The 123,199-nt window shown below is 51.1% G+C and overlaps 1 protein-coding gene and 1 long non-coding RNA gene across 2 annotated transcripts; one reads left to right on the top strand and one right to left on the bottom strand.

Annotated features, from left to right (window-relative positions):
- The first annotated feature begins 2,400 nt into the window (after positions 1 to 2,400).
- Positions 2,401 to 116,885, top strand: MYH10 (myosin heavy chain 10). Its single transcript, XM_028125035.2, has 40 exons — positions 2,401 to 2,772; positions 16,890 to 17,046; positions 24,864 to 24,891; positions 39,696 to 39,798; positions 46,659 to 46,751; positions 56,016 to 56,079; positions 57,760 to 57,858; positions 60,066 to 60,209; positions 60,485 to 60,580; positions 61,217 to 61,335; positions 61,896 to 62,048; positions 65,169 to 65,342; positions 68,014 to 68,187; positions 68,420 to 68,534; positions 80,542 to 80,735; positions 80,828 to 80,949; positions 82,316 to 82,385; positions 82,472 to 82,632; positions 85,658 to 85,766; positions 85,850 to 85,981; positions 86,786 to 86,992; positions 90,215 to 90,352; positions 90,773 to 90,896; positions 92,122 to 92,293; positions 93,270 to 93,482; positions 96,371 to 96,515; positions 97,794 to 98,000; positions 100,044 to 100,148; positions 101,255 to 101,407; positions 101,786 to 102,034; positions 102,270 to 102,482; positions 104,239 to 104,451; positions 105,790 to 105,951; positions 109,283 to 109,411; positions 111,998 to 112,086; positions 112,837 to 112,960; positions 113,043 to 113,251; positions 114,610 to 114,718; positions 115,730 to 115,902; positions 116,741 to 116,885. Exons 1-40 carry the CDS (start codon positions 2,428 to 2,430, stop codon positions 116,883 to 116,885), a joined length of 5,931 nt encoding a protein of 1,976 aa, XP_027980836.1. The 5' UTR covers positions 2,401 to 2,427.
- Positions 97,637 to 100,809, bottom strand: LOC114225384 (uncharacterized). Its single transcript, XR_003612545.2, has 3 exons — positions 100,753 to 100,809; positions 99,679 to 99,742; positions 97,637 to 99,250 (listed from the first exon to the last, which is right to left on the bottom strand). It is a non-coding gene; the product is annotated as an uncharacterized LOC114225384 (long non-coding RNA).
- Positions 116,886 to 123,199: the final 6,314 nt, after the last annotated feature.

The following is a 123,199-nucleotide window of genomic DNA, read 5'->3' on the forward strand; positions in this document are numbered from 1 at the left end:
AATGCATTACATTATAACAAATACTCCCTGAAGTATACATTTTTATACCATTTCAGTGGCTTCATGGAGCTGGAAATTTGTCTGTGGACTCAAGGCTAAGAGCCTTGTAACAACTTTGGACTAATTTATTTATTTTTTTAAAATGTTTTATTTATTTATTCATGAGAGTCAGAGAGAGAGAGGCAGAGGCAGAGAGAGAAGCAGGCTCCCTGCCTAGCAGGGAGCCCGATGTGGGTCTCGATCCCAGGACCCCGGGATCATGACCTGAGCCGAAGGCAGGTTGCTTAAGCATCTGAGCCACCCAGGCACCCCGAGGACTACTCTATTTTTTTAAAAGATTTTTTTTTTTTTTAAGTAATCTCTCTACTCCACGTGGGGCTCGAACTCATGATCCCGAGATCAAGAGTCGCATGCCCTTCTGACCAAGCCAGCCAGGCGCCCCTGGGCTATTCTGTGATTAGCCTTGCAGCCTTCTGTCTTTTGCCTATTAAGAATCCCCATCATTTTGGTGGGGGGGGGGCGGGGGTGGAGACAAAAGCTGGGAAGATGTGATAGAGCAAAACTAGTTACTCCTTGGCTTCTTGCATTGACTCGCATGAGGTCATGGAAACCATGCTTCTGAGATTTGTAATAACCTGGAATTTGGGGTGATAACAAAAGTGTTTAATGATGGTATCGGATTCCAAAAAGATATTGTCAGGCAGGAGTGATGAGTCACTTGGGAAAGTGAGTGAGGACTGTAATGCTGTCATTGGATCCGGAAAGTCAGTTGCATGGGTCTAGGATGAGACGGAGCTGAGAGTAGTGTGTGTGCGGCTGCAGCCGATGGCTGATGGCAAGCGAGTTCTCAGTAGACCAGCTAGGTCTTGAGATACATGAGTTGCGAACACCCCAGAAACAGTGCTTTTCTCCACGGGGCCTAGGTTAGTGGTTCTCTTTTCCTCTGCCCGGGTCAGACCGTCTCTGGAACACGGAGTTTGCATCTGGGCCCCATGGCCTGCAGGGGCACACGTGGGCACACCAGAGTCTGTCTCGCGGCGAGAGAGCAGGGTAGTGGAGTGATGAATGATGGGGTGCCGCTGGAGAGGAGCTGGGGAGCAGCCGGGAGGGGGCCGGGAGCAGCTGCAGGGTGGGGGTGAGGCTGCAGGGGCGGGTGAGACCTCCAGCAGCTCCGGTTGCATGCTTGAGTGGCTGTCCCGGGAAGCCAAGTCACGCTTGTCCGCTGTGGCATCGTTGGATCGCATTAGGACCACACGGGCCCCAGAGAAGCTCTGGGGGACCGAGTTGGGGGTGTTTGTACGGAAGAACTTTGAGTCCCTTGTCTGAAGGCGGAACGGGAGGCCCGTGGAGAACTGAGACTGTACTCCCCCGGCCCCGTGCAACAAGAGTCGCACGAATAGTAGGGTACAGACGGCACACGTGTGTCCAGGTGTGTGGGGTGGAGCCGGCGCCGAGGATTCAGCGAAGAGCAAGGGCATCGGGGTCCCCGGGCGCGGGGAAGTGGGAAAGGTGGACACTGAGGTTTTTCAGAGGAAACCGCTCAGAGCGGGATCGAGGCTGGGGTTGTCCTGCGCTTAGTGGTTGACATGTGTGTTCTCGTCATTGGCGCCGCCGCTGCCCTTGTGGAAGAAATTACTGAAAATACCAGGGGACAAGGGAGAACGGAAAAATGCAAGCCAGAGACAGGAAAACTCTAGAACGACAGTAGGTTTGAAGGGATTTCGACAAAATAGGTTTGAAGGGGTTTCAACAAAATAGGTTTGAAGGGATTTCGACAAAATCGGTTTGAAGGGATTTCGCAGCTACATCCTCGTGGCCCACACTGATTCCGTCACCCCCTCTTATGCATCTTTGTTTTCTTTGCCCTCGTTCCCCTTTGCCTCCTTAACTCCCTGTTTAATTTGTGGTGAGGGTGCAAGAAGGGAAGAAGGGGGGGGGAGTCTCACCTGGAACCCTGCCTTTCTCCCCTGCTTGTTTTTCAGCCCTCGGTAACTGAGGGCGCGTCTTGCGCGGTCTTTAGACAACCAGGGGCATGATTTGTGGTCACCCTTGAAATTTACCCTGGACGCTTGGTCAGTACCCCGGCTCCTCGACTAAAGGTTATGCTTTCTGTTTACCAGAGGTTTTATCTTAAGTTCCTGACAAGAGTAAAAATCCAGGGGCGCCTGGGTGGCTCAGATGGTTGAGCGTCTGCCTTCGGCTCAGGTCATGATCCCAGGGTCCTGGGATCGAGTCCCTCATCGGGCTCCCTGCTCAGCGGGAAGCCTGCTTCTCCCTCTGCCTCTGCTTCTCTCTCTCTCTCTTTCACGAATAAATAAAATACTAAAAAAAAAAATCTGTGCATCATTGTATATTTTTGAACATCTCACCTTGTTCTCCCCCTCTTCCTCCCCTAGAGACAATTGCTTGTGGATCCTCCTGTTTACAATGGCCCAGAGAACTGGACTCGAAGACCCAGAGAGGTACCTCTTTGTGGACAGGGCGGTCATCTACAACCCTGCCACCCAGGCCGATTGGACGGCTAAAAAGCTAGTGTGGATTCCATCCGAGCGCCATGGTTTTGAGGCAGCAAGTATCAAAGAAGAGAGGGGGGATGAAGTTATGGTGGAGTTGGCAGAGAACGGAAAGAAGGCGATGGTCAACAAAGACGATATTCAGAAGATGAACCCGCCGAAGTTTTCCAAGGTGGAGGATATGGCGGAATTGACGTGCTTGAACGAAGCTTCTGTTTTACACAACCTGAAGGACCGCTACTATTCAGGACTGATCTATGTGAGTACACCCTGCCGAATGCTCACGGGAATTAGTGTAAATTGTATGTACCGTCAGAGTCCAGTGAGATCGGGGAATAGCCACCCTCTCCGTTTAGCGTTACCGTTTGTCTTAAAGCTAGAAAGATTGTGTCTTGCTCACCGAGTCTTGCCCCACTTTACATCTTCACATGTAATTTTACATAATCTGATGTGCAATTAAACACACGAACGTGGGAGTTGAAGACTCCTGTAGCAGTTTGCTGGAGCATGATAATGATGGGGAGAGCGCGTGGCGGGAAGACCAGGGAGCTGGGTGTGGGTAAGAGTCGCACGAATAGTAGGGTACAGACGGCACACGTGTGTCCAGGTGTGTGGGGTGGAGCCGGCGCCGAGGATTCAGCGAAGAGCAAGGACATCGGGGTCCCCGGGCGCGGGGAAGTGGGAAAGATGGACACTGAGGTTTTTCAGAGGAAACCGCTCAGAGCGGGATCGAGGCTGGGGTTGTCCTGCACTTAGTGGTTGACATGTGTGTTCTCGTCATTGGCGCCGCCGCTGCCCTTGTGGGAGAAATTACTGAAAGTGCCGGGGGACAAGGGAGAACGGAAAGATGCAAGCCAGAGACAGGAAGGCTCTAGAACGACAAAGTAGGTTTGAAGGATTGTACATGCAGGTAGCAGCGATTTAAAAGAGGTGATAGAGAACTTTGATGGAGAATGAAAACAAGTAGAAGGAAGAGTCGACGTCCCGGTCTGAATTTGGAAAAGAGCGGTTGGATTTTATGAAGGGGTGTGCAGTTGGGGCTCGCGATCGTTCAGAACTTCTGCAAATCAGAACCAGTTTTCCCATAGAAATTAGCGTAGTTAGTGACTATTTACCGGACACCCACTAGGTTCTAGACGCTGGGAGAGTGTGGTGACCAGGATGATAGGCCAGGTCCCTGCCTTCCTGACACATTCTGTAAGGCAATGAAGCCGGACTGACTGTGGGATAGAGTAAGTAGGAGAACGGCTCTCCGCAGCGGGCCCGTGAAGGGCTCTTCGAGAAGGTAGTGTTAGAGCTGGAATCTTTAGCCAGGGGAAGATCTGAGAACTGAATAGGTCTTCTGTGACCTTTGCCAACGTAGGCACAGTCAAGCCTGATGGCCTCTCGTTTTTGTTTTTGCCCCCGTGAGGTCAGGTGCAAAGTGAGTAAGAGGCACCAGGGTTGGGAAGGTGGTTTGAAAAGGGAAAGGTTTGCAGAGGGGAAGCCACGAGTAAGGACATCACAGGGGAGCAGCCTGGAGAACCCGGCCGAGACCGCAGCATGGGGGGTGTGGGAGTGAGGGATCACGATGGGTCCGATCACCGGCTGACCTCTCAGATTTGAGCCTGGGGTGAGTTTTGGGTGCCACCTGGTGCTGGAAATGGATTCCGCCAGGGTTGTGGGGAACTGCAGTGTGGAAGGGAGCCAGGCGCCCTTTCTGCCAGCTTCTTTGCCTTGACTCCCCATTTTGGACCTTGCGGGTTCCTGCAAGGAGGAGAGAGGAGAGAAGTGCAAAGGGGAAGGAGACTGTGGGCAAAAGAGAGGGAATGAAGGAAAGACACTTTAGTTTGTTTGTAGCCATTCCTCAAGATGATTCTAAGACTGGGCGCCTGGGTGGCTCAGATGGTTAAGCATCTGCCTTCGGCTCAGGTCATGATCCCAGGGTCCTGGGATCGAGTCCCGCATCGGGCTTCCTGCTCCTTGGGAGCCTGCTTCTCTCTCTCTCTCTCCCTCTGTCTCTCATGAATAAATAAAGAAAATCTTTAAAAAAAAAAAAAAAAGATGATTCTAAGACTTTGTGTCTTTTATTGAGTTTGTTTGATTTTTTTTTTTTTCCCAGCTGAACTCGGGGATCCCGAATGTTGTCTCAGGTTCTCTTCAAAGCATGGCCCCCCCCCTTACTCTTTACAGAAGGACAGTCTCAGTTCTGGAAGCATTAAGGTCCCGGCAGAGCTGGGAATTTGGGGTAGAGGGGTGGAGGAAGGGTTCCCACCCCGGACTGGAGTTGGAGCACTCGACTGTAAAGAATCCTAGTAAGATGGTGGGGCCGCAGGTAGCCCCGATCGGGAGGGGTGTGTACTGGGTATTGGGATTCACCCGTCAGGTGAAGTGGAAAGCTGAGGTGCCATGATGTAGACACCATAGTAACTTGGGTCGGGGGGGCCCTTTGGACACATTTCTAGAGATGAGCTCTTAACGTATGTTCATTTAAATAAGTTACTTTGCTAACAGTACTTTCATCAGTTCCTTATATTTTCTTTGGATGGATTCTCCCCAGCTTCCCAACTTCTCAGGTCATTAATTTTCATCCTCTTTTCGTAATAAAAGCATTTGAAAACTGTAAATGTCTCTCCTCTAATACAATTTTGGCTCACCTCACACATTTGGATGCGTGGTGTTTTTATTACTCGGTCCTACATATTTTCTGTTTTCTGTTATTTCTTCTTTAACGTATGAACTGTTTAAAAGGATACTTTAAAAAATTTCTAAATGTGGGGTTTTTCTAAGTTACCTTTTTATTACTGATTTTTATTTTTTTGAAAGATTTTATTTCTGAGAGAGCAGAGGGAAGGGCAGAGGCAGAGGGACAAGCAGACTCCCCGCTGAGTGTGGAGCTGACACCGGGGTTGATCCCGGGACCCCGAGATCATGATCTGAGCCACAACCAAGAGTCAGACGTTCAACCGGCTGAGCCTCCCAGGTGCCCCTTATTCCTGATTTTTAAATGAATTGTGTTGCATTCAAAGAATACAGTTCACATAGTGTCATTACTTGTTTTTGTTGAGACTTGCTGTGTGCAGTGTGTCGTCCGTTTTGATGGGCGTTCTCTGTGTAAAGAGCATTAATTAATTCTGTTATTGTTGGTTATGGGGTTCTGTCTGTGGCCATCAGAGTAAGCTTTTTAATTCTGTTTAAATCTTCCTCACTCATTTTTGTCTGCTTGGTCTATTAATTACTGAGAAGTATCTTAAAATCCCCCGGTGTATTTTATCAACTAAGTGTATGCATCACTAACCAATGTAGTTTATTCTTTCCTGTTTATGAACTTTTATATGAATGGATGAACCTCACGTTGTATAACCTTCGTCACTCAGCGTTACATTTTTAAGGTTCATCTATATTGCTTTGTGTTGGTATAATTCAGAAGTTCTCAAAGTGTGGCCTGTGGACCCTCAGGGTTTCCCGAAGACTCTTCCAGGGGATCCGTGAGGTTTTAACTGTTCTCGTAATGATTTGAAGGCATGATTTGCCCTTTCCACTGTTGGTGTTGGTACTGATGGCACAATAGTACTGGTGGGGAAAACCGCATGCATCTTACCGTGAAGAGAGGCAGTGACCCCAGGCTGTACTAGTGATCATTTTAATCGTTTCACGTGAGAACGTCCTTGAGCAAGCAGGAGAAGTGATTGATTTTATGAAATGTCAACCCTAGATTACACATCTTTTTAATATACTGTGTGAAGGGCGCCTGGGTGGCTCAGTCGGTTATGCATCTGCCTTCAGCTCAGGTCATGATCTTAGGGTCCTGGGATTGAGCCCCGCATCAGGCTCCACGCTCGGCAGGGTGTCTCCTTCTCCCTCCATGCCGCGCCCCCCCCCCGCACATGCTCTCTCTTTCTCCCTCTCAAATAAATAAATAAATAAGTAAATAAAATCTTAAAAAAAAAGAAAATTAGGATTTAGGGAAATTTATATTTACCACTGTGAATGTGACAAGGTTGTCAACACTTGAAACCCTTGCTGATGAGATGGATGGTGACATTAATGACTTTTTTTTAATGTCATAGAGTAAAATGTCATCATTTGGAAGACTTGCATAATTCATTGAGCCAGTGTTTTCCAGACGATGTGTACATTGTTACAAAATCACGCATGGGCAAAAGATTCTTTCCACACACAAGATAAGCCGGTGGATTTTGATGTACAACAGTATGAAAGTTCATCGACAGGATTTCAGATGCCACATTGCATCAGATCTTTAAGAAATTCTCACTTGCCGTGTTTGGTGTAGCATCAAGGAGGTTAGATCCACGATTGCTTGGAAAGGCAGTTAAACCACTTTTCCAACTAAATATCTGCGTAAGGCTAATTTTCTTCATACGCTTCAACCAAGACAACATAGCACAACAGATTGAATGTGAAAACAGATATGAAAATTGAGCTAGTTTTGTTAAGCCTGATAATAAAAAAGATTTGCAAAAATATAAAACAGCACCACCCTTCTCGCTTTCGTTTCAGAAAACGAACGGTTATTTTTCATGAGAAATGTTACTTATGTTAACATGTGTTGTTATTTTAAAACGAATGTGCATTTGTAAAAACTTGTTTATATATATAGTTACATAAAGCAAAATGTCTTTGGAGTCTTTAATGGTTTCTAAGAGGGTCACAGGGCCCTGAAATTAAAAAGGTTGAGTTACTTCGTTCCTCGTTACAGCGTACTGGTCCCCTGGAAGCTTCTTGACACACTTTATCCACTCAACTACTTTTGGGCATTTGTGGACACAGGCACGCCTTTCTTTTTTTTTTTTTTTTAATTTTTTTATTGTTATGTTAATCACCATATATTACATCATTAGTTTTTGGTGCAGTGTTCCATGATTCATTGTTTGTTCATAACACCCAGTGCTCCATGCAGAACGTGCCCTCCTCAATACCCATCACCAGGCTAACCCATCCCCCTACCCCCCTCCCCTCTAGAACCCTCAGTTTGTTTTTCAGAGTCCATCATCTCTCATGGTTCGTCTCCCCCTCTGACATACTCCCCTTTTCTTCCTCTCCTTTTATCTTCTTCTTTTTCTTTTTTCTTAAAATATGTTGCGTTATTTGTTTCAGAAGTACAGAACTGTGATTCAACAGTCTTGCACAATTCACAGCAGGCACGCCTTTCTGTACGGTGGGCAACAGGTGGAAATCCTGGGTGGTCGCGTATGCATCTTTCTAACTCATGCATTCAGCTTTTCTGGGTAAAGTCTGATGTAGTCAGATTCCAGCAGGAAACAGAAGGCCCTCGAACTGGGTGTTTTGAGAGCTTAACAAGGGGGCAGTTTACCAGCACGTGGGCAGAGTTCAGCAAACAGTTGAGAGCTAGGGAAGTGTCCTGGCGTGGTGATGGCCTGGCCCTTGCTACCGCCCCCATCTTTAGAGGCAAGATGGGCCTGAGCTGCTGCCTCGGCTGGGGGAGGGTGGCTGTGTGGGGAGGCCTTCCCCATATTTGCTGGGGCCTCCTGACCACCAACAGAGAGGGGCCTTGGAGGGGTGGGCAAAGGTCCTGACTTCACTCTCCTCCCGCCCTTGGTCTGAGAGGAGAAAGTGGTGGTGTCTTTCTTGGGGTTAGCCTCGGTTCCTCTTGGAATCGGATACTGTGTAGGGGGTGACGTGGGGAGACAAGATTCATCTTTTTCCCCAGTGGCTGTCCAGGTGACCCAGTGCCCTTTCTCCACTGCTCTAAAGTGCCACCTTGTCACGGGTCAGGTGCTCCTAAGTTCACGGTCAACTCACTGTCCGTGCGCCTGTCTTCTGGCTGAGATCCCATTGTCTCAGTCATTACGGCTTTCTCCTACGCCCTGCTCTCCAGCCTGGTGAGTGCTCTCATTTTTGTTACTCTTTAGGGTCGCTATAGTTGTTCCAACATTTGTGTTTCGATGTAACTTTAGAACCCGCTTGTCCGTTTCATGCACCCTCGCAGCCTTGCTGGGATTTTGTTGATTTCTGCAGATCACTTTGGGAGAGAAATGAGATCTTTACAATATTTGATGTTCGAGTTTGTGGGTATACCCACTTACTTGGTTCTTAACTTTTCATGATGTGTTTTAATGGTTTTCTCTGTAGAGGTCAGTATATCTTTTGTTAGATTTATTTTGGGGTATTTGATTTTTTGGATGCTATTTAAATGGTGGTTTCAGCATTGTTTTCTTTTTTTTTTTTAAGACTTTATTTATTTGAGACAGAGCGAGAAAGTGAGAGAGAGCGAGCCTCTGGGGGGAGGAGGGGAAGAGGGAGAGGGAGATGCAGGCTCCCCGCTGAGTAGGGAGCCCAGCTAGGACTCGATCCCAGGACCCCGGGATCATGATCTGAGCCGAAGGCAGACGCTTAACCGACTGAGCCACCCAGGTGGTCCAGGGCTGTTTTGTGATTGATGCCTTTATGTAGAAGTACAATTGTCATGTTTTGTTTTGTTTAATTTTTTTTATTTTTTAAAGATTTTATTTATTTATTTGACAGAGAGAGACACAGCGAGAGAGGGAACACAAGCAGGGGGAGTGGGAGAGGGAGAAGCAGGCTTCCCGCGGAGCAGGGAGCCCCATGCGGGGCTCGACCCCAGGACCCTGGGATCATGACCTGAGCCAAAGGCAGACGCTCAACCAATTGAGCCACCCAGGCGCCCCTTATTTTTTAAGTAATCTCTCTGCCCAACACAGGGCTCAGACTCAACCCCGAGAACGAGTCACATGGTCCTCTGACTGAGCCAGCCGGGCGCACCCGGTTATCATGTTTTTTACAAATAAAATCTTACTAAGATTACTTATTGGTTATAACAGTTTAGCTGAAGATTCTTTCGGATTTTCTATGAACATGCTTATGTTGTCTACAAATAATGACAGTTTTATTTTTCCCTTTCCAGTTCTTAACACATTTCTTTTACCTTCTTTCTTGCACTGTCTAGGACCCTCCGAGAAGTGGTGGTCTCAGGCATCTTTGTGTCATTCCTGATCTCGGAGAGAAAGCTTCAGCATTTCCCCATTGAGAATGATGGTTGCTTCCGTTTTGTTTTGTTTTTAATCTTCTTTATCAGATTAAGGGAAGTTTCCTTCCGTTCCTAGTTTTTATCCCGAATGGATGAACTTTTTAAATCCTGATTGGGTGTTACTTTAGCAGATGTCTTTCCAGCATTGAGTGAGATGATACTGTGATTTTTCTGGCTATTTTGTTATTGTGGTGAATTATATATATTTTTGAATGTTAAACTGACCTGGCAAGGACCAAGTATTCTTTTTATGTACTACTAGATTCCTAGATTCTGCGTGCTAATATTTTGTTGAGGATTTTGCATCTATATTCATGAGTGAGATTGGCTTAAAATTGTCCTTTGTTGTCAGTGCTTGTTATCTTTTGCTATCCAGATTATGCTGGATTTAGGAAATGAATCCGGGAATATATCTCATCCTTGTGTGTTCTCAGGCACTGTTTAGATGGGATTTATGTTATTTCTTTTTTAAATAAGACTATAGTTCTCTTGGGAGGCAAGTTTTTCTTTAATAGATGTAGAACTTCTCAGATCTTAGCTTCTTGTGTCAGGTTTTTTTTTTTTTTTATGTGTCAGGTTTGATAATTGTGTTTCTCTTGGAATTTCTCTGTTTCACCTAAATTTTCACATTCATAGGCATAAAGCTGTTGGTCATTCCATCTAATCTTCTGTAGGATTCATAGTGATAATGCGCTTTCGTTCCTGATTTGCTGGAGTCTAACCAGAGGTGTAAGTCGTAAGCTTTTAGCTATATACTCTACGAGTGTTGTCGTTACGGTTCAGTCCAAAATAACGAGGGTGGCTTCATTGTACCTCATGGGTTGTTTAGAAGTAGATTGCTTAGTTTCCAAACATAAGGGGATTTTCGGGTTTATTTTATTTCTAATACAGTCCCCTCCCCCACCCCGGGTCAGAGACTGTAGCCTAAAAGAGTTCAACCCTTTGAAGTTTGTCTGCCTTCATATGGTCCGCCACGTGCTAGGGTTGGGTGAGCGGTCAGTGTGCACATCCTGCAGCCGTCGGACGCGGGGTCCCTCGTGCGCAGTGTCGCTCAGTCTTGTATATAATCATGGCTTTCCGTGGTTATCCGCTTGTCCTCTATCGGGGACCATCATTTTTGCTGTATACGTGTTGAAGCCATGTTATCACATGCAAATGTAGGATTTTTCTATCTTTCTGGTGAATCTTCATGAAACGCTCTTTCTTTAACATCTTTAACAGTGATGCTTCTCGGGGCGCCTGGGTGGCTCAGATGGTGAAGCGTCTGCCTTCGGCTCAGGTCATGATCCCAGGGTCCTGGGATCGAGCCCTGCGTCGGGCTCCCTGCTCCGCGGGGAGCCTGCTTCTCCCTCTCCCACTCCCCCTGCTTGTGATCCCTCTCGCTGTGTCTCTGTCAAATAAATAAATAAAATCTAAAAAAAAACAAAACAAAACAAAACTGAGCCACCCAGCCGCCCCCTCTGTTTTTTTAGAGAGAAGGGAGGGAGGGGCGGGGTTGGGGGGAGAGAGCCTCCAGCAGACTCCCCACTGAGCGCGGAGCCCGAGGGGGGCTCGATCCCGCAACCCCGAGATCACAAGTCGTGCGCTCCACCTGTGGGGCCGGCAGGTTCTCCTCCGATGTGCTTGGGTCGAGTTTTCTTCTCCAGATTCGGCTTGGAGCTTGGAGCATTTTTGTCTGTGGCTTGATGCCTTTGGTCAGTTTTGGAATGTTCTGAGCCGTTGTCTCTTGCCCCACGCCCTCTGACCTCGTCCCTGGACTCCAGTGCCTCGAGCCACCTTTTCACCGTGTCCCATGGAGCCCCCCATAGTTTAATCCCGTTCCCCGCCCTGTGCTTCAGCCCGGATATTTGCTTCTGATAAAACGTGGAGTAACTGATTTCCTTCTTGAGCTGTGTCTAATTGGCCATTAAACACATCTGGTGAATTTCTAATTTCACTTAGTTTGTGTTGCAGTTTTCATTTGGAGTTTTCTTCTTATGATTTTTTAAAGGCTTTTTTATGGCTTCTTTTTTATGGTTTTTCTTTTTAATGGTTCCCAATTCTCCGGCAGAATTCTCGATCACGTTTTTTATTCACTTGAACGTGTCCAAGATGATAACACAGGGCGACAGAAACAGACTCACGGGGGTGTGAGTATTACCTTGGATTATAGTGGCAAGTGTTGCCCCCTCTGCCAGTAATCGGAGGTGAGAAACTGGGAAGGTGGTTTGCAGCTCTTGGTGACACGAAGCCCGTTCTAGAGTTTTGCTGTGGGCGGGCAGTCGAGCCAAGGGGACGAGCACGCGTAGCTCACCAGGGGTTGGCATCCCTCCTGGCTGGGCTTTGGGCCGTGCGAGGCGCCGTGTTCCTGGCACACCCCCAACTCTCAGGGTGTAGCCGTCAGGGGCCCCCGGGGGGAAACCTGGGGGGTGTTCACCCTCCTCCTGGCCTTGGGCACTGCTCATCACCCTGCTCAGCCTCGTGCTTCTCGGCCATGGTGTTTGGGGTTTGTAACTATCACCTGCGGAAGAAGGAAAGAATGATTCTGTATCACCAAATACTCAGTCACTTTCACAAGGTCCGTCTTTCTCATCAACGTCTATCATAGTTGGTTTGGTCTGTTTGCATCAGGGTCCAGGCGTGGTCACCGTATGGTAATCAGTTGTCCTGTCTCTGGTAATCTATACATTCCCCCTCTTTTTTTTTTTTTTTTTTTTTGAAGAAACAGAGTCCGTTGTGCCGTAGAACCTCCCATATTCTGGATTTTGTTGATTGCGTTCACACATTCGCGTCCAGAGGCTCGATCAGATGCAGATGAAAGAGACACTTCATGCCAGGTTCTCTCACGTTGTGAGGTTGAGGTTGAGGGGTAGGTCCGTCTGAGTCTGGGGTTTTGTCGGCTGGATTCGTGTGTTAGGGGTGTCCTTGCGTGCCATTCACCCCTGGATCTGGCCGCCAGTGGGGAGCACTGTCCAGATGCATCATCTTCTTAGAGCCCGCACACACACATGCACACACGCGACAGTTTCAAGTGTGTTTTTTGTTTTTTTTTTTTAAGATTTTATTTATCCATTTGACAGAGAGAGAGCCAGCACAAGTGGGCAGAGCGGCAGGCAGAGGGAGAGGGAGAAGCAGACTCCCTGCAGAGCCGGGAGCTCGACACGGGACTTGATCCCAGGACCTGGGGTCATGACCTGAGCCGAAGGCGGACACCTAACGGATTGAGCCACCCACGCCCCCGTCAAGTGTGTTTTTGATGTTGGCTCTTTTTACAGAATTTTGGCCTTTCTTCCCCCAAAGAAGCAACAGTGATTACTATTTTAGTGATCTTTGCTTTGCTTTCTCTTTTCATCTGTCCTTGAAGTGTTTTTGTTGTTTTACCCTTGTGCCTTCTTTCCCTTATTATTGTAACTTCGGCCTACTTTTCATTAAGAAGGACGCTCTCAGGATAAATAATGTGCACACTCTGTTGCTGCATTTCCGGATATCCATTCTGCTTCCTATTTTCTCCGCTGTAGATTTTGGTTCTTTATTTCAGATGATTCCTTAAAGCTTTTCCTTGCTCACCTTCGTCACTTCTTTTCCCGTATGCATTTCTGTTCCAGTATGTGGAGTCCCTGCTCTAAATCTGTTTCCGGAAGTATTCTTTTAGCTTATTTTATCGGTGATTTCCATAGGTAAATTCTTTCTCTGAAACCTCTGGGTGATGATGTTTTCCTTCTTATATCAGGTTTTGTTTTTTTGTTTTTTTTTAAACACATACGTGAATTTATGTCAGTGCGGTGTTTACAAACGGTGTGGGTGACCTCTCCTTCTGGGTGGTGGCCTCACGGCCCCCCAAGAGTTCCGGGGGGCGGGGAGGCAGCGTGTGTGAGGCCCCCAGTTTGGTCCCATGTCCGCTCTGTGCCCTGGCCTTGACCTCCGCACTCCCTCGGTTCCTGGTTCCGCATCCTTCGAACCTTGAAATAATGTGGGCGCAGATTCCTGTCTTCCACGGAGGCCTGGCACACACAGGGTGGGCAGAGTCTCCCGATACTGGACAGGAGATGGGCATTCCAGGCAGAGTGATCCGCATACGTAGACGCCTGGAGGCGTAAAGCGGCGTAGCATTTTTAAAAAATGGCAGGTTTTTTGGTGCAAATGTGTTTGTCTGTCTCCCTTAGGTCAGCTATGCAGTGACACGAGCTGGTGTCTTAAAGGCTGAGCAGACACCCCTCAGGCCTTTGAGCTTCTTCAGAATGTTCTCATGGCTTTCAGCATCGGTGCGTCTGGCTCTCACTGGGCGTTCTCCTGGGTTCGCCTGCTGTGGCGAATCCCCTTTCAGCATCCCACCATCTCAGTATGCTCCAAGGGGGCTCATTATCATCCCCGTCCAGCAGTAACATTTCCAGCCTCTCAAGCTGGCAAACGTGAGGCTGTCGTTAGCTTGCGTCTTCGGTGGTTTTTATACTCAGAGCTTCTGAGTGCCTCTGCGTCTCCCTCCCCCCAGCGTTCTCGGGACCTACCGCTTCCCTCTCCATCTGAGCCCTGTCCCTGTGCTGGGACTGGTGCAGTAGCCTCCACTCCCCGCACCTCACATCTTGCCCTTCAGTGTCTTTTCCGTGGAGCTGCCAGATCTGTGCTTTTACAAACACGCTTCTTCCCTGCATCCCCCTCCGAACCTCTACTGGCTGATCACCTGTGCAGGACACACTCTGAGTTGTTGAGTCCGTCTTTCTAAGCTCCCGCCGCGCACATTCCATGGTACAAACTACTCTGAGTGAGGCTGAGCGTCTCGGTCTGCCTTGGCTATATCCTGCCACCCAGTTTTATGTTTTTTTAATTTGATTTTATTTTTATTATTTTTTAAAAGATTTTATTTATTTGACACAGAGAGAGAGAGAGAGAGAGACAGCGAGAGGGAACACAAGCAGGGGGAGTGGGAGAGGGAGAAGCAGGCTCCTGGCTGAACAGGAAGCCCGATGCGGGGCTCGATCCCAGGACCCCGGGATCATGGCCTGAGCCGAAGGCGGACGCTTAACCACTGAGCCACCCAGGTGCCCCCCAGTTTTATGTTTTAATAGGAATTTCTTCATCCCTCCTCTTGACCTTTAAATAATCTTTAAAAGAACATCAGAGACCATCGACATCTGAATTTCATACCTCATTTTCCGGTTTCTGATGAGATGGCCGTGACTTTCAGGGTGTGGGGTTGGTTGTACGTTCTGCTCTGGAGTTTCTCTCCTGTTTACAATCCTGTTCATCTTTCTCCCTTCCTTTTCCACTTTCTTTTTAGTGCCTTATTTTGTGTCTTGTTTGTTGAGTGTATTTGTTGTCTTTGTACCTAGAGTGTGTATTTCTTGAAGGTAGGTAACATCTTGTATGTGTTTTCAGACACTGAATGAAGCCTAATTGGAAGGTCAGGGCTCAGAGACCTATTTTAACAATGTATCACCCACCTGCCATGTGCCTTGGGGAAGATAAAGGTGACACAATATTGCTCCCATTATCAGTTTCTACAGGAACCTGGTATTGGAGCCAATTTCCAGATAGTTCAAAGGGAGCTCTTGAAGCACTGAAATTGAATAATATATTGCATGTAAACATTTTTTTACTCCCCCTCATTGGCAGGCACGGGGTACTGATGATGATTTAACCTTGTACTCATATTTGTGAGACTGAGCCATCTTTGTAATCCTAGATCTCAGAAAAGCACCCACCCCGTGGGAGACACGTACGTTGGAATGATTTCTGATTTAAATGTCGTTATGAGGGCGCCTGGGTGGCTCAGTTGGTTAAGCGACTGCCTTCGGCTCAGGTCATGATCCTGGAGTCCCGGGATCGAGTCCCGCATCGGGCTCCCTGCTCAGCGGGGAGTCTGCTTCTCCCTCTGACCCCTTCCCCCTCATGCTCTCTCTCATTCTCTCTCTCTCTCAAATAAATAAATAAAATCTTTAAAAAAAAAATGTCGTTATGACCTGTTACCATGCCATACATGCTGTGGGATGCTAAACTGAACTTGCACATTTTGACTTTCTTGGGGTTTTCTGTTTGTGCGTGTGTTTTGGTTTTCGTTTTTTTCTTTTCGGCCGGTCTGTAATTTACCTCTTAAGAAAGTGAAGTGTAGGGGCGCCTGGGTGGCTCAGTCGTTAAGCGTCTGCCCTCGGCTCAGGTCATGGTCCCAGGGTCCTGGGATCGAGCCCCACATCGGGATCCCTGCTCCGCAGGAGACCTGCTTCTCCCTCCCCCACTCCCCCTGCTTGTGTTCCCTCTCTCACTGTGTCTCTCTCTGTCAAATAAATAAAATAAAATCTTTAAAAAAAAAAAAAGAAAGTGAAGTGTAGAATGTGTAGCTTCGTGACAGACTTGATCTCATTTTTGAACAGAAAAATGAGGTATATATAAAAATTCATTGAGCTGTATCATTATGACTTGTCTACTTGACTGTTATACAAGTGAAACTCGATAAAATGTGAAATCGAGGTTGCCTGGCCTTCGTTTTCTCACCCTTACTAAGACCCCTGGCTGGCCTGGGAGCAGGTGCCATGGTGGTGGGGACCTGAGCTGCCTGTATGAACACAGCTGTTGCTGAGAAGCCCCTCGTGTTCCTGGGAGGCCGGTCCTGGCACTGGACACCATCAGTCCCCAGCCTCTTTACTGTCCTCCTGCCTGGAGACATGGTCACCCAGGTCCCCTTGAAGAGAAGGCCTGCATCCCGGTGCGATGGGCTGCCCTTTCCAGACGCCTCGGGCCCTCCTGCCACCATCCCCAGGGGCAGTTCGGCACGCTGTTCTCAGAAATCGTTCTTAGTGAACTGAGAAAACCCCCCAAATCAAAAGCGCTCTCCGTATCAATTTTGAATAGTGGTTATCATGCTGATCAGGAAAGGTTTGTGTGTTCAGCACTAATGACTCTTGAAAATTATCGGGGGCCCACGAGGCACCCGGCTGGCTCAGTGGGTGGAGCACATGACCCTTATCTCAGGGTTGTGAGTTTGAGCCCCATGTTGGGTGTCGAGATGAGTTAAAAACAGAACCTTTAAAAAAAAATTACGGAGGCTTCTCCCCAAAGAGCTTTTGTGTGGGTTATGTTTATCTGTATTTGAAATGATAGCAAAGTTAAAACATATTTATGAATTCACTTAAAAATAGTAAATCATTGATTTCTTTAAATAAATTCATTTAAAATAAATGTGTGACAAGGTAACGTAAGTAAATTATCTTTCATGAAAAAGATAAACTGTATTTTCCAAAGCAAAAAAATTAGAGAAGTTTTACATTTTTGCAAATCTCTCTAATAACCACCTTTTCAGATCATTGAAGGCCCCTGTTGCAGGCGCTGTGTGGTTTCTGGCTGTCTGATCTGTGCAGGGTTTTTTGTTTTAACTCTGTATTTTATTTTTCTTCTAGACTTACTCTGGACTCTTCTGCGTAGTCATAAATCCTTACAAGAATCTTCCAATTTACTCTGAGAATATTATTGAGATGTACAGAGGGAAGAAGCGCCACGAGGTGCCGCCGCACATCTATGCCATCTCTGAATCCGCTTACAGATGCATGCTTCAAGGTAACTGGAAGTGCTAGTCTCCTAAATACTCGGTTTCTGAAGTGTAGGTTAGGGTTTTTGTATGCGTCCTGATGTGTTCTCCAAAGGGCTTTAAGCTTAAAAAAAAAAAAAAAAAAAATTAAAAGTCCTAGATGTTTATTGTAGAAGAATTTTGAATTCTTATAATTCGAACGGGCAGTGTGGTCATTTTCTGGAGGAAGTTATGATTGCCTTCCTAACTACTTCATGTTCATTTTTTCATTAAAAAGCATCTAGTTTTTATATACATTTGCTCTCCATCTACTACGAGCCAGTGTGCTCGAAGCTCTCCTGCACTAGGTATTAGAACCCACAGCAAGAGCCACGGGAGGAATAATAGAAAAGGTAGATAGAAGCTCTGCTGGGGAAAGAAAGATCATAAAATATTTCTGTCTTAAAACAAAAGTTAGAAAGCACAGAGCAAGTTGGTTGATCTCGACTGTTCACCTTTGGATTGAGGATGAAATATAAATTGGAAGAGTCATTCGTTTGCATCATGACCTAAGACACGATGGTTTATGGAGGGACATTTTCCTGAAAACCAGAACGTAGCAGTTTTGAACGCATTTCACATTATGGCTTGAAAAGACTGCATTAAACGTGGGCCTTCTGGCGCCATGTGAGATCTGTAGTTACGCTCCTTCTCCTTTCATCTTTTAAAAAAGAAACTTGATAAAGTATGATAAGACTGATTGGTTCTTTTTTTTTAAGATTTTTTTTATTTATTAGAGAGAGAGAGGGAGCAGGACCAGGAGGGGAGGAACAGAGGCAGAGGGAGAAGCAGGCTCCCCGCTGAGCAGGGAGCCCGATGTGGGGCTCCATCCCAGGACCCTGGGATCATGACCTGAGCCGAAGGCAGACGCTTCACCAACTGAGCCACCCAGGCGCCCCAGGTCTATCGGTTCTTATAAAATAGGTGGGTGATCTTCAGGGAACGAGAGAAGCTGCCTCCACCTGTCACCGCCTTGCGGGTCTCGGAGGCTAGGTCTGAGTCTGAAGGGCGGAGTGAGGGCGTTCACCAAGTGCAGTGCCCACCCCCCACTTCTCTTGTTCACACGTGCGTTAGACCAGATCCCTTGGCAAACAGGAAGTACTTCAGACCTAGAGGAGCGTCATCGATGGGAAAGGACAGGTGAATATCCAGAGTCCGTTCAGGCTGAAAAAAGATGAAGTTTCACACCCTTTCTTAGTTTCAGAGCCGGAGAATCCTCAGAAATGCCTACAGCTGTGGTGAGTTGCTGATCGTGGAGAAAGGATGGTCAGCTGCTTTGCTTTTGGGTCTGTGTCTCTGTGAAGAAGAATAAGCCGTATATGCACAGAAAAGCATTTCTGTGAAGGAGCAAACTTTGCCTTATAGGGGAGAAGAAATTGGAGAAAGTGTACTCCTTCTCTGTTGAATCCATATTTGCTCATCGAAACGAGTCCATTCTCTCAGTCGAGATGGTCGACCCTGTCTGGTCCCTGAAGTGTTATCTAGACAGGAGTTTCCAGAAGGCGGGGGAGAGGGCAGGGTCACAGGTACAATTCTAACTTTTCAAAAGGCCAAGAAGCTTTAGGCTGCTGAGCTTCGCATACCTGCCAGGGAAGATTCTAGAATCTATTGTTAACAGCCTAAGTACAATATGAAAATATGCTGCACGTTCCTTTAGCTCAGTGGGAAGCGAAATTATAGCGGACAGCATTAACAGAGAATCGTGCCATCCCACGCTCTTCCGTGATGTCCTCATGGCTGTTTGCAGAAAAGGTGCACGGAGGTGCTGGGTGGTGATGGAGGCTGTCCAGCTTCGCCAGGGTGTCTACCAGCGGGTATCCCGTTGGGACATTGTTATCAGTATACCTAAAGATGAGGGAGACATGCCCATAAAATGCATAGATGATGTGAAACGTCAATGCAATAAATGCATTTGATGAAAAGAAACAGGATTTTTAAAATTATCTTGACAGGTTGAAGGGAAAAATTGAATCTAACAAAATAGTTAACAGTGATTAAATGATAACGTCCCATTACTGGGTTGCCAGAGCAGCTATATGCATACAGAGCAAGGAGGATGTGCCTTACCAAGCACATCATATTATCACCGATATCATCATTAATGCCAGAATGAACATTTATTGAAAATTACTGTGTGGCAGGCACTGGGCTAAATGTTTCATGTGCACGATGTAATCTGCAACAACAACCCTATAAAGTCAAAAGAATTGCTGTCCCTATTTTACTGAGGCACAAAAAAGTTAAAAACTTGACCCAAGAAAATGTAGATAGTAAGAGGTTACGAGCTAGGATTCAAAACCAAGGCAGTGTGACACATTCTTTTCCACAATAATAAAATTCCATATGAAAATTAAAAAGAGGGGCACCTGGGTGGCTCAGTCGGTGAAGCATCTGCCTTCAGCTCAGGTTGTAATCCCAGGGTCCTGGGATCAAGTCCTGTGTCGGGCTCCCTGCTCAGAGTCTGCTTCTCCCTCTCCCCCTGCTTGTGCTTGCTCGCTCTCTCTCTGTCAAATAAATAAATAAAATCTTTAAAAAAAATTAAAAAGAATTAGTTGATAGTTTTCATTACATAATTGAAAAGTGTGACACAAAATACAAACAAACTCCCCCCCCACACACACACAGTTCCATCACATTCCGCTCTGTAGGTCGGGGGCTACGTGCTGACGTCCTACACAACACAGTTGGGTTGGGACACACGTTAGTGTAGTCAAAAGTATGGCTTACACTACCTACCAGAGCTGCTCCATGTAGGCTTTCAGTTACCAACGTGAGCAAAGCAGCTAAATGCCACTGGGCCAGTGAAGAGGATCAAAAGCTAGAGAAGGGACCAGGGGAGGATTCGGAGCATAGCGTCCCACTGAACAGAGTTTGCTTCTTTAATGCACAAAAACAGAAGAGAGCTGACCTTTTCCCCTAAGTTTGGATTCTAGGGGATTCCATATTAATAAAACGCAGAGTGTGTCTGGCACGTAGTAGGTGCTCAAGAAATGAATGAATGAATGACAGTAGAGTTCTTGGACATAAACTTGATGGCAAAAGTCACAAACTCCGTTCTTGTTTAGATTTATACTGAAGTAAAATATACACCTTAATTAATAAGTAAGTGTTTCATGTTTTTTAGGGTTAAATGGAACTTTAAATTTAAAAAATTTTCAATCACGCACTGTTGATATATAGAACTATTTTAAAAATATACGGGCTGGTGGGCACCTGGGTGGCTCAGTCGTTAAGGGTCTGCCTTCGGCTCAGGTCGTGATCCCAGGGTCCTGGGATCGAGCCCCGCATCGGGCTCCCTGCTCCGCGGAGAGCCTGCTTCTCCCTCTCCCTCTGCCTGCCTCTCTGCCTACTTGTGCTCTCTCTCTCTATCTCTCCGTCAAATAAATAAATAAAATCTTTTAAAAATATATATATACGTATTGGCATTGTGTTATCTTACAACCTTGCAAAACTCACTTGTTCTGGAAGGTTTTTTGGTCAAATGTTTGGGATTTTCTGTGGAGACCATCATGTCCTCTGCAAACAGAGGCATCGCTAGGTCCTTCCCATTTTATGCTTTGGATTTTTTTCTGGCGTGGTGACAGCATTCGTCTTCGCCTCGTTCCTGGTCTCGGGGACAGCGTTCAGTTTTCTGGCATTAAGAGTGGTGTCGCTGTATGGGTTGTTTGTACCTCCTGTTTGCCAGATTCACGAAATTCTCTTGTATTCCTAGTTTGCTCAGGTGTTTTAAAATCCTGAATGGATGTTGAGTTTTGTCGAATGCTTTTTTTGACTAGGGGATGTTCTTTAGTCTGTCGACACGGTGAGTTAGATTGTCTGCCTTTGGACATTGAACTAACCTTGCCTTGCAGGACAAATGCCACCTGCTCATCATGTGTCCCCTCTGTATGTATTGCTGGAGTGGATCTGCTAGCACGGTGTTAAGAACTTTTGTGTCCTTGCTGATGACAGATACCTGTTATTTTTTTCATATTATAATGTCTCTGTAGTCACAGTGTCAGGATAAGGCTTGTCTCTGAGAATGGGTTGGGAGATTCTCCTTCCTTTTCAGTTTTGTGAAAAGTTTGGTCTGATTTTTTCCTTAAATGTGTCGAATTCACCGGTGAAGTGTGTTTTCTTTGTGGGAAGGTTTTTAATTATACATTATACATTGTGTACATTATAATTATACATTCGATTGTTTTTGTTAATTGAGGTATCGTTGACATTTTATGAGTTCCACAAATTCAGTTTCTTTAATAGATAATGGGGCCCAATCAGGCTATTTCTTCTGGAATGAGCTTTAGCGGTTTGAGTCTTTTTAAAAAGTTGTCCCTTTCTTTTTTTTTTAATTTTTTTATTGTTATGTTAATCACCATATATTACATCATTAGTTTTTGGTGCAGTGTTCCATGATTCATTCTTTGTTCATAACACCCAGTGCTCCATGCAGAACGTGCCCTCCTCAATACCCATCACCAGGCTAACCCATCCCCCCACCCCCCTCCCCTCTAGAACCCTCAGTTTGTTTTTCAGAGTCCATCATCTCTCATGGTTCGTCTCCCCCTCTGACATACTCCCCTTTCCTTCCTCTCCTGTTATCTTCTTTTTCTTTTTTCTTAAAATATGTTGCGTTATTTGTTTCAGAAGTACAGAACTGTGATTCAACAGTCTTGCACAATTCACAGCGCTCACCGTAGCACATACCCTCCCCAGTGTCTATCACCCAGCCACCCCATCCCTCCCACCCCCCAACCACTCCAGTAACACTCAGTTTCTTTCCTGAGATTAAGAATTCCTCATATCAGTGAGGTCATGTGATACATGTCTTTCTCTGATTGACTTATTTCACTCAGCATAACACCCTCCAGTTCCATCCACGTCGTTGCAAATGGCAAGATCTCATTCCTTTTGATGGCTGCATAATATTCCATTGTGTATATATACCACCTCTTCTTTATCCATTCATCTGTCGACGGACATCTTGGCTCTTTCCACGGTTTGGCTATGGTGGAAAAAGTTGTCCCTTTCATTGTAGTTGTCAGACTGGGATTCAGGGTAGTTATTCTCAGATATCCGTCATTTGTGTCTTTTTCCTGATCAGTTCGCCTGGAGGTTTATCAACGGTATGATTTTTCTCGAAGAACCAGAATTCGGTTCCTTTTCTTTTCTTTTTCCTGTTCCGCATTTCATTGACTTCTGTTCTTTCTCATTTCCTGGCTTCTATTTAATTTGAATTCCATTTGCTTTTTTCTAGTTTTTTAAGGTAGGAGCCGAGGTCGTTGATTTGAATCCATTTCCACTGTTGAAATATGATTTAACTCGGCGTGGATTTATCGAGGACCTGCTTATGGGATTCTTGGGAGGTGCTTTGGAAAATACTGAGCTAGGAAAGGAGTCTGTATATAGCCTTCAGAAGGCTAGTTACATTTTTGAAAGTGAAATTGTTTCCCTTAAATATCAGTATGAGGCTTTGGTTCCATTTACAGGTTTCTAGAGATCAAGGTCATCGTGCGTTGTTACAGTGCTTTAGTGGGCCCCTGAAGGATGACGGGGAGTCATGACGTGGAAGGGAGCAGTGGTGGGCTCACAATTGGAGAGAATCTTGGAGGTGATCAAGCCCATACCCTTATTGCACAGACAGGGAAACTGAGGCCCAAAGCCACACGAGACCAGACAAACACGGAGGATCGATAAGTGCGGCTAGCAGAGTTGTTCGGCTTTTGGTTGGGCGGGGGGTGAGAAGCATGGGGAGTGCAGTATGGAGCCGAATTGAAGGGTAGGTGGTGGTTGTGTTCGTCTCCAACTTCAGTGATAATGAGTATGTACAGAGACAGGAAGAAAGCCATTCTGAACGAATTAGGAGGCAATTGAATTTTGGTTAATTTGAATGCATTTTGATGTTTTTAATGTGTGAACCAGTTCGGAAAAGCCATAAAAAACTTGGCGTAGGGGCGCCTGGGTGGCTCAGTCGTTAAGCGTCTGCCTTCGGCTCAGGTCATGATCCCAGGGTCCTGGGATGAGCCCCGCATCGGGCTCCCTGCTCCGCGGGAAGCCTGCTTCTCCCTCTCCCACTCCCCCTGCTTGTGTTCCCTCTCTCGCTGTGTCTCTCTCTGTCAAATAAATAAATAAAATCTTAAAAAAAAAGAAAACTTGGCGTAGTGGAGTTCTATAGAAGTTGCTGAGACCGAGAGAATTAGGGGTCTGGAGGGTCCTATTTACAGTGAATCAACAAGGACCTGATAAAATCCTAGTATCAGCAAGGTATCGATACTGCATTCATAGATGTGAAGTGAGTTTGCAGCAGAGCGGGGCAGGAACGGACCAGCACACAGGAGCCCAGTGCCCATGGTCTCACCAGTGCCCAGCGCTCAGCCACCCTAATCCAGGCTGTCAGCATGAGAGGGAGGACAGAAGACAGCCTGATGTCAGGCAGCACGTTCTAGGGGGCAGGCAATCGGTGGCATCGTCTAACTCCAGAATAGGGTCAAAAGAAGGACACGTTGAGGAACCAAAGGGAGAAGGTCTGGGAAGCTTCCCCAGAGGGGCCCCAGCTGAGCTGAGCAGGGAAGGACACGTGGGGAGGTACAGTGGCCGTGGGTCTGGGTGGGGGAACATGTGGAAGAAGGGCGTGGTGTGGCCCCTGGGAAAGAGAACCAGTAACCCCAGTAAAGGAGGCAGGGGTCAGCCCGGTCCCGGGAATGGTGCCTGTGCAGCCGGAGGGAGGGACACAATGGTGGTTAGGAGCTAGTCAGAGGTAAAGGTGCTCTTTGTAGAACTCGGTGTATACACAGAATATACACGCGCATTTGTTTATTGTAATGATATTATGATAGACTGCATGAACTCTTGATTTCTCTCTGATAAAGGCTGTTTACGCCTGAACCACTGTGGGACCCTCATCGGGTCCCCGATGGTAACCACTCGAAGGGAAGCACGCTCAGCCCAGGGGTGACAGAAGACCTCGCTGGGCCAGGCCCTATGAGCACAGTCCCCGTCTAAGCAGCGGCCCCTTGGTTAGTGGTGTTGACAGACGACACAGGTGCAAGAGACAGGCCCCAGCCCTCGCCCCTCAGCAGCCATGGGACCCCCTCCAGGAACATTTGTCTCCTGTTAAATAGATATTCAGGCTCAGAAGTGATTGGAGGTCCTACATCCCACGCTGCAGGTTCATCCGTGGGCTGGCCGTGGGTTTGAATTTCACCTTTTCCTTTGAAAAACCAAGCTGAAGACTCAAATCATTTATCACTTTAAAATCGTGAGATTTTTTTTTTCCCCATAGCACGTTCTTTTGTTATTTTGGGGATGTATATGGCTTAAACTTCATGCAGATGTTTGTCTCTCTTCGACCTTCTCCACTTAGTTTGTGATTATTATTATTTTTTTCTCCTCTAAGGTCAAGTTAGTAACGATTCCTCTCCGGTTGTGGGTGTTCTGGAAGCCGTTCTGAAAGGCGGGGGTTTCCAAACCTGACCCTGCATCAGAATCACCTGGGGAACTTACTTAGCGAGGGCGTTTCAGTCCCTACACCCCTGAAAGTGATTCAGTGAGGGAGGAGCCCTAGGGACTCATCTTTCTAGGACTTCTCAGGTGATGCTGATGTATAGCAGGGCTTGAGCATCAAGGTTGATGAGGCGCATAAGGCCTTCGAAGCGTGGGCCATCGTTTACCCCGCTGAGGGGTGGGGAAGCATTACGAGAGAGGAGCGGAGTTCCCAATGTGATGTGGGCCATGACTGCAACTTGATTATATGAAGTCTTTAAAAAAAAAACAAAAAAACAGGCAAATGGTCACTTTGTTTTTTTGTTTGTTTTGTTTTGTTTTATAGATCGTGAGGACCAGTCAATTCTTTGCACGTAAGTAAATATTGAACGTTCAGACTTGTTTTTGATTCTGTTGGAAACTAAAGCAATTGTTTTTGTGTGTATGTGTATGGGGGGAGGGGGAAAGTAGAGCAGTTATTTTAAGAGTTTGATGTGAACCTTGCAGTTATCATTTTAAGACTTAGATGATACAGGTTGCCTAAATTGGGGGTCCCTGTTTGGCTGTCACATTGGGCGTCTCCCACATTTCGCAGTGTTCCTCTGTGAAACTTACATCTTTCGTTTTCGCACGCACCCGGTGGCCTCCTGGACATTTCAGCAGCGTGTCCACGTTACCCGGTACAGGTGACCGACGGTCATGTGCCTCGTGTGCTGAGTGCTAGAGTGTCGGGAGTGAATGAAGCCGTATCCACGGCAGGACGCCATTAGATTGGCCTGGAAAAGGATCGTTAGAAAGACCAGCCCAGCTGCGGTGTGGATGGAGACTGACCGAGTTTTGCTGTTAGTGGTGGAGTGTTTACCGTGAGCGAGTTTAAATGGGGGGGGGGGGTGGTGATGGAAACTTCTCGTCTCTGGCTTCTCTTTTCCATGATGTCGCAACCCCGGTATCTGATACAAGAGGAGGGAGGAGAAGTAGAAGTAGCGGGCTCCGGTCCGCCTGTTGTGTACGTGTTCTCCTAGCCTTGTTTAGCCTCGGGGTTGTACAAGTTAGCTTTTCCTGAGCAGTCAAGCACCCTGAAACTTCATGGCTTAAAATACTTCTCCCGGCAGTTGGGTCGGGTTCAGCTGGGCGGTTCCACGGACCTGGGCCCCCTTCTGCACCTGCAGCCAGCTTGTGGGGGGTGTTGCCGCTTGACTGCGGGCCGGGGGGCCTTGCCTTCACCTCTGCGTATCCTCGCGTTCTCCAGTGGGCTGTCCCGGGCTTTTTACACGGGGGCAAGTTTCCAGGAGCAGCAAGCGGGCGAGCTCCAGCGTGGGAGCCTTGTTCGAGTTCCTGCTTCTGTGCCGTTTGCTGTCTTCACAAATCCCAAGCGGGACACATGGCCAAGGCCGGGCTATGCGTGGGACGCACTGCCACAGGGAGCAGATGGAGCGAGGCGGGAGACGGCTGGGGTCACTGCTGTAGACAGCCCTCCGCCGGAGAGCGGTGGAGCGGAACCCGATCCGGTCCATCAAAAGGTGGAACCATTGCATCTCAATGGTTCCACTGATGGGAGACAGCAGAGCAAGAGAACGGAGAACACTGGCCTGAGAAGCTGTCACAGTGGGGTACGGGCAAAGGGGAGCGGATTGTTGGCAGGGAGTGGACGGGTCAGGACGGGGCCCTCGGGGTCTCGATGGAATGGAACAAATGATGTTGGGGATACCGGTGTCAGAGCAGGGAGAGTGGGCGGTGCGGCCGCGGGAGTGAGTGGTGGAGAGGCGGGGGGCTCACCGGAACTGAGGGCGCCGAGGGGCGGGGCCCGGGGCGTGTCCCTCACGTGCAGCGGGGGGCTCGGCCACGCGCACGTGTACACACTCGAGGGCCGAAGGGCCAGCCCTCCGTAAAGCCAAACGATTTCACCTAGAGGAGTGCCCTTCGTTCCAAGAAAATAGCCTTCCCACTCTCTTGGAATAAAAAGTGCTTTCTCTTTTGAAACAAGAGTGGAGGTTTTTGTTCTTAATGATCTTCCTGGGTGAGACCCACCCAGAGGTCAGGACCACTGGAGAGGAGGGGTTGGGCGGGGCATAATGGTGGGTGAGCAGGATGCCAGCGACTTTGCGCCTGACTCAGGTCTGGGAGCGGGGAAGGGGGAGGGGGGTGTCCTCACCTGGGAGGGGCGTCTGCGGAGCCCTCAGTGAGGAGGCGGAGGATGCGGGTGACTTTGCTCACTCTGGAATGGGGGTCCTGGAGTGTGCAGAGGAAACTGGGTGGGGGAGGGATGGCGGGGTTTGGAATCGGGAGAGAGGACAGCGTGGGAGCAAACTGTAAGAATGCAGAGTGACCCGAGGAGCCGCTGTCTTGGGCACTGAACAGGGACAAGGATGGCAGGGCCATAAGCCTGAAGGATTCCCGAGAGTCCAGGGGTGGGGTGGGGGGCTTGGGCCTCTGGAGGCAGCGGCCGTGGCTGGTACTTATGGCTCCCGGTGCGCTGCTAGCGTAGGTGGGCAGGCTCGCAAACCGGATGAGTTTCTAGACCCTGATTCTTCGCGTGCTCCCTGGCGGCTTCCTGAAGACTCCGTGTGCTGGGTGGACAAGGGAGGCCCCGTGAAGCCTGCAGGCGTGGAGGACAGCAGGTGAGGAGTGGCATCAGGCAATTTTCAAGGATTTCGGTGTAAGTGGAGCATACGGTGGGAAGTAGGCAACAAATGTGAGCTTGAGCTCGACATGCCGAGAAATTAACCTACATTCCCGCGCATCACACACACAAGGCGCATCACCCAGTTTCCTGATTTCTGCTGTCCGCTGCTGTGTTTCAGGACTCCAGGCCCAGCATCTCTCGGTGTCCTCGGACTCTTCCGTCTGCAGGCCCCCGTTTCTGGTCACACTGTCAGACGTTTCTGTCCGGTCCTAGCCGGTCCCATAGCTGCAGTCTGGCCCACTTTTGTGGGTCCCGGCTGGCTTCATGCCCTTAGCCTCTTCTTCCCTCTGGGAAGGAAATCTCCAGTCGAATCCCGCCTACACGACAGGTTCCAGCCCACACTGATTTTCTCTGGGCCCTTTTTATATCCCCTGCCATTCTTGGTTCCGTATTTGGGTCACCCAGACCGTGTTTTACAACTAGACAGAAAGGTGGGAACTGTGACTTACCTTGATTGCTCCTTAATAACCCCGGAGACCCTGGCACCCTGTTTTGAACGTAGAACGTACTTCAGAAACAGATAAAATGTCAAAGGAAAGAACAAAAATCTTAATGAAGGAGGAACCAGGACAACAGGCTAAAGTATAGATTACTGGTGATACTTTGTTTTCAAGGGAGAACCTTTCTGGTACCATTTTTAAAAGACATTTTAGTTTTAAACTTAAAACCTACACAGAAGTAGAATGGTAGTGCCCCCCATATGCCCATTACCCAGCTTCCGTGATTTTACATTTTTTATCACATTTTATTTTTTTTCCTTTTTGAGACTTTTGCTGATGCATCGTTCCCCTAAGTTTTTATTTTTAAAAAGTTCAAACCTACTTTAAGTTGACAGAATACTTTAAATGGCTATGTGCCCTTCACTTTGTCAGCTTTCTCTCTACGCACACCAGCACTTTTTTTTGTTTTAACCATTTGCAAGTTGATTGCTGACCTCCTGACACCCTGAGATTCTTCAGCAGGTGTCTCCCAAGGACGAGGGCGTTCCCACATAACCGCAGACTGTCATCACGCTTAGAAGGTCAACATCGGTTCCATAATATCTAACGTAGGATCCAATTTCCAGTAATAGTTCTCAACATATTTTTTTTATAACTTTTAAAATCCATGACCCTTGCCTTTAGGTCTCTTCATTTCAATTCTGTATTGTACAATAGTCCTCTGACTTTTTGCTTTCTTTTGGTTTTCCACTGGCTTGTGTTCTTCAGAAAAGTTATATTTAGAACCTGATCTCCAAGTGTCTTAAAGATTATCCATTGCAATGCAGTGTTGACATGGACCGCCCAGGGCCTACCCCTCCACACGGTGCTCGCACTGCAGACCGCAGCCATAAGCTTAGGGGGTCCCAGGCCACCTGCACCTCTAACCAACCACCTGCAGATTTGAGGGTTGCTACCCCCTTGAGTTTGATAGTTCACTAGGATGACAAATCAGTGCCAGCCAGACGAGAGACAGGGTGAGGCCTGGGAGGGTCCCAAATGTAAACCTTCCCTATCTTCGGGACACTTCCCCTCCCTAGCACATCGATGTTTATCAGCAACGAGGAAGCTCACCCAAGCTGCAGAGTCTAGAGTTTTTAAGGGGCTTTGTCAAGCAGGTATGATTGATTGAATCATTGGCCGTGTATTCGATTTCAGTCTCCAGGCCCTCTCCCTTCCCAGGATATCGGGGTGATTTCCATGGTTCAGTGCCCAAACCTCTGATCACTCGAGTGGTCTTCCAATATGGCCAGTGCCCATCCTGGAACTGTCTAGGGGCCTGCTGTGAGTCACCTCGTAAGCACAAGCTCTCAGGGCCCACCATGGATAACAGAGACTTACCAAGGACTTAGAGGCTCCCTCCCAGGAACCAGGGACAAAGACCAGCCACATTCTTCATTGTACACCATCAGTTAATAGTCACATAGGAATCTAGGCACTGGAACTCTCCATGAAATGAGTAGAGTAAAGGAGCTACATTCTGCTCATGAGCTAGGGCAGAGGAGAATGTGTGTGTTGCCTGTCTGCAGAGTCTGGTGACCGTAACCCCACATACAGTAGGAGTCGGACCTCTCCTCCTTGAGTGGGTGGTTGTGGTTTGGGAGCTTGGATGACTTTTTTTATTGTTGTTTTATTTAAGAGAGTGTGAGAGCGCATGTGCAAGCAGCGACTGGGGAAGGGGCAGATGGAGAGGGGAAGAGAATCTCCAGCAGACTCCGCACTGAGTGTGGAGCCCGAAGCGGGGCTGGAATTCACGACCCTGAGATCATGACCTGAGGTGAAATCAAGAGTCAGAAACTCAGCCACCTGAGCCAGCCAGGCACTCCTGGGTGACCGCTTTTGATGAGACTTTTTGTCTGGAAGCAGGAAACACTCAGAGAATGACTTCTGTTGATAGAAAGGAAGGTTAGTGAACACTAATTTACTTTTGTTACCAGAAGTGACCTCTACAGGCATCTGTAATTAGACAGGGTCATTTTTAGACTCCTTTGTCCTCAATTAATAGGTTTGGATTTCTGAGGTGAGTCTCCTAGCGTCTGGTTCTCTCTTCTTGAGCACAGAGTAGCAGCCGGCAAGAACCTTCTCTTTTCTTCCCTTTAACTTGTCCAAGCATCTTATTGTGAATATTTTCAAACCTGAAGCACAGTTGAAAGAATTTTGAGCCCAGACCCATATATCCCTCAACCTGGTTTCTTCCGTTAATATTTCACTGTATTTGCTGTATGTTATATTGATCGGTTCGTCTTCTAGCCATCCATCGATCCGTTTTATTGTTTGTGTCGGGAGGAATATTTTTCCTTTTCCACCTTCCGTCTTCCACCTGGGGCTCCACAAATTAACTGGCCGTAGATTAATAGGAGAAAAGACTATGTTTACCTACACATGCACATGGGAGTACTCAGTGCTGAGCATTTGCTGAATAACCAGAAATAAAAGGCTTATATGCTAAACTTGACCAAAAAAGAAGGATTAGGGCTTCAGGGAGAAAGTATGGAGGGTTCTGTCGGGCTTTAGCATGCTGACACACCATTGACTTTGTACTTCCTGGGTCTGTCTTTTCCCAGTCAGGACACTCCTTGGGATGAATGGCAGCTATATTTTCAGGAGGTTCTGCTTAAGGTTAGGTAATGTTTCCTTCTGTGGCCGCTGATAGACATTTTCAGTTTAACGTAATTTTTATACCACTTTGATGAGCTACCAGTCCCTTCATTTGATTTATGTCAAGTTCAGTTACATCAGTATACTTCCCCTTAAACGCCTCAGTGTACATAACGTTAGCTGAAGTCCAATATTTACATCTTTGGAAATAAAATTTGTGTATAATGAAATGTACAAGTCTTAAATGTCCATTTGCAGAACTATACCTGTGTAACCTGAACCTCTGTCGGGATAGAGAGCGTTACTGTTGCCCTGGAGGAAAGTTCCCCAGCACATCCGAACCCTCCCCTCTTTTAGCCTCGGCACACTTTCTTAATCCTTGGATGCCCCTGGTTATGATATTTAATAACATTTTTCTGGTTCATTTCTACTATAAGCTACATTGCAACTCGAGAAATATGAAAATGTGAAACAGTGTATCTTAGATTTGAGAGACTAGGATCCGTTCTGGGGTGCCTTTGAGTACCCACCAAATAAAGAAGTCCAAGAATATATAACGGGATCTTTTAAAACTTGGCACACAGCCAAGCTACTTAAGTTTCCTGTGTGAGATTAACTATTTAGTCAATTTTACATGGTAGTTATTTTCTATTAGTATCTTTGTGATACGATTACATAGTATCGCAAAGAAAAATACAGTGGGAAGCAACATTTTTTTAAAAAGATTTATTTATTTTAGGGGTGCCTGGGTGGCTCAGTCGTTAAGCGTCTGCCTTCGGCTCAGGTCATGATCCCAGGGTCCTGGGATCGAGCCCCCGCATCGGGCTCCCTGCTCGGCGGGAAGCCTGCTTCTCCTTCTCCCACTCCCCCTGCTTGTGTTCCCTCTCTCGCTGTGTCTCTCTCTGTCAAATAAACAAAGTATTTTAAAAAAATAAAGATTTATGTATTTTACAGAGAGTGCGAGCAGCGGGGGAGGGGCAGAGGGAGAGAATCCTAAAGCAGACTCCGTGCCGAGCGTAGAGCCCAATGTGGGGCTCGATCCCATGACCCTGAGATTATGACCTGAGCTGAAACCAAGAGTTGGACACTACACCAACCAGGTGCCCCGGAAGCAATCAGTTTTTTTTTTTTTTTAATATACTTAGGTAGTTTGATAGCTTCCCTCTAAGCTTTACTATTTTAATCATTTACTCTCTACTTTTCCCCCAAAAGGATGAGCATCTTCATTTCCCCTCTGGCCTCCTCTGCCTACTAATCCCCAGCCACCTTTCCCTCTGCAGACCCAGCCCAAGCAGCGTGGGCCCCCACTTATGGGTCCGGCCCCCTGCATGATCCTTGTTCTCATGTCTTGCCCAAGTCTCTGGTGAAGACACTCAGGGTTTCCTTTATCATGAGAAAGCCGTGTTCTCCACGCTTGATCCCATGTCATCGGCAGTGAAATCCTATTAAGAGCGTATCCTTATGTTGACTTTCCTCTCATTAGAATTAAAATTCACAGAGTAGTCACCTCGGTAAGGAAACGATTCTGTTCTCTAAGCTCTCTTCTTAAAAATAATCTATTTTCATTTATGACCGTCTAACTGCTGGTTAACTCAAGTTTTTCTCCTTTTAAGTATATTTAATCATGTAACACTTGTAAAACAGTGGTTGCTTCACATCAGCCTTCTATCGGGACGTGATGAGATTTTTTTCTTAAGGAATTTTATCCTGTGCAGATACATTAAGTGGTGCTGACCGAGCCAGCCTGGATTTAGAACCATTAGTTCTTGCTCTGAGAAACCTGCATTGAAAGCTTTAAAATAACCAAATCGGTAGAATTGATTAACTAGCTAAAACCCCAAAATAGGCCCCAGGAACACAGTCAACTGATTTTTTTTTTTTAATTTATTTATTTGACAGAGAGAGAGAGAGAGAGAGAGTGAGAGCGTGAGAGAGCACAAGAAGCAGGGGAAGTAGCAGACAGAGGGAGAGGGAGAAGCAGCCTCCCCGCTGAGCGGGGAGCCCGATGCGGGGCTCGATCCCAGGACCCTGGGATCATGACCTGAGCTGAAGTCAGACACTCAGCTGACTGAGCCACCCAGGTGTCCCGCAGTCAACTGATTTTTGACAGAGGATCAAAGGTAACATCTTGGAGCAAAGATAAGCCCTTTAACAAACGGTGCTGGGACAGAGGGACATCCATATGTTAAAGGGGGCGGGCATCTAGGTGCAGGCCTTACACCCTTCATAGAACTGAACTAAAAAATGGATCACAGACCTAAATGTAAAACCCATACTGTAAAGCAATAGCAAGATGGCCCCAGCTGCTTTGGGCTTACATCCCACCCTCCTAAGCAACTCGACGAAAAAGAGTTTTCCAGTTGTTTACATAAACATCTTGAGTGTGAGTCTCACTAGTCTGACTTAGGTCATGTGTCCTGGACCATCACTCTGGCCAGAGCTGTGGGATTCTCTGATGGACCAAGTCTGTCATGGGACTGACTCTGTGGTCCAGGAAGGGGCAGGGACAAGCAAGGATTGAGGGAAAGGGAGGGGACTTTCCCCAAAAAAAGAAAATCAGGAGGCAGTTACCAAAATAAGGGGAAATAGGGGCGCCTGGGTGGCTCAGTTGGTTAAGCGACTGCCTTCGGCTCAGGTCATGATCTCAGGGTCCTGGGATCGAGCCCCGCACCGGGCTCCCTGCTCGGGAAGCCTGCTTCTCCCTCTCCCAGTCCCCCTGCTTGCGTTCCCTCTCTCGCTGTCTCTCTCTCTCTGTCAAATAAATAAAATCTTAAAAAAAGGGAAATAATACTACATGGGCAATGTAGGAGGGCACCTGGGTGGTTCAGTCGGTTAAGCGTCCAGCTCTTGATTTCAGGGTCGTGAGCCCCCTGTTGGGCTCCACACAAGGCATGGAGCCTACTAAAAGATAACCGAGGAGGAAATGTGGATGATCTTGGGTGTGGTGATGCTTTTTTGGATACAACAGTAATCATGTGATCCATGAAAGAAATAGTAAGCTGGACCTCATTAATATTAAAAACTTCTCTGCAGAAGACACTGTCAAGATAATGAAAACATAAGCCACTGACTAGGAGAAAATATTTTCAAAAGACACATCTGATAAAGAGGACCGTTATCCAAAACATATCAAAAAAAAAAAAAAGCCCTCTTAAAACTTAATAAGAAAACAACCTCGTTAAAAAATGGGCCAGAGACCTTAGCAGACCCCTCACTGAAGAACATAACAGAGATGGCCAAAGAGCCTATGAAAAGATGTTCTGTGTCATGTACCCTCTTCTACACACCTACCGGGGCACCAGCATCTGCAACCTTGACAGCCCCAAATGCTGATGAGGATGTGGAGCAACAGGAACGCTTGCTTGTTCATTGCTGGTGGGAATGCAAAATGGTGCAGCCACTCTGGAAGACCATTTGCTGGTTTCTTAACTGAGCATACTTTTTTTTTTTTTTTTTTTTGAGAGAGAGAGTGTGTGGGGGTCAATGTGGAGGGAGAAAGACAATCTTAAGCAGGCTCCACTCCCAGCATGAAGCCCGACGTGGGGCTCGATCTCATGACCTGAGCGAAATCAAGAGTCAGACACTTTACCGACTGAGCCACCCAGGTGCCCTAAAACTGAGCATATTCTTGCCGTGACCCACCAATCACACTCCTTAGTATTTACCCATCGGGGTTAAGCTTTTACCAACACAAAACCCTGCTTTTTCCATAATTACGCAAACTAGGAGGCAACCCGCATGTTCAGGTGAATGAATGAACTGTAGTACATCCAGACAATGGAGTCTTATTCAGCTCTGAAAACAAATGAGCTCTCAAGTGATAAAAAGACCTGGAGGAACTCTAAAATGCCTACTAGTACGTGGAAGAAGCCAATCTGAGAAGGCTCCGTCCTGTCTGATTCCAACCATAGAGACCGTGAGTGCAGGGGCCGCAGGAGGGAGGGGAGATGAACAGGCAGAGCGTAGAGGATTTTTAGGGCAGTGAAAATATTCCATTTGATATTATAATCATAGATACGAGTTGTTACATATTTGTTTAAACCCATAGAATGTACGACACCCGGAGTGAACCCTAATGAAACTATGGACTTTGGATGATCATGATGCTGTAGGGTCATCCTTAGTAAAAAATGTCCCATTTTAGTGATGTTGATAATGGAGGAGATTGTGCATGTGCAGGCACATAGGGTAGATGGGAAGCCTATACGTTCCTCTCTTTAAAACTGTTTTTTTTTTTTTAAGATTTTATTTCTTTATTTGACAGAGACACAGTGCTCCAGTCTTAAAACTGAGGGCATTTTTTAGATTATCGTAGGTGCGTCTCAAAGATAGCTAATTGTGATGAGAAGTTTAAAATGTTCTCGGCAAACATGCCAGCAAAGGGACTCACATCTTCTTGCAAGTGTTCCCTCCATGAATCTTTGCAGTAGCCCCCCTAGCTCCAGTTACAGGGCCCGGTATCCAAGGATGACCCTGGTGTTAGTGGGATGGAGGACCAAACCCACACCTGTCTTGACCACAAAACCTCTGCTCTTGCTAGTAAGCTGCTTTCTAATAGAACAGAGTTTTGAAACTGTAGGAAATCATCAGCTAAAGTCGCGTGTAGGGTATGTGTGGTTGGTTTTCAGATGGAGGTCATCTGAAGCGAGACCATCAGGCAGAGGGTGTTTTTGAAACTAGACTGAAGTTGATGTAGCCAGAGAAGAAAAACAGAAGCATTTAAGATCTGGGTGAGGAGTTTCTTGCTGCGGAAATGTACCCGTGGTCCAGAAGAGACTCCGGGAGAGATCCCAGAATTGATCACCTATTAACTATCTGCTCCCCCCCCCTTAGCGCCGTTGGTTTTTACAATTCGTTTTGGATTGCGCACCTCTTTGAGAAGCCACTGAGGGCCATAGACCTCTCTAGAAAACCGGAATACCTCCAGGCTAGAAACCCCTGATCTTCTGTGTCCCGATGTCCTGCAGGAGACGCAGGCTCCCTCCTGTGCCTTCTCATTGATCTCCCGCTTCCATCGCGCGGACCAGCATGGACCCCAGCAGCTTCTCCAGTGTAGAGCGCCTTCGTCAGTGGATCTGGGTTTGTTGGTGGAGACGAGATCAGAGCCTTTTCTCGTCCTGGCTCTGAGGTCTTGTTCTGTTGCTCTCCTCCCTGAGGATTCTCCTGACTCATTTTCTCAGGGAGATCTCTGTTGAGCTTTCCGTTGGGCTCCCTCGTGTCCAAACTGCTTTTATTTCTCTGCCTCTGTCTGGGACAGATGTGCCACTTCCTTTTTTAAAAATTGTTTCCAAGAACTCTAATTCTATGCCTTTGATCCTGCCGCCTCTTTCATATACACATTGGGGATTATCTTGTTTTTGGTTTTTTTTTTTTTTGTTTTTTTACTTCTGTTAATACCTTCATTCTCATCATACCTACTTACTAGCCCTATGTCATTTACCGAGAGCCTTTTGGCTGAGGGCAGCACTAGGCATCTTATGTGTGTGCTCCTGGGCCTCTGAATTCCTTAGTCTCTTACTGAAGAGAGTATAAACTGAAGCCCGGAGATCTGAGTCACTTGCCCAAAGCCCCAGAGCTAGAAAGCGGTGGACAGGATTTCGACCTAGGCAGGTCATCTTGACACCATAACCCACATTCTTAACCATTGACACAGGCGCTATAGATGCGTAAAGTAATTCGGGGCTCAGTAACCCCAATTACCTACCCCCTGAGCGGTGGGGGAACAGTTGAGTGGACAGTAATGGGTGATGTTCACTGGATGCTGGTGGTACGCCTCAGATGGCCCGTGTTCTTTCTTCACCACAGTCTTCTGTGTTTGCAGCTACTGTCCACGTTTTAAGACGGGGAATATGCAGTTCCCCATCTCCCCTCTTGGGAGCCCGCTAGTGATACCTGTCTTTGAAGCAGTGCCTTCTGTGTCCAAGTCCCCTTAGGCCTGAAATATACAGAAATGTAGCCGAGATTATAAGCATTGTTGAAGCAGCGCCTGGTGAGTTTGACGGAGGCGGAAAGACGCATGAAGGACACACTGAAGTGTGTTAGCGGAGAAACCTCAGAGGCACAACTAAGCAGAAAGGGAACAATCAGAACTGTTTTCGAGACAAGTCATCATCAGTCTAAATGAGAGGCTCATTTCTCCACGTAACAGAAAAATTATTTGTTTGAAGCCAACCGCCAACATCATGATTAGTCTTGAAACACTAAGTATTTTGAGTAAAGTTAACAAAACCGAGAAAAACCACCATCCTAGCTCTTGAGAAATTACGCCGGAATAAAAATCCGGATTCTCTCCGGGGACTCGGGGAGCTTCCTGCTGCCACTAGGAGCCCCTGTAGCTCTCTCCCTCGTTGGTGGTTTGCCTCAAATTCCACATTTGCACCTGTGCCCTGGTCCCTGGCAAAGACCTTTGCGTTCGGCTCTCCATCCACCTGATCATGGTGCCCCCGATTTCACTGGCCCGCTCTCCCTTTTCCGGAGGCTCTCCCCAGACCATTGTGTCTCCAGGGTGGTGTCCTCCGCTCCTCTCTGCCTCCCCCGCCCCCCACCTCGTTGCCTTAAAGGCCTTCCTCACATCCTGCACTCTCTTGTTTGTTTTTTTGTGGCTTATCTTCTCTCTTTTCTCCTGAACTTGAGCAAGGTTCAGGAGAAAAGGTTCACCCTCTGTCTCTTGTACTCAGGAGAATGACCAACACTTCGTGGTTGATTTGTAAGTATTTGTTGAGTGAATGCAATTACTACCTTATCCCAGCAGCAGTGGGGGCCAGGTAGAAAATATGAGGACGTTTATAGCAGGAATGAAATAGCTGAAATAAAAAATATAAAAAAGAGCCTAGGAATAAACTTAATAAAACATGTGCAGGACCTGTATTCATTTATTCAGCCCCTACTGTACTGGGCACTAGGATTTCAAAGACAAACACGGTCCTCGCTTGTTAACATAGAAAACACAAAATTTATCCGAGAGATAGAGATGAAGACCTCATCTCTCCTAAAAAAAAAAAAAAAAAAAAAAAGTACTTCAAAATGCCACCTCTTGTTTTTTTATTTGTGGGGCAAGAGATGGGGGAGTCCTAGCAGAACAAAATTATTTGAAGTTTATCTGAAAAATAAACTTCAGAGACTGCTTGTTTTTTTGGTTTGTTTGTTTAAAGAACAATGCTGGGTGCTTTGGTTAGTTCTTTTTTTGTTGTTGTTTGTTTTAGATTTTATTTATTTATTTGAATAAATAAGAGAGACAGCGAGAGCAGGAACACAAGCAAGGGGAGTGGGAGAGGGAGAAGCAGGCTTCCTGTGGAGCAGGGAGCTCGATGTGGGGCTCGAACCCAGGACCCTGGGATCATGACCTGAGCCGAAGGCAGACAGTTAACGACTGAGCCACCCAGTCGCCCCTCTGGTTAGTTATAGTTCAAAACTATTGCAATGTGGTTCTGGCCTTAGAATAAGCTGTATGTATAAGATAATAGTTCATATCACAGGATAATGAGCTTCCTTGTCAACCACTGATACTAGGATGTGGGCTGAATCATTTGGGGACAAAATTAGATTATATTTTTACCCCAGACTATAATTTTTTGATGGATTAAAGATTTCATTGTAAAAAATGAAACCATTAAAGTTCTGGAAGAAAATACAGATGGATTTAATAATAATAGATGTTATAAAAATGAGAACATAGATGGATATAATCTTGGTGCAGGAAAGGCCTTTTTAAGCACAAACAGTAGGCAGAAAACCCTTAAAAGAAAATTTGGTCTATTTGAGTACCTACGATTCAAAACTTCTAGATGGTAAAACACACAAGGGGACTATTTTTCATATAACAATGGATGGTGGTTAAGGTGCTTATAAACCAGTAAGTGGGTTGTTCCTAGAATGATCAAGTCTTGTAGCTAGAAAGGCTCTAATAACAATTCCTACTTCGTACAGATGGTGGCATGAGGGCCCGTAGAAGATAGTTTCCTTTCTCAGAGCCATACGACTAGTTGGTCAGTTGGCTTCCTTTGCCCAAACCCTCTGCAGTTGACATTGTAGGTATCTGGGTGCAGAGAATTAAGATAATGGAAGCAGTAAACCTGAAAAATTTAGGCTGTGGGCAGTTCATAGTACAATTCTGAGTATACTTCCAAGGAAGGGTCAGAGCTTACTAGAAAAATTAGGCTTTCAAGCCTTGGATAAAACAAACATAGAGGATTATTAGCCAGCCATGTGTATGATAATAATTTTGGGTTTCTGGTGCTTTTCTTCTGTTTTCTGGGGTTTTTTGTTTTTGTGGTTTTTTTCCTGGGGCTTTTTTTTTTTAATGGAAAATCTAATTAGATATTAACGTTTTTCTTTTATTCCAAATTGAGGTTTTTCTTGATTGTGAGGACAGGTTCGCTTTTATCAGATCTTAGGGTGCCTTAAGTATTTGAACAGAAAGGCCATAACTTAGGTATCCCTGTGCCTAGCAGCTTACCTGAATTTCAAGATTAGTCCTTGAGTAGAAATAAAAAGCAGACTTTGAAATGTGCCGGCCTTGTTTTTAAACATAAAGCATATAAAGCAGTGGCATTTGTCCCAGTTCATAACAAAAGTCATAGTGTTCCTTTTCTCTACAAATTGCATACTGGCTCCGGGTGGACTGCACAAGGTTACATGGATTAAAAAGAAGCGGACACAAACAAACACAAATGCACAGTAAACTCAAACATAAATGCACAGTAAACACAAACATACAGATGCACAGTAAACTCAAACACAAATGCACTGTAAACTCAAACACAAATGCACAGTGAACACAAATGCACAATAAACTCAAACACAAATCACAGTAAACACTTGCACAGGGTCCTGCTCCCTGCCTCGGGGAGGCTGGGTTATGAAGCCCGCAGTCCGCTGGAGGAGGTTTGATGAGGTGTGTACAAGCTTCCGTGTCAGTAGCGTGGGGGAAGGAACAATTGTCAGCTGGTTTGGGGGGGATGCGCTGAGAAAACTTTGCCTGGACTTGAAGTTGAGCATCAGTGGGCATCCCAGAGTCCTTTCAGCGTCTTCAGATTCAATCATCTTCACTCTTTCAGGACTCCTGTTTCCAGTTTTGGCTGGGTTTCTGGAGCCGGGGAATTGTTTTCATGAACTTTTATAATAAACGTCACTTCTCTGGTGGAACCCCCAAACTCCAAGAAAAAAACAGCGTTAGTGTTGTGAACCCTATCCTGTGTCTTACTGGCATCTTCCGAAAAAAAAAAAAGTTTGGGTTAATTTAATACCATTTAAAAAAATAATAATTTTCTAACTTCTGCTGGTAAGTTTTTTCCCTACTTACACTTTTTTTTACTTTCTACCAAGTCTTGTTCCAACTCCATTTAATTTCGTCAGTTGTAATTTGGGAATGTGTGTGCTCTGCTTTCTTCAAGGCTTCCTGTGCTACTGTCTCTTTCAGGGGTGAATCGGGTGCTGGGAAGACAGAAAATACTAAGAAAGTCATTCAGTACCTTGCTCACGTTGCTTCTTCGCATAAAGGACGGAAGGACCATAATATTCCTGTAAGTTTTCCTTCTGTTGTTTGTTTACGTCTCAGGCTTACTCTTTTGTAATTTCAGAAACAAGCCTCAGGAAGCACAGCATACTGCTGGAACTCACAGCTCCCTTGTCTGCTCCCACCCCCACCCAGAAACTTCCTCCGCTCAGGAGGGAGCAAGTTGATCAGGAAATTGCTATTAACTAGGTATTCGCACAGGCCAACTGAAATTAACGGTTATAGCTTGAAGCCTGATTCCTCACAAAGCTTCGGGAAGAACTGTTAACAATTGATGAGCAGTGCTTATGAAGAATTCTTATTTCCACCGAAGGAAGGTCCTCAGGTATCTTTAGCGGTTCTTCCTGAAAGCAGACCACAGCCTCTTGCTACTGCCCACACAGCTTGAGGCAGGGATAGAAATTTGGGCACCGTTGATGATAAGAACAGTAGAGTCCATTATCCTTAATCTATAGATCTGCAGGAGTGGTAGGTGACCCAGCCACAACCTGCTTTCACAGTTCTGAGCTGCACGTTGACCTGGTGCTTTGGATGTGGCTCCCTGCTCAGGGAAAGACCCAAACTCGCTAACGTTTGCGTTTATCTGTTTGTAACAAACAGCAGGAATCGCCTAAACCAGTGAAACATCAGGCAAGTGCTTTTCTTTATGCTTCTTAGTCTTGAATGCTTGCACTAATTTCTGTCTCTAGATTGAGTGTCTGTTAGAAGCAAATACAGTTAGTCCTGAGTGACATCCCTTGTGAAAACTTAATTTTGGAAATTTGTCGCTTAAGAGACGTATTCTTTTGCAAGCAGCATGCCTCTTGCTTTAAATTTGTTTTCTAGATGAGTTTTAATATTTATTTACCCTTTTATCATGACATTGAATCACATGTTTATGAAGCCTGAACCCTCAGGGTTTCGAATGTCAAAAGAGCAGGTGGAATTATTTCGATTCCTCTTAAATACACAGAAGACCAGCTTTGTGCCGGACGTTAAATTTTGAGTCTGGGGCTGCAACTTGAAAAGTACCTTTTGGGTTAACACATTTCTAATCTGTTAACGTTTTATGGTCCGCATGTGTTTTAGCCTTAAAGGCCTTAATGATTTAATGTATAAAGTTAGCATTTTCTTTATCCAGGGCAGGTAGTGGAGTTTTCTTCCTGATTAGAGAATGCCCCCCCTGCTGGCTCCCCAGAGCACAGCAGCGGACCGCCCACCGGCCAGAGAGCGTTTCCTGCTACCCAGGAAGAGAGGAAGGGCAGCGCCAAGCCAGATGCCTCAGACAGAAAGGGACGTCTGTCCTGCACTTAACCCTTTCCCCGGCACTGGAAAGGTTTCAGTCTGTCTTCCACAAGCGCAGTGATTTCGAGCGAATACATTTATGTTTGTTTATATTTATTAATATAAAGAAATGATCATAAGTATCTACAGGAAGAGTCCTAGATACCAGGATTTTTCAGATAGCTTTCTTAAAATTCTTAAGTTGTTGGACAGCAAAGCTGTCCTCTGCCTATGAGGGCCTGTGATGTTCTTTTGCTCCTGCTCCTTTAGCTGTAGGGCAGATCACTCATCCAAATTGGAAAGGTTAATGAAATAATTGTTATCCGAGAGGATACTTAGAGGCTTTTTGGCCAGTTACAGAAGGAACCCCTAGACCAGAAATTAGCTCTTCTTTGTGCCCTAGAGGTACACGCTAAAATGACCTTTAAATGTGTACTTAGGTCACTCGTGAAACGGTGTGAAATAATTAACAGACAGATTTGGATTTTCCAAATCCACGATGTGGAATTACGTACATCGTTATCACTAACATTTTGTTTCGATGTCATTTTAAACTACAGCGTGGATCCCCATTGTGTGTGAGTCGCATGCCGACCCCGAGGTTTGCCTTTGGGTCTTCGGGTCGCAGGAGTCCCTGGGGAGCGGGTTTTGCCATGCTTCCCTGCGTCGTCGGTGTGCATGTCTCGCTGCATGAACTCACGGCCCGGAAGCTGCGGTGCTGCTTTTCCCCACGTTTCTTTTCACAGTCGTCTAGTCTAGTGCCGGCTATGCATGTTTCTAGAAACCTGAGAAGAGCACCTGTTCTCAACTTGGCTTCCCCAGCCCGCTTGAGGGATAGGCGGGTACCCCTGAGTGGTAGTGACCCCGGAGGGGGTCATGTCGAGAAATTCCGTCTCTGCCCACACTCCCTCCCCATTCCCAGGGACTCCCTCACCCCGTTCTGAGAAGGACCGCCATAAAGCAGTTGTTACGTCGCAAGTCTGTACTCGGCACAGTGCTTCCTTTGGTTTCACATCCCTAGGTTGTGAATTTACATTGAACTCTATGGGGAAAACTCGCTCAAGGTCCCAGGAACCGTTTGGATACGTTTCTGGCGTTTTGTCACCAGACGGTCGCATGAAGCATCAGGACAATGGGGGAGGCATTTCTAGGCTCCTTTGTTTCTTTGCTCATTCTTTTTTTTTTTTTAAACAGCTTTATTAAGGTTTAATTCACATGCCATCAAATTCACGCATTCCTACAGTCCAAGCATCGTTGTTTTTTAGTACATTGAGTTACGCAGTCATCCCTGCGGTAAACTTGAGGACCTTCTCATCACCCCAAAAAGAAACCCATTAGGCATCCCCTTCCACGTCCCTCCAGCCTCCGGAAACCATTCATCTATTTTCTGTCTCTACGAATTTGTCCATTGTGCGTATTTTCTATGAATGGAACCCTAGAGAATGTGGCTGTCTAGACCGTTCTTCCCCTCAGCATGATGTTTGCACAGTTTATCCGTGGCGTGGCGTGTATAATTATTCCATTCCTTTCCCTGGCCGAATGGTACTCCGTTCTACTAAATCTATTAAATCGGCCACGTTTCGTTTATCCATTCGTCAACTGATAGGCATTTGGATTGTTTCCATTTGGGGGCCACTTTGAGTAATGCCTCAGTGAACATTTGTGTGCAAGTGTTTGTGCGGACCTGTGTTTCCCACCCTCCGGGGTGTGTGCCTGCGAGTGGCATTGCTGGGGCGTGGTAGTGTTCTGTTTCACATTCTGAGGGCCCACCCCGCTGATTTTCAGAGCGACGGTGCCATTCTGCACGCCCTCCCCCCCGAAATTTACGAGGATGCCGATTTCCCCATCTCGTCGCCATGTTTGTCTTCCTTGCTCTATTTGAGCCATCCCCTCAGGACTTTGTGCTGGCCTTTAAAACTTAATCCTCATTATGGAAATACAAACAAGTATAAATCAGTTTTCAAGATGAAGGTCACAGTATTTAAGCAGTAAATGATAAGCATTGACCTGTAAACATATGGCGTACTCCTTCTAATGGAGCTAAGTCTTAACTTGGCTTTGTCCCCCAGGCTCCTGGAAGTGGTTTGGGTGACACGCTCCCTCACCGTAGATTGCTGTCACGGACCCTCAAAGTCTGGCAGAGTCCAGGGCCACTCGAGAGTCTGAACCCAGGCCAAATTCAGAGCAGATCTGCAAACAGCTGATTTCTAAAACGTGACCTTCCCCTAAGAATGACTCTCCTTCAGGCCAGCCCACCAGCCCAACCCACTTTCGACTCATCCACATCTGGATGGCAGCTTCAGGATGACTTCCTATCTACTGGTTTAAACCGCCTTGAACTAAGATAGGCTGGTGACAGATCGCATGTAGCAAGTACAGAAAAGAGGGCCTGCCAGTGGAGATTAAGTCTGGTTCTCGGTACGGTTGACGAGTGGCTGCCACCGATTTTCAGCCCTCTTGTGGGCAGTGGGAACACCTGCAGCTCTACCCAGCCAGGCCTGCAAAGCCCAGCACGATCCCAGCCCATGTCCCATTGCTGGCTGAACTGGAGGTTTACCAATTTCAAATTCCTCTTATATCTGTCATATAGCAAGTATATATTAATATGCTATACAATAAACACAAGGGTATGGTTTTCATTACGACTGGTAATCCTTAAAAGCGTCGTATAATTCTAAATATTTAGAATGTTAAAAATAATTTCAATACCTAATACTAATTTCCCCCCTACTTTCCCAAAAGACATTTCTTGTTGTCCTATAGGATAGAAACAGGGGACATCACCTGATTCTAGTGGAAAGGTTAGCGCTCAGTCACTGTCCCCTGAGGGTTTATAAATGACTTCATAATTTGGTTGAGTGATGTTAGCGCTGTTCAATCAAAATGTGAAATTGTACAACACCAAAACGGTCAAATTTCATGGTAATTCCTTCATTTAAGACCTTTTTTGTGTGTTTTCTTTTTTCTTTTTTTTTTTTTTAAGATTTGATTTATTTATTTGACAGAGACACAGCGAGAGAGGGAACACAAGCAGGGGGAGTGGGAGAGGGAGAAGCAGGCCTCCCGCGGAGCAGGGAGCCCGATGCGGGGCTCGATCCCAGGAACCTGGGATCATGACCGGAGCCAAAGGCAGATGCTTAACCAACTGAGCCACCCAGGCGCCCCTTTTTGTGTGTTTTCTGATGTTGGCTTTGTGTCGAGCTTTTTGTGATTCGTTTTTGAGTTACTGAGATCCTTACCTGGTCTCTGTGATGTCACCAGTCCGTTAGGAGGAAAGTAATACACGACCCTATTAACATAGTTGCCCCAACAGCAGAGGCCTGGGAGTGCCCCAGTCGGCAGGTCCCATGGTGACAGCGAGGACCCTTCGCCCAATACCTACTGCTGCCTTTGACTCACCACCAGCCCCGCCCCAAACACTACTAGCACATTTCGGGACCTCTGACTGTACATTGCTTCAGCAGACACTCACGGGGCATCCTTCTGACCTCACACTGACTGAGCGAGGTCCAGGGGATACAACCAGTTATTCCAGGCGGGCAGAAGAAAGAACAGAATCAGATCACACACATAAGCACACCCATGTACACTTAAAGAAGCAAAGAATCCTTGTAGCCATGTCTAGGAAATATTAAAATGGGGTACGCAATATACATTTTATCTCCCAAGTTAGGAAAACATTTGAGAGGTAAAGTATTCAAGTATTTTTATTGTGATTGGATAGGATGATGGTGTGTAATTTTAAGGACTCTACATTCCTTGATCTAACAGTTGATGTTTAGTGTAAAGGTAATGCCCCATTTATGAAAATTCAGTGTTTTTCTGACAGGTTCTGTATTGTGATCACACAGACTGAGTGAGGTAAGAATAATTCTAGAGCCTAATTTTTGCAGAGCTAGACACTAAGGGCTTTGTAAGGTGTTGGTCATGGCCACACTGATGGAGGCGAGTGCTGATCTCCAGGGGAAAGGCCCTCCATTAGTACAGAATGATAACTGACATTCTTTTTTTTTTTTTAAGATTTTATTTAATTTGAGGGAGGGAGAGAGAGAGGGAGTGTGGGGGGCAGGCGACAGAGGGAGAGGAGAGAAACTTAAGCAGGCTCCCCACTGAACAGGGAGCACAATGCAGGGCTTGATCCCAGGACCCCGGGATCATGACCTGAGCTAAAGTCAGATGCCCTGATAACTACCATTCTTTAATGATACCTCTCAGTTGTTAAAATTGGTTAGCAGGATATCATGTTTAAGAAATCTGGGCAGTGGGGCGCCTGGCTGCCTCAGCTGGTTGAGCGTCTGCCTTCGGCTCAGGTCATGATCCCGGCGTCCTGGGATCGAGCCCCGCATCGGGCTCCCTGCTCGGCGGGAAGCCTTCTTCTCCCTCTCCGACTCCCCCTGCTTGTGTTCCCTCTCTTGCTGTGCCTCTCTCTGTCAAATAAATAAAATCTTAAAAAAAAAAAAAAAATCTCAAAGGAAGGTCTTTTTATCCCTCTTTTGCTCAGGGTGGTTTATAATCCTTTCTTTGGGTCTAGAATACCGTGGTATCTTAAAACACAGGGGTAAGATCTGTGTTTGCAAAACGCGGATTTCTCTAAGCCTGACAGTATAATTCTAACATGATGTCCTGGGAACACAGCGTCACTTTCTCGTGCTTTTTTGTGGCCAGAACTAGCATCAGGCCTCTCCTACAGCTTCCTATCACATGTCATCATCAAAGGCACATATTAATATTCTTACATCTTTTGTTTGTAAAAATCTGTCGTGTAGCCTAATTTGCACATGATTAAAGACACAGAGTCAAGCATAGAGTCTATCACAGACTCTCTACTTAGCCTTTTAAATCTGAGCAGAAGTCCGCAGCAGCATGCTCCCATCTCTGTCCCTTCTGAAAGTGGAGGTGAGGATGTTGCTCTCTCTGCCTCGTTAAGATACTGGGTGAAGCCCTTGGAAAAATGGCACGTCTTCCAACAGTCTCAAGGTTATTGTTTTTTTTTTTAAGATTCTATTTATTTATTAGAGAGAGAGAGCAGGGTGGGGGGAGCGACAGGCAGAGGGAAAAGGAGGCTCCCCGCTGAGCAAGAAGCCCAATGTGGGACTCGATCCCAGGAGCTTGGGATCATGACCTGAGCCGAAGGCAGACGCTTAACCCACTGAGCCACCCAGGCGCCCCTAGTGGTTATTATTAGAATTGGCTGCCTGAACTCACTGGAACAGAGTAGAAATAAACAGAAGTGTAAGTATTAATATGTTCTTCATCGCAGCATCCTGCTAGATTTCATTTCATGAAAACCCATTTGTTTTATTTTCAAAGTTCTCCACCTATATTATGTGCCCTGCCCTCAGAGTTCTCTCCTGTGCCCAATGTGACCTTTCCTTCTGATCACTTTATAAATGCTAATTGTTTTCCTTTAGCAGAGCCTCATGGGACCAAGAATAAAGCCAAGAAGGTTACGGGGTGGCACACAAAATGAAAACACGGAGGAAGAGAGGACGAGTTTTGTTTTGTATTTTCCCCCCGAGGACTGGAGTAAAGACATGAGATTAACGTACATCTGCTTTGTGTGTGTGTGTGTGTGTGTGTGTGTGTGTGTGTAATGTCTTTTAGGGAGAACTTGAACGGCAGCTTTTGCAAGCAAATCCAATTCTGGAATCATTTGGAAATGCGAAGACTGTGAAAAATGATAATTCATCTCGCTTCGTAAGTTTGAAAGCACCAGAAACTTTTCATTTCTCCCATGTCTAGTAAATGTCTGCTGTGGTTATGCAGCCAGAATACTTCTCTTCCTGGATTTTAGGGAGAGGCTAATAGATGTAGGATAGAGCAGTAGAAACGTGATGAGTCTCATGTAATTTTAAATTTTAAGTTTTCTGGTAGTTGCATTTTAAAAAGGAAAAAAATGTGAAAGTGATTATAATGATGTAGTTACTGTATATAATTATACCGTACGGGTAGATGACTACGTCTTCGGGGCTGATCTGTAATACTTATTGCGGGCCCAGTGTGGTGATGAAGTGAGATGTGCATGGAGGACTTAGCACACAGCACCACTGGGAGTGTCCGTGCTCCACAAACAGAGTTGGTATTCAATGTAGTCACTTGTCCTGTTCATACTCCCTGTTTCTCTGGGATACGGACGTCAGAATAATGGGTCAGTACTGTGCCTTCTCTGTAAAAATTCTTCTCAGCTGTTGGGCTTTGTCAGTTCTGGAGAGCTTCCCTCTCTCCGTCCGTTGGACCATCTATCCCAGAGTGCCTGAGGCTGTCCTCCTAGGTGTTGGCCAGATGGGGCCTTCTTGCAGGAACCCTGCGCTCCCCGTCCAGCTACTCGTCGACACGTCGGTGGCAGATCTCCTCTAGAACCATATGCAGCAAAAGGGGGCCCACCCCGCCGTCCATCTTTCGCCCTGGATTATAGTCCTCCAGATGCGATAACTATTTCCACAGTGAGATTGAAGAGGGTCTTCGATTTCAGTTATTTCTGCTTAAATCGTTGAGAGTTAATTCTCTGTTTTTCCTTCCTCCTGATATTAGAAGTATTTGTAGAAGACGAGACACTTCTGTTCTGATGACTCCTTGATGGGTAGTTTTGGGGGAATCTAGTACCATTGGGCCGTACGGTTTTACTCTGAGAATGTAAAGTCATGGCGTTCACATTGACTTTCTGACCTCACAGAATGGGTGATTAGTGGAAGTTACCAGATACAGGCTCACAGAGGACCTGGTGAACCCAAAGGTAGCCAGATAACCCTCTGAGTCTGCCAGGGCCGCCGTAAAGAGCGCCCCAGACTGGGGGCCCTAAACAGTAGAGCTTGATTTTCTCACTCTTGGAGGCTGGAAGTGCAAGACCAGGGTCGCGGCAGGGTCGGTTTCTTCTGTGGCCTCTCTCCTTGGCTTGTAGACTGCCACATGGGCCTCCCTCTGCATGCGCCTGTGTCCTGTTCTCTTCTTGTAAGGACACCAGTCATGTGGGACTAGGGCCCTAGTGACCTCGTTTTAACTTAATTATCTTTCTGGAGACCGTGTCTCCAAATATAGTCATGTTCTGAGGCACTGGGGCTTAGAACTTTGACATAAGAATTTGGGGTGGGACGTGACTCGGCCCATGGCACCCTCAGAGGTAGTTTAAGTTACAAGAGGTCCTCCAAGTTATGCATGAGATAGGGATCTATTGGTTTGGAATATTGCTTATTCCTAGTAAGATAAATTTTGAAGATTCATTTAACCCAAGTTCATTAGGTAATTATGTTAGCTCTTTACGTACAGAGTGGGATAACAAATGTATCTGTGTCAGGATGAAGCGTGGCCGTGACTTTGGGGTTTATAAAAGAACTGTGGACGCTAAACTTTGTTGGTAGAGTTTTTACCATCCCCTGGATCATCAGCATTGAGCCTGAGCCACATTTTAAATCTTAAATTCTTGCCACTGAAAGCCCTGTGTTTAGTGGCAGTGTCATGGGATTGAAGACATGGTGAGCTACCACCTTTGGTATGTGAATCTCCGTGAAGATTTACAAGGATTCCTGAGTGGAAAGTGTTCTCTTTTACCACATAAATCAAGTTACCAGTCTATTCCAATTCCCCCTGCCCCGAACCACACTTGAAATTCAGGAGAAACCATTTTGTGATGGTCTCCTCTTTGCCCGGCAAAGTTAAATTGCTGCCAACGAGTCCTTTGTGTCCTTTGGTAAAGAAGGTAGTGAGTCGGTTCCTTAGTGGTCAGGATCCGTCTACCTGCCAGCGATTTTGTGTTTGGGACAGGTGGACGTATAATTCCGTATTGGTTCCCTGTTGCTATGTAACAAATTGCCCTACGCCTAGTGACTTGAAACCTCTATCACCTCAGTGTGTCTGTGTGATGGGTGGTTCTGACTCAGGGTCTCTCATGAAGGTGTCGCTAAAGTGGCGTTGGCTGGGGCTGCAGTCCTCAGAAGGCTTGATGAGGCTGGAGGATCTTCTTCTGAGCTGACTCGGGCAACTTTTGTTGGGAATCCTTGGTTCCTCACCTCAAAGGCCTCTTTGGAGAGATGCCCGCTCATGACATGGCAGCTGGTGTTTCCCCAGAGCAGGTGATCCAAGAGAGCAAGACAGAAGCCACACGGTGTTCTTTATGACCTTGGAAGTCACATACCAACCCTTTGATGTATTTTACTGATCACACAGACCATCCCTGATACACTGTTGGGGAGGGGACTGCACAAATGCACTGTGACAGCAACACCAGATGTTGGGGATTACTGGCGCCATCTTGGAAGTTGGCTACCACATATTGTTAGATTTCCATATTGACAGATGTAGGCTATGATCTGTAATTTGCATTACTGGAGCTCAGTGGCTCTCAGTTGGAAACCCAAAAAACCAAACCTTTTGGTAGTGTCTGGAGGCATTTTTGGTTATTTGGTTCGCGTGATGGGTAGTGGTGTGCCTCCAGCATCTAGTGGGTAGAGGCGAGGGATGCTGCTAACATCCAAGAATTATGCGGCCAAAAACGTCAGTTATGTCGAGGTTGAGGAACCCCGGTCCAGCTTGTTTCTTTAAATTGGAGTCTAAATCAAGGTAATCACTTTCTGAAATTTATTTGCAAAGTAATTACTTTACACGAGTCTCCTTCAAGCTTATTATTTACGCATCCTATTCCCAAGGTTGATATAAATAATTCTGGTAGGAACTCGTGTTACATCCCACTGGCAGGAAGAATTTCTTAGTTTTCTAGCAGAATCGATTCCAGCAAGGATCATCCATCTAATCTAAATCCTCGATAAACCCAGTTTCAGCTGGAAGCCACCTCCCAAAGCACTTGGATTATAATCTGGATTATAGTGCTCCTGGATTATAATCTGGATGTAAACTCAGTCTAACCTATTAAAAGCGAGTTTTTTTTAGGAAAAGACGATTTTTCACTAGAGGCAGTGTTCTCACACACAGCTAGTCGTTCATTGCGAAACAAAGGTGTGTTTACATTGTTGGCTTTGGGCTGTAATTCCTAGAAAGTCAACTTTGTATTATCGCCATACAGGATTTTTTCAAAGAAACAGCAGTAGCTAGCTACTAACCCATCTTAAGGCATTAAATGCACAAAGCCACAACAAGTAGTTGATTTTAGTGGTTCCGTGAAAAACGGTGAAATATTGGTTGCTCTGGGGGACAGGAGCTCAGTCAGCTGCGGGCATCCCTTTGGCAAGTCCCTGTGGGCGTGGTCAATGCTTTGTTTCTCGGGCGTTCGAGGGTAGCAGGTGTGGGCTCATCTTTCAGTCACATCTTCTAGAATTTGGATTTTGCTGTTGGGCCCTTCAATTAATTATTTGGCTCCTGTCCTTTGCCAGGCACTGTGGTATTCACATGTTCTTTCCGTTTGGATGTCTTAATAGAGCTCTCAGATTTCACATGTTCCAACTGGAACCTTTTCTATTCGAAATCTGTTCTTAGGTCTTCTGTCAGGACGTGGTCCCTGCAGATCACCCAGTTGCGTATGCATGAAACAAAATAAACCCACAAAAACCCAGAAAAATAAAATAAGACTCCTCCTGGCGTCAACCTCTCCTCTTGGCCTGTGTGCAGACCGGAGCGAATCCTGTCGGCCATGCTTCTGGAACGCATCTCAGATCTGTCCACAGTTCTCCTTCTGCCTCTTCTCAATACCCGATTGGTCTAAAGCCCTATCTGAGGTCATCCTCTGTCGCTCTCTGCACGGTGTCCTCTTGGCTTTGCTCACAGTCTGGGTGAGTGCCCCCCGTGTCCTGCTGGCACGTGACGTCTCTCCCCGTTGGGCCTGTCTCCCTGGTCTCCAGATCCTTAGTTCGTGGCACTGTGGCTCGAACGCGTAAGTATACAGTAGGCGCATATTCAGGCTACGGTGTGGTTGCCTACACAGCAAGAGTTCCCCAGCCTCTTGGAGCCTGCCTTCTTCTAGGTCTTACTTCGTTGTACAGCTGAGCTCAGAGGGCGTATTGCGCGGGCCAGGCCCTCTGGGAACAGAAGGTTTGGACGGGCCAGGCTTGGGGCCGGGAGTGGCGTCCCACGTCGTGCTGGAAGAGAAATGCAGTGCTGAGAAGCACGCCCCGTATACAGTGGAGCCACATGGAGTCGTTATGTGCAGCACGCAGGCTTGCAGTGAAAATACTCAAAACCATAAACTCCACAAGCTTTTAGAATCCATTTGTTTCCATTTCTTTGATCTGATATAGACGAATCATTTCCTGAAGAATATCTTTTCTTTCAAAGATGCTGGCATCTGGCTTGTGTTAAAGGGGATTCTTTGAGGAGAGCATTACCCTTATAAAAATAATCGTTCACAGTTCGCCCGTTCTGTTTATGGAGAAGCCAAACACATTCCAGCTGGAGGAGATTTATGTCAAATGAATCTCTTGTAATGGAACTTTTAAAACAGGGACTTCAATTTCTGACTTGTATCGGCAGATACATCTTCTCTCAGAAAGGTTTGGTACGAGTCACTCTCTGTATTTGTGCAGGTCTTTTTTATTTTCCCTCCAAACGGAATTGAGCCACTTTGGCAGTCCCCGACGCTAGGTGCCTTTTGGTAGGTGCTTAGCCTCAGTAGAGCGTGGTAAAGGCTCCGGTGCCCTCCCCAGCGCGGGGCTAGCAGCGTCCTGTGTCCTCACAGGCAGACACAAAAACAGCTTTGTAAGTAAATCGAACACAGTCCCTGCTCTGTCCCTTTGGTCCTCTCCCCGCTCCCACTGAAGACACCTGCGGGGGCACATGTGACCGTGTCCGAGTGTGGCCTGGTGCAGGACACCGGCGGCACCGATTCAGCCTGGAACCCGAGGCAGCCTTCCCGACGGCCCCCGTGGCCTCCGGGCCTTTCTGGAGTCTTAGCACCTTGTTCACACCAGACTGGGGGTGTCTGTGTCCTTCCAGTCCGTCCACGTTACCCCAGGAATCCTCGCATCCGTTATACTAAGTAACGAGACCACTTACTTACCCTGCTTTTACTAATGAGGGGAGCTTCTGGTACAGTTTGGAGGTGAGCACCGCCCTCTGGTCTCGGATTAAGTCCGGCTCGTTGCTCCCAGAGTGGGTTTTCCCTTTTAGGGCCAAAGCTGCCCCCAGAGTGGAGAGAACCACTGTAGTGGCGGGGACCCACACACGTACAGAGCATCCCCTTGATGCTGTGGGGTTTGAGGGTAGATTCCAGATACTCTGACGACTTTAATCGTCTGACCTGTGCGGAAATCCGACGTGGGGTGTGCAGCGTGATGCGAGTTTCTTCACGTAACGTTTGAAGACAGCCTGTTGGCAGAGGAGCACAGAGGGGCCTCCAGGGGCCCCTTCGGGTCGCCGTCAGCCAGAAGGTTCTATCGCTTGGAAATTATGGAGAGCTTTTTCTTGTGGTCAAAAGGTCAAAATCCAGTTGCAGTGTGTCACAGACTCCTGCCGTTCATTGTGGTCTTATTTTCCAAGAGCTTAGAGTAAACAGGTACAGAACCTCCCTTTAGTTACCATTTAGCTGGAAGCAGACGAACCTAAGCTGTAAGTTCACGCATCTCAAATGGCACTGCTTCTCGGAGTCTCCCTCCCTGTCCCTGTAGCACCTGTTGGTCCTTTGGAGGTTCCCTACCGCGATGTCCTCCAGGCCTCGAAAGGGCAGGGCCTCATGGGTCTGCTTCCATTTGGGGGGCATTAGGTCAGCCTTGCCCTCAAGGCCATGATCGTAGGATTTGTGTAAAGTGCTTACCAGCCACACGTCTCCCGGGCAGAGCGGGGTTTTCGGATCATGTTAGAGATTCCCCCCCCACCAAGAGCCCCATGCGCATTCTCGTTTCCCCTTGTTTTCCTAGCTCGGTGTGCAGTTTTCAAAATTGGAAAATTGGGTGAGTTCTTCACGAGTGCTCGTAGTACTGAACAGAAAATATAATGAAGTACTGATTTTTCGTGAATTATCCCCTTGTTTTCAATTTCAAAAGTCAGCGTTACTGCAGCATAATTTCCACATAATGTTCAAAATTTGTGGTGGCATCCCAATACTGACTACTCATTTTTTTGTACTCTAAGCAGATATTTATGCAATAAATGTAGGAATGGCATAAGAAGGAGCCTAGTGGGTAGGAAGCTGGGGGAGTGGACTGGACACCTTAGTAGAGGGTGTAGGCCAACGTGTAATCTGTTCATAGTAAATAGAAGGAACGGATGTTTAATTTTTTTTAATTGGCATTTATCTAAGGGGTCCTAAGATCTCTCCCTTGATTATTTATAAAAATTAGGCTGAATTATATCTTGCATCCAATAAAATTCACCCTTTTCAGTGTACAGTTAGACGGGGTTAGATGCATGCGTATCATACTGAGGCCAGCACCGTGGCCCGGAGAGTATTTCCTTTACTCCAGGAACCTCCCTTTCGCCTTCATGTTGTTGCCTCCTCCTTCCCCAGCCCTGGGAGCCACTGATCTGTTTTGTCTCGGTGGTCTGTTTTCTTGACCATGTCAGGTAAATGGAATCCTATTAACACATGGTGTTTTATGTCTAGTTTCTTTCATACCACATCGTGCTGTTTTGGGATCCATCCACGTTGTTGGGTGTATCACTGGCTTGTTCCTTTTTATTGCTCGGTAATATTCCACTGTGTGATTATACCACAGTTTCTTTCTTTCTTTTTTTTTTTTTTTTTTAAGTTTTATTTAGTTATCCGACAGAGAGAGTGAAAGAGGGAACACAAGCAGGGGGAGTTGGAGAGGGAGAAGCAGGCTTCCCGCCGAGCAGGGAGCCCGATGCGGGGCTCGATCCCAGGACCCCGGGATCATGACCTGAGCCGAAGGCAGACGCTCGGTGATTGAGCCACCCAGGCGTCCCTCTTACCACAGTTTCTTTATCTGTTCACCACTCAGTGGACATTTTCGGTTGTTTCCATCGGAGGGCCATTACAAATAAAGTGGCTTTGAACCTTCACTTCAGGTGTCGATGTGGACACGTGCTTTTGTTTCTCTTGGGTGACTACCTAGGAGTGAGATTGCTGGGGCATATGGTAACTTAGGTTTCACTTAATACGAAACCCCGCAGGCTTTTCCAAAGTGGCTGTGCTGTTTTGTATTCTTACCAGGGTTGTGGGAGAGTTCTAGCTGTTCTGTCTCATTGCTGGTCTTTTTTCAGAATGTTAGCCATTTTAGTGGGTATGTCCTGGTATCTCTTTATGCTCATTTTATTTTGCATTTCTCTAATAACTCATGACATTGAGCATCCTCTTATATACTACTGACTCTTTACATATCTTCTTTGATGAAATAATCTGTTTAGATATTTTACCCAATGTTTTTCTTGGGTTGTCTTGTTATTGAATTGTTCTTTATATATTCTGGGAATAAGTCTTTTCCCAGGTAGGTATTTGGTAGATATTCTCTGCTGGTCTGTGGTTTCTCTTTTCATTGTCTTCACAGTGTCTTTTGAAGAACAGAAGCTTTAGATCCTGATGAAATCCAGTTTATCAGGTTTTAGTTGATAAACTCTAAAGGTTCATGCTCTTTGCATTCTTTCTAAGAAGTCTTTTTCTACTTTAAGGTCATAAGGATTTTCTCCTGTTTTTTTTTTGTTTTGTTTTTGTTTTTTTAGAAGTTTATGGTTTTAGGGGCGCCTGGGTGGCTCCGTCGTTAAGCGTCTGCTTTCGGCTCAGGTCGTGACCCCAGGGTCCTGGGATCGAACCCCGCGTCGGGCTCCCTGCTCCGCGGGAGGCCTGCTTCTCCCTCTCCCACTCCCCCTGCTTGTGTTCCCTCTCTCGCTGTGTCTCTCTCTGTCAAATAAATAAAATCTTTAAAAAAAGAAAAAAAAAAGAAGTTTATGGTTTTAGCCCACGCTTCTAGGTTTAATCTCTTCGGAGTTAACTTTTTTATATGGTGTGAGGAAGGGTCTAGGTTCTTTTGGTTTTGTCTTACGTATTTTTCAGGCACCATTTTTTGGAAAGATTGGTCCTTTCTCTATTGAATTATCCGGGCACCTTTTGTTGAAAGATGAGTTGACTGTAGACGTGTGGTCTATTTCTGGACTCTCTTCTGATCCATTGATCTGTGTCTCTGTCCCCCCACCAACACCAGCCTGTCCTCATAAACTTAGAGCTTTTTGAAATCGAGTAGTGCAAGTCCTTGAGGCTCTGCTCCTCTTCCTCAACATCGCTGTGACCTTTTAGGTTCTTTCCATTTTCCTGTAAGTCTCGGAATCAGCTTGTCCGTTTCCCCAAGGAAAGCCCTCCAGTCCCTTGACCGTCTGCATGAGGAGCGAGCATTGAAGTCGTGGAATAAACCATCTGTTGCCATTCGTCAGTTTTCTTTGTTCTGCAAAGGGTTTAATTTGTGAGCTACTTGCTTTTATTTTTGCCTTCTCATTTTTACAATCACTTTACCAGTTTTGGTATTCAGTATTATGGTAACTTTATGAAATGAGTTATGAAATAATCACTATTTTCTGTGTCCTTAGAACAGTTATGTGTAAAAAAAAAAAAAGAAGTTATGTGCAGTCGGGCCATTAAATTTTCCTTAGGAATTTGCAAAACTGTTTCATCAGGCCAATCCATCATTTTTGAATAAGTAATTATATTTCATTTTTAATGATTATGATCTATTCAAGTTTTCTCTCTTTTTTCTTGAATGGATTTCTATTTTCCTAGGAAATTGTATTATTTCATTTCTCAAGCCTGTCATTATGGGGCTGGATACAGCGTTCCTTTAATGCTGTGAAATCTCTTATCTCAGATTATGGAGGAGAGTTTTTTCCAAGTTCTAATTGATCAGGGTCTCATTTTTATTATGTCACAGCCCGGGAAGGTAGCTGCGTCCTATTGCCACGTTGTGGGAATTTCCGGAGGCTTTTGCCTTCCCTTTCTATTCGAGGTAATATTTAAGACCCATTTTTGTGACCAACTCATGGACACTTGGTAGGGCGCGTTGGTATGAACAACTTTATTTGTTCATACCCTCTGTGTCCTTACTTACTTCTAATTTTCTTGTTGTGATTTATCTTCAGGGCAAGTTTATTCGGATCAACTTTGATGTAACTGGCTATATCGTTGGGGCCAACATTGAAACGTGTATCCTTTTCATAACGGCATAATCCAGACTAAAGAGTGACTTCCCCTGTGGCCAGCCTCAAGGTGGACCCTCTGTGATATGACTCCCGTCACCCAGATGATCAGACTGAAGCCCGGAGAGATCGTGACTCGGTCAGATACTTCCAGCTACCGAATGTTAACCCCTAAATGTTGTTTTGCTAGTGGTGGTTGTTTTAACAGTGGGCCCTGCCCTGTTCACATGGCTGGGGCAGTGGAGAGTCCCATCGAGGTAAGGATTGCCTGCACGTGACCCAGGAAATGTTGATATGGTGGAAGAACCTCCCGATGAATACCATCCTATTGAACCACTCTTCAGCTGGGTGTTAGGTTACCCCTTTTTACCATCTGCTCCTGGTATTCGTGGGATGGGCATGTGCCCCCCAAAACAAGCCTTATGAAAGTGCAGAGTTCAAGTCATTTCAGTTAGTGTTCAGCAGAATAAAACTAGAGGAAAAACAAATGCCAACTACATAGACTTGTCTGAGGAAATGTCACATGCATAGAGTGGCCTTTAGGAATGGTAACTCCATATAGACTTAGTTGGATTAAAGAGGTAATAGAAATGATTCTGAATGATGGGATGCCAGTTAGGAAGGATATAGGAGACAGTTCTCTGCTGCTGCTGACAAGTATCAGAGATCCCGTGATAGAAATACAACGTTTCTATCCCTCAGGTAAAGGAGAGATCAAAATATTCCCATTAATTCAGAATTGTGTCTTACGTCTCTGAATACGCTCAGAGCCAGAAGACACAAGAATCACTTGAGAAATGACGGGGGATGGATCTAGAGTTTCTTCGCATTGGTCTGCTATGGCATTCGTGTGAACGTATTTTCCACCAAATGTGGAGGATGTGTTTGGGGTGATCTAATTGAAAATCTAAGCTATATGGCATGTACAAAATTAATTCAGCTTGGTGGAAGTCCCAGATCTGCGCCCCAGACGCCCAGGCAGGTGTGCCATGGTCTGGGAGGCAGGAGTGGGTTGGGGGCGAGCAGGTGCCATGTGGGAAGCCCCGGTGGGGGGCTCACAGCTCTGGAGAGGTAGCGTGAGCAGGCCAGTGGCTGATCTGATCAGGGCTGTCTCCGGTGTTTGGAAAGTTCGAGCAAGACGGTGGATGTCGAGGGGCCGGCACCACCGGCGTGAGGCTTTCCACGAGGAGTTCTCGGGGAGCACGGGGGCCAGGCGCATGGCTTGTGGGGTCGAACCGAGCTTTGATTCCTGGCTCTGCAACTTACTAGTGGTGTTATTTTAATTCCCTTTTGTGCCATGGTTTCCTTATTTGTAAGATTGTGGTAAACTGCTATAAGGCTTTTCCTGCCTTCAGCAACTCAACTTCCTTTTTATAGCTTCTTAGAGTTCCTGGTTTGGTGCTGTGTTCTTTGAATATAAGCCGGAGTAGGGGCCAGTGGGGTGGAGTGGGGCGAGGGCAGCACCCTGATCTTTGAGCTCCCTCCCATCCACGATCCCCACAGATGAGCGAGGGACGTAGTGCGTAAGTTTCCTTTTTCACTTTCGAGTTTTAACCATTCAGAATGGTTCATCGCCGGAGGGCTAATGGGTATCTGAGAAAGAAACCGTTTTACAACTCATATTCGTATAGACACTGAGAGAGGGCCGGCCACCTCTTCGGTTCGATCCTTAACCATCTTCGCTCAGACCTTCTGGAAAAATCTCGTGCCGTTCGCCAAGCAAAAGACGAACGTACTTTTCATATCTTTTACCAGTTGTTATCCGGAGCAGGAGAACACCTAAAGTGTAAGTCACAAAGTTTCTTACTATTTTTTATTTATCGGAATATGGTTTTTTGTCTTAAGTTTTTCTGAAAGAGAACATTTTGAGGAAACCGTGCAGTCGACCCTGGAACAATACGGGGCTGGAGGCACCACGCCCCCACACGGTCACAAATCCGTGAATAACTTGTGACTCCCCCACAACCTGACTACCTGCAGCCAGCTGTTGACAAGAAGGCTTACCGACAGCCAGTCCATTAACGTGTGTTTTGTACGTTCTATGCGTTATATGCTGCATTCTTATAAGAAAAGCAAACTGGAGGAAGAAATGCTAAGAAAATTCTAAGGAAGAGAGCACACACTCACAGAACTGGACTCTGCGGGGAAAAACCCGTGTGTGGGCGGACCTGTGCGGTTCAGCCTGTCTTGTTCCAGGCTTCACTGTCATTTCGTACACACCCCAAAATGGAAATGAAATTAAACTTCCATGCCATGGGAGAAATACTTGATTTTAAGTGGCAGTTACGTGGGCAGTGTCACATTATCTTCTCTATGTTTATTTCTTTTCTTTAAAAGAAATTCCTAGGGGCGCCTGGGTGGCTCAGTCGGTTAGGCCATCCGCCTTCGGCTCAGGGTCCGGGGATCAAGTCCCGCATCGGGCTCCCTGCTCCGCGGGGAGTCCGCTTCTCCTTCTGCCTCTGCTCCTCCCCCAGCTTGTGCTCTCGCTCTCTCTCGAATAAAGATAAAAAAATTTAGAAGTTTTAAATTAGAAGACAAATGATGGATTTTTATACAAGTTCTGTCTCAACATTTGTAAGGATAAAAAGTAAGAAAAAATAATAAAGTTACGTTCAGTAAATATTTTTATTCCCGGGTTTACAATTGAAGTTAATATGTATGCTTCCACGAGTACTAGAAGGAGCTTATAATGGACTTCAATTTATTTTGTCTTGAATCCTAAGGACTGGAAGCTTAGGGACTGGTTGGGGGCAAAGTGCCGGGTCAGAAGTTTGCTGGATCAGAGGTATTTGAGGGTGAGGGGAAGATGCACAACTTCCTGATTTCTTCTGAGTCTTGAATTCAGTGCTCCTTCGATGTGACCATTACGTGTATTCTCCAGAGATCCCAACTGACATGGGCCTTGTACTCTTCTGTCACTCAGCGTCCAGGCTTTTGCTAACCACAGACACCTGTGTAAGCGTTGAGCCCAGAAATGAGAGACCTACAAGGGAAAAAAATGAGCCACAAATTAATAGAATCACTGTCATGAGAAACTAAGCGTTCAAGCTGATGACAGTGTGTGATGCTCAGGAGGAGGAAGGCCTCAGGCTTTCAGACTGGCAATAACTCTGCGCTAGTCATGAATCAAAAAATAATAAGAAGATCAAAGTGTTAACAAGAAGGAGGTAGAAAGAGAAAAGCAGTCAGTACCCAGTGCGGGTGAAATACGAGAGAGGGAAGGGTTGAGGGCTCGGCGCGCTCAGCAGAACGTCTGCAGGAGAGCACGTGATAAACTCTAGTGTGGGGATCGGTAGCCCTCTCTCTTCTGATCCCCCCGAGAGACATCCTGCTCCTCTCGAAGAACACACTTCTCGAAAGGCAACGTTGAGTTCTGACTCACGGCCCCTAAGACACAAGTGGTCAGTGGGGGCGGCCGTTAGAATAGCCCATCGTACAGAGAGGTGGTGCGTCACTCACAAAGGCAAACTCACTGCCCAACGGACTGGCTCGGAGAAAGGGTTTCAGGGCATTGGCTGGGATGGGGGTCTGTACCGTCCATGTCTGGTCTTTATGTTCATGGCGTCATATTGATGCCATAATGCCTGCTTTCAGCTGCTTTGCTAACATAGGCTTATTGGTTCTAGGGCTTAAAAACTTTGCCTCAAAAGACGCCTAACCTATTTAAGTCTAAAAACAGTAAGGCGGAGTTACCTGGAAAACGAACATCCATCATTTCCCGGTTACCGATTCCATAGAGCTGGTAAACCGCTGTCCCCAAAACTCCAGTTGCCATTTTTAGCTGACCGCCTCGTTTTCCCTCAGTGACACGGAGGATGGAAAACTGTGTGTGGTTTTGAAATGCATCTACGAAGAAAGAAAAAGTATGGCAGGAAGTGTGTGGGGGTGGGGAGGACGCGAGCCACCGCTCCCCTGCGATGAGCCCCGGGCGCCGGCGGGCGTGCTTTGTCCGTGGGAGGGCGTTACACCGCATCCCATTCTCTTTCCTCCCAGCGGATTTGCTCCTCGAAGGGTTTAATAACTACAGATTCCTCTCCAACGGCTACATCCCCATCCCGGGGCAGCAAGACAAAGACAACTTCCAGGAGACCATGGAGGCGATGCACATCATGGGCTTCTCTCACGAGGAGATTCTGTGTATGTGGGCTTTCCCTGCGAGTCGGCTGCTCCTTAGACGAGACTTGCACGGGGGGGGGGGGGGGGGGGGCGGGGGGGGGGAGCATGAGCCACAAGATGACCAGGCAAATCATGACGACCGCCCCTGATTGTACAAATTCCCGGAAGCCGGGAATTTACCGACAAAGTTCCGTGTAGCTGATTTCTTAGCACAGAATGAGTGAGGCTACGTCTGCTCCATTTTGAGGCAATAATTCTGTTTTTTCTTTTTTTTTCCTTTTTACACCCGTGTAAAGCAATGCTTAAAGTAGTGTCTTCAGTGCTACAGTTCGGAAATATTTCTTTCAAAAAGGAGCGAAATACGGATCAGGCGTCCATGCCGGAAAATACAGGTACGCGGACCAGTGCAGGTTTTGCTTGTGTCGTGTTGTGTGGTGGCCCTGTGTCGTGCGACTCGTTGCGTGTTCTCCGAGCGCGTGGTGCCGTGTGCGTGGAAGCGAGCTCATGAGGCTCCCCTCGGAGCCATGTGGAGTGGGGCGGCCGCCCGGCGAGCCCCTGAGTGAGGGACGAGCCGGGGTGGCGGTGGAGACCCTGCCCCAGCACCGGGGGCCACACGCCACGAAGACCACGCCACAGAGCCCACGAGGCTCCTCCCGAACGGGGGCTGTAGGTCAGGATTCTGGGCAATTGTTCCCTTGCCAGGAGCATAGGCCCCGTGTTGCCAAATACTGTCGGTATTTTTCAAGGAAATCCAGATTTTAACATGAAATCTCCCAGCTTTGAAATGTTTAACACGAAATCAAGCCTCCTGCTGGGCATCCCCTGGGGGTTGCCAGTAAACTGCCCAGAAAAAGGACCTGCTGCCCAGCTCGTGTTACCTAAGAACGAGCGGCATTCACTCGAGAGGACGGAAGACCCGAACCTTGTCCTTGAAGACTCAGTTCCTTTTTTGATAAGGCTTCTTCCTGAGTGTGTCGTGACTAGATCACAGGTGGGGGCTGGTGCTTAGGGGACTTTTCACGCTCTAGTTGCACAGAAGCTCTGCCATCTCCTGGGGATGAACGTGATGGAATTTACTCGGGCCATCCTCACCCCCCGGATCAAGGTCGGCCGAGACTACGTGCAGAAAGCCCAGACCAAAGAGCAGGTGAGTTCAGCGCTGTCAGCACCCATTTGTCTGAATGACAGGCCCTTGTCCTGAGACCTTCCCATCCGCGTGTAACAAACGTTAATAAGGGCTCCCTATAACAGGTGGTTCTTGGTACTGTATGTTGTTCCGTTTTCTCTTTTTCCGAAAAACTTTAAAGGTGACTGTTTAAAAAGTAAACGTGAAATGTCACCTTCGGGTTCCCCCAGGTAAATAGGTCGTCTGCCTCGGAAGCCCACCCACGGTGGAGCGTGCTGCTCACCGGCCCCTGTGTGGGTGGCCCAGCACCAAGATTGTAGGAGTCGGGGCCGATATGCTGAGCCCCAGGGGCGTCATGAGGGCTTTATTTTTCCTGGGCATCTTCGCCTTTCCCTGAAACCGGTTACCTCCAGTTCACGTTTAATTGTGCTAACACCCTCCGGTGCTATACGAAAGGGAGACAGGGTTCAGTAGCAAACGCTCTTTTGGGTTTTGGGAGCACGTTAAACTCCAGGTAACACCTGGTGACGCTCTGTTGCGATCGTCTGCAGAATAAAAGGTTGATTTTTGTCTAATTACAGGCAGATTTTGCAGTAGAGGCATTGGCAAAGGCTACGTACGAGCGGCTCTTTCGCTGGCTCGTTCACCGGATCAACAAAGCTCTGGACAGGACCAAGCGTCAGGGAGCATCTTTCATCGGAATCCTGGACATTGCTGGATTTGAAATATTTGAGGTACGTCTCTCCGTCTCTCCGTCTCTCTCTTTCCCTCTTCCGCCCCTCCCCCTGCCCTCCTATTTATTACTCTTGGAATCAGCATTAATGCCCGTTGCCTGTGTACCACGTGCAGTCCCCGCCTTCTAGCAGAGTCCAGCAGGGGTGCTGTGAGGAAGAACTGGGGTGGGGGGCAGCTTTAGAAGCAGGGTCCCAGGAGGGGTCTCTGCAGCGCTGACAGGTGAGCCTCCTTGGAGGAGGAGGAGGAGCAGCCCCCAGCATAATGAGAGCAAGCCCAGTGGTCTTGTACGGGAGAGAATTGTCAAGTGGTAGAAACTGCTAGAAAGCCAGCATGGCTAAGACACGGCTGCCGGAAGGGAGAGAGGAATAGCACAGACGGGGAACTGCGGACAGATCGTGCTGTGTCCCGGAGATCCGGCGACGATTTCCGTGTATCTTGCTGTCACTCTGACTGGATTTGTCCACACACTCTGCATCCATCCCTCACAGGTGTGTAGACACACGTCTGGTATGGTTTTGCAAGAAAGACGATATATTCTTGGTCTCCTAAAAAAACGCGTCTCTTTGATGGACCGACCGAATGATCAGGCACAAATACTAAGTTACACACTCTTGGGATCAGTGTTCCGCCCCCCTTGGCCACGACTGGCTGATGAACTGTCTTGCTATAAAATGAACTCCTTTAAGATGCTCGGTCTCCCAAGGAGACCTGAACTGTCAGCAGTCCAGGCAGCCTTACCCGGTGAGCTGCTGCTATGAGAGATTGCATTAATATGTACTGATTTGTAAAAAACTTGAGAAATCATGGAAGGTGGCTGGCGACACATCGCATTAAAAAAAAAAAGAAAATCTTGTCTACACAAACAGTCAGGAGATGCAATCGAAGAAAAGAGCCCCAGTTCCAACTACGACAAAAACATGAGATTTGGAAGAATCAATTTAAGAAGAACTAGGCACAGTTTAGTTGAAGGCAACCTCCCGGTGCTGCGTGAGAAACAAAAGAACACCACACGGGAGAACATCCCTTGTTCTCAGATGGGAAAATCCTGCATCATAAAGGCGTGAATCTTCCCCATGTTATCTCTAAATCTAACGTATGTGTTCAAAACTCGTTGATGGGAATTTTAAGCGGTGGGGGAGAACGAGAACCTTCTAAAACTAACTTGGAAACTGAACTACTGAAAAATAATAGTAAAATTCTGGAAAATGGAAAGGACGTTATAAAAAGACAAAACACGATAAAGCTATAGGACTTGAAGAACTGCAGTTTTGACCTCTGAATATACAGACCGGCGAAAGATACAAAAAGTGAAAAACGCAGGATTATTTCACAAGCATTGTTTGTCCTGGGGAAAGAATTTAGGAAAAAGCTTAAATGTCCACCATTAGGAAACTGGCTCACTGGATAACAGCATCTCCATACCGTGGAGTACCGTGCACCTGTCATAAAGAAGGAGGTGGCTTGATTTTCTCCTGTGGAAAGACGTCAAGACACATATGTTAAGTTTAAAGAAAAAGTCAAGGTTTAACACACACATCAGAGTGCACAGACCTCTCTGGAAGGGTCCACGAGAAGCAGGTGACCGTGGCTGACCACAGTCACGAGCAGGTGACGTGAGACCTCGCAACACAGTTCTTTGTCCATTTGTCATTGTGTGCTCTGCATTACCATCGTAAGAATGGATGGTGTAAAAATACAGGTGGTAGCTTCAATATGGAAAAGAAGTAGAAGTCTCATTTTTTACAAAATGCCATGACACAGAGCTGCCCAGGCTAAATAGAGCAGTAAGATCTCCTAATCCCAAGGCAGAACAAGATGCATTTACCTAAACGTGAATAAGCAGCACCGGGCAGGCCTCTGTCGGCAAATCTTGATGCCGTTCGCTGGAAATCCAGTGCTGAGCAAGGCAAACACGGCCCCTGCCCTCCGAGCGTGACCTCCTGCTGAAATAATAGAACACCCCCAACGGGGAGAGGATTGGAATGGCTTTTTCAGACTATAAATCTGTTCCTCGGAGATGGATTACGCATTCCCTAATTGAAGGAGGGCCCTTTTTCGAATGAAAGAGGTTATTTATGGGCGCATGCTACCTGTGAACAGCATGGAGGCAGGAACAAAGGTGGAGAACTTCTAATATGTGAGGTGATTGCTTGTAAAAGTTAGACTCCTCCACCCCTCCACCCTTCCATCCTTCAGCCCCTCCACCCCTCAACCCTTCCACCCCTCCACCATTCTACCCTTCCATCCTTCCACCCTTCCATCCCTCCACCCCTCCACATTTCCACCCCTCCAGCCTTCCACACCTCCACCCTTCCATCTCTCCAGCCCTCCACGCCTCCACCCCTCCACGTTTCCAGCCCTCCAGCCCAACAGCAGCCTAGTAGAGAAGTGGGCAGAGTTCACCGAGGAGGAAACAGCAGTGTCTAACGTGGGGAAGCTGCTCAGGCCGAGGGCGACACGCTAGCGCTGTTCCTGCTGACGTGTAACGAACACACAAGGCCAAATCGGGACACACATAACGCTGCTCCGTGCTCACCACCATGAGCCTGGTCCCCCTCTGTCACCACCCAGCCTGGACACTGCTAAGGGAAGGCAGCGCGTGGAGAGGCGGCCTGGAGCCTCGCACGCACGAGGGCTCGTGTGGGGCCTGACCGGAATCTCATCAACGACCCTGTGAGGCCAAGAGGACTTTTCTGGAGCTGCCCCAGAGTTGGCGGCTGAGGAGAAGGGGGGACAGGCGCACGTCCACGGTCTCCCCCGTCCGTTTTCCTTCCTTTTCCCTCTTCCTTCCTCGCTGCTGCTTCGCTTGTGGCCGTGAACCCTTCAGCAGTAGGAACTTTAGGAGTTGTCGTATGCGTAGATCACAGACGTCGCGCACCGAGTCGAGGATTCTCTCTTTTCCTCCTCGGGGCGTGTCGCTGAAGTCACGCGGCCTGGGCCACGGGGGACGGACGCGGGGACTGGCAGAGGCCTCCGGGCTCTGTCACCCTGGTCGCGTGGGGTCGGCGCCGTCCGGTCCCTAGCTGGGAGCGTGCCGGGAGTTGTGTCGATTGCCAGAAGGTGACTGACGGGTGCTGTTCTCCCTCCCTCCCCATGTTCGGAACCCCGGCCGCCCGCAGCTGAACTCGTTCGAGCAGCTGTGCATCAACTACACCAATGAGAAGCTGCAGCAGCTCTTCAACCACACCATGTTCATCCTGGAGCAGGAGGAGTACCAGCGCGAGGGCATCGAGTGGAGCTTCATCGACTTCGGCCTCGACCTGCAGCCCTGCATCGACCTCATCGAGAGACCCGTAAGGCCGCGGTCCTGCGCGCGCGGGGCTTCCGGGCCTTTCTGGTGCTTATCCCCCCAATGAGTCTTTCTTTAAAGTGGGCTCCACGCCCAGCGTGGGGCTCGAACTCACAACCGTGAGATTAAGAGTCGTTTCCTCCACCGACAGAGGCAGCCCCCCGCCCCGGCCTATTAGTCTTAAGACAGTTTTCTAACATAAATGTTGTAGGAAGGTGATACTTTGATAAAATACCTATCTTAAAAGAAATCTTTTTCTGACCACCGTCCGCATCCGCAGCGCCCTCTCTGACCCCTCCCTGCCCAGTCCCCCGTACCCCCCCCGCCAGGGCCACACGGGCCGGCGGCGCACTCGGCCGGGAGCGGGACATGGCATCCAGACTCATTTTGCACATAACTAAAGCTTATCCTTGTGAGCATAAGGCTGTTCTTATTTTGTCAGCGTTTTTTTTCTAATTTGAAGTTTCAGGGCTTTGGGGGGGGGGGGCACATGTTTTTTGTTGTTTTTGTTTTAGTCTGTTTATTTGAGAGGGTGAGAGAGAGCACGAGCAGGGGGAGGAGCAGAGGGAGAAGCCGTCGCCCCGCTGAGCAGGGAGCCCGACGCGGGGCTCGATCCCAGGACCCTGGGATCATGACCTGAGCGGAAGGCAGACGCTTCACCGACTGAGCCACCCAGGTGCCCTGGGCAGATGTAGTTTTTATAGCACTCTTATTAAGCATCAGGCATTCTTTCCCTTTTGGTTTAGTCTTAACGCAGAAATACACAGGACTGGGGCGCCTGGGTGGCTCAGTCTGTGAAGCGTCTGCCTTCGGCTCAGGCCGTGATCCCGGGGTCCTGGGATCAAGTCCCAAGTGGGGCTCCACACTCAGTGGGGAGTCTGCTTCTCCCTCTCCCTCTCTCTCTCTCTCAAATAAAAATCTTAAAAAAAAAAAAAATACACAGGACCACGTAGAACTCATTCACTTGTGATCTCAAACAAATACTAACAACTTGGCTGTACCCCCTGGCAGCCAGGAGGGGAAGCTCAGCAAGCCGCTTGCAGAAGCTGCCCCCTTACCATGCTGCCCCCAGCCTCAGATGGAAACCGTCTCCCAGACTTCCAGCTCTGTAGACATCCCCAGTGAAAGGAGAAGCGATAACACAGAGCTTGACACTGAGGGATGAAGTAGCAAAAATAAAAAGACCTAACCGGGGACATTCACAATCATGCTGTCACCGAGCCGTTTAGAAAAGATTAAATTACATTCGGGATGCTGTTTCAGAACTTAGGAATCTTCTCATTGAAAGGGATTAAAATGTAAGAATCGTGCTAGAAAGATGGATGTGCCCTCATTAATGTGAATACGGATCTTCAGAGTCCGGTGAATGGGGCATGTTGAGTTCCCTGCCTCTCTAACCTTGGCTTCTTTAAGACTGCCTGATCCTGCCCGCCTTTGATCATCGCTCTTGGAGCTGCTCTGAGCCCTGTGGGTTCTTGGAGGTGGAGGAGCCGTGGAGCAGTTAGCCACCCGGGGCTCATCGCAGGGCGCCCCCTAGCTTCTGCCTGCTGGCGATCTGTGCGGCCCCCGCCTTCCCCTGACCGATGGTCACACTGACTCCTGGGTGCTTTAAGCAGTGTCTGTAGAGAGCCGGCTCTTTCCCAGTGGACGTAAAGGCTGCATGAGTTAAAGAACCACAGATTTCATAGGTGCGCCCTGGAGTCACTGCCCTGAGTCTTGTCTCACCGCCTCGCCATACTTGCGGGGTGACCATGAGGGATGACCCAGGCACAGTGACCTAGGCCTTCACGATTTAACTGTTGGTGTCGCTTTCGGGCGTCCTGCACTCACCTGCACCAGGGAAGTCCGTGCGGGGGCTCAACGCTCTTTTTCTGTACCGAGCCATAACTCGCGTGCCCTACGGGCCACGCTCACGGGACCAGTTCAGTGGTATCAGCGTGCTCTCAGAGTCCAAATTCACTTTCTCTCGTGCTTTCTGGGTCTTTCTGCGGGGACCCAGCCGAGTGAAATAAAATAGCCTTGCTCGCAAGCATTGGCCGAAATAAATGCATACAATAATTGATAAATCGTTACCCCACTTTCTGTTTTCTGTCCCGGATTCTGGTTCCGCTGTTGTGCCAAGCGTGAAGGGACACATTTATTTCGTCGTCCCTTAAACAGAAACTGAAATCGCTTAGGATGTAAGGTGTTGGAAACCTTCCATCTAGTGGAGGAGTGCTTTTGTTCTGGTTTTCTTTTTTAAAAATTCCCCTTCCTCTCGTGCACCCGCCCCGCCCACCGCCCCCCCCCCCCGCCCGCCCGCCCGCCCCACCAGCAGCCTGAGTTTGTTCTGGTGGAGGCTTTAGGATCGTTTCCCCGGCCAGTCCCTGAATGGAAGCGTCCCACTCCATGTCCCACCTCCTGGCTCCTCGCTGGGGCCTCTCAGTGGCTGCTTTTGGGGGCCGTCCACGTGGAATGAGTTCACTTACGGTTTAGAGGTTTGTCCGTTTTCCAGAGCGAGTGACTCCTCCCTTGGTCAGCGGCTCGACAGCCCCGCCTGTGCCCTGGGTCGGGTCCGTTACCTGCTGCCCTGGCGCCTCGGTTTCCGCGGATCTTCCCAACACCCTTAGTCGTTGTAAGCCTTCCACCGCTCCCGGGGACGCGGCTTGTCCACTCTCGCTGCCTCTCGTTCCCAGGCGAACCCCCCCGGCGTGCTGGCCCTTTTGGACGAAGAGTGCTGGTTCCCGAAGGCCACAGACAAAACCTTTGTGGAGAAACTAGTTCAGGAGCAAGGCTCTCACTCCAAGTTCCAGAAGCCCCGGCAGCTGAAAGACAAAGCTGACTTCTGCATCATACATTACGCGGGCAAGGTAAGGGCCGAGCGGCCACTACCCGGAGTCGGAAATCCTGCTGCGTCCCGTGGCGCCGGGAGCAAATGTGCGGAAATGCACGCGGGCGTGAGCCCTCCGTGTCGTGCCCGTGACCGATGCGCGGCCTCCGAGGCCGCCCGCTCGTCCGGTGGTCCTGCGAACGTTCTGGGGGAAGGCTGAAAATGTCCCCTGTGTTTGTGTGTGTTTCCGCATCTCGCCCGCCATGGGCCAGGTGGATTACAAGGCCGACGAGTGGCTGATGAAGAACATGGACCCCCTGAACGACAACGTGGCCACCCTCCTGCACCAGTCCTCGGACAGATTCGTGGCGGAGCTTTGGAAGGACGGTAAGCACACGCTCACGTTTGCAGTGACACTTGGCCGGAAGCTTTTCCAATTGAGCCTTCTAGGTGGTTCGTCTACGTAGATCTGTGTCCAGGTGTTTTACTGTAAAACTCGCTCTCCCTAGAGCAGGGCTGCCGCTAGACCGAAGTTACCCACGCTGGTGCCCACCCCCGGGCACCAGGACATCTGCCTTCTTGGTCAGATGCTGCGGGAGGTGTGGATCATTCTAGGGCCCAGTTGGGCCGTAATCCCGGGCCACTGGACACAAGACCAGAGAAGCCCCGCCCTCACTCTCTGTGTCCCACAGCTCAGCTGAGCTGCGTCTGCTCCAGGGGCGGCCCTCCACTCACACACACAGTGGCCGCTGAATAAATTCGAGAACCTGCACAGAGATCAGTTTTTCTTTCCATCAGTCCCCATAGTTGGTTTGCTTACGTGAGCCTCAGGTACAGAGTTGGCTGTTTGGTCGCAGACTAGAAGGTTGTACTAGGACCAGCAGGACAACGTCCGTGAGTCCGTGCGCAGTGGGACGTGGCGTCTTCCAGAGCTCTGCGCTCGCTGCTGTGTCATCCTGGCCGTGTCCCCCTTCTTCACGCGGCCTCGGGCCACGCGGGCCCTCGGCCCCGGGCCAGGCCTCGTCAGGAACCCGGCTCACTTCTGCTTTTTCCGTAGCATCTAAGGATCTTGTGACCTAGCCAGCTTCTGAGAGGTAGAAAGAAACCCAGGAAGCGACAAAGAAGGGGTCAGGGCTATGGAGGCGGAAGGACAGAGCAGAGTGAACGCTGAGAACGTGCAGAGGGCGAAGGGCCACTCTCGTGAGGAGCGGTCATGTGCATCCGCTGGGCCCGCACGGCTGGGTGGCAGGCGCACGGGGGTCCTCGGAAGAGATGGTCCGCCTGAGACCCTAAAAGGAGGGACCTGGGGAAGGTTAGATAATCTTCGTGCTTTCGGACGTGAGTCTCCGGCCAGATGCTGCGCGTCCCCTGTCAGCACGGTGAGCCGGGCCGTCGAGGGGGCAGCCTGAGCTCTGAGGAGGGCAGCTGGTGGCCTCTGGACAGACGAGGGCCCCCCGACGCCGTGGCTAGGAAGCGGTGGCACGGGGATGTGAGACGCTGGAACCAGGGTGGACAAGAGCACTCGGAGCGCCGGCTGTCACGGGGCCCACGGTGCCAGAAAGGCCAGTGGTGCTGAGCACTGGCGGGGGAGGTGCAAGGGACATGTCCCCTCAGCTGCGACCCTGCCGGGCGCCGTGCCACTCGTGGAGCCCTGGGCCCTCCGCTCGTCCCGGCGCTCCCGCCAGACCTCTGAGCACAGGGGAGAGACGGAGAGGCACGTAAACTGGAGTGCCGACAGCAGCTGTGACGAATGCCCCACGGGTGGCAGGGAATGAGCGTTCAGCGACGTGCGTTAGAGGAGGGGTGCCGAGGCAGCTGGTCGGGGACAGGGAGGCGGTTGCCCTGGTCCTTGAAGGATCACGGTTCGCCGAGTCGCGAAGGCTGGCGTTGACTGAGCACGCCCCGGGGGCCCGAGCTGCTGCAAAGGCGGGGAGCGTTTCCCGAAGTGAGAGTGGCTTGGGAGGGGGTGCTGAGCCGGCAGCAGGAGTGAGCCCAGTGTGGAGGTGGGGAGCCCAGCGCGGGGTGGGGGGGGTGTCCCACCAGGCCAGGCCCCGGAGAAGCCCGCCTGCCGGTCACACTCCCGCGTGTGTGCAAGCCGGGCCGGTGCCCCCGGGGCGGAGTGGAAGACAGACAGGCAGCGGTCTGTGGGCTGGATCCGGGCGAAGGGCCCAGAAGTGGGGTGCTGAGTGCAAGGTGCCGAGGAGGAGGCAGCGGGCGTGGAAGGAATGCCCACGGAGTGAGGGAACAGAGGAAACCTCAAAAACAGACTCTCTTCCTCGTGAATGAGAGGAGAAGCGGGCAGCGGAGGAGAAAGAGACCATATTACCAAAGGCCTCAGGTCCTGCCTGGACTAACATCCTGGTTCTGCTATAGTGAACCACTTTTGACTCATTTTTTAATTTCTTAACCGAAAATGATACTGTGGGAAGCCCCTGACCCATTCTACAAGACTGTCTCACCGTGGGCTCGCCATGGTCGTGATGGGTGGGGTCCATCGGGGGACAGTGCGGGATGTTCCCCTGCACCCCCCGCCCTGAGCTGGCAGCCCAGCCGGAGACTCAGGACGCACGCAGACTCCGCAGCAGGACGGGCGAGCCTCCGTCTCGGCCCCCGATTCCTTCCTGGCCTTCCTCCTCCCGACCTCCTTTGCCTCCGCGCCTGGCCGGCCCCAGACGGGGAGGAGCCCGCAGAGCCGGTGGGTCAGCCGCGGTAGGAGGGTGAGATGTGGCGGGCACGGGCCGCAGGGGTCCATGGCCGCCGCGTAGCCCAGGTGAGGTGTCTGACCGGTGGGACCACGTCTGGAGCGTCCTTACCTGGCTTCCGTGCTTTTTGTATCGGCGGAGACGTTACGTTACTGACTTGCTTACCCAAAGGCTAGCGGCCTTGCGGGCTCCTCCGGTCCTGGCCTGAGCCCCATGCGTATGAGCTTAGTCCGTGGCTTGGACGCCCCCTGCCCCCCCACAGTAGCGATTTTTCTACAGGTAGCCGCTGGGGAGCCAGTGTGGCCCCCTTAGTCAGGATGGGCCGGGAGCAGTGTATCTGCCCCTAGCGTGATTTGGCCACGCTGTCGCCTCTGCTCTGGACCAGTCCCACGAGTTTGCTGCCCCGACATGGCTACCACGGGCGGAATCCTGTCGCCTGTCATCTGAGGTGGTCGGTGCCCGCATCTGAGTGACAGGATCGCGGAGAAGGGGGGCCGATCTTCGGGGCCCAGGGCAGTCTGTTCGGTTTTGAGGACTGCGTGTTTCATACACAGAGTCAGCGGCAGGCGCGGAGTGTGGCGAGGGCTCTAGGGTGGAAAATCCTCCACCGCTGCTCAGTCTTGGGGTATGGGGAGCTCCTCTGTAGGAAAAAAAAAAAATAGCCCTGGAAAAACATCTCCTTATTTTTCTCCTCTTGTAGCCACATCAGTGCAGAAGCAGAAAAGTGACAAGGTGACCAGGAAAGTAGGATGCGTGGATATAATTTGCCTGTGAAGGCACAGTCCCCAGGGAATGAACCATTTTGTGTTAAAATAGACTTTGAGGGTTTTAACAGAGTTCTCTCAAGGCCAAACCAGGAGCATTAAGATTTTTGGTGGCAGCCCTGCCCTAGAGATTCATAGCACCCTACTTTTTGCTAAAAGATGTTCTGGGATTTCCCTACCGGTTGCACAGTCTCCTTGCCACGTCTTGGGGCTTGTATACGGGGCGGCGGGGGTGGGGGTGGGGTGGGGGGGGTGGAAGCTAACAATTGCATTTTCATGTAAATGTGCCTCCTCAGGTATATTCTATGGATAACGGTATGATCAACAAGTGTCACCTTATGATTTAAAGTTGTTTTAACATTTTGCTGCAAAACTTGAATTTTATTTTCCTTAGGAATAGTTACCTATCTGTTACTAATTTCTATTTGAAGTCAATTACATTGCTAAAGTCTGTATTGGCCGCCAAAGTAGACAGCAGTGTGAATTTTGGACAGTAAAAGCCACTAACATACACAGCAGAGTGCCCAAACTTCCGCAGTCTCGTCCTGATATGCTAAATGCAAGATGATTTGATGAAGGACAACTCCAATAACGCCTTAGAGTACCCTTAAATTTCCTCCTGTGCTTTCAGGGGGGTAATCACTTAGTGTTGACACGATTCGATGCTCACACTTGCATCCAAGTGGGGAGGGACTCTTTTGATTCAGCCTATTTTATAAAGAACTGTGTCCAAATGTGCAGAATTCTCTGCGCAGTAATGTCGCACGGGCTCTGCGCCAGACTAGCTATGGTCGCAGCCCGATTTCAAAGTTGACTTGTGATGTCGAATGTCTCTCACACTAACTGAAGTGTTTGTGTATTTGCTCTTCTGTCCTCCTGTTTTTGCTGTCTCTCTGCTTTAGAGATTCAGAATATTCAGAGAGCTTCTTTCTATGACAGTGTTTCTGGTCTTCATGAGCCACCAGGTGAATGTATAAAGCCTGTAGGTCTTCCAAACAGAAGGGTGTTAAGCCCACAGGAAGAACTCACGGGGGTGGGGGTGGGGGGGTGCTGCAGGGTGGCGGGGAGGGCAGGGTAGGCTGGGGGCGGGGGGGTAGGGGGGGCTGGTTCCTGGGTTTCTGTTTTTGTTTTGCTCATAGACCTGCATGAACCTTTCATTTCATGCTCACTTTTATTATCCTTCAAGGCAACTGTTTTGAGTGCATAAACAATTCAATCGCTACCGCATACACATCGCTTCTTATTTTACGCATAGCACTTACAGCACTGCATATTAAAAGGTGTATCGCTACCTTTTTCCAATAGTGCCGTTTTGATACACAGGCCTCGAAGGGAATGCTGGGAACGGAGGTGCGAAAGAAGGTCTCCTTTGTCTCTGGGTCACCTTTACGTTTTCAGTGCCATGGAATTCCAGAGAGGGATGGTGTCTTTCTTTAAGTCATGCACATTGGGAGCACAGATAATTCCACGTTTCTCTCACGTGTGGGTCTCATCATTATACCTTTTGTTTGGAACTTAGATGCGCATCGAGCTACGTGGCTCGTTCTTTGGAACTTGAGATCTGAGACGATCCACAAGGCTCGATGGTGCAAGTGGAGACCAAGAGCACAGTGTCGGTCGATTTGTACCCTGAACCCGAAATTGAGCTCCACACGACTGAGCCTTGCGCTCTGAAGCCGTAGCCATGTTTTTAAATACGGCCTGAGCATGGCTAGAGGCCCCCCAAAAGCCGGACCTAAAAAAGAATATCAGTCAATTTCATAATCGTGTAGTGAAATTGTCAGGGCGTGACGTTCCGAGATAAAGTCAGATGCATCTTACAAAATTTCCTTTCTGATTTTTGGAACACAATAATGCTGAGACCTAAATCCATCCCGAGAGTTTCTTACGAATAAGTTAGAGGAGCGTGCCCATCTCCACGCGAGTCACTGCCCTTGGTTCTAGTCCCCGTCCTGGGGAGGAAGCACGTCAGGAGCGCTGGGCGCTGGGATGCGGGCGGGATTATGCCGGAGGGGGTCCCCTGAGCTGGAATGCACGCTGCCCAGAAGACGCCAGAGGAGGAACTTCTGACGCAGTCCCCCGTGGCCCAGGGGAGTCCTGGCGGGTCGAGGACACGGGGAGAGGGACAGAGAAGTCGGAGGGAGTTGTAAGCGAAGGGGCTGCCAGAGACGTGTGCTTTGTTAAAAGTTTAGCGCTGGCTCTTTTGGACTTTCTCCCAAAACAGAGTGCCCTCTTTAACCCCCTGTAGCTCTTGGATGTCTGATCTCTTAAGAGCGTTCCAGACGGAGCTCTTGGAGAGCAGGGACAGTGCCGGTGTGGGCTCACCGCCGTCTCCCCAGCACCTGGCACGAAGTTGGCGCACCGTAAAGAAGCTGTTGCGAGGGGGACCCGAGGGTGGGCGTCCCACAGCCAGTTCTCAGATGCGGCAGCCCTGTCCACCACCCCCACGGTGGCCCTCCCCTCTCCCGCAGCGCAGGTGCTCTTTCTTCACGGCGCGTGGAGCAGGCGCGTGTCTGCGCCGGGGGCACGGTCGAGCCACTCCTGGATGACGTCATCGGGCAGGCAGCCAGCTCATTGACCTCATGGACCTCACCTGGCTGGAGGTGTCCTGATTGAGTGACTCGCTGAACCAAGTGTCCGGGCTCCATCTCTCCTTCTCCTTAGAAGGTCTTCCATCCACCATGGCTAAATCTGGTCTTGGAAGTCAGGTGTAGTCTTCCTACAGCAAAACGTCTTCCTCCCCAGTGCGTGTTTGTGGATTCCAACCCCAGGGAGGGGTAGCCGGCATTAAATGAAGATGTGGGGCTTTAGTATTTTCAGTGAATTCTCGCAAGACAACCGATGAAGGGGTTTCTAGGTTTCCAGATTGTGATCCGTTGTCTTTGATGCGTTAATAATGTAGCACGCGTTCCCTCTGAACGCGAGGACACGGAGCTCATGTGACCCTGTGCTTCTAAGCCCCCCGGAGTGTTAGGGAAGGAGCAGGGAGAACATGCAGGCTCTGAGGAGAAAGGTGAGAGGCGGGAGGAAAGACGTTTCCAGAAGCATCGAAGGACAAGTGCGCAAGAGGAAGGAGCAGAATTCCCAGAGGCGGGATAGGGAGGTCATACGAGTTTCTGCTATAAACCAAAGGTCTGTATTCTTCCAAATCTGCTTTGAAAGTTCAGACCTGAGCTAAACCAGCCATGAGCCAGGGAAGAGGGGTGGTGACCTCAAAATTGTAGGCAGTGTGTTTGGACTACCGGGGCGTGGGCGACAGGGGCTGTGTCTGTGCCACAGGGCGCCTGTGTGTCCTTGGCCGCGACCCAGCTCTGCACTTGCCGCGTCCTCCTGAACCACCGTGAGTGCCAGGTGGCCGCTGACCGTTCTGGAAGGCTGGGCTCCACCAGGGAAGGCATGAGAAGTACGCGGAGCAAGTGTCAGCTATTGCTAGAGGACGCCCCACCCCGCTCCTTTCCAGTCTTCTGTAGAAGCGGCCCTTGAACGCGGGAGCCCAGTTCACTTGGACGGACCCACCGAGGAGAAGCGGGCCGGCACTGCGGGAGGGCTTCGAGTCTGTCACAGGCTCTTGGGGGTCTCCCTTCGTCTCTGATGTCCACTAAACTCTTCCTTTCCTTCTTGTCGTAATTCAGGGGGAAGCTTCCCCCTCAGCCATGCTTCCAACCGAGATGATGATGTTCTGGCTTCAGAAACGCTGAACCGGTCCTTTTTGGGTCCAGGAGGTCATTAAAGAGGTTCCACTTAGAATTGAGTAGCATGACTGATAAGATGGCAATCGTTTAATCTCCTTGTAAGTTCTGCCCATCCGTGATGATCTCTGTTGTTAGTTTCGAATCGGGGGGTCGGGTCTGACGAGGTTTGTGTGCGGAGTTAAACTGTGCGTGGAGGTTTTGCGGTGGAGGGAGGATTTTTTTGGTTGCTGTGCAGAATATTCTTGTCCTGGTTTGTTTTTGTCTTGATTTTTAATCTTGAGTCTTAACAAGAGCCAGGGGCGCCCGGAGAAGCAGCTCTCGGGTTTTGCAACGTGAGTCCGTGAGGTCTCGTGGGGACAGTGACACCTTGCTCCCAGGGTTATTGTGAGCGTCACAGGTGAGGGGCTGTGAGCCTGCCTCTGGCTGGAGCTGTGTGCCTACAAAAAACAGAAAATCAGTAACTATGTCCTTGGCAATGAGTTCACGCAAGTCCCCTGTATTCACCGAGCGCCAGGGCCAAGCTGAGGGGCAGGTGTGGTGTGCTGCCCGGCGGCAGCCGTAACTAAGGAGAAAAGTTCAAGTTCAGATCAACACCTGTGCCTGGGTGGAGGAGGACACTTAGAATCACATGCTCCCTGTCAACCTGTGGACTTGCTCGAAATTTTCTAAAAATTCCCAGATACTCCAGAACAATTAACAGACCGGCTCCACCACCCAGGAATGGAACCAGCACACACGTGTTATTGCTACGTAATGGGGATCTGTGGGGTCCATAGATCCCGTATCGTAGTACTTACGGATTTGTTTCTGAATCTGTGCTTACCTGTTAGTGACATTCTTCATCATCTATTAAAATAAGTTTCTCCCCGCTTTTTTGGTTCCTACCAAAAGGCATCTGAAGAACCGGCTGAAATACTGAAATTCAGTAGCACAGTGTTTTGGCCCATGCAGATGTGCGGAACGTGAAATACCTCGTAGACGTCTTGTGTCCTGAGCCCGTCCCCTAGAGGAGGGGCGGCCAAGCATTCTAGCCCTAGACAGCGGCATTCCTTATTAGAAATAAAACACCCTCCGTAGCCGTTTTATGAGACTGATGATTACAGATTTGCACTTTTCTTCTAAATTCTAAGTGTGCCCGTACAGATGGTAGGTCTGTGGGGCTCATCTGAGTTCTCCCTGTCCACGTAAGTTTTTATAGATGAATAAATTGTTAGGGTAAAATATTCAAATTCTTTTCCGGCTAGTGGATGACCAAATAATTGCACGATGCCCACCAGCAACCCTGGCCAGGCCGTCCTGACACAGCAGATGGGGGAGTCAGCAGCAGGGGGACAAGCCAAGCCCTCCATTCCCCTGGAGCCGCGGGCTCTGCGACACTGGGAGGCAGAAGTAGCCCTAGCAGGTCTCACTTCGAGGAGTTGCTAGAATCTCATCTTTGCATTTTCTGCCTTTCTCTGGTGACTGCTTTTGCCACTTTCAACAAGAAACTATTCTTTTTATTTCATTTTTTTAAAGTTTTTTCTTTTTTTTTTAAGTAATCTCTGCCCCCAACGTGGGGCTCGAACTCGGGACCCCAAGATGAAGAGTCGCATGCTCCACCGACTGAGCCAGCCAGGCGCCCCTCAACAAGAAAACATTCTTTTCATTTATTTATTTATTTGAGAGAGAGAATGAGTGGAGGGGAGAGGGAGAATCTCAAGCAGACTCCATGGTGAGGGCGGAGCCTGCGGTGGGGCTCGGTTCCCACGACCCTGAGATCATGACCTGAGCCCAAATCAAGAGTTGAAAGCTTAACTGAGCCACCCAGGCGCCCCAAGAGAATATTCTTTTTAAATAGAGGTTTTTCTGGGCCTTGATTTTTAGAGTGGGATCCTATAATAGTAGTGTGGCCCCGATCATTTAATGAAGCTCTCAAAGTATCTGTCTTTTACCCAGGAGATAATTTTGCTCGTTGTTAGAAACGAACCTTCGTTTAAATTTTTAAACTAAAGGGGCGCCTGGGTGGCTCAGTCTGTTAAGCGTCTGCCTTCGGCTCAGGTCATGATCCCAGGGTCCTGGGATCGAGCCCCACATCGGGCTCCCTGCTCAGCGGGAGGCCTGCTTCTCCCTCCCGCACTCCCCCTGCTTGTGTTCCCTCTCTCGCTGTCTCTCTGTCAAATAAATAAAATCTTTAAAACTAATAATAATGAAATAATTTTTAATTTATTATTTTATAAACATTTATAAACAAAAAAAGAGAGCTGAAAGTCCAAAGCATTAATGTTTTAAAAATCCAAATATTTAGCTTTGGGTTATCTTAATTTGAGAGTCAGGTTCATTGTGATTGGTTTTTCATTTTCAGTGTAAAAGGCAGTCCCCGCTCGGGACCGCGTGCTTAGACACCGGCTGACAGCTTGTCGAAGGACTGCCCTCACGGGCTACAGGCTTGCGGAACCAGCCCAGCCGAGTCCCGGCCACGTAAACGGGGCACCCCTCCTCCTTGGCTGTGGCGGTGACTTGTTCCTGTGCGGGGGAGGGGCACGAGGACCGGGGTGGACGGCGCAGCAGAGAACGTGCTCTGTAGGATTTTGACCTGCCCCTCCTGCTTCTGGCTGCTTCTCCCTGCTCCTGCTGTCTGGCTCTTCCTCTCTCCCCATCTTGGTCCCCCTGAGCTGGCCCATCCGGTCCCGTGACTACTCTCCGAGTCGACAGCTCCCCCATCCGCCTTCCTGCTGCAGGCCTTTCTTCTTGGCGGCAGGCCGGAATGTGCTGGTGCCTCACGTGCCCCAAACCTAGAGGATTTGGGGCACAAAAAGCACTTCCCCCCCATCTTGCAGTGACACCCGCAGCCAAAGTCCTAGGACTTACTCTTGACACGTCTGTCGTAGTTTTGACATCAGCCTAATCATCAGAGCAAGTCAGTCCTCCCACCAAAAGATGTCTCGCATCTCCCCCCCCCCCCCCCCCCCGCCAGTCCCCTGCGATCACGGGCTCGGAGCCTGGCCTGGCACAGCCACCCCCTCTCCGATGACCCCTCCCCAGCCGGTTCCGTGCGCTGCAGCCGGCGTGGGCGCCCCAGTCTCCGTGCGTGTCGTGCGTCCTCGGCACGGGCTACTGTCACTTCTCCTGCCCCTGGTCCTTCCGTGCTGTTCCCGCCGCCTGGAGCGGTCTGCTCTCCACGGGCTCGTGCTTACCCGTTGGGCAGTAAAGAGAAATTTCTCCAGCGGGATCTCCGACCCCGTCTCTTCCATAGCATCCTCTCTTTCAGTGCTTTTCTCGCTGTTGGTAATTGTAGACGTATCCGATTGTTTGCTGTGTTTGTTCAGTAACGTGCGCGTCCAGCCTGTGACGGACCGGACGCCGGACGTCACGCCGGGCACGTCACAAGGATTTGTGGAAGGTAGAGGTGCCTTTGTGACTTCTGGGCAGGCAGGAGAAACCGGTGTCTGGTGACTGGTGCTGGGTCGTCAGGTAGAGCCAGTTCAAGCCGCAAATGAGAGCCCCCAGGACGAGAATGTGCCTTGAGACCAGCAGGTCGAGTAGCGTGTGCCTCTCCTTGGGTTTTGGGGCTGAGCGGAGTTTGGACCCCCAGCGAAGGCCATGCTGCTCAGGAGAAGAAGTCACCAGGGAGACCGGAGCGGCCATAGAGCTGGGTGGGGGTCCAGAGGAGAAGCCGGGGCCGGAGGGAGTTCCTAGAACGCCGTCGGGATGGCCCACAGACGCACCAGGGTCAGGTGGACACCGGGCGGTGTCCGCTGCCAGCGACCGACCTGCCCTTGCCCGGCAGGGGGCGGAGGGCGGCCCTGGCTTCCAGGCAGCTGCCCAGGGAGTGGGGACTCGTGCAGGGCGTGAGGAGTGCCAAGTGTGCGAACGGTTCCCGAAAGAAGCTTGGCGCTGAGGAGACAGAGAAGTGGGTGGACGCGGGGTCAAGGGACGCTCAGGGTCCGGTGGCGCGTGCAGGCGCGGGGCTGGGCACGGTCTTCGGCCGGAACCCGTGAGGAGGGACAGGTTGGAGGCACGGGAAAGAATGGCAGAGGGCGGCCTCTGAGGTGGATGGCGGGCCGTCTTGGGACACAGGCAGGAGGAGCCTTGACCCCACCCTTTGAGTCTGGTGGCTCTGCCTCACAGACGCCGTAGGACACGGTGCATGCACGGGCCTGGACAGTGAAGCCCATCCTGTCGACCCTTCCCCAACTTCCATTTAAGGCCTACACTATGGCGACAGCGACCTCACCTCCGGGGTGGTGGTTCCCTGCTCCCTAAGAGCTTCGCTGGAAATGGAGACATGAGCGCCGTCTTGCTCATAAAGTACTGCCCCCCCCCGGCCCCCCACAGTGCCGGGTCCCCACGCGCTGCCGGTCCGGGGGACAAACCACAGACACGGGGGTGGCTGTTAGGACTGACGGCCGTGGGTGGGGGGCATCAACCGGGAGAGCTCAGCGGATACTTCGGGTGCTTTTGCAAATATTTCACGACCGTTCTAAGCGAGGGCACGTTCTGCGCAGGATGCTCCGCTGGGGGCTGTGTGCGGTCCCGCCCGGCAGGGTCAGGTCCGCGTGGGCCCCGGGCCGCGTCCGCTGCTGCCACCGGAGCGAGGCATCTACGCGGTCTCGCCACCGCCGCACGTAGCCGAGACCCCGACTCTCGGGAGGCCCCTTCCCGCGCTGCGCGCTCGTCCCACCGGGAACGTCGCCCCCGCTCGGAGGACGGAACTGGCGCTTTCGCCCGTCCCTACTCCCACCTTCCTGCCTTTGTTCCTGAAACGGAAATGACTGATGACAAAGAAGAGAGGACTCTGGTCCCGTCCGCCCCCCCCCCCGCCCCCCAGCATATTCCTTAAGGGGATTTGCCTGGTGCACGTGTGTATGTTCATAAGCCGCTTCCTACCCTGAGACTTGTCACCGTGTCCGGTCGTGTATCAGTAATGCTGGCGGCGGTCCCGCATTCTCCACGTGCTGGTACGTGACACAGGCCAAGTGCTACTAGGTGCAGTGCGTTCCCGAGCGTAGCGCGGCGGAAGGCATCTGCTGGTATGTGGTATGGAGCTGTCCGCACCCGGTAGCCTGCCATGGGGGTGTGTGGCTGTTGGTTCCACGGCTTGTGCGGTGTCCAAACACGCTGACTGCCTTACCTCTCTATGGCATCTCCTGTCATCCGTGCCACAAAGCTTGTCCTGCTGCACCATCACTGTGTCTTTCCTGCCACCGCGGGAGAGCTCGAGGGGGCTTATTTCCCTTTCCTTTCTTATTTCCACCAGTGGACCGTATCGTGGGTCTGGATCAGGTGACGGGCATGACGGAGACCGCCTTTGGCTCTGCGTATAAAACCAAGAAGGGCATGTTCCGGACCGTCGGGCAGCTCTACAAAGAGTCTCTCACCAAGCTGATGGCGACTCTCCGGAACACCAACCCTAACTTCGTTCGCTGCATCATTCCAAATCACGAGAAGCGGGTACGTGTCCCGCACAGCGTACGCCGCTGTTCAGAGCGGATCCGGGTCAGGTCGCGGAGACTAAAGTGTAAAACTGTCGTTTGCTTGATTAGGCTGGAAAACTGGACCCGCACCTGGTGCTAGACCAGCTTCGCTGTAACGGGGTCCTGGAAGGAATCCGGATCTGTCGCCAGGGCTTCCCCAACCGGATAGTTTTCCAGGAATTCAGACAGAGGTATTGCTAACTTTGACTTTTTTCCCGTGTGTTTCACAGCTTCTGTTGATGTGCATCAAAACAGGGAGCTGACGAGGAAACATTTTTCCTTGCCTCCTGGGTAGTTTCTGTTGCTTTTCCATATAGGAAAGGGATTATTACCGTTATTACCTTGGTACTGGCCAAGAATCTCGAGTGCCACCTTTATACAGAAGAAAATTTGAAAACTCAAGAGAAGTCAAAAGTAAATCATTCAGGAGTGACTCTTGAAGACATTTGGGGATATTTTTCTCCATCTTCCGGTGAAACGTACCCGTGTAGGTGGGCTTATGTGCAAATGCGTACATACGTTTTCCACTGTGTGCATGCGCACGTGGACATGGGGGGTCCTTTTACTGACGCAGGGGAGGGAATCGGTTAGATTAGGAAAGGTTGAAGAAAAAAAAAGGCAGAAGATCAACAGAAGTGGTTGCAATAGAAATGAACGAAAACATGAGAAATTGATTTTTTTAAACGTATCATGTAATTTATGTATCATTGGGTATTTGTGCCATTTGCTTTTTTTTTTTTTCTTCATTTTTCTCTTGGAAATCAGATTCTCAATTATGACAGCATTGGCTGTTCGAGCATATAAACAAGCCTGCAGGTCAAAGAAGGGTGCTTTCTGCCACCGTTCCAGGTGGAATCCAGCTGAGAAACTATTCCAGAGTGTAGGGGCTTGGGGGAGGCCTCACCAGGGCCCCACTGTCTGCTAAGCACGGTAGAATTTTGCTTTTTGTTAATAGGAGGAGAGGGACTTTAATTAGCGTCCAGAATACAAAGCTGAGTGATGTAGCCAGGATTCATCCTTCAGTGTGTTGTAACCACGGTCTTTTTGCTAAAATGTATTTTTCTTGCGGTAGGACCCACCTAAAGTGCCCAGATCTTAAATGTACGGCCCAACGGGCACAAGCAGACCCAGGCCTGTGCTTTGTTGAACATCACCCTGCTACCCTTCTCCTGGTGAAGTGGAGGCCTCCAGGCATTACTCTGTTACAGAATAAACGCCTACAAATCACACACACAGGGCCTGATTCTCCTTGCATTTTAGGCCTGTGAACGTTTGGGGGGAAATGAAAAACAAAAGATTTTTTTTTTTTCAAACACCATGCTTTCACTCTTCACCACAACTTCTTAAACCCAGTGTTTGTCCTTGGAGAGCTAAGCTCCTAAGAAAGAGAAGCTAGATCTGCAGAAAATCTCCGATCGGGACCCCGTCATGTCTTGACCTGTCCTGCGACATGATGACCCATCCCATTCTTGCCTCTTCAAGAAGCGGAACTCACAGTTAGTAGGAAGACGTGCCCACAGATTTTTACGGGAGATTTTTGGGCTGGTTTTCTTACAGATACGAGATCCTGACTCCGAATGCCATTCCTAAGGGTTTCATGGACGGCAAACAGGCTTGTGAACGAATGGTAAGCTGCCCAGGACTTCTCTGCTTCGCGGACTACTGATAGAGTCTGTCCTGTGGCCAGGAGTAAACGGACTCTTTCTCTTTCAGATCCGGGCTTTAGAATTGGACCCAAACTTGTACAGAATCGGACAGAGCAAGATATTTTTCAGAGCTGGCGTTTTGGCGCACTTAGAGGAAGAAAGAGATCTAAAGATTACCGACATCATTATCTTCTTCCAGGCTGTCTGCAGAGGTTACCTGGCCAGGAAGTAAGTGGGAAATCGCCAACGAGATGCTCGCCAAGCACGTGCTCGTGCCGAGCGTCGTGTTTTGTGCTGGAGACGCAAGAGCGTGGGGCGCCAGGGCCCCATCCCGTGAGGAAAGAGACAAGGGGCCGAGGCGGAAAATCCAGGGCTCGGAGGCTCGCTTGGGCGTGGGTTCTCAGCGCAGGTTTCTCTGAGGCTGTGAAACCCGCAGGACGGGAAGGGGCTGGTCCTGGGAAAGGGGGGCAGGGGGGCGGAGCAGCTCACCAGTGAGGGTAGCACAGCGCAGTTCTGGAAAGCGTCGGCCACCTCCTAGCAGGTGCAGCAGCCCCGCGGGGCAGGAGCGTGATGAGTGGGAGGACACGCAGGGGTAAGCCGGAATTTCCGGGTCACCCGGCTGGCAGATGGGACGAGAGTGGGGCCAGAGAGGAGTCGGGCAGGCCGCGTGGACAGCTCTGCAGTGATGCCTGGCCCGAGGAGGTGATGGGGACCGAGAGCGGTGGCCGGACTCGAGATCCGATCAGGAGGGCTTAGGACTAGTGCGGAACCAGCGGCAGGGATGGGGTTTCCTTCACGTCCTGCCACGGGAGGCCGGGGCCTGGGAAGGAGGGTACGGTCTGTTGTCCGGGGCCCTGTGGCCGGCGGCGGCGGGTTTTCAGCCAGATGAGGTGGAGGCGGTGTTTGTGAGTCTTTGCCCACAGCGTGGCAGGATCCGAGCTGAGGAGGAAGCACGGAAACTCGGAGAAGAATATGACGTCTTCGGTGACTCACACCAGGACACGGTGGGCAAGGAGGAGCAAAAGATGAGGGGTTCTATATGTTGTCGGTGCTCACAGCACGTTAGCTGTCCCCATAGCCCCCGGCCCACGGGGGCCTGCGGGGACGGGAGTGAGCCCAGCCAGCTGCCTTCCAAGTAACACTTTGACGGCGACCAGAAGCAGAACTGTCCAAAGCGTGGGAATGAACTCCGTGCGTTGCGGAAGTGTGTGCAGCCTCCTCACTGGAATCTAAACCCTGCAAAGGTCACGTCGAGATCGGTGATCAGAAACAAAGATCTCTTGAGGACATAGAACGGGCACGCCTGCGTGACTGCTACGGAAGGAGCGGCTCGGTCCCTTGCAGCCCGTCAGTCACTCTAGGTACCCGCCGGGCTGGACTTAGGGTTCGGGCCCACTGGTGCCCGAGAGTCCATGAACTTGACGTCGGGGCGCCCGGGACTTAGGATTCGGGCCCACTGGTGCCCGAGAGTCCATGAACTTGACGTCGGGGCGCCCGGGACTTAGGATTCGGGCCCACTGGTGCCCGAGAGTCCATGAACTTGACGTCGGGACGCCTGGGAGAAGCAGGAAGAAACGGGTGGCTTTGACACTTCGGCTTCAGACGCGGGTCTCCGAAACCCCCACGAAGAGAGTGGGACAGCGCCTGCACCCGGCAGCCGTTCGGGTTCAGTGGAGGGTTGAGGGGAAGGAAAACCAGCCGCCTCGTTCAGACGAGCAACTGGCATGTTCTTGACCCGTTCTGGCCATTTTCTCCCAGAGGCCCGTGGAAGCACCAGGGCAACGGTTCTCAGTACGGAGACTGGGGGACTGTGATGGCGTTTCTTGAAGGAAACTGCGAGAGTTGGAAGGCCGATGCTATTTTGTAGTCTGAAAAAGCACACTTAAAACTGTTGTTCTTGAAGAAACTACTACAATTAAGGCTTGGCCCACCCTGCATGGCAGGTAGGCATGCATGAGAAGGAAGAAGGCTTTGTAGGGAGCCGAGCAGCGGGCTGGAGAACATTCTAACCGGCAAGGTGGCCATCCGGAGGTTCTGGGACTCCTGCAGGGAAACGTTAACCTCAGGGCGGCGGAAGGGCGAAAAGTCGCCGCTTGTGCCCTAGATCCAGAACCTTCCGCTCTGAAGATTGTGCTACCTGACTCCAGTACATACCGGTCATTGCTCATGTGAAGAGATAATTGTAAATGTTTCTTACTGTCTTTTCCACCTCCTCCAAGTGCTTCTCTTCCCGGGAGAACCCTATCGCCTGTCTTGCAAAGAGTTCTGGAAAGGTCTCGAGAGGAACCGTCACAGGTCTAGAGGTGCCCGGATGTTCGTTCACTGGCCCGGCAGCCGTACTCTGAGGGGCCTGAGTACATCGCCCACAGGACTGGGATGCTGGGACCACAGAGTAACTGGGCCGTGCTCTCTGCTCCCGGGGAGCCGCGCCTGGCTGGGAAGGTGGCCGCAAGTCGCCCCAGCGCCCCGAAACCCAGCGGATCCGAATGTTTCCAGTAGCGGGTGGTCCCACAGGGGCAAAACAGACCTGGCTGAGGGGAAAGCTCAAGTCTAGAAGCCCGCCAACAGTGTCGGAAACCCAGGTTCCAGAGGTGATGGGGCAGAGCCAGACTGCTGGGCAGGGAGCGAGGGGCAGGACCCTCGGAGCCTGTGTCCCCTGGCAGTGCCATCGTGCATAGACAGACTAGTGGCCTCCCCGGAGGAGGGGGCAGCACGGCGAACTTGGCTGGGGGTTCGGGGGTTGTCCTGGCAAGAGAGGGGAGCTCTGTTCCCGAAGGCGAGCGAGAAATTGAAAATACTCGAGTCAGGACAGTCACAAGTGGGCCTCGGTCGTTTGGCCCGAGGCGGCAGCATGGAAAGGTGGGAAAGCCCAGACTTGGTGACGACGAGACCGGGGTTCGAGAAGCATCCGCGTGTCCTGACTTCTTGGGCCCTTGTCTGTAAACGCGAGCCAGTAACCCCACCGGGTGTGGGGCTGCGGAGTGGGGGGACGGGGAGGGAAATCACCTGGGAAAGAGGGGCCGATGGAAAGGAAAAGCAGTAGCTGATGAAGGAGACGGGGCGCCAGCAAGGGGAGGATGGGAGAGGTCGCTGTCCGCGTCCTCACCGCCTCGGGAAAGCAGGGGTTTATTGGCGCCCGGGAGCGCACAGGCGCGTGCGGACACGGGAACGCGGCGGCGGCGCGGAACGAGGCGGGGGGCCGAGCGGGGCCTCTTGCGCCCCGCTCCGCCCTGAGCTGTTCTGGCTTCCGCAGGGCCTTCGCCAAGAAGCAGCAGCAGCTGAGCGCGCTGAAGGTCCTGCAGCGGAACTGCGCCGCCTACCTGAAGCTCCGGCACTGGCAGTGGTGGCGCGTCTTCACGAAGGTGGGCCCCGCGCGCGCCCCCTCCCCGGGCGGCCCCGGCCCGGCGCGCCACCGCGCCGCCCTCACGCCCCGGTTCTGTCGCAGGTGAAGCCGCTCCTGCAGGTGACCCGCCAGGAGGAGGAGCTTCAGGCCAAAGACGAGGAGCTGCTGAAGGTGAAGGAGAGGCAGACAAAGGTGGAGGGCGAGCTGGAAGAGATGGAGAGGAAGCACCAGCAGGTGCGCGTGCGGCCGCGGACAGGGGCCCTCACGCCTACCCCCCCCCCCCCCGGGGGGGACCCGCCGCGGTGTCCGACCCTGCGCCGCGTCCTCACTGCTCCCCAAAGCACAGGCATTTGGGAGGAGAGGTGACAGGCACGCGGCCGCACGCGTTTGGGTTTGTAGAAACGAAAGTCCGCCGAGCCCCGGGCCGCGTTTGTAGACGAGGGTCACGGAATAGTAGTGTCAGGGCCAGGAAGGTGAAGGATGAAGGCAGGACTCTCCCTCCATACCAGCCCGCCTTGGCTGTCACCGTGAACGCATTTGAACCACGGTTTCCCTCTCCCTTTGTCCATGACCTTCACAGAAGAAAGCAGCATGATTTGAGTAAGTGTTAGGATAGTCTGAGACCCCAGAAGCAACCAAAACCGTTTTCATCTGGCTTGTTGTGCTGTAGCTACGGAAGATCCGAAAGTTTCGCCGGCGATGTTACATATTTTTTTTAAAGATTTTACTGATTTATCTGACAGAGGGAGACACAGCGAGAGAGGGAACACAAGCAGGGGGAGTGGGAGAGGGAGAAGCAGGCTTCCCGCAGTGCAGGGAGCCCGATGCGGGGCTCGATCCCAGGACCCTGGGATCATGACCTGAGCCGAAGGCAGACGCTTAACAGCTGAGCCACCCAGGTGCCCCGACGTTACATATTTTTAACCCTCGGTTTCTTTGCTGTCGAACATTGGCCACCGAAATCATGGTGACTGTGTCCGGTGTGGGGGCGGGGGGGGGGTGCAGCAAATGACCATGCTGGGCGCTTCGTGATCGCAGCTTCTGGAAGAGAAGAACATCCTCACGGAGCAGCTGCAAGCCGAGACGGAGCTCTTCGCCGAGGCGGAGGAGATGAGGGCCAGGCTTGCCGCCAAGAAGCAAGAACTGGAGGAGATTCTCCATGACTTGGAATCCAGGGTCGAAGAAGAAGAAGAAAGAAACCAAATTCTCCAGAATGAAAAGAAGAAAATGCAAGCGCATATTCAGGTGGGTATAATGGTCTTTATTTCCAGTTCAATTTTGGGCTCTCCAGGTGGTTCTGTTGCATAAACGAGTGGAAGCTGTGGCTTTGGATCGTGTCTGGGGACGAGCAACAGGAGTCAAAGTCCCAGGTCCAGCCCTTCCCAGAGGACCATCGCTGGACGAGCACAAGGAACAGATCGTCTTCGAGCACAGATCTGTTATTTTTACGTCCTGAGGTAGCGTCTCCCGGCACACACACGGATTCAGAATAGGAACACGCTCGGACCTCATTTGTCCTGTGTCATCATTAATCATGGCATTGCTCACTCCGTTCACTAATAGGCCTCTGTCAGGTGCTTTGGTTCATGAGACATGCTCGTCTCTGACACAGGAGGTGGCCAGGAATCAGAATGAAACCCTCAGCCCTTCCTGGGCTGTCTCTTGCTGTACCTGCGGTTGAACGCCCAGACACACAGTGTAGACCGTTCTGCCCCGGCCCGCACCCCAGGACGCCCCCTCACCCTCTCCTGGCCTCCCACATCCACCTCCCGGATACGGTCCCGAGTGTCCACGGGGAACGTAGCCAGTAGCCACCATCCCTTCATGGGTCCGGCACCGAACTTCCTGCCAGGTCTCTCCCTGAATGTTTTCTCACCCCGTGGCTTATGTTGGCAAAGCGCAGGGAATTCAGGCATTTCTCAGACGCAGAAAAGATAGCACGTTACTTCCTTGGCAAACACGCCATGCAGTGTCTCATCCGGAGACCTGCCATTGTTCAGCACGGACACTTTCCGGCACACCTCCTAATAGGTGAGCAGCATATCCCCAAACCTGTAAAAAGTGCACGTTCATCTGGCGATTCTAGTTCTGGAACTTTATTCCAAGCATAAATTGTTGGCAGCCATCTAATTATCTTAACAGTTGGGGATTGTTAAGCCATGGTAGGACCATCTGGTTACAAGTAAAAAGAGATTTATTTTCGCGGCGATCCATTAATGTGCTACTAGGGATGGTTGCAAAGGAGTGTACACAGAGTAAGACCCAACTAAAAATACATTTCTGTAACTTACACATTCATATGCATGATTTTATATCGGAGTATACAGAGGCCTAGAATAGTCACCATCCATCGTGAGCTCTCCTTAGTGGCGTTATCAACGGTTTCGATTTTCTTTCCTCTTGAAGAGCAGGTGCTCGTCTCAGAAATAACTAACTCACGTGGGACAAGGACACCGAAGTCCCCTCCAGTGTCCTCAGCCTTGATTTCAGTACCCTCACATGAAATGCTTGCATTTCTATTTATTTGTCAGAGAGAGAGAGAGAGAGAGCGCACGCACAAGCAGGGGGAGCAGCAAGTAGAGGGGGAAGCAGACTCCCTGCTGAGCAAGGAGCCCGATGCGGGACTCGATCCCGGGACCCTGGCATCATGGCCTGAGCTGAAGGCAGACATTTAACCCATTGAGCCACTCAGGCGTCCTCTTTTTTTTCTTTTTTTAAGATTTATTTACGAGAGAGAGAACTAGTGGGAGGAGGCTCAGAGGGGAGGGAGAAAACCTCCCCCAGAATCCATGCGGAGCGCGGAGCCCAACACAGAACTCGGTCTCATGACCCCAGGACCATGACCCGAGCCAAAATCGAGTCAGATGCTCAACCGACGGAGCCGCCCAGGTGCCCCAAAATGCCTCCATCTCTTTAGTCTCTTTAGGAAAACTATTATGTCCTCATAGAGCAGCAGACTTTGCATTGTGTTTTGCTTTTCCAGGACGTTCTATCTCGTTCTTTACTAGACTCCTTTTTAACTTCTCGTTTTTGGCACTGCTATCTGAATTTTTCATCTCCTTCTGTGATGTGTAAATTCATTCAGACACATTCTAAAAGTGGGTGATTTTTTTTTTTTTTCCTTTTTCCTCTATCTGAGGAAAGCAGATGTATCAGAAGTCAGGATCTCCCAGGCCCCACGGCCCCTGGGATAGCTCAGCCTCGTTGGTCCCCCTTCTGTCATTTTTCTGTCCTGTGAGGCTTTGAGGAGCTTCTGATCTGTACCCTTTACAACAAAACTACTGGAGCTGGTTTTGGTGTGATTTTGTTTTTAAGATGAATTTCCTGATGGACATTATCGATACATGATTATTGTGGAAAACCTAGTGACCCCGGCTGCTCCTAGTTTCCTCCCTCTCATCCACCCCCATCGCTGCTCTTACGTTGCTTGCGTAGATTTCTAAGCAGATTACATGGATTCACTTATTCATTGAAATCATAGGGGCGCCTGGGTGGCTCAGGTAAGCATCCGACTCTTGATTTTGGCTGAGGTCATGATCTCAGGGTCGTGAGATTGAGCGCCCCCGTCCAGCTCTGTGCTCAGCAGGGGTCTGCTTGGGATTCTCTCTCTCCCCCCGACCCTCCCCCAGCTCGTTCTCGCTCTCGGATAAGTCTTTAAAAAGGAAAGACCTTAATACTGAACACACTGTTATGTTCACTGCTTTTGTGAAGTTAGGAGTGTGCAGTGCAGGGGGGCACCTGACAGCGGACTGTGAGAAACTCTAGGACAAAGGACCCGTTTTGTTTTGTTTCAAAAACAAACAGCGAGGCAGGGAGGGACACACGAAGGCATCTCCGGAGTATTTTCAGTCACGGTGTGTGACCCTTATTTGGATTCCAGTGCAAACGAACAAATGTATTTTTAAGAGGTCTTTATGTTTGAGAGAGACAGCTGGAAGGTTTTACAGAGGAAAATCTGAGGTTTGGGATTTGCTTCAAGACGACCCGGGGTCGGGGGTCGGGGGTTGGGGGTTGGGAGCTGGGGGCACGTGGGGGGGGGGGGGCATGGGGAGAGCCCGTGGGCCACATCTATGCCGGGCTCCGCATGCTGCCGTGCGCTCTGGCACGTCTGTTGGAGGGTTTTCACAGTAACATGTTGATCATTTACACGGGTCTTGTTCCAGAACCAACAAGGATAAATTTCTGAAATTGGCCGTTCGTTGATCTGTACGTAGAACTCTGTTCGGTTGCGTCTGTTTACTACAGACAAGGCAGGGTGTGAAATCGAAGTGTGTGTTACCGCATCGGCTGTAAACCCTGGGATCCCACCCCGCGTGGTGGTGGGCTCACGCCGTGACGCCTCAGGATGTCCTTGCCCTTTTGAAAACCAAAAATCGGTATTTGATGTTAGCGTGCGTGCCTCCGACGGTTAGCGCAGCAGAACGTCGTGGGGCGGGTGGGCGCTGACTGTGTTTTCTGCCTCCCAAGGATTTGGAAGAGCAACTGGACGAGGAGGAAGGCGCTCGCCAGAAACTCCAGCTGGAAAAGGTGACGGCAGAGGCTAAAATCAAGAAGATGGAAGAGGAGATCCTGCTTCTCGAGGACCAGAATTCCAAATTTATCAAAGTAAGAGAGTATTTCCGTTACAAAGTTGATGAGCTCCCTGGAAGGGGCGTCCCGTGGGAAATTCTCAAGAATTCGGGTTCAGTCATGTACTTTTCTCTCCTAAGGCTCTACCTGTATGGATTTCTAAAGACAGAAACTCTTTAATTATTTACATCCACCAAACAGCCTTCTAATCCTGCAGACGTTTGATGCGCGCGCCCCGCACGCGCCGATCCCTGCTCGGTGACCGGGCCCCCTCCACGCAGGCCCCGTCATCCCCTGCACCGGCCGCGGGGCTCCCCCTCTGTGGAGCGGTGGGAGCTGCGGGGGGGGGGGGGGGGGGGGGGCGGGGCACGAGCAACCTGTTTTCTGAGCAAGACCAGGCCCCCGAAGGGGGATTTGGAAGGCCTTCTCTGAAGCAGTCGGTTCCTTTCTCCTCAGGAAAAGAAGCTCATGGAAGACCGCATCGCGGAGTGCTCCTCTCAGCTGGCTGAGGAGGAGGAAAAGGCCAAAAACTTGGCCAAAATCAGGAATAAGCAGGAAGTGATGATCTCGGATCTAGAAGGTCAGTGTTTGGGGTCGGGGAAACGGCGGCCGGGCAGCTGCGGGTGTTTCCGTGCCACTGACAGAGCAGGAACGGACGGAAGGCGCGCACGCGGGTGGATCCGATCGGATCCGGGTCTGAGAGTTGCGGGTGCGGCGTCCCGCCTCGCCTGCGGGCGCTCACGATGGCCTGGCGCTCCTTTGCTGGTAGTTAAGTTCGCTCCCCGGGCCGGAGGCGGCCGCGCTCTTACCTGGTGCGTGAGCGGTAGCGGCCGCTGGGCCTCGTGTGTGAGCAGTGTGAGGGTGCGTGGGTGTCGCGGCACAAGCGGACTGCTGGTGTCACGCCGTCTGGCGGCGACGGGAGCGACTGCTGAGGGCGGCCGCCTGGCGGGGTGACGGGAAATCCGAGGAGGTTCACAGAATGGAGCCTAGATTTGTGCCAAAGAAACGGAGAGAGGGGGAGCCTCTGCTGTGAAGGGCGGCCAGACCCGGCGTCTACGCTGCAGGCGGAGGGCCCCAGGCCCCGACCGCACCTTCTCAACACTCTGCTTTCTCAGTGGCTGGAAAGCGAGCGGTCGTTTAAACCCCTGCCCGGGGTTTTGTTGTCTTGTTGAGTACAGACGAGGGAGGATGCCCGGGTGAGGGGTCGTCATGAGCCAGTCTTGCCAGAGTGGGGTTCTTCTGCTAGGGGAGGACCCAGGGTGCACGCACCTGCTCTTCACACCCGTGTGATCAGCCTGTGACGGCCGGCCGTGCGGGGAACACCGAGGCACGCGGGGCGCCGTGGGGCGGGAAGGATCCCCCGGCATGGTTGAGGAGTCCCTGGGGAGCTGTGGCAGGGGGGGGGGGGGCGGCAACCACAGGACCCTCAGCCCGCACTCCGTCCCCTCCCCCCGTGCCTGGGAGCTGCGGTCCTGGTTCCAGCCGGGGATGCCCGGGGAAGGGGCGTGGGGTGACGGGCAGTCCGCAAACGTGGGCCCGGCAATGGGTGCGGCGTGAGAGGGTCCGGGTCGCTTCCCACAAAGGGACATCCTTAAGACATCCCCCCCTCCCCCGCGATATCTTCCCCGAAATTCCATCCTCCCGCTGACTTCTCTCGCCTTCGATTTGATGCTAACGGCTGTGCGATGACCTGCTTTTGAGTCAAACGGCTGGTTTTCGACTTCAGTCGGTCTGTAGTTTGAATTTGTTCGTCCGGCGCACCGTTCGTGGGCGTTGAAGAGTTTCTCTCGGCTCTGGCCTTACAGAACGCCTAAAGAAGGAAGAAAAGACGCGTCAGGAGCTGGAAAAGGCCAAGAGAAAACTGGACGGGGAGACCACCGACCTGCAGGACCAGATCGCTGAGCTCCAGGCGCAGATCGACGAGCTCAAGGCCCAGCTGGTCAAGAAGGAGGAGGAGCTACAGGGCGCACTGGCCAGGTCCGCGTCCGGCCCGCACTGTCCCGAGCCGCCCGCCATGGGCCGCGCCCCCCGCCGAGCCTCTCGCGTCCGGGCTGGGCAGAAACCCGGGGCCGGGGGCACATAGCCTCCTTGTGGTGGGTGTGACGGAGGCGCCTGGAGCGCCCGGGGGTCCCTGACTCGGGTCAGGTTAGCAGGAAGCTCACATAAACCAGCCGGGGCCTTGGCACATGTCAGAATCCTAAGTCGTGATACGAGGTCCCCGGAAATCCACCCCAGAAGACGTTATTTTACCATACCAAACGTTTTGGTTTCTGTACGGTAGAAATGAATTTCATGGTGCGTTTTAGAAGTCGAGAGGAAATCCCTTTTCGGAGATGACCCCCCACACTCAGAGGAGTGTGATTTGTTCTTCAGTTGTAAAGCATCCCCTTTTAGAATGGAAATCATGGACACTAAGTTTACGTATAACTCTTTGGCTACGCGGTCATGATTTATTACAACCGAGTACATCTCGTAACAGAATTTTCGTTCCAGTCCTTTCTCACAGTCGGTCTTGGTTTGGCCAGACTCTGCTTTTCCTCTCAGAGGTGAGAGCTAGGATCCAGGAACACAGCTGTCCACACGCGCTGTCCCGTCCCCCAGCGCCCCTTCCCTCGACTCCAGGCAGAGGGTCTGCCAGCACCCAGCCGAGGGGGGGACGGGCGTGGGTGAGGGTGGCGTGTCACGCCTCCCCCTGCGTCCCAGGAGCGTGTCTGGAGTCACTGCAGGCCGGACACTTTGGCCTGGTGCCACCTTGAGCAGTGTTCTCATTCTGATATTTTGCTCGAGAGGAAACTTTGTTCTGTTCTGATCGTGACACTGAGCCTGTCCTTCCTTTGAATGGAGAATTGTCACCCTTTGGAGAGGGGGCTGGGCTCGAGTCCGCTGCGGGGTCTGCCGCACCTGGCTCTCGGGGGGCATCGCCCGGACACGGTCCCTCTGCATGTCTTCACAGGGGGGACGACGAGACACTCCACAAGAACAACGCTCTCAAGGTGGTGCGGGAGCTGCAGGCCCAAATCGCCGAGCTCCAGGAAGACTTCGAATCTGAGAAGGCTTCACGGAACAAGGCAGAAAAGCAGAAGAGGGACCTGAGTGAGGAGCTGGAGGCTCTGAAGACCGAGCTGGAGGACACCCTGGACACCACCGCGGCTCAGCAGGAACTCCGGTGAGTGGCGTCAGGCGGAAAGGCTCCGGACGCGCTGGCCCTCCTTGGGAGGGTGGGGGATTTCCTTTCTGTTGTTAGTTTGGGTGTTTCTCTCCCTACGGCAGGTGGAGCGGGAACAAAACAGCCCTGGTCAGAAACCAGCCCGCATGGCGGGGCAGTGAACCAGCAGACAGACGTGTGCAGGGCGGGGTGGGATCCCGCGGGGCAGGCACGCGGACCGGGTGAGAGGCCTAGAGAGAGGGTCACAGGGACGGGTGGGCCAGACACAGAATCGGGGGGAGATCCAGGCGCGCTCAGGTTGCGGGCGGGCGGATGAGAAGGGAGGTACAGGCTCATGCTTGCAAAGAGAAAGAAGGGCGAGGGCAGGTCCCCGGACAGGAGTGCGCATCGGGCCCAGGCGTGTGCCGTGTGGCCGGTGAGGCGACCGCCAGCTACGGGCGCGCACGGCCAGAGAGATCACATGCCGAAGCCTCAGCTCACCAGCCCCCCGGAGGTCACAGGAGAGCTGGAGCGGCAGGCCGGGCAGAGGGGCTCCCGTGAGCCACTGATGGGACCTCCCACGTTGCTGCCTGGGCCTCTTCCTGACCGTCTGCTCCCTCCTCAAGGCTCGAGCTGCCAGGGGCATGAGGCCTCCCCCGGGTGCCCTGGCTGCGTGCGTGCATAGGCGTGCATGCACACGCACACCGGCTGGGGCTGCTGCGGGCTGTCCTCCCGCGAAGGCCTGGAATAAAACAGGAGGGGCCGAAGGGGGATCACTTATGAAGACAGGTGTGGGCAGAGAGGAGACAACCTGGAGCCCCCAGGAGGGGTGCCCTTCCCTGGAGGGCAAGGGTGGGCTCACCAGGGGGCGTGGCCGGAGAGTGACGTCACAGGCGTGCCTGGGAGGCGGGGGTCAGGGGGTGGGTGTCGGGGGAGTGGTGAAGAAGCAGAGGCCAGGAGCCTAACGATGTGCCAGGGACTTTGTCTGCGAATGCACACAGAGCTTGCGTCCCCCGAGACAGCGGGGGGCGCTCTGCCGGAGCCCGTCTGAGCCAGGCAGGCCTCCCCCCCCCCCCAGGCCCCCCCCACCGCAGAACAGCTGTGCTGGCGGCAGCGTTAAGTCCTGGCCTTCTCCGTAAAATGTCTGCTTTTCAAAACCTGGAAACCGCTGAACCAGACTTTGTTGAAATACCCGTTCTCAGCCGGACTTTTGGCCACAGCAGAAAAAAAGGCTCTGATCATTTCTTCCATTCACTCTTGCCAAAAAAAGAAAAAAACAAGCACACGTGCATGTTTATCAAAACCACGCCCTTGCGCACCTCTCGCTAAGGACCCCCTCCCCCCCCCCGCTGGTTCGTCCCCGGGCATTCTGCATCCCGGGGGTCGCGGGGCGGTCACTGTCCTCAGCACATCCAGTACCTGCAGCGGACTCGGCGCGTAGCTCTCGGAGGACTTGCCCGGAGAGCCGAGGGGCAGCTGGCTTGATCAGCCTGGAGGAGGGAAGGAGGGCTAGTCAGGAGTCAGGAGCGGGACTCTTCCCCGGAGGGACGGTGCTCTGAACGGCAGGAGCACTGCTGCTGCCGCCGCTTCCACGGAAGTACTGGTCACACACGCTGGGGTGAGCTGAAGTCACCAGACGGAGTGTGTCCGTCTGTCGGGGCTGGCGCTCGCTCCGGCGTCCACCCCGCTCTGCCGGTCCCTTCGTCTCGAGGAGACCGTGGGGACGGGGCCCGACCAGCGAGCTTGCGGCTGAGCCCGGCTAGACCAGAGAACCTTCGCTGATCCCTTCTGTCCGGCTGCCCTGTGACCCCAGAGCCAGCAGCCCCCGGGCCCCCCAATCCCCTGGGAGAGGGAGGAGAATGTGCCCGTGGGGTCCACCCCCAAGTCACCGTCCCGCTCACGTGTTTGGAACCATAAGAGTTATTCTTCAGGAGGGCTGGCAGGTCACAGCTCCTCCGTGTCCTGATGTCCTGCAGCTCTGAGCAGGCGTGGGTTTGCCTGGCTGGTTTCGGTCTTTACCAAGCCGTGTGCTCAGATGGACGGATTTGTGAAGTCTCCTCTTAGTTAGCGAAACCACCTTGGTCTTTCAGCCTACCCACCGTGCGTTAGAGGAAATCGTAAAAGTACTGGAAAGCCACATAAAGACACTTAATGCTCACACGATCTTTAGTCCCCAGGTTTAGGTTAGAGGAGACCTCCATTCATCTCAGGACATTCAGAGCTCAGGCTCTGGTCCCTCCAAACTCCGGAGACCTTCTAAACCCGGCGTTGGGGCCCCTGCGCCTGCCTCTAGTTCCCTGTCCCTCCTCCCAGCCTCAGCCACCTCCTGATGACGTCTCAGGAGAGGGTCCACCTCCCAGGATGGTTAGAGTCCCGCCTTTATCGGGACGCAGTGTCCCGATTCCCGGGGCCTTCACTGCCCCTTAGCTTTTAAAAACCTCTTCGGATTCACCCTTTCCGGTTTCGCTGAGATGTCAACTGGCGCTGTGGCATCTCGCGCCTGCCAGGCCACCAGGCTGCCCAGAGCAGTCCGAAGACCCGTGTCTGATCGTCACCACAGGCCAAATAATTCTCTCAAAGGAATTACCGTGATATATTTTCCGTGACCATAACAACATCCCAAATGTACCGAGGGCTGTTACAGGCCAGGCCCTGTGCCGGGCGCTTCCCGTGTGCGAGTCTCACAGCGGCCTCCCGAGACCCTCGGGTGCAGATGGAGAAACCGAGGTCCAGAGTTCGAGCTGTGCGAGGTCCTGGAGTTGGCAAACGTGAGAGCCGTAACTGAGCCCACGTCTGTCGACTCTGGGGAAAGCTGAGCGTATTTAAAACCAAAACACCTTAAAAATGTCCTTTTAATTCAGTCGGTCCACTGATTCTGAGCTGCTTTCTCTACAAATACGTTTGTCCAGCACCAAGCGCGAACAGGAGGTGGCTGAGCTGAAGAAGGCTCTGGAGGAAGAGACGAGGAACCACGAAGCTCAGATCCAGGACATGCGGCAGAGGCACGCCACGGCCCTGGAGGAGCTTTTGGAGCAGCTCGAGCAGGCCAAGCGGGTGAGTGAGGCGGGGGCCGCCCGTGTCCGCGTCCTGCGGGAAGTCGCCCTCAGACCCCCTCCCCCCGCGCCGTCCACTCCGTACGGATTCACTTGGAGGCTCCCAGGCGGCTGCCGACCTCCGAGAGCCACGTGCCCGTGGTGTGTGTGTGTGGGTGTGGGTGTGTGTGTGTGTGTAACTGGGTGGGGCCGGCTGCCGTCTCAAACCCCACGTTCCTCCCAGGGTGTCCCCCCACCAGTGTCGTCTCCCGACGATGAGCTCAGAAACCTCGAACGGTCTGACGTCTCTCTCGTGCTGCCAGCCCGTCCCCGAGTCCTGCTGGTTTTTCCCGTGCCCCTTAGCCCCCCCTCCCCGTCCCTCCTCGCCCATCCTTGCCCTTGGTCTGTCTCAGGCCCCTGTGCCTGTCGCCAGCCCAGTCTCACGTCGGCTTCCCGTCCTCCCGTTGGCTCCACGCTTCATGTCGTGCAGCCTCTGAGCCCCGGGCAGATGAGCCGCCTTCGTTATCCCCCATACTCCTACCCCGCCCGTCCACATGCCACCTTCTGACGTGTGCGCTCACAACAGCAACACCGACGGGGCGTCAGCTTCCCTATGCGTCCGTCGCCACGCTGAGTACTTGATGCGCGTTGCCTTTGACTTTTACTACAACCTGGTGGGGCAGACTCTGCCTGCGGGGTTCGGAGATTACCCAAGGGTCACACAGCCAGTAAGCGGCAAGGGAGAGGGCAGCCGGGGAGAGTGTGGCCCCGGAGCCCTGACGGAACCCCCCAGCCGCATGGCCTCGAAGGCTCGTCCCCAGTCCTGAGTCTTCCCGGGGCGGCCCCTGCAGGGAGCCAGCCTGTTGGGAGCCCCCTTGCACCAACATGTGTGCACTCGTGTGACACGCCGCATTGGTCTCAGCCCGGCCACAAGGCTCTCAGCTCCTTATTAAAAATAATTCTCAGAACTAACAGAACGTGTCTTACGCCAAGGGTAACGTGAATGAACGGTGACACTTCGGACAGATGTGCCCCGTGTGTCGCCCCCACACTGGGCTGCCAAGGATAAAGTCCATGGCGCAGTGAGCCCCTTAATATCTGCTCCCTCCCCCCCCCCCGCCCCAGGCAGCATGCGCCAGGGTGTCCCTGCTGTAGAAACTTCACCCTCCGGGAAGAACGGAGGTTTTCATTCAGACGCTGATGGCAGACCACGTAGCGGGCGCGATCCCACCGGTGGAAGAAGCAGCACCTTGTATGGAGTGTTCTAAAAATAGCACATTTCTCTTCCTTCGCCTCCTAGTTCAAAGCAAATCTTGAGAAGAACAAGCAGGGCCTGGAGACCGACAACAAGGAGCTGGCGTGTGAAGTGAAGGTGCTGCAGCAGGTCAAGGCCGAGTCCGAGCACAAGAGGAAGAAACTCGACGCGCAGGTGCAGGAGCTCCACGCCAAGGTGTCGGAAGGGGACAGACTCCGCGTGGAGCTGGCTGAGAAAGCAAACAAGCTCCAGGTAAGCCCGGGGCAGCCTGGTGCCGGGCTCTGGATGGGTCCGCCCGCGGCGAGCGTGCCCCTCCGGAGTCCCTGGCCAGTGTGAGGCGCTCTGAGTTCACTAATACTTGAAGAATGGACGGCGTGAGGGCGCCCAGCCGGCTCAGCCAGAAGAGCACGTGACTCCTGATCCTCAGGGTCGTGAGTTCAAGCCCCACGCTGGTTGTAGAGATGACTTAAAATCAATAAGTACCATTTTTAAAAACCAGAAAAATCAAACTCAGGGCCGCCTGGGTGGCTCAGTGGGATAAGCATCCAACCCTTGAGCTCAGCTCAGGTCAGGATGGACTTGCATGCAGCCAGGAAAAACGATGCAGCAGATGAGTATTCGTTAGGAGAGACGTACGTTCCCCGTGTTGCTGAGCTAAAAACCAATCACAGAACTGTGACTGTCAGACACCCAGGACCAGCCCGCGGGGCAGTGACTCACTGGGCCAACTCCCCGGACGCAACGCGTGGTCCTGCTCATGGCCGTAGTTCTTAACAGTGGAAGGATACAAAGCAAGCGAATGAAGGGGAAAGGTGGGGGGGCCCTGAGGACACCGGGTGCGAGCTCCCGGCAGTCCTTTGGCGGGCAGGCCCACCCAGCACCCCGTTCCTCCCGCGGCGAGCTGGGACATGTGCGGGGAAGCTCGCGGAGCCTGCCCAGCGGTGCAGTGGGGGGCCGGTCCCGTGGGCCCCTCTGCCTGACACGCACCAGTGTGTCAGATCCCAGAGGGGAAGCGGGTGCTCAGCGTAACGCACGGTGTTTACACCAGCCACCTCGGCACAGTGAGCCTTTCTATTTTAGGGAATGGTAGGCGCTTTCTGGAAGTCTGAGTTCCCAGACGCCAGCCACGGGCCCTTCTAAGGAGAGCGGTCCCAGCCTCCTCTGTTAACTCTTTCCTGGGTGTCCCGCCATAATGTGTGTGTTCTCGAAAGAGAACCTGTTCAACGGTGTTAGTGCTGCCACGTGTTACCGTCTGTGTGGCAGGGAGGCGAGCTGAGCCTGCATCCGGCTCCTGTGGGTGGTCTCCCGTTGGATCCTCACACCGCGGCCCCTGGGTGAGTCTGGGCGCCTCAAAGAAGCGGAGGAGGGCACCGCCCTCTGGCGACTCCCCTGGCGGTCCCCGGAGCCAGAGCTGAAGGCGGAGGTCTCTTGTCGAGTCCAGAGCCCTTCACCACCACGCTGTTGCCAGGGCTGCGGACACGTGGGCTCTCCAAAGGCTGTTGCTAAAATGAGTACAAACAGAAATGTCCTTGGCTTGGGTCACGTGTATAGAATGTCCTCTGTGCACCTCCCCTTTGCTAATATGACCGGGGGACAAACCGGAGTGGGGGGGGGGGGTTTCCCGCTGTCTGTGAGGAAAGATTACAAAAGGTCTTATATCATGGGGACTGGGCGGGGGGGGTGGTTACCACATTATTCATGAAATCTGACCATAAGAGATAGCTGAATGTCCATGATAAATCTATGCCACCAGATTTTTAAGCCTAGAAAGTACTTTAGACTTGAAGACTAGGAAGTTAAACTTCTTTGAATCTCTATAATAAAGTTTTCAAGTTCTATAAGGATATGATTTGTACTGCCCCCCACCCCCCCACCCCCGCCAACGCAGCATTAATGCATCTTAGTGTGAAAAAGGACCAAGATACACCACCTGCTGATCTCAGAGCCTCTTCACACAGCAAAGCAATCCCTGGGAGGATTTGTTCTTTCTGTCCCTTCGGGATAAGACAACAAGATGGTAAACCAGAGTTAGGAGAACCGCACTCCGTGTGTGGGCTCCGCCGCCCTAATCCTCCCCGACCGTCGGCCTGCGGCGGCTGGCGCCGTGCCTGCCTCTCGGGGCGCTGGCAGCGGGGAGCAGGCCCTCTGCGATGGAAGTCTTCCTTAACTGCGTTTGGCAGTTTGCAGGATCACCCCCCCTCCCCTGAATACTGCTGTTTGTGTGCCTTTAGGGGGTGGTGAGTTTGGACCCTTCCTGTCTGCTTACTGACGAACTGAATCTTGTGCTCCTTGCAGAATGAACTGGACAATGTCTCAAGTCTTCTGGAAGAAGCAGAGAAGAAGGGTATCAAATTTGCTAAGGATGCAGCTGGTCTGGAGTCTCAACTACAGGACACACAGGTAATCTGGGGGGTGAGGGCCCCTGATGGTAGGGTAGCTCTGCCGTGTCTCGCGTCTACAAGCTGGTCCCAGAATGGCTTTGTGATCATCTCTGGTTTTATGCTCAACTTTTATTTGGAACCGTCTTGCTACTAAGGAAATCTCCGAAGCTCGTAACTCGACGCAGAGCCCCCCAGTCCCTGTCTAGCGGGCGTGTGGGCGGCCTGGGCGGCGGCTCTGCTTCGCACCATCAGGCACCGCCTCCCAAGCAGCCATCCTCCCGCGCGCACAAGCATCACTGGCCATTTGCACTAAGATGGTTTTCTTGTGGCTGAAATTCCCTGACCGTGACCTCACGGAGAGTCCCTACCGTAAAAGGACAGGTTGAAGCTCGCTAAATCCTACGGTTAAATCCCGTTATCAAAACGTGCCTTGGGAATGTCTTCAAGTCCGAGAGAAGTCGGCATGTTGACTTCAATATAAAAATAACGTAGCAGTTTTTTTCTTGGAGTTTGACATCTTTGTATTAAATCTTCGAACTTTATAGGAACGGGGATTTGCTAGATGCTGGGGATACAGGGGTAAAAATCTCAAGACAAAGGAGATCTGCGTAGCGGGGGCTTACCCGGTGACGAGGCACATCCTGGTCAGCACAGAAAGCCCTCTGCGTGCCTTTGGAAACTTTCAAGTCTGAAAGTCAATGGGAAAGACACGTTCGCGTTGACATTTTAGAAAAACGAGTCTGGCAGGAAGTATTAAAGGACAGACACTGGAGGGGCGGCCTGGTCCTAGAGGTGATGGTAGTGAGAAACGCCCAGTTGCCTGAGCTAAGGGACCGGGGAGCGGAGAGGGGGATTTGCCGAAGCGCAAAGAGGCAGGAGGAGCAGGGAAGGCGGCCCGGGCGCCAGGTGGACAGGGCTGCCGGTCGTGGGCAGCATTTCTGGGAGGAGCGTTTATAAAATCATCACGTGTGTTTCTGAGTCCTTCCCGTCTCCTACTGTCACCGGGTATTGCGCGCCCACTGAGGCGCTCTGGTGTTCGTGACATGAACTTGTTTTTTTATAAGAGGTGTTTGTGTTGTGGTGCCTGGTGTGACTTCAGTCTTGACCTCTCACGAAAACAAACAGGAGCTTCTCCAGGAGGAGACACGCCAGAAACTGAACCTGAGCAGCCGCATCCGGCAGCTGGAGGAGGAGAAGAACAGTCTCCAGGAGCAGCAGGAGGAGGAGGAGGAGGCCAGGAAGAATCTGGAAAAACAAGTGTTGGCCCTGCAGTCCCAGGTGCGCGCACGCCCCCCCTAGAAGCGGCGCTGGCCTGTATGTCGCTGCCACGCTGCGTCGTCCCATCTGCCTTTGGGACAGTTAATTAGGTTGAACTAAATTACGCCCAAGAAGGGTTTTTCCCTTGACCCAGCCACATGCTGATACCACGCCGGTGGTTATGGTGCCGGAAGCATTTAAAATAAAGCCCTAGGACCATGTCCACTATTCAAACCAGTCGTCCCTTTGTGGATTATTAGCTAAGAAATTCAGTTACAGTCGAAGGTTCGTTTGTTCAAAGTCACACAGTGTTGATTTCGAACTCGCTTTCTCTCTGTTCCTGCCCTGTAAGCGTCAACGGGGTTGTTTGACGCGGATCTCTCTTCCTGTAAAACCCAGCTCACGGACACCAAGAAGAAAGTAGATGACGACTTAGGAACAATCGAGAGTTTGGAAGAAGCCAGAAAGAAGCTTCTGAAAGACGCAGAGGCGTTGGGCCAGCGCCTGGAGGAGAAGGCCCTGGCCTACGACAAGCTGGAGAAGACCAAGACCCGCCTGCAGCAGGAGCTCGACGACCTGACGGTGGACCTGGACCACCAGCGCCAGATCGCCTCCAACCTGGAGAAGAAGCAGAAGAAGTTCGACCAGGTGGGTCCCCGGCGCCGCATGCTGTCTCCTCCTGGCAGCGCCCTCCTTTGGGTGGCTTATGGTTTAAAGGCATCTGTAGAAAGTTGGAAGAGGAGACAAGCAAAAACAGGGGAACAGCCCTAATCGGGTGCTGTGCCTCGCTGTAAGTCCGACTCGCAGAGAAGGAAAAGCAGTTCTGTCGCTCTTTAAGCCGTTGTCCATATTAACCCGCCCCCGCCCCCCGCCCCCCCCCCAGCTGTTAGCGGAAGAGAAGAACATCTCTGCTCGCTATGCGGAAGAGCGAGACCGCGCGGAGGCGGAGGCCAGAGAGAAGGAGACCAAAGCCCTGTCCCTGGCCCGGGCCCTCGAGGAAGCTCTGGAGGCCAAGGAGGAGTTTGAGAGACAGAACAAGCAACTTCGGGCAGACATGGAAGACCTCATGAGCTCCAAGGATGACGTGGGGAAGAACGTGAGTAGCCCTGGGGAACAGTCCTCGGAGGGGGGGCAGGCGACTCCCCGCAAGCACCTGATGGGTCCGGGGGCGTCCAGGCCGGCGCGTGAGGAGGGGTGGGTGACGTCTTCGGGGAGAACCTGTCAGATTCTGTGCGCGGTCTGTTCTCGTGGCGGGGCTGACAGATGGGGAGGCCTTGTTTACTGATGGCACTTTCGTGGGTGCTCCCCACCCTCCCCTGCATCCTGGCGGGGGACGGTGAAGGCGGCATGTTCTTGGCCCCGAGTCCCAGGTAGTCACCAAACACAAGTACCTCGAGGGCCCCTCCCGCTGACCGAGGGCAGCGGGAACCCGGAGGGGGGCCGGAGGCACCTACAGCTCTCCCTGACCCCGGCCTTCCCGGTCGAACGCTCTGGACACTCATTCACGGTCTGGAAATGTCTGCGGTACTGTACTCTTACCGCACGCACGCTCCACGAGAACTGCGATGATTTTTATGTGCCCCACGCCCCTCCTTTAGGTGCATGAGGTATGGAGGATGGCGAGGCCAGGCCAGGCCTGGGGCCAGAAACAGGTTTGGGGCTCGGCTCTTCTCCCCAGCTTCCGTTCTCAGCAAGAGAAGCCACTTGATCTCTCGAGCCCAAGTTCTGTCATCTGCCCGATGGACAGGACACGTCCCCTGTTTCATGAAGCCACAGCGCGTGCTCTTTGAAAAGCATAACGTCTCATTTTCATGGGATGTGGGCGCCCCGGCCACGTCATAAAGGAGGGAAGACCATCCTACCTTCCCATTGGGTCTCCGACAGCCCGGTGTCTGGCGGATCAGCCCCTAGGCAGTAGGCCACCTAGAGCAGAAACGGCCATGATTACACAGTAAAATGTAGAGCAAGACTCCAGTTACTTTCATTGTTTTTTTTTTCTTTCTTTCTTCTTTTAATCAAGTGAGCTCTCCGCCCAACACGGGGCTCGAACTCACAACCCCAAGATCAAGAGTCAGACACTCCCCCAGCTGCGCCAGCCGGGCGCCCCGTTGTTTGCTCATTCATATTAGTCGTTCGCCAGGATCATCAACAGTCACACATTCACTCCACAGACATTGTGCCTAAGAAGCAGCAGGCGCTGCGGAGACACCAGGGCCTCACGCCCTAGCTCCTCCTGCCCCTGCGAGCCCCAGAGGGGAGGCGGAGCGCCTGCGCCTGAAGGGTGTCCCCGGGGGGTGGAGGCACCTGGCCCAGAGAACTAGGTGGATGTTTGCGATGGGGATCTTTGTCCAGAGAAAGGCCAGGCCACCTGTTTCCCCGCACCCTGCTTCCCAGACCCAACTCACCTTACTATTTAGAATTTCCATGTGCATTTTTGGCCCCAGCTACCTTCCCCACGGCAGGACGGGATGTCCTGAGTGCCTTGTACGCACAGACGGCCGGCAGATGGCCAGTCAGCATCCCAGTCCCTCTGACACCGCGCTCGTTCCTTTGTTCTTTGGCTCGTAAAGTCCGCTCCGCTTCGAGGTCATCAGAGAACAACTGAATGGTTATGGCGCGCATGTCGATCAGGAGCTCCGAACTGTCCTCTAAATGGCATCCTCCAAAATGAGGAGTGGCACAGGCCGTAGCAGGAGAGGGAAGGATGTGTGTGACGTCGGGGGAAGCTGGCCCGGGAGGGACCAGAGTGGCCTTCGAGCCGCGTGGGGGCCTCTGATGGAAGACACAGACGGCCGTCCCCATCTGTGCCTCTGCCAGGGGTCATCTCTCCCCTGCTGCTTCCTGTGCTTTAGGTGCACGAACTTGAAAAATCGAAGCGTGCCCTGGAGCAGCAGGTGGAGGAGATGAGGACCCAGCTCGAAGAGCTGGAGGATGAACTTCAGGCCACGGAGGACGCCAAGCTTCGCCTAGAGGTCAACATGCAGGCCATGAAGGCCCAGTTCGAGAGGGACTTGCAGACCAGAGACGAGCAGAATGAAGAAAAGAAGCGGCTCCTGGTGAAACAGGTAGGTCGGAGGCAGCGCGGCCTCGGGAACGGGAACCTGCGCGTTCTCAAAGTCCGGCTGTGGGTCAGTATCCTGACGCCGGAATTCACGTCAGAACACGTTAGCGGGAGGAAAACCAACGTAGTTGATCATTTGGTCTTTAAAATTTAGTGTACTTGTTTCTGATGTCCTGTTTCCTTATTTATCAAACACCACCACTGCTGCTTACGGGCCAGAAAACTTCTCAGTAATTACATAGCCCTCGGGGGGATCTCAAGAGACCACGCAGTTAGGTTCAGCTTCGGGGAGTCGTAAATGTGTGGGTGAAGGAGAGAAGCCACCACGGCTGACGAGGGGACTCCGCATTTCTGAGGTTCAGATCACATGCCCTCATGAAACCACTCCTCAGAGGGAAAAAAAGCCAGATGAGTCTCCTTTTTTTGTGTTTGTTTTTTAAGATTTTATTTATTTGAAAGAGAAAGAACGAGCATGAGAATGGGAGGGGGGGAGGAGCAGAGGGAGAAGCAGACTCCCCAGTGAGCAGGGAGCCCGATGTGGGGCTTGATCCCAGGACCCTGAGATCATGCCCTGAGCTGAAGGCAGACGCTCCACTGACTGAGCCACCTGGGCGCCCGCCCTCCTTCTTTTTTTTTTGGTTTTAAAAGGTTGCTGGGCACTTATGATTTGTATACTTGGCCGAATGTATGTGAGATTTCTAATTTCTAAGTTCACTTTCAAAACTAACTGTGGCTATCTTGACAAGTCCCTTGGAGTTGGTGGTATCAAGTCTTGGATCTGGGATAGATCTGTTTTATTTTGTTATTCTCAGGCACTAGTATTTAATATATTAGCCGTTTCTTGCTAGATAACTAGCGATCTCAGACTTAGTGACTCAGAACAGCACTTACATAGCTCCCAGTTTCTGTGGGTCTGGAATTCTGAATCCATGGGGCAGGTGCATCGTCTGAAAGCCGGACTTGGGCCAGAGGACCCGCGTCCAGGCTGGCTCCCCCCCACCCCCCACCCCCCACCCCCTCGAGCCTGGGGTCCTGGCCCGAGACCTCGGCTCCTTGCCGCGGGGCTGCTCCACAGGCCCTTGAGTGTCCCTGCAAGAGATGTCTGCCGGCTTTCCCTGTGTCGTCACCTTGGCTAGGAGCCCGAGGTCACGGACTCTGCCTTCCCGCGCGCCCCCACGGTAGCCCGCGGGAATAGTGCATACGAGACGTTACCGTTCACGACCTCCCTGAACACATTTCAGCTCCAGAGAGCTGCCACAGAGTCACCGTCTGGATGCCAGGCCGCCTGTCCCTGCGAGGGGACCCGGGGTATGGCCAGGCCTGACCCGATGCTGTCCACCAGGTGCGGGAGCTGGAGGCGGAGCTGGAGGACGAGCGGAAGCAGCGGGCGCTGGCGGTCGCTTCCAAGAAGAAACTGGAAATAGACCTGAAGGACCTTGAAGCCCAGATCGAGGCGGCGAACAAGGCGAGGGATGAAGTGATCAAGCAGCTCCGCAAGCTTCAGGTAGGTGACCTCCGGCCCTGCAGATCCATGGGCCGCCGGGAGGCAAGCTCTGCAGCGCCCCCCTGCCGACTGGCCCAGCGTGCACATGCCGCTGGTCCCGGGCACGCGGTGGGGTTGTGGCCCAGCGGCCGAGGCTGGGTCAGCCGGCAGGAGGAGGGCACGCGCGACTCTCCTGTCCGCAGGATGTGCGGCGTGGTCAGCAGGTAGAGCATCCGCCAGGGGGCTCAGGCTCTCAGGGCTCTGACAGCCTCTGGTGACGCTCAGCTTAGCCTGGAGCCACCCAAGAGGAAGGTGGCGTTGGCCGCGGCCGTCTGCAACCATGAGCCTTAGTCCTCTTCAGTCTGATTTAATCCGCACTTCTACTGAAATGATGTGCCAGTTGTCACTATCACCGTGTCAAGGGGATTTCTAGAGTAACTCCCAGTAACTCCCGGTTCTCGGCAAGACATCGTGGGCCCTCTCCCATCCTAGGCACAACTTCTCCGGGGCGCAATCGGTCGATGATGACAAAAGCTTTAGAAAACGTCCATTCCTTTGACCGTGGTGATTCCACGTTTCGAGAATGTGTTCTAACAAAATACAGAGAAGAGGCGAAATATTCATACACAGAGATCAGAGCTGGAATGTTGTTTGCCTGCCAGCCGGTTCGAGGCTAGAGATGAGGATGCAGTGATGGGGCCTGAGTCAGGAAGACAAGTGTGGGCGGCCTCGCTCTCAGCCACACACGTGTGCAGATGTTGGTGTATCAACAGGTAGACGCCATCCTTAGGCAAAGGTTAAAAGGAAAAGTCAACTCTGCAGGACAGGTTTAGGAGGAATTTATTTGCTTCCTTAAATTTTTTTATAAAGCTAAGTACAAAGCTTTTATTTTGAGGAGCTAATTACAAAGGTCATGAAGCACGTTGTAGAGAACATACATGACACGGATTTTACTTATGTACCAGCTTTATGGAGAAATAATGCACAGGCCATACAACTTACCTATTTAAAGTATTTTCAGTGTTTTTTACTATAGTCACAGGGTTGTACAGATATCACCACTAAGTTTGGGCATCTTGGTTCCCTCTAAAAGACGCACCTGTTACCTGTCACCTGTCACTCCATGCTATCCGCCGCATCCAGTGCCAACCCCCCACGAATCTTGCTGTGTCTGGAGATTTGCCTCTGCCGGACAGTCACGTAAACGGAATCATAACCCCTGTGGCTTTGCGACTGGCTTCCTCCCCTTACCGTGTTTTCAAGGTTCCTCCGTGCCGGAGCATGAAGGAGTACTTTTCAGCTACTGTGAATCATGCTGCTGTGAACGTTCACGACCATCTTCTGTGTGGACGTGTGCTTTCAGTTCTTAGGTATATGCATGCCTAGGGGTGCGAGTGCTAGGTTCTATGGTAGTTCTGTGTGACTTTGAGGAACTGCCGGACCTTTCCAGAGACTGTCCCATTTTGCATCCCCACCAGCTATGGTATGAGTCCAGTTCCTCTGCATCCTCACCAGTATTCGCTATTACCCATCTTTTATAGCAATCCCAGTGGGTGTGAGGTGGTATTTCACTGTAGTTTTGAACTGCATTTCCCTAATGACTAATGATGAACATCTTTTCATGTGTTTATTGACCGTTATCTGGGAAACCTCTCTTTCAATCCTCGGCTCATCTTAACTGAGTTCTCTCTAATAACGGAGTTGTGACATTTCTGTGTGTGTTCGGGATGCTTCTTGTGAGATAGAGGATTTCCAAATATTTTCCTCCATTCTCTAGTCTGGTCTGTTCACTCGCTCGATGGTATTGTGTACAGTACAAATTTTTTTAGTTTTGATGGAATCCAGCTTATTTCCTCTTTTGTTTCTTATGCTTTTGCTATCGGATCTATGTCAACTACTGCCTAATCCAAGATCATGAACATTTATTCCTATGTTTTCTCCTAAGAATTTTATACTTCTAGGATCTTTTTTTTAAGTCCATTGAGTTACATTTTGTGGTATGTGTACAAACCCAACCTCATTCTTTTAGATATGGATATCTAGTTGTCGCAGCGCCATCTGTTAAGAAGACTGTTCTTTCCCCCATTGAATTTTCTGGGCACTCCTGTCAAAAATTAACTGACCATAGATTTGTTTATTTCTGGACTCTGTCCTGTTGCATTGATCTATATGCCTTTCCTTATGCCAGTATCACATGGCACATTGATTGCTGTGGCTTTGTCAGTTTTGAAATTGGGAAAGGTGACATCTCTAGCTTTATTCTTTTTTGAGGTTGTTTAGGGTTCCTTACAATTCCATACGAATTTTAGGATCAGTTCGTCAGTTTCTGTAATGGGGTGGGGGAGGGGGGAAGCCAGCTTGGATTTTGATAATGTGCTTACGTAGGAAGACAGTATTGTCTTCCAGCGCATGAACATGTCGGTCTTTCCATTTATTTAGCAATTCTTTTTTCAGTGATGTTTTTATAGTTTTGATGTTCAAGTCATATACTACTTAAGCTAAATTTATACCTAAATATTTTACTGTTTTTGATGCTTATTTATAAGGGTTGCTTTCGTAATTTTTGGAATGTTTACAGTGTATGGAAATACAATTGATTTATGTATATTGCTCTTGTATCTTATAAACTTGCTGAACTCATTTATTCTTAAGGTGGATCCCTTAAGATGTTCGATAGATCATATCATCAGCAGAGCAAGCTGGTTATTTTTGCCTTTTTAACGCCTTTCTAATCTGGATATCTTTTTGTTGTTGTTGTCTTTGTCTTGGTGTAATTGCTTTGAGTAGAATCTCCATGACAGGATTAAACAGAGGTGGCAAAGCCAGACATTCCTGCTTTGTTGCTGCTCTTAGGGGAAAGCATTCAATCTTTTGGCCACTGAGTATGGTATCAGCTATTGGTTTTTCACGGCTGCCGTTTATCCGAGTGGAGGGAGTCTCCTTCTGTTCATTTTCTTAAATGTTTTTATAATGAAAGGGTTTTAGATTTTGTCCCGTGATCCTGCTGCTGTATTAATTCATTTTGGGGTTTCAAATTAGCCTCACATTCCTCAGATAAATCCCATCTGGGTGTTCGGATAGAATGGTGTATGAATATACACAGCGTATGATTCTTGTTACGTGCTGATGGATTCAGTTTGCCACTATGTTCGTAATCTGTCGTTGCATTTGTTGAGCATTTTTGCATCTATGTTCATAAGGGATATTGTTCTAAATGTTTTCATGTGATACCTTTGTCGTTTCCACATATTTTTATGTTTTCAATGGTTGGGTATTACTTTATGCTCTGGAAAAAATACATGCTTAAAAACTAATAATGAAATCCACTCTAAAACCTTCTTCCTAACCTTAGGCTCAGATGAAGGATTACCAACGTGAATTAGAAGAAGCTCGTGCATCCCGGGATGAAATTTTTGCTCAATCCAAAGAGAGTGAAAAGAAACTGAAGAGTTTAGAAGCAGAAATCCTTCAATTGCAGGAGGTCTGTTAATACTTACTCTACTCATCCGTTTGTTCAAAAAATGTTTGCCCCTGAAATCTCTCCAAGATCAAGGAAATATCTTACTGTCTTGGTGGCCTAGTATAGTTTCATGACCCGTTTTAATAAAGTACTGGACCATCTTACTGCCTCAGTGCAGCAGACAAGAGTGGTCACATTGTGGTACTGCTTATATATATATTCCTCTACGTGGCCAGAGGCCAAGTGGCAGATTAGTAATTTTCCAAGCGACTTTCCAGGCCTCAGTCCATGTGTAAGAAAAGGTAGTAGAGTTTAATGTTGGTAAGCATCACGATCATTTAATCTTACTATTGTAAGATTTCCTTGTTTTACACAGAAGCACCATTCAGGGGAGATGTAGGTTTCATTGAGTTCCTTGGTGAATCATCTTGTGATCAATTCTTTCATTTCTCTCTTTTGTAAGTTCTCAGGAAGAGGGACTGACGAAGGGTTACCTCGGGTCTGGGGTTCTATCAGTGGTAGGCACACCTGAATACATACGTTTATTTTAACAGCTTTATTGAGGTAAAACTGCCAAAGAACTGCACATATTCAGTGTGTACACATTTCTGCATAAATGATCAAAAGTTATGCCAACCTATAAGGAGCAACTTAAGCTGAAATGTTATCACCAGTTAATAGGAAAAGAAACTCCCAATACCACCACCTAGACCTGGCTGGCTTTGGTGTTAGCAAAGACAACTACAAATGTGGGGTAGAGCTTGCAAGAAAGGAAGGGAATGCCTTCGGTGTCAGGAATGGAGAAGTAACCAAAGACCAGCTGAGTAACACTGAGCAGACCCTGAGCTTCCTCCAAGGAGCAGCTTGTGGTGTGGGTCCTTCTTTGTTTTCTATTTCACTGACTTTTTTTGCTCCTGCTTCATTTCCTTTGGGTTTTTTTTTCTGACTTCTTGAGGTGCACACTCATTAATTTTCAGGCTTTTCTCTTGTCTGATTCTGCTCCTAGAACACTGTAAATTCCCCTCAAACTCCTGTGTTCACTGTATCCTGCAAAATTTGGGGCTCTCGTTGCCATTTAAAGATTTACTTATTTTAGAGAGCACGAGGGGAGAAGGGGCAGAGGGAGAGAATCTTAAGCAGACTCTCCGCTGAGCGCAGAGCCCCACACGGGGCTCGAACTCACAACCCCGAGATCACGACCTGAGGTGAAACCAAGAGTCAGCCACTCAACCGACAGGAGCCCCTAGTTCTTAATTTTTCTAATTTTGATGATGGTTTTTTCTTTACTTCATGAATAATTTAAAAGTGTGGTTTAAGTTCCCAAATGTGTGACACTTGGTTTTTTTGTCGTTGATTTGTTATACTGCATCGTGGCTAGGAATACTGAGAGCAGAGTTGCTTCAGGGCCTCGAATGGGGTCAGTCTTTAAAAATGCTCCATGTGCGCTTAAAAGAACATGTGCATGATCCTCAGTGAGGCAGCTGTTGAAGACCCGTGTGGTTCATCATGCAGCTGACAGGGCTACGCCCAAAGGTGATGGGGCTCTGGGAGCCAGGCCCCCTGGGGCACGACCCACATGCCCAAGTGCACTCCCTGCAGCCCTGCGCCCTCCCAGCCTTGTGAGAAAGTGGTTATTTCAGGCCTTCAGACAAGGGCCCAGTGCATTAGGGAAGAAGAGACCCCCCCCCCCAACCTCGAGACCCCCCCCTCCACCTCGAAAGGGAGCCCGGCCCTTCCCTCCATCTCTCTTTTTCCTCCCTTCAGACCCTTTGTTCTTTGGCTTAGAAGCCCCAGGCTCCTCCCCTTTCTCCCGTGGCTCCTCCAGCCTGTGTGCAGCACACCCAGCCAGTGGAAAGGAAGGGCCCCTGGCGGGCCCAGGACGATGGGGCACCAGAGGCCAGATGGTAGAGGAGCCGACGCTTAACATGTGCTCGTGAACCAGAGGCCTTTGGGTCTGGCCCAGAGCATCCCTCCCTTGCAGCTGGGCTCACTCTGTCCCGTGTGTGGGGGTTGTGTGTGCTGGAACCCCGGCCTTTTGCCTGTATCCTGTGCTCTAATAATGTAAGAGGTAAACACACGAGCCAGGCACACGGGCGAACTCCTTGGTATGCAGCCCTGTTCCACTGGCATCTCTTGAAGGGCCAGCTGGACCGGGAGGAGTCAGACCCCCGGTTTTCTGCTGCCGACCAGCCTTAGGACTTGGCAAGTCCCTTCCTCCTTACACTGAGGGCAGAAGTGCAGCGCTCACACTCAGACTGTCCTCTCCGTCTTTACCCACGCGGGGTAAGAAGTGCACCCCGGCTGCTTCCTGGGGCAAGTCCTCCTTCCAAAGGAACGCGTGGAAAAGCTGCCATGAGGCAGTTCTTCCTGCAGAGGACTGGCCGGCCCAGAGCTGCCCCTTGCCCTGCAGTCTCCAGTCCCCTTCGAGAAAGAGGCCCGAAGGCTCGCGCCCCCCTGCTGCCCCCCCCCCCCGCACACCTGCTGTGTTTCCTGGGGCCTGATGCTCCTGGTCACACTGTCTATGGGACATGCGAGGCGGCTGCAGCCGGCACGACAGTCCGATTTCACCTCTGAGGAAATGGTTAATCCCAGTCTAATCTCCCTTAGGAACTGGCCTCGTCTGAGCGATCGCGCCGCCATGCAGAGCAGGAGAGAGACGAGCTGGCGGACGAGATTGCTAACAGCGCCTCTGGCAAGTGAGTCTCCCGGCCGTGGCGGGGGGGGGGGGGGGGGGGCGCTAGAGACCAGCGGCAGCCCCACCTGTCCTCTGGGCACCCGTGGGCCGTCCCCCTTGGGGCTTCCCACCGCCCCAGGGAGGCCATGCCATCCGGCATCTGGAAGTCAGGAGCTGATCTGCTCATCTGGGAAGATGAGCCCAAGACAGACGCTGGGCCTCCGGCCAGCCTTGCCACCGGCAGTGGGGCACAGCTCCCCGCGTCACTCAGTCCCACACTAGGTGTGAAGGAAGGGCGTCTGGAACATGCCCCATTTCCGCAGACGGCCCACAGCCTGGCCATGCGGGTCTTGACTTTCAGATTCCTTCAGTCGGGCAGGCAGATCCCTAAAGACCTACCTTTCTCTGAGTGCCTTTTTCGTGAAGTCCCGCCTTTTTCCAGTGAGGGTGCCTTCTGCACCTTTGTGGCAGGTCCTGGCAGACTTGGCATGGTCGGGCGGTGCGCTGGGAAAGCCAGGCTGGGGTCATCTTGCCCTTTCGGAAGGGGACCCTGGCTGCTGCATGGGGGGCCCGCTGGAAGGTGACCACAGCGGCCCGGCGAGAAGGGGCAGGGGGCGTTGTGTAATCCTCTGCAGTGTAATCCATCAGCAGGCCTCGCTGATGGGGAGGGGGGGATGGGAGAGCCAGCCGTCAAGGACGCTGCTGGGGGGGAGGGGGGCGCAGACCCCGTGTGCAGACCCCGCGCCGAGCGGTTCCCCCCCGCCCCGCCCAGGTCTGCGCTGCTGGACGAGAAGCGGCGTCTGGAGGCGCGGATCGCGCAGCTGGAGGAGGAGCTGGAGGAGGAGCAGAGCAACATGGAACTGCTCAACGACCGCTTCCGCAAGACCACGCTGCAGGTGGCCCGCGCGGCGGCCGGGCGCTGGGAAGGGCCGCGCCGCCCCTCGGGCCCGAGCCGCTCACCCCGGCTGTCCTCCCCAGGTGGACACGCTGAACGCTGAGCTGGCGGCCGAGCGCAGCGCCGCCCAGAAGAGCGACAACGCGCGCCAGCAGCTGGAGCGGCAGAACAAGGAGCTGAAGGCTAAGCTGCAGGAACTGGAGGGCGCCGTCAAGTCCAAGTTCAAGGCCACCATCTCCGCCCTGGAAGCCAAGATCGGGCAGCTGGAGGAGCAGCTTGAGCAGGAAGCCAAGTAAGAGGGTTTTGCCGCCACAGACCCAAACTTCCTGCGCCTCTGCTGCAGGCCGGGGCCGGGGAGTCACGTGGGGGCTCCCATGGCACCGACGTGGGAGACAGACGTGGTGTGAGCCCCCCGGGGACGGCTGGGCTCGGCGGGGGGCGAACCCTCCTGTCCCCGTGATTTCCCAGGAGCCCCAGTCCGCCTCTCCCCGGCGCGAGCTCATGTCCCAAGTTGCTGGCATCACATGAAACGCTAGTTTGTTGCCAGAGAAGAAACGTGGTAGGACAAACAAGCTTTCCTGCTCCCAAAGCAAAGGACAGCTCAACATTTGCCCGTGGTCCTGATGCTGGAGACAGACTGCCCAGGCTAGCGCAGACCTTCACATTCGCCCTCCTGACGGGGAGCCTGGGGCCCAGACACGCAGGGCCCGCGCTCAGAGCCCAGCACCACCACCACCACCCCCCCCCCCCCCGCCCCAGCTTCCCCCCACTTCCCACTTCTCAGACTGCGCTGCTCTCAAAGAAGAGGGCTTGTTCCACTGTGGGCTGTAATTACCATGACTTGCCCTTTTCAGCGAATTCTGCCCGTTTTTGCATAACATTTGAGAAGGAACAAAAGGACATTTTCTGTTCTCAATGGAGCTCAGTTCCCTCTCCTGTGTGGGCCTATCTGGAAGCCCAGTGACTTGCTTGGCTTTCCCCGAAGGGGGAGTGTGGGTTTTTTTTTGTTTGTTTGTTTTTTGGTCTGTTCCACTGGTAACTGCGACAGCCCCCAGCATCTGGGTAGGGAGTCAGTAAATTTTACATTGAAAAGTCACTTAGTAAATTAGGTCTTGTTTTCCAGGCTAAATAGGTAATCAGAGTAACCACCTAAGGTTTTTGTTGTCAAAAGGTTTGAATTCAATATACAGGGCAAGTAGCTTAAAAAAAAAAAGTGTTTTCTCTTGTTAGAGAGAGAGAGAGTGCATGAGCCAGGTGTGGAGGGGCAGCGGGAGAAGCGGCTTCACGCAGAGCAGGGAGCCTGATGTGGGGCTTGATCCCAGGACCCCGAGATCATGAGCTGAGCAGCTGCTAAACTGAGCCACCCAGGTGCCCCTGGGGCAGGTCGCTTTAAGCTTCAGAAGTTCACTAAACTGATCACTATCTGTGTGAAGGAATAACGAACGCACTTTTTCTACCTATCAGCATTAGGATACATTACAGGTAATGCATATTTTAATCAGAAGGGGAAAGTTCCCGGGCCATATTAATTCTGTTACTCTGGTCAGAGAGGTCTTGGAAGGCACTCCAGCATGTGTCCTCTTCCAGAGCTTAGCCATTCAACTATCATTTCCAGAGTGGCACAAACTAATGCGTTGGTCATTTTACCAGGGAACGAGCAGCCGCCAACAAACTCGTCCGTCGCACCGAGAAGAAGCTGAAAGAGATCTTCATGCAGGTTGAAGATGAGCGTCGACACGCAGATCAGTATAAAGAACAGGTAAGGGGAGAAGACCGAGCAGGACGATCATGCATGCCACCCTCAAAATGCTTCACTTAGCAAAGACACTGGGGCAAAATGAGCCCAGGGTTACCATTTGACCAGCGAGATTAAAAAAAAAAAAAAAAAAAAAAAATGCTATTTGAAACGTTCGTCCTCGTGTTCCAACAACCATGGGCTGCTCCTCACCCACGTCAGATACTGGGGTGCTGGGGACACAGAGGTGATTCCAGACGCGGCCCCCGCCCCTCAGGGCTCTCCCAGGGCCACACTGCTTGCTGCCCCGGGGGCCGTGCCCTCGTTCCTTCTCCCCCGACCACTCTGCTGCGCTGAGCCTGGTCACTGCAGACGCTGGGAGGGAAGGTGGACGGGGCGGAGAATGCCCAGGCCTGGGGCCAGGACCCTTCCCTTTTCTCTCCCGGCCCCGGTCAGGCGCCTGGCTCCCCCTCCCCCCACCTCCCGGACCTCGCGCCACTGCGGGCAGTTCTGGGCGGCCGTGAGCTGGCCAGAGTCCACATCGCTGCATTCTCGTGTCCACTTTTCCAGAGCGGCCTTGTACTTGAATCAAAGCGTAACATCCGAAACGGCCATCCCGAATGGAAGTACAAAACCAACTGTACCATCTCCCGGGGCTGGAGACGGTCCACACGGTCGGCCCTTTTGTATTCTGCCGAACAGCCATTCCTCTTCGTAATCCCCTCGGTCACTCAGAGGAAGCTAGTGAATTGTGTCGTTTCTCCTACAGAAAACTCAAGCATGAAAATAGGATTTGACCGTTCAGTCTCCTTTAGCAAAGTTTGCTTTGTAGACACTGGTTTGCAGAGAAAGGCAGGCTGATCCGAAGGCCCTGGACCATCCCCCAGTCGTGTGCGTGCGCACACGCGTGGATATGCGGGTGCGCGCTCCCGTGGCTGCCGGGGCCCCCGAGGCTGTGCTCCACGCTCAGGACGCGGCCGTGTCGAAACCGAGTCGGCCGCTTTGTTGTGACTGGGCTCGTGTCACCTCCCCCAGATGGAGAAGGCCAACGCCAGGATGAAACAGCTCAAGCGGCAGCTGGAGGAGGCGGAGGAGGAGGCCACGCGTGCCAACGCATCTCGGCGTAAGCTCCAGCGGGAACTGGATGATGCCACGGAGGCCAACGAGGGCCTGAGCCGCGAGGTCAGCACGCTCAAGAACCGGCTGAGGTGAGCGACCCCGGGGGCTGCCGTTAAGCGGCGCAGGGTCTTGGAGTCCGGGCCCAGAGCATGGGAAAAGAGCGGCCCTTGTCGGCTTAGCGTTTGGTCCGGAGGATGCGTCGGAGTCCCGTAGTTACTCGCCCTTTTGCTCGGAGTCGCTTTGCAGTCGTGCACGCGGGCTTTCCGACCTGTAGTCCTTCAGCGGGACAGGGGAGGAACTGGGCCGTTCGCTAGCAGGCTACACGGATCCACGGCCGGGCAGTTGGCTGTCCCTGTCCAGACGTCCACGAAAAGCAGGGCAGGAGCTCCTCGGGGGCCCCGGTGCCTTCAGCCCTGCGCCCGCCCCTGTCCGCACACCGGGTCTGGCGCGCACCAGGGAGAGGAGGCTAAACTCTCTGCCGGGAGCAGGTTAGCAGGGGCCTTGGCAAAGGGCTGCCCGCTGGCCATACTGCGCATGCCCTTTCTGTACGGTGAGCTACAGACCGGTTTTACGTTTATAAAGGGTTGTAAATGCAGAGCCACCCCGGGAATGTGCGAGAGAGACCGTATGTGGCCCGCAGAGCCTCCCTAAGGACTAGCTGCCCCTCCATCCAGCTCCCTGCCCGTTCCTATGGCAACGGCCCTCTGAGAGCCTCGGGCTCGGGGTCCGCCGGGTGCCGGCCAGGCAGGGCTGGGGGACAGGTGGACAAAGCACAGAGCCTGTCCGGATCGTGCGCACCCCCACCCCCAGCCGTGCCCTGCAGAAAGGGGTGCGAGGGTGGAGGCCTCGGGCAGTGTGCAGCTGGAGCGCCACGCGTTCCCGGCTTCACCCCCGCGCGTCGGCTCTCCCTCCTCCCTTCTGCCCCAGGCGAGGCGGCCCCATCAGCTTCTCGTCCAGCCGGTCTGGCCGCCGCCAACTACACATCGAGGGGGCCTCCTTGGAGCTGTCCGACGACGACACGGAGAGCAAGACCAGCGACGTCAACGAGACGCAGCCACCCCCGGCCGAGTAGAGCCCCGGGAAGCCCGCAGAGGCGATACAGTGGGACACACAGGACACCCCCCCCACCCCACCCCACCCCCCCGGCGCCACGTCTGGGAAGTCGGTCCGCGCTGGGATTCCTTACTGAGAGATCAACCGTGTCTTACCGGCTTTCCGGCCGCCCATACTGTATCCCGCTTCACATTCAAGTACGACTGCTTCCCCCTTTTCTATATATACACACACGAGACCCACGCCTACTACACAGAGTCTCCTCATTGCATCTCTTTTGCATATATTCACCGAGAGACCATTTTCTGATTCACGGTAAGAAGAGAACCATTTCTCAGACCAGTGGCCAGTGGCCGGGTTACTGGGGCAGCCGCGCGGTGGCCGCTCCGTCGCTCTGCATGCTCTCTACAGACAGGTCACGCCGTTCTGCGTTCGTGTGGCCCCCGCCGCCTCAGCCACATCGAGTCTCTTCGAACATTGTGGAACCTCAACTGCACTTGTATCTCCCCGTATTTCCTCCGAGAACGATCGACACTATTTCAGTAAGCAAACTGTGAAAGGGGCTGTGGCAAGATTAGGAGGGGTGGGCGGCTCCCGAGGGAAGCCGTGTCCCCTTGGCGTCGCCCTGCCCCTCTCCCTTGAGCTGGTGGTGTCCTCGGCCAGGGCCGGTCTGTCCACCGAAGGGACGGCGGACCCTCGTGGGGGTCCACAGGGAGCCGTCCCTCTCCAGCCAGGCTCTCATGCTGACCTTGCAAATTCCGCCGCTGCTTTGAGCCCAAAATGGCGATCTCGGTTTTGTGTCCCAGACTTATTCCAAGGTGGTCCGGGAGGCTGACGGAGCTTCCGGAACCGACGTCATCTGCCTGAATGTTGACATGCCAGTGGACGTTGAGTCCTCGTTCCTTTCTCCTTCCTTCCCCTTGGACAGTGTTACAGTGAACATCTAGCATTCTGTTTTCGGTTGATAGTTAAGCAAACTGACTTTACAGAAAGTGCCTTAGACACTGCAGTACTAAGACAACGTTAAACCTATGATTTGCCTCTGTAACAATGTAATGTATAAGTTCTGACTGTGCTTATCATGTACCTCTCTAGTCAAAGTGGTATTATAAACATTCAGTGACAATGAATCAGTGTTAATTATAAATCCTTGATCCTCGGCAACGTGCTTGAAAACACAAACCTTTTGGGTTAAAAGCTTTAACATCTGTTAGGAAGAATCTGTCATGTGGGTTTGGAATCTTTGGGTTTTCCCCCCTTGAACTGTACTGGCTGTTGACCACCAGACACCTGACTGCAAATATCTTTTTTCTTGTATTCCCATATTTCTAGACAATGATTTTTGTAAGACAATAAATTTATTCATTATAGATATTTACGCCTGTTCTGGTTACTTGGAGGAAAAAGCACCCGTTGAGAATAAACAGACCTCAATAAACAAGAATAATCACGTGAACATGGCATCTGTCTTCTCACCTTCTGTTCTCGATGTTCCCACCCGTGGTCTGGTTGGAGGCTGGGAACCCCACAGACCGAAAATGCGGCCAGCCTGGCCCACGGTTTTGGAGGGCGCTGTGCTCCCAGAAACCAGCGGATGACGGGCTAGCTCTCTGGGTGGTCCTGGCTCCCGGTCCTGCTCTCGCGCTGGCCTCAGTGTGCAGATGGGGCACTGGGGCTGGAGACCCCACTGTTTGTCAGTGGACCCTTCGGGAGGGTTCTGGTCACCAGCCAGCGCCGCTCATTACTGGATTCGAGTGTTTCGTTTCAGACTATGCTTTCGGGCAGGATGCACACTGAACATGCTTTGGGGAGGATTCAGGGAGATCCAACAGCGGCCTCTCCTGTGTCGGCCAACTGGGATAGGCTGGAACGAAACACTAGGAAGATACACAATCCCAAAGAGAAGGTGGACTCATACATACGTGGGTATATGTATGTATAATACCTATTCCATGATGCTCTCAGGCCAGGCTGGTTCTGCTTGGCCGTGGTGGGGATGTGGAAAAAAAAGTGCAGGACAGGGTTTCACGTGTCCTCACCCTGGCACTCAGTAAGCTACCCAGGGATCTGGAATTCAGAAGCTTTTCTCAAGTAAGTAAGAATTCCTCCCCCGTTGGGCAGTTTCACTGGTGTGACCATCCACACGGTTTCCCGACAGCTCAAGTGTCCTCAGGCCAGCCTAACTGGGAGAAATCTAAGCTACGTGGGCTGGTCGCAGTTCCGGATTCCACAAAGACACTGACCAGAAGGAACTTTCCTTCACTCGACAAACCACTGCTTCGTCATCCAAGGATCGGCAGGTCATAAACCCTCTGCCGGGCATTGACAGCTGAGACCAAGGGGAGATGCGGCGACGCCGTGTTGGAGTTTTCCCTCCGTGGCCCACACCAAACACCCTCTCTGCCCCTGCCACATCACAGGCGCTTTCTTGTCGAATGCAGACGTCCCGGGGATGATTTTCATTTGCTTTAGTGGGAATAACGCACATTCCTAGCCGGGCTGGCTTGAGGGTCTCCTTCTGAACCCCTGCCATCAGAAAGACTAAAGCCCTGTCACCAATCTTCCCCACCCCTGGAAACCCCACCTCAGCTGCAACGTCTGTGCTCTCTGGCTCTGGGTCTCACCTGTGGCCCCTTCCTCCCGAAGCCGGTGTTGGCGGGACGCAGTTGTCCGTGTCGACACTGGGGAAGGAAAGTGCTCACGGTTGTCGCACTCCAGGAAACACCACGCCCTGTCCGGGTGGAACCTGACTACCGCCCCAAAACCAAAAGCCAAGCTGGAACAGGCCATAGGATGGAGCCTTTAGGAACGTGGAGAGGCGGACATCTCCACGGAACCGCACGTAGTGATGTCACGTGACGCAATTAGACGAGGACACACCAGGTCTGACGGAAACAGCCCACCACATACTACCTCCCTCTAAGCATCACACCGCACACCCCACAAGACATCCAGTCCCGTGTCCGCACAGGTGTAAAATCTCACGCATCCCACAATCGCCGTCAGAAGGGGCAACGGTGATATGGGTGTCCTTGCCGGACTCCTCCCGGTAAGGTCAAGAGAGCCCAACATGAGATCCTACAGAATGAGTATCAGCAGCTTAGAAGAAACTTCTGGAGCCAACAGTGGAAGACGCTTTTCGGAAATGCTGCGCCCCCAAGCGCCCACCACAGCACAGAAGACAGAGTTTGGGAAAACACAGACAACTCCAGGTCAAAACTGGTCAGGGTGTCGAATCACGGTGCGAAGTTGCAGGAATATCTCTTATGTTTCACTTTTTATTTACGGAGTGTGACAGGGAAATCTAACGTCTAAAAAAAGCTCTTTCAATAAATATAAAAAGTCTCAACGTTAAGCGTTTCCGTAGTTCGGACTGGCACGTTTTTCTTAATAGTTCACAAAATAAAGGTGTGTCTTGAAGTGCTGGGTCTGAGGGTCTCTGAAATTTGGCCTCCCTAGGCCGGTACAGGGGCAGAACCGGGGCAGGGGGGGGACCCAGCTTTTTAACTTCCTCAAGGGTAACCGCTGGTCATCCAGCAGGTCAGAGAGCCTCTGCTCTATGCTCCTGGCTCGAATCTCCGCACCTTCTCAGCCCAGGGTTTTGGGCCAACTTGGACAATGAAAGAAAATCAGTTCCATTACTTCCATTTTAAAAACTAATTTGGGGAAAAAAATGAATTTGGGCAACTTTATAGAAAAATGTAGAGAACCCACAAACTATCTGCATCTTTTTTTTTTTTAATAAAGCTGTTCACCTGTGTCCACTATTTCCCATTGGCCACTTCCATTCCCATATATTCACACGTCTGCACGCTTGCACCATGATGGCTCTGTGGAGAAGTCAGCCTGAGTGTTCCCCGGCCATGAGACGTTTATGTTACTGCTCTCCAGATTATTTCTTCCTACTGCCATGGGCTATTTTTACCAAAAGGAGAAAGAGAAGGGTTTTCATAGCTTATCACACTGTCACGCTGACCAAAGACTCCGAGAATAATCTAGTGTAAGATACCGATAACGTAAAAGTGTACCTATTCCCCTCAATTCTAGGTGGCAATGCAGTTTGCTTCCCCTCCCCCCCCCGCAGCTAAAGTAATCATTACTTTTAGAAATAAAAACCAGTGTTTCTTAAGTCCATCGTCTACTTACAGGGTGCAATGGGGCTCTGAGCTCATTCCAACCTCTCCCACCTGACCCTTAATCCAAGCACATCCCCGGGGGGCGGGGGGGGGGGGGGGCGGGAGGGGGCTGGGGCAGGGGGAGGCCTAATGCCCAGGCCTGCCTGCTGATCACCCTCCTCCCAGGCCTCCACCTGCAAATTGCGATCCAGGCAGGACAGGGGCAGCAGACTTGATTCTCTCTCAGAAAACACCCCACACACAGGCAAATCACGTTTCGGTTCAGTTTGCATCTTGTTTCCCTCGGGGAAGGACTTCAGAGCTGACAGAAAACCCTAACATAACATGGGCACACACGGACAGACAGACGGATGAAGCGTGGGCTCCTGAATCTTAAGCACACAGCACAAACCCCACGTGGTCCCCCCCCAACACCAGCACGAAAAGCTGTGTTGTTTCAACTTTGCCTCTTTGAAGGGCACTGTCTTACCAAGAAAATCACTACGTTAATATTCACTCAAGATGATTGTTCTTCCTTAAACTTAAAAAAAGGGCTACTGTATTCCCATAGATCGGATCTGTAATAGTCATGGGACCAGTTTTGCAGAGAAGATGCTCTAAGTCATAAGAAAATGACTTACAAAGATACCTTCTCGCCTGACCCCCATATTTAGGACAGACTCAAGGAACACACCTCCGTCTGTAAGGTGCAGCTAGCCTTCTCAATTCCACTTCAAACTCTGGGGCAGATACAGACAGGAGAGCCAGGTGAAGCCACGGTGAAGTAAAGCTGAAAGGAGGAAAAGGCTTATCTGAGCATCTTCTTGGACCCATCCCCGTTTCTGGCCCGGCAGGCAGGCCAGATGTGGCTCTGCCCCAGGACACCCCCCCCCCCCCCCCCCCGCTTCCCCGGAGGCGCCAGTTTCCACCTGGGCTCTCAGGAGAGGCTAAGGGCACCTGAGGGACAGCTGAGAGCAGCAGAGTCAAGGCTGGGAGACAAAGGCGGATGAAGCCTGTCCCTCCTGCGACAGACGTTGCGGCAGCCCCCCCCCAGCTCATCATTTCCAAGGGTCCGAAACCAGCTCATCTCCTGAGGCAGGAAACAGTCAGGTTTGGAAAAATGGAGCATAAAGCAGGAAAAAAACCCGAGCTTGTTTGTGATCCCGGCTTTTCTGTGAACTCACTGGGTGAGGCTCAGGCCAGGCGCTTAAACTCTGGGCCTGCCTTCCCTTCTGTAAACTGGGGTGAGCGGGCTCTTCCTGCTCTTGGGCCCCCTGTAACCCGTCCTCCCTTGAAGACTCAACATCCCACCTCTGGCTTCTGCTCGTAACTGAGCTGAGGGGGTACGACTCCTGGCTACTCTGGGCTGAAAGGCAGCGGCACGCCGGTTCCTGCCCTCGTGGAGGAAAGACGTTTCGGAGCTGGGGGCGGGGGGACAAGATGGAAACACGTGGGAGGTAACAGGTGGTCCCTCAGCACCGGGAAGAGGAGCCCCTCCGTGCAGGCGGGAGCACGACGGGGACCCCGCTCAGGGGAGGGTACATCCCTGACGGTTTCGGCGAGGGCCGGGCTAACCCGGGCATCATGCAGCCCGGGGTCGGGGGCCGGGGGGAGAGAGCCCACTCAGAGGCAGGAGGCTGACAGGCGGTCGGCGGCTGGACCGGCAAACAGCCTGTGCTGACTTTCGCGCCAGGTGGCCTGGTACTCTATGTGAGCAAGTACAAAGTAGCATCCTGAACAACATGATCCAAACAGGACGCTGACAATGAGACCAGGAAGTCAACCAGCTTCCTCGGGGGGCTCATATGCCAGGGGCCGCTGCAGCTACAAAAAGAACCCCAAACCTGTGGGGTCCCCTCCTGAAGGAGACCAGGAATAAGCCTGCAGCATGCCACTGCCCTTGCATGTGGCATGCCCTTGCATGCCCATACCATGCTGTCCTGGGCCTGAAGAGGCGACGACGTCTGGTGAGCGACACACGGGCTCCCGCAGCCAGGGCCCCTGCCCCAGCCATCAGCTGACACACAGCCTCCATAAGACGATCCCAGGGGCGCTCAGCTGAGGAGGAACTGAGGAGTCATCGCGGAGCCAGGGGCAAGGATTCAGGGCCCCAGAACTCATCCTTGGTTTAACTGCAGCAGCTCTACTTCATGTTACAGATCTGAAGCTCCTGCATGAACGAGAGAGGTCTGCTGGGCACCTAAACCTCTGATCGAAT

Source organism: Eumetopias jubatus, unplaced genomic scaffold (genome assembly GCF_037043125.1).
Source record: "Eumetopias jubatus isolate StellerSeaLion01/CBP00866 unplaced genomic scaffold, mEumJub1_p1.0 scaffold_10, whole genome shotgun sequence".
NCBI classification, from domain to species: Eukaryota; Metazoa; Chordata; class Mammalia; order Carnivora; family Otariidae; genus Eumetopias; species Eumetopias jubatus.

Coding starts and splice junctions, on each gene's coding strand:
- MYH10 (XM_028125035.2), top strand. CDS start 2,428: ATGGCCCAGAGAACTGGACTCGAAGACCCAGAGAGGTACCTCTTTGTG. Junction 68,535..80,541: donor GGCGGAGCTTTGGAAGGACG/GTAAGCACACGC, acceptor TATTTCCACCAG/TGGACCGTATCGTGGGTCTG. Junction 92,294..93,269: donor CTACAGGGCGCACTGGCCAG/GTCCGCGTCCGG, acceptor ATGTCTTCACAG/GGGGGACGACGAGACACTCC.